General features: G+C 56.8%; 9 protein-coding genes across 14 annotated transcripts; 4 read left to right on the top strand and 5 right to left on the bottom strand.

Moving 5' to 3' along the window:
• The first annotated feature begins 4124 nt into the window (after nucleotides 1-4124).
• Nucleotides 4125-8915, top strand: KDF1 (keratinocyte differentiation factor 1). Its single transcript, XM_058040372.1, has 4 exons — nucleotides 4125-4157; nucleotides 5914-7045; nucleotides 7852-7926; nucleotides 8514-8915. The coding sequence occupies exons 2-4, from the start codon at nucleotides 5932-5934 to the stop codon at nucleotides 8594-8596; spliced, it is 1272 nt and encodes a 423-aa protein (XP_057896355.1). The 5' UTR covers nucleotides 4125-4157; nucleotides 5914-5931; the 3' UTR covers nucleotides 8597-8915.
• A 4873-nt stretch (nucleotides 8916-13788) lies between these two features.
• Nucleotides 13789-22160, bottom strand: NUDC (nuclear distribution C, dynein complex regulator). Of its 2 annotated transcripts, XM_058040193.1 has the most exons (9): nucleotides 22010-22160; nucleotides 20936-21013; nucleotides 18520-18744; nucleotides 18181-18264; nucleotides 17685-17798; nucleotides 17090-17284; nucleotides 16467-16550; nucleotides 16261-16379; nucleotides 13789-14638 (listed from the first exon to the last, which is right to left on the bottom strand). In XM_058040193.1, exons 1-9 carry the CDS (start codon nucleotides 22103-22105, stop codon nucleotides 14587-14589), a joined length of 1047 nt encoding a protein of 348 aa, XP_057896176.1. In that variant the 5' UTR covers nucleotides 22106-22160; the 3' UTR covers nucleotides 13789-14586. The 2 variants fall into 2 exon arrangements, with proteins under 2 accessions (XP_057896176.1, XP_057896175.1); XM_058040192.1 differs by lacking the exon at nucleotides 22010-22160 and having other exon boundaries at nucleotides 20936-21181.
• Nucleotides 22161-23463: 1303 nt separating this feature from the next.
• On the top strand, nucleotides 23464-24777 carry NR0B2 (nuclear receptor subfamily 0 group B member 2). Its single transcript, XM_058040058.1, has 2 exons — nucleotides 23464-23980; nucleotides 24506-24777. Exons 1-2 carry the CDS (start codon nucleotides 23464-23466, stop codon nucleotides 24775-24777), a joined length of 789 nt encoding a protein of 262 aa, XP_057896041.1.
• A 1313-nt stretch (nucleotides 24778-26090) lies between these two features.
• GPATCH3 (G-patch domain containing 3) lies at nucleotides 26091-30403 on the top strand. The gene is made up of 7 exons (XM_058040316.1): nucleotides 26091-26448; nucleotides 26613-27019; nucleotides 28422-28602; nucleotides 29055-29114; nucleotides 29365-29486; nucleotides 29606-29733; nucleotides 30066-30403. The coding sequence occupies exons 1-7, from the start codon at nucleotides 26091-26093 to the stop codon at nucleotides 30283-30285; spliced, it is 1476 nt and encodes a 491-aa protein (XP_057896299.1). The 3' UTR covers nucleotides 30286-30403.
• An 822-nt stretch (nucleotides 30404-31225) lies between these two features.
• Nucleotides 31226-35580, top strand: GPN2 (GPN-loop GTPase 2). Of its 2 annotated transcripts, XM_058040180.1 has the most exons (6): nucleotides 31226-31285; nucleotides 31601-32112; nucleotides 33260-33416; nucleotides 33662-33822; nucleotides 34424-34554; nucleotides 35005-35580. In XM_058040180.1, exons 2-6 carry the CDS (start codon nucleotides 31696-31698, stop codon nucleotides 35075-35077), a joined length of 939 nt encoding a protein of 312 aa, XP_057896163.1. In that variant the 5' UTR covers nucleotides 31226-31285; nucleotides 31601-31695; the 3' UTR covers nucleotides 35078-35580. The 2 variants fall into 2 exon arrangements, with proteins under 2 accessions (XP_057896163.1, XP_057896162.1); XM_058040179.1 differs by lacking the exon at nucleotides 31226-31285 and having other exon boundaries at nucleotides 31507-32112.
• Nucleotides 35581-40903: 5323 nt separating this feature from the next.
• Nucleotides 40904-42165, bottom strand: SFN (stratifin). Its single transcript, XM_058040260.1, has one exon. It carries the CDS (start codon nucleotides 41992-41994, stop codon nucleotides 41254-41256), a length of 741 nt encoding a protein of 246 aa, XP_057896243.1. The 5' UTR covers nucleotides 41995-42165; the 3' UTR covers nucleotides 40904-41253.
• A 1688-nt stretch (nucleotides 42166-43853) lies between these two features.
• Nucleotides 43854-55161, bottom strand: ZDHHC18 (zinc finger DHHC-type palmitoyltransferase 18). Of its 3 annotated transcripts, XR_009115552.1 has the most exons (10): nucleotides 54914-55161; nucleotides 52815-52975; nucleotides 51272-51421; nucleotides 50335-50472; nucleotides 49892-49940; nucleotides 49467-49569; nucleotides 48119-48228; nucleotides 47067-47166; nucleotides 45316-45407; nucleotides 43854-44447 (listed from the first exon to the last, which is right to left on the bottom strand). XR_009115552.1 is itself a non-coding variant. In XM_058040378.1 (9 exons), exons 1-9 carry the CDS (start codon nucleotides 55159-55161, stop codon nucleotides 45366-45368), a joined length of 1101 nt encoding a protein of 366 aa, XP_057896361.1. In that variant the 3' UTR covers nucleotides 45027-45365. The 3 variants fall into 3 exon arrangements, 2 of the variants coding, with proteins under 2 accessions (XP_057896361.1, XP_057896362.1); XM_058040378.1 differs by lacking the exon at nucleotides 43854-44447 and having other exon boundaries at nucleotides 45027-45407; XM_058040379.1 differs by lacking the exons at nucleotides 43854-44447; nucleotides 45316-45407 and having other exon boundaries at nucleotides 46340-47166.
• A 300-nt stretch (nucleotides 55162-55461) lies between these two features.
• PIGV (phosphatidylinositol glycan anchor biosynthesis class V) lies at nucleotides 55462-60613 on the bottom strand. 2 transcript variants are annotated; one of them, XM_058040375.1, is made up of 5 exons: nucleotides 60548-60613; nucleotides 59686-59795; nucleotides 58079-58236; nucleotides 56301-57452; nucleotides 55462-56213 (listed from the first exon to the last, which is right to left on the bottom strand). In XM_058040375.1, the coding sequence occupies exons 3-5, from the start codon at nucleotides 58163-58165 to the stop codon at nucleotides 55917-55919; spliced, it is 1536 nt and encodes a 511-aa protein (XP_057896358.1). In that variant the 5' UTR covers nucleotides 58166-58236; nucleotides 59686-59795; nucleotides 60548-60613; the 3' UTR covers nucleotides 55462-55916. The 2 variants fall into 2 exon arrangements, with proteins under 2 accessions (XP_057896358.1, XP_057896359.1); XM_058040376.1 differs by lacking the exon at nucleotides 60548-60613 and having other exon boundaries at nucleotides 59618-59692.
• A 1886-nt stretch (nucleotides 60614-62499) lies between these two features.
• On the bottom strand, nucleotides 62500-115825 carry ARID1A (AT-rich interaction domain 1A). Its single transcript, XM_058040245.1, has 20 exons — nucleotides 114691-115825; nucleotides 94402-94614; nucleotides 93295-93753; nucleotides 92315-92428; nucleotides 79401-79641; nucleotides 79045-79134; nucleotides 78252-78419; nucleotides 77241-77556; nucleotides 75773-75918; nucleotides 75584-75693; nucleotides 74534-74743; nucleotides 73874-74081; nucleotides 70416-70548; nucleotides 69941-70113; nucleotides 69645-69795; nucleotides 68825-68956; nucleotides 68649-68745; nucleotides 66091-66955; nucleotides 65676-65806; nucleotides 62500-65455 (listed from the first exon to the last, which is right to left on the bottom strand). The coding sequence occupies exons 1-20, from the start codon at nucleotides 115780-115782 to the stop codon at nucleotides 63731-63733; spliced, it is 6774 nt and encodes a 2257-aa protein (XP_057896228.1). The 5' UTR covers nucleotides 115783-115825; the 3' UTR covers nucleotides 62500-63730.
• Between the last annotated feature and the right edge of the window lie 6261 nt (nucleotides 115826-122086).

Raw genomic sequence — 122086 nt, 5'->3', positions numbered from 1 at the left:
GCTGGGGCCGGGTGGGATCGCAGGGCAGTGCGGGGGCACTGGGGCTCCGGGAGGGGCTGGGCCGGGCCGTCCCCGCGCCGGAGCGTCCTTGGCTGCGCGGCTGTCACAGCAAGGTCGCTGCCACTGTCACTGCGGATTGATTACGCGGTGTTAACGAAGCTGGGAGTGGGCTGGAGGGGCAGGGGGCTGCGGCGGGGGGTGCCACTGCCCCCCTGCTCCCCGCATCCAGAGCCTGGATTTCGGGGCTCCTCCTGCTGGAATGTCATCCTCGGCAGCAGCATCTGCGTGTGGCTGCGTGGGTCTCGCATCGGAGCAGCAGAGATGACAGAAACCAGGTGTCAAGGTTTCATCCCACCCCCGGACTGGAATAAAAGCCTGAGCCAAAAACAAAACCGAGCCTAAATCTGTTTCAGGCAGAACCACATCCAGGCCTTCCGTGGATGTCGCCCACGGGGCTGGTGACATTTTTCCTTTCCTTACCTTAGGAGGGAAAAAAAAAAAACCCATCTCTTGTGCTTTGCATCACATCCCTGCTCCTGCCAGGCTGCCACGCGTCTGCCAGGCACCGGAGCAGCGTCAGCGGCCGCTGCTGCGTCACTGCTCGGCCCCCGCGGCCGGCCCATCCCATCCATCCCGTCCCGTTCCATCCCGTTCCATCCCGTTCCATCCCGTTCCATCCCGTTCCATCCCGTTCCATCTCCCGCGGCCGGCCCATCCATCCCATCCCGTTCCATCCCGTTCCATCCCATGCCGTTCCATCCCTCCCATCCCTCCCGTCCCGTCCCCCGGCATCCCCGCCCGGCTCAGAGCGCGGCCCCAGCGCCCCCCCGAGCTCCTCACGCTGCTCTCCGGGCTGGGGGGAAGCCGGAGACCGGGCTGAGCCTTCCTCTATCCGATAGAAATGCTGCTGGAAATGGGCTGTGGAAGCTGAGGGGTGCTGCTCCACCGGGGGGTTCAAGCTCTTTCCATGCTTCCTCTGCCCCCAGCCCAAAAAGAACTATAAGGACAGGCAGGAATTAAACATAGTCTCTCACTTTATTATCCCTCCTCTCTCGTTTTTTTGCTCTGATCCTGTGGACTGGACCCTCAAGGGTCCCCCCAAGAGAGGAAAGGGCCGGGGGTGTCATGCCCTGAGCTTCCCCCGTTCCCCAGAATGAAACCCCGGAACGGCAGGGGTTGGAGGGAGCTCAGGAGGCGCCTGCTCCGTCACTGCCTGCTCACAAATAATCTCTTTTTTGGGTCACCCCCCATTCAGCACTGCTTGATGCCTTCCCAGCTCCAGGCCCTGCTCCCGGGTGAGAGAAGGACACGGAAAGGGGGAGCAGCTGTCCCAGGAGGTGAGCTGGGGACACGGGGCAGCGAGGCTGAGCCCCCAGAGCAGCCTTTGTGTCTCCAGGCTGGCCCAGCACATCCCAGCAGCGAGCAGACAGGGGCTGGTGAAGACAAATCGTGGAAAAAGACCAGAAATGTCCCTGCCCCGAGGCCACGAGTCCCCAAACCCCTCCAGCACTGCAGGATTCCTGCTCGGGCTGCCGAGCTATTAATGATTTAGCAGAGGAGGCTGCAATTAGCAACGCTCAGAATAAACCTCGGTGATACAAAAACCCGGTGAGAGCTTCGTTCTCCCTTTGCTCTCCCTCTGTTAGCCCTCTGCTCTCCCTTTGCTCTCCCTCTGCTCTCCCTTCCCTGGCAGTGCCACTCTGCCGAGGCACCGGGACGGGACACCGGGACGGACACGGGGACGGACACCAGGACAGGACACCAGGACGGGACCCCACCCTGCATCCCGAGCCAGCACAGCCTCTGGCATTGCCCAGGGACACCGGGACTGGGGATGCAGGAGGATGGAACCAGAGCCCAGGGATGAGCGGTGGCCTCATGTCCAGCCCTCGTAGAGCTCCACACTGGGATGTGCTCCAGAAAAGCCAAGCCTCGTTGCAGGCAGCAAAAATTAAAGCCAGCGCCCTCCCTCCCAGCCTCTCCCCAGGTTTTTTCCTGGGTGTCCCAGTTACCAGGGCAGGAGGGACTCGGGCGCTGCTCTTTCATCCCGGCAGCTTTAGGGAAGGAATCGTGCATCAGGAGTTCAGGTTTAAGGCCCAGGACTCCTGGGCCGGCCCAGCTCCCTGTCCCTCCATCCTTTTGGAGTCCAGCAGCAGACTCAGTGCCCTGCTACGTTCCACCGGGCTCCCTCCCCTGCTGCCCTACAAACCTCCGGGGCAGGATCCGACCCCAGAAGGGAATCACCAGCTCTTTGGGATTGGGACACCGCGGGATTGTCGGGGGTGGGAACACTCGGGGTGGGCCCAGGGACCCTCGGGGAGGTAATTGGGCCTGCAGGGATCCCTGGCACCGGACCTGGCACCGGACCTGGCACCGAGGGGCATTGGGGCACGCACCTTTGGGGGGCCAGGGGGAGCAGGGTTTGTACTGGGGTTTGTACTGGGGCTTGTGCCTGGATTTGTGCTGGGTTGGTACCCAGGTTTGTGCTCAGGGTTTGTACTGGGGTTTGTACTGGGGCTTGTGCCTGGATTTGTGCTGGGTTTTGTACCAGGTTTTGTGCCCGGATTTTTACCGGATTTGTAGCCGGATTTGTGCCCGGATTTTTGCCGGGTTTGTAGCCGGGTTTGTGCCCGGATTTTTGCCGGGTTGGTACCCGGGTTTGTACCGGCTTTGTGCCGGGTTTGTGCCCGGCTCGTGCCCGGTTTGCTCGGGTTCGTGCCCGGCCCCGGAGCAGCTTCGCCCGCCGCGCTCTGCTGTCCCTCGGCGCGGCCCGTCCGGGTCACGTGGCGCACCTGGCCCAGGTGAGGCGGGGCCGGACGCGCTCCCGGCTCGCAGGTAACGAGACCCGGCCCGGCCCGGCCGGCACCGACCCCGGCCCGGCCCCGAACCGGGCACGGCACCGACCCCAGCCCGGCCTGACCCCGGCCCCGGCATCAGCCCCGGGCCCGGCCCGACCCCGCCGCCGCCGCCCGGCGCTTCCCGGCCCGGCCCGGGGCAGCCGCAGGCCGCGACCGGAGGCAGGCAGGGACGGAGGCAGGGAGGGAGGCAGGGAGGGAGGCAGGGAGGGAGGGAGGCAGGCAGGGAGGGAGGCAGGGAGGGAGGCAGGCAGGGAAGGAGGGAGGGCTCGTCCGTCCCCCGCAGCGGGCTCCCCTCGGCCCCCGGGCCGCCCCGCGCAGGGAGCCCCGGTGCGGGCAGCCCCCGCCGCCGCCGGCCGGTCCCGGGGTCCCCTCCCGCTGTCCCTGGGGAGCCTGGGGGCGGCCGGAGCTCTCCCGGGGCTTTGGGGCCGGCTCTGATTGCCAGGGCTGGAAGCAGCGGGGGCGCGGTGGGAGCGGAGCGGAGCGGGGCAGACGGGGCTGGGGCTGGGGCTGTTCTGCCGCTCCCGCTGCTCCCGTTCCCAGCGTCTCCGCTCCCCGAAATCCCCGCCCGGAGCTCACGCTGGGGGCCAAGGTAGGCAGAGGGAGCTCCCTTTGGTGCCCAGGTGGGTCTCCCCTTTTCCTTCCCTTTCGTTTGGGAGGGAAAAGGGTCGAACCTTGTTTGCCTGCCCTGGTGGAGCCCTGGCTGTCAGGTGGAACGGGGTGGGTGTTTTGGGGGCCGGGGGCACAGGGAGGGTGTGGCACGAGGCAGTCCCTCGGGCAGGCTGTTGGCATCCCCGAGAGCTGCCAGAGGGATGCTGGGTCCCCAGGGATGCACGGGGACAGTGCTGCATCCACACTTACCCTGGGCTGGGATCTCCAGCCCTCTGGTGCCAGCAGAGCAGGAGCTTAACAGGTGACCTCCAGCTCCTGGCAAGGCTCCTTAGGACATTTCCCAGCTGTGGATGCTTCCACAGAGTTCAGAGAAGCTGCATCAGTGTGTAAATCCTGTCTCCTGAATTTAGGAGACATTGCCTAGCTGCCAGCAGCACCAGCAGCATGGTTATTGTCAGATGCATGTGACATTGTTCAGGAGATTCACAACTTAACTGAGCTTTTCTAAAACTTTCCAGGGAAATCCCGCCCTCTGAACAATGAAGATCTTAGACCCTGGCTAACTCTGAGTGCTGCAAACCCCCTGTGGATCCTCCCTGGCTCCTCTGGAGCAGATGCTGAGGCTCTCTGGAGGGACCTGCAGCCACTCCCCGTGCCTGTGTGAGAGCAGAGGAAGCTCCCAGCCATCGTGTGAGTAACATTTGGATGTGGATTGTGGTCTGAGCATTTGTTTATGGCTGGGGGTGTTGGTCCAGCCCATCCCTGTGCTGGGCAGCTGCTGGATCGAGGAGCTGTGTCCTGTCTGTGCTCCTCAGGAACTTTGCCATGTGGTCCAGAGGTCCCAGAGGTGTGGGCTGTGATGGGAATTGGCCAGTCCAGAGGTGTCTCTGGCACCTGTGCCTGCAGGTCTCCTCCTCAGAGCTGAAATAATGCTCCTCTCTCTGTCCCAGATGCTCTGAAATCTCAGAATATTGTCTGTTGTTACATAAAGGGGCGTTGCTGTGCCATGCAGATGTTGGGTCTCTCAGTGAGGCCTTGGAATGAAAAGAAACATCCCAGTAAGCAGTTCCCATAAAAATATGCTTTTTATTTTGCATATTGCCCAGGAATGTGCAAAAGGGAGCTCCTGGGATGAATTTTCATAAGGTAACAGAGCCAAAATATTCCTGGAAAGCAGTGGTGTGCTGTAACTGCCTGGCTTTCAGTCTGGGCCTGTTTCTTTGTGGGGAAAATGTGACTCTGGGTTTAAAAACCAGGGAGAAAGAGGCAGGGCTCTAACAAGGCCTGACAGATTTATTTATTCATGCTTGAGGTGCCCTATAGAAAGTCCACAGTAAAACAACAAGGACAGCCCTACAACACTTACACTATGGCTGGGCTCTCGCTGCTTATTAATTACCCTAATTAGTATTTGAAAGGCTCTCTTGGAGGTGCAAGCAGCGTTAGCCAAGAAGCCTGGAAACCATGGAGAATTCCAGGACCCACCACAGCCTGGGATAAAGGCACAGCAGAAGTGGAGAGTGACAGCCCTGACCCGACTTCCCTCACATCACCCCGAGCTGAGCTTTAATAATAAAATGATTAAAACCAGGGAGACTGAACGTGCCAGAGTGTGAGGGTTGGCTCTGTGCAGAGGGAACGTGACAGGCTCACTCTAAGAACAGTTCCCTGCTGCCTGCAGACCTGGAGGAGCTGTGCTGGCACAGCTGAGCACGGTCTGCTCTGGGCTTTCTGTTTCTGTAGGGTTTGTGAAGGTTTTGTTCCCACGAGGGGTGATTTGAGACCGACTTGTTGACAAGGTCTTTTCCTTAATCCAGATGAAGACGTTGGGTTTTCATAGGGAAGTCTTTGACATCACCCGACCTTAGCATGACTGGCAAAAATCATTAGTGTTGGTAATGCTGTCATTGCTAAATCCTCTAAATTGAAATAGCAGCAAATAACGTGGAGTTGGAATTGGCAGCTTGCATAATGATGGATTGCTTGTCATCTCCTCCTGGGCACGATGTGTTTTGAAATGGATAAGTGCTGTCAGGGCCCAGCCTAATCCCGAGGAATGCAAGACAAAGGGAAGTTGTTTAAAAAAAGATACTTTCCCTTTGGAGCTCCACCTCCAGCTGTGCTGCTCCTTCATTGCTTGGAGCTGACTCCTCTTCCAGCTGCGTGGAGGAAACTCTTGTGAAGGTTACAGGGATTTTGATGTCTGAGAATAGCCCTTTTAAATCACCTCTCCTCTGATGAGAGCAGCTACCCAAAGGAAGCAGCAAGGCTTGAGTGGTGGGAGAACCACAGAACGCGGGCCCCTAGTGAGAGCAGCGCGAGTCCTGTCACAAATATTCCTGTGAATCGTTGGCTTTGGGAAGCTCTGGCTGTCAGAGCCCTGTGTGCTGTGGGACAGCTCGCTGAGGTGGTGCTGGGCTGCTCTGATCCCCGCTGTGTCCCGCAGGTGCCCCAGAGCCGAGCCATGCTGGGCCGGAGGAGCCGCCTGCCCCCCGAGCTGAGCGGCGCCCGGCAGAGGGAGCAGCCCTGCCCGGAGGCCGTGCCCCTGCGGGCCCGCGCAGCCAGGGACTCCAGGGACAGCAGGGACAGCAGGGACAGCAGGGACACGGATGTCAGCCTGGAGGTGCTCGGTGGCTCCGAGAGCAAAGCCGGCCGCGGCTGCGCGCAGCAGATGCGGGACAGGAAAGGGCGCAAGGCCGAGCTCAAAGACCCCAACGGCCGCGAGGCAGAGACCATCACCTTCATCTCTGGGACAGCAGAGGCTCCCCCAAACCAGGGCTTCTGCTGCTCCTCCCTGTCTCAGGCCTGGAACACGTACAAGGCCGTTTTCTGTTGCATAGTGACGTGTGGGGGCTGCTTCCAGGACTGCAGTGTCTGCATTCCCTACCCAGGGCCCGCTGAGGCCTCCACAGATGATGGCAAGAACGGAGACTACAATGGGCGGCTGCCAAACAGCCCCACCAACACCTCTCCCGCTGAGAAGAACGGGAACCAGATCAAAAAGTCCAGCATGGGCAGCAGTTTCAGTTACCCAGACGTGAAGCTGAAGGGCATCCCTGTCTATCCAAACAGGAACACCAACCACCACGTGGAATCTGACTCCTGCTGCAAGGAGCTGCTGGAGAAGCCCTTCAGGAACAGCATAGAAAAGCCAGCGCTCCCCAGCAGCCACCGGAGCTCAGAGGAGTATTACTCCTTCCACGAGTCTGATGTGGACATCAGCGAGCTGAACGGCTCCATGTCCAGCAGGCAGATCGACGTGCTGATCTTCAAGAAGCTCACGGAGCTCTTCAGCGTCCACCAGATCGACGAGCTGGCCAAGTGCACCTCGGACACCGTCTTCCTGGAGAAGACCAACAAGATCTCGGACCTCATCAACAGCATCACTCAGGACTACAACCTGGACGAGCAGGACGCCGAGTGCCGGCTGGTGCGGGGCATCATCCGCATCAGCACCCGCAAGAGCCGCGTGCGGCCCCACATCTGCAGCCAGGGCCAGCAGGACGCGTCCGGCCGCGGCACCGCGCCCGACAGCGGCAACGAGACCATGCTGGAGTCCATGGTCATCAGCCAGGACGGTACGGGAGTATGGGGGTCCCTGGGGGCTGCGGGAGGGCAGTGCCAGCACAGCCACCGAGCTGGGGCACTGGGGCGGGGCTGGGGGCTGCTCTGCCCCGGTGGGTGCCTTCTGCTGAGCTCTGTGAGTGCAGAGCTCTGCTTCTCGCCCTCCTCCCTGTGCTGGGGCTTTCTTGAGCCTGCCCGTGAGGTATGTGCTGAGCAATAGATGGGTTTGTGCTGCTGCTGCTGCTCCTGCCTGTGCTCATCTGAGGGAGGCAGAAAAACGGTGAGTCAAAGTGAACTGGTAGGACCAGACGAGCTGCTCGTGCCCCAGGATGTCCAGTTACTCAGCTGGCTCTCTCCCATGTGCTGCCTGGCTCATGCCACCCCTAGACTCCATGACAGTGTGTCCTCAGAGCCCAGACCTCCTCCACACAGTGAATATTCCTGCAAAGAGGAGGGAAGGGCTGTTCACAGCACCAGAGCTTCTGCTTCTTCCTCCTTGTGGGAGCAGCCTCAAGTGTCTGAGCTCCAGAGCAGGCTATAACAGTTTGTTGTAGAAAAACCTTGAAAAGTGTGGGAGCAAGGAGATATCCAGAAGTCCCTGAGCAAACCGTGTGGGTGTTGTGCTTCCCAGATTAGCAGAGAGGCTGCTCCTGGGATTTAAGGACACAGCTCAGACTGTCCGGACGATGGCGGAAGCAATGGGAAGAATCAGACTGTGCCTGTGCTGTTCCCTGAGGGTGTTCCCTGACAGGATCCTTAGTGCTGACTCATCCTTTCCATCCTCCTTCCCTGTCTCAGCCCCTCTTGGTTTGCATTGCAGAGCTGGCCGTGCAGATCTCGGAGGAGACCCCGGCGGATGTGCTGGCCAGGAACATGAGGCGGCACAGCAGCGCAGGTAACACACACACCTGGCTGGGCCTGGCTGCAGGGGAGAGCCTGAGCTTCCCCTGGCCTGTCCTCACCCTCCACACAGCCCGAGCTGACCCTGCTCCTCGGGCTCCCCTCACTTCTCCTGGGCTTTGGGGGTGATGGAGCTCAGACACTCCCTGCGTTGGTGGATCTTTCTGAAAAGGGGTGAAATCCAAGCTCCCTGTCCTTGCACAGGACCTGGCCTGAGAGCTCTCAGTCTCTCTGTACCCTGACGAAGTTTGGGGCTGTATTTGGGGTGTGACTGCCAGAGGTCACAGCTGGGTGAGACTGGGAACAAAAGGAACTGTGCAAAGGGAAGCAGGCAGGGCTGCCCCGAGCTCTATCCTCCCAGAGAGCAGCCCAGGGCTACAAGACAAGTTTCCTCCTGCACAGCAGCTCTGTCCTGGGAGATGGCTGCAATGCAGGCAGGGCTGTTCCCTGCCATGGCTTTGTGTGGCTTTCTCCTCCCTCATGGTACACAAAGCCTTTTGTGGCAGCTGCTTCCCCAGTGCCAGGCTGCTGTGCTTCCCCTGGGCTAATGGCACCGTCTCTTCTCTTCTCTCTCCTCCCAAGGCTCTCCAACCAGCAGAGATTCCTCTTTCCAGGACACAGAGACTGACTCCTCGGGGGCACCTCTGCTCCAGGTGTACTGTTAAAGGACCCGAGCAGCAGGAGTCATTCCAGCCTGTGCTGCAGTCACAATCCTCCTCCTTCCATGTGGAGTGTCTAGTGCCAAGTTTAATTTTTTTTTTCTCAGTCTTCCCTGATCCTTACTGAAGCCAGATTCCTCCTGCTGTCTGAACTTCACTGCATATTTTGGTTTTTATGGACAATCAAGGAAGCAAACTGCAGAACTAATGAACTTGGAGGTGGAATGTGTGCCCAGGGAGGAGAAGATGGACAAGGAAGTAGCAGAGAACTTGTGCCTCTGTGATTCCTGTAAATCACAGTCAGCTCCAGCAGCTCAGTGGCTCAGCCCTTTCCCTGCTGTTTCCTGCATTGCCTGAGTGAACTTGGATAGGGAATAACTGTGGTGTCTCTGTGCTGGTGCTGATGTTAAAGTGCAGGCTGAATCCTGCTCTGCAGGGACCCAAATCTCTGTGTAAAGTGCCTGTGTTGGTCCCACCAACCCAAAGTCTTCCACCCATGGTGTTTTCAGTGGGCAGCTCTGCCTTTCCCCGCTGAGCCTTGGTGTCCCCTCTTGCCTGAGGAGAAGGTTCAGCTTTGTGGGGCTCATTCAATTTGTGCCTCTTGGTTCATCCCCTGATTCAGGGCCAGTGCTGGGGCCGGGGTGGCTGCTGGGCTGCCCCTGCATGAGCAGACCATGGGGATCACCCTGCTGGAGCCCAGGAGCTCACACTGCCTGCAGCTCTCCCCACTCCTCTGTCCATGTTTCCCCTGGAGAGCCTGGGGCAGGATTGTGGCACTTGATTCACTCCTGACTTTGTGTGGTTCAGAACTGGGCTCTTTGACTGTTCTGCTGAAAATCCCTTCAAACCCCTTGGTTTGCCTCAAAGGAAAGGCTCCTGAGAGTGTCAGCAGAGGGTTTGTGAGGCACTGCTGGCCCTGCCATTCCCCGTGGGCACTCAGCACCTTGTCCTTCCCTTGGCAGGCCCTGGGAGCCAGGAGATGGGCACTGCTGCCCCAGGGCTCGGTGCCAGCTGAGGCTGCAGCAGGAGGAAGCTGCATCTGTGGTGTTGCCACTTGGTTGTTTATCACAAAGTAAACACGGCGAGCCATGGGACTTGTTTGGAGCTTTGGGTGCCCTTGGACATGAACAGAAAATGCTTCATTTAATTCACCAGCCATAGGATAAACACACCCACTGGATTTTGGGGAGAGGGAAGCCCAGACAGGCCCTGGGCTTCAGTGTGGACCATGGTTTTGTGCCTTAGATGGACTGGAATGTGCTTCAGTTGGACTGAAATGTACCTTAATTGAGCTGAAATGTGCCTTAGTTGAAGTGTGCCTTTATTTTATAGCTTGTGATTGCTCTTCAGAGGTTTGGGCAGGGAGGAAGGATTTAATTCCTCTCAGGAGCTCTCAGGCTTCTTTAAAAGGCCAAAACCCTTTGAAATGGACAGTTGCAGTCCCTGTTAGAGCCTGTTTCTGTAAATCACGGGCTGTTTTCAGAGTGTGCTTCCAGGAATCAGGGGCATTACTGAGACCACACCTGGAGACACTGACAGAGATATTTCAAAGACGAAGGGAAGGGACTGAGCCTTGGATTTGGCTTCCCCTCCCTGCTTTGTGTTTAAAGCTGTTGGTTGATGAGAAATCGAGTTTATACAAGGGAAAGACTTGAAGCAAGGCCAGGCTGGGACTCCCAGGGGAGCTGTGTGAGGTCACCTCCCTCCAAATGCTGCCCGTCCTGAGGGACCTGCTTGGCTTCTGCTTCTCCTGGGTTTGTACGTTGTTATTTGGACAAGTTTCCTCAAAGCTGTGTGCTGAGGTTCACGTGGGTCGCACTGACACAGCTCTGTGGGCTGAGCTGGAAACGAGGGGTGAGCTGGGCTTGCAGAGAGCAGCAGTCCCTGGTTCAGAGCAGATCCACATTTTAGTGGCTGGTCTGAGTATGAAGAGTGAGCATGTGGGAGTTAAACTAGCCAAAAAACCCCAAACCCCCCAAAAACTCACCCAGAGGAAGACTGTCAACTCGATGGTCCCTGAAGCTGGTTCACCTGTGGTGTCTTATGGGATTCTATTGCACTCATTGCCCTTAAATGTTATGGTTTGGTCTTTTTTATAAAGTAAAAGTTGTGCTCTTTACTGTGCTGTGGCTTTTACATTCCTGTTCTCATCAGCCTGGGGATCCTGCACAGGGGGTGGCTGAATCCTGCAGTCCCAGATGGACAAGGACATTTCCATCCATTCGGTGGCTCCAGGGGGATCCTGAATGCCAGGCTGGTGTCTGGATGCAAATGAAGGAGCCTCTGGGGAAGGGTTTGTTGTCCTGCAGGGAAACCTGGACCTTCCAGGGTGTGATGCTGGACCTGAGCTCTGGAAAAGCTGAGCCTGGGGTAGAATTCCCAGGCTGTCCCTGTGGTGTCACCGGCTCGTGGCAGCAGATGTGGGGTTTGCTCTGCAGGATCAGCTCAGGGATGGAGGGTGGCCCAGCCTCTGACCCTGGGGCTTGAAGGACCAGTTCTGCACTTGCCCATTTCAGTGCAAACCCAGGATAACCTGCAGGGCTCCGTTCCCTCACCCCCTGGGGCAGGAGCCCTGGGGGTTTCCTGCTGGTGCACAGGACCAGGATGTGTTTCCTGGGAGGATTTCAGAGCCATGAACAGGTAAATGCTGCCTTCTCTCGGCTGGGAAGGCTCTCTGGGGAGGTTTTTGTGTCTGGAGCCCTCGGACCAGCTGGGTTGGGTCTGTCAGCCCAGTTTGTTCAGCAGCTTCCCAGTTTGCTGTTTCCTGGCTCACATCCACACGTGGGATGAGTCCAGGGGTTTTTGTCTGCAGGAAGTTGTTTGCTGTGGATGGAGCTGTCCTGGCTCTTGCTGGAGTGGTTTTTGCTCTGAGCATGCATTGAGTGTTGTGCTGAGTGAGCTGACTGCGTTGCCCAAGTGGAGACCTCACAAACAGGAGAGCCTTACCTGGCTCTGGAGGTGTTCTCTCACACAGGTGCTTCCTTCTGGGAATCTGACTCAGCACCTGGCTTTTCCTGAAGACAGTGTTTGGTTTTACTGGGCTTGGTTTTGCCAGGAGTCTCCAGACACTCCCGCTTTGTGGGTGCTTGCTGTGCAGTGCCCTCAGAGGGACCCCAGTCCTGCCCAGCTCCAGCTGTGCCCCTGCCCAGGGTGCCCTGGGAGCAGGTGAGGGCAGCTCGGGAGCTCTGCAGGGAACGGCTGCAGGAGTGTTGAAGAAATTCCTCTGCTCATCCCCACCCTGAGCTGCTGAATTATTGATTTCAGTGTGGCTTAGACATCAGGAAGCAGATGGATGGACCCTAATTCCTCATAGCCTGGCCCTTGCGGTAACAGAGCAGCTGAGGCTCCTCCTAAAACAACACGGTAACATCCTCACTGTTCCTGTTCCCTTCCTCGGGGTTTTGCTGTTCCCTTGCTCTTCCCAAAGCAGCCATGGAGTCTGGGATATTTCCCAAATGCTCTGAGCTGCAATATTCATTAATAAAAGCTAAGCCAGAAGCTGCTGTTAAAGATAAACCCCAAATGACTGGGGAAAACTTTACCCTATAGAAAGCTCTGTGCAGAGCCTGTTGTGCTTGCTAAGGCCTTGCTTTTACAGGTGAGGAGGAGCCCTGGTCAGATGAGGAGCTGAGGGCTCTGCCCTGGTCAGGTGAGGAGCTCCAGGCTCTGCCCTCCAGCTGGTGGCAGCACCTGAACAGCTGCTCCAGGTGACCTGGCACAGGTATGGAGCCAGAGGGACCTCGGTGAGCTGTCCCTGTCCCTGTCCAGCACTGCCCTTCCCGCTCTGCTGGGGCTCAGGCACCACTCAAGGTGTGCACGCTGTGGGTCCTGGGGCTGCCCAGCATTTCCCTGGTGCTGTGGATCCAGCATTTCCTGCCGTGGGCACAGGACAAAGCCACACTCCGAGGTCGCCGGGGACTCAGACTGAGGTGGGGCTTTGCGTTGCTCAAGCCCTGAGCAGCTCCTTGGACCCAGCAGGGTTTATCCCAGGGGCAGCTGCCTTGGGAAGCCAGAGGGTGCTCCCAGCTCCCTCTGGCTGGGGCAGTGGTGCCTGGGGCTGTTTGCAGAGGACAAGGCCGGCAGTGAAACACCTTCTGTTCCGCTGCCGAGGGGCCGAAGTCCAGGGGCAGCTCTGGGATCAGCCAGGTTCACAAACACAGCCTGGCCATTCACCTCCTGCAGGGTCAGGGCACCAGGGCTGGCCCCGTTCTCCCACTGACCCTCCTTCCTCCCCAAATCCCCCCAGCTTCCCTGGGGTTCACCCACAGAGCTGAGAACAGGGAGAAGCTCGTCACACCCAGAGCAGCTCAGCCCTCCCAGCTCCCCTGCCCCACAAACCAGGCAGGGAGCTCATTCTGGGGCTAAAACCTTCAAATCCAGCAGAGTTCAGCTTTTTTTATGAAAACAGGAGATGCTGCTCTTTTATCAAGGCCAAAGTACAGACAGGCAGGTGCGTGTAGGGGGAAGGCAGGTGGGTGTAGGTGATCTGTAACACAGGCAGGAGGATCCAGCCCAGAGGCAGCTGCCCCTATCTGGGCCTTGCTCACCCTCAAGGTCACTGCTCTGCTGGGTGGGAGCTGCTTTTTAACCCCAAGAGTCTGTAAAACTCTTCATGCAAACAGTGCTCTGCTGCTCAGAAAACAACCCCACCACACCAGGAGCTGTGCCAGGCCGGACTTTGCCCAAACAGATTTTCAGCCCTTTGTGCCCATCCCTTGGGCAGGAGGTGGAAAAGTTTGGGGGAGGCAAAGGAAAAGCCACAGCAGCAGGGATTTGGGATAGAGCCCAGGATTTCCTGACACTCTCCTTGTTAGCTGGGCATTAAGGAGACGTGGGGCAAGGGGGGGTTCCTGGTGTGGTCATGTGCTGCCCTGTGGAGAGCAGAGCCTGGAGCAGCCACCCTGGGGTTAGATGGGAATGGGGCTCAGCAGCGCTCCTGAGCAAAACACAGCTCCCAGTGCCACCTCCTGAGGGAGGGAGAGACCGTCAGTGCAGAGCTGGGAGCACCAGAGGGATTCCCAGGCAGCTGCAGAGAGCACGGGCACAGCACCCCTGGCACTCTCCCCTCTCCTTCCCAGCCTGGACCCCTGGCACTCTCCCTTCTCCCTCCCAGCTTGGACCCCTGGCATCCTTCCTTCCCCCTTCCAGCCTGGATCCCTGATCCCCTCTGCCAGAGAAACCACACACTCTGCCTGGGATATTCCACTTGTTTTCCTTTATGTTGCACTGCAGTTTCAACAAAGACAGAACATGCAGAGTGATGCCACTCGTCAGCGGGAGCTCGCACAGCCAGAGGGGAGGAAGGCTCTTGGGGAAGAGGCAGGAGACACCCCCAGCAACAACAGCATCCCCAACGCCCCCCACGTCCTCCCCACGCACAGCCACAGAGCCCCAGCCTCTCCTTGCTCCAGGACAGCAGCCCGACCCTCCATCTGTGCTGGGAGCCTGGGGTGCTCCAGCTGTCCCACTTGTGGCACAAACAGGAGCAGCAGCAAGGAGAAGCAGGGTCTGTCTCCACTGCAATAGCTGTGCTTTCCAACTGCTGTTCTCCCTTCCCAAGAAGGCAGGGAAAGATTTGTTTTACAAAATAAACTGACCCTTGTTTTCACAGGAGAGCAGGAGGGAGCAGAACTCAGGAGTTCCTGTGCCGGTGGCAAAGAGCGGATGAGCAGCTCAGAGCAGCCCAGGGAAGCGAAGCAATACCTCAAGGGTTTATCCCAAAACCTCTCAGGTCTGGCTCTCTCAGCCCCAACACCCTTTTGGCTCTAAGCCCTCCTCCCCTCCTCGCTGCCTTTGGGAGCTGTGGCAGGTGGCTCTGTCTGGAGCTGCTCTGGGGCCTCTGCTCCCAGGACACCGAGGGTGGCTGGGCAGGCCCTCCGCAGCAAGCTCGGGTGGGGGATGCTGAAGTTTAACTTGCCCAAGGTGAGGAATATCCAACCATACATTTCCTGCCCCATTCAAGGGGCTGACTGAAAGAGGGGGGGAAGGGGGACAGCTCAGTTGAATTTAGCCTTTGAAAAGTCCATTTCTGGATGCTGTTCCATGAACCTGCAAGGAAAACAAAGACAGGAGTTTGAGTGAGTCAGCAGAGCCAAGCAGCTCGGCTTGGGGAGAGGAGGGTTCCTTCTTCCTGCACTCTGGAGCTCTGCTGCAGCCCCACACCCTCCACAGCAGGGAGGGCTCTGCTGAGCTCCCTGGGACACATTCCCTGGACTTTCCCTACAAACACCTTTTCCTCGGGTCAGTGGGAGCAGCATTCCTGCCAGGCTGCCAGGTCAGCAAGCCCAGGCACACGGGACCTGTTAATTATCAAACACTCACCCTCAGTGCTGCCTTGGGGCTGCACACGTAGCAGCCACCACAGATTGTGGGGCACAGGGGAGATGGTGAAGGCAGATTAGGGCTGCCAGCTTTACTGGAATATGGGCAATATCCCCAGTGCTCTGACAGTAAAATCTCAGGGAGGACACGACCAGAGGGATCTGGTTTCACACCAGGTGAAATCTGATTTCAAATGTACTGCAGTCCCAGCAGAGGGAATAATCACAGAATGGTGTGGGTTGGAAGAGACTTTAAAGATAATCTTTTTCCAACCCCCTGCCATGGACAGGGACACCTTCCAGGGGCTATTTGGACTCGGGTTGGCACATCAGGAAGTTGTGAGGGCAGTGCCCAGGAGTGCCCAGTGCACACAGAGGCTGCTCTGCTCTGCTCCCCAAGGGACACAGCACATCACAGCCCTGTGGAGGCCTCACACACCCTGCAAGGCAGGGCAGCTTGGTCTCCTCTGTGTTCCCATCTCAGGGTTTCCCTGGAACGCCCCCACAGCGTTTCCACTTCCAGGCCATCTGTGCTGTGAGGATCCTGTCCTTGTTTGGCAGCCAGGACAGCTCTCCTGGCAAACACCAGCACCCACATGGGTGTCACTGAGCCACCTTTGCCCTGGACAAAGTCTAAACTTCCTCTCCATCCTCTGCCAGCTTCCAGAGCACCAAACAAGAGGCCCTGCCAGCGAGGTGTCCTGCATGTGATGTCCCAGAGCAGAGGGTGCTTCCCATCCCACTGACACCAGGGCAGCCTGGTCCCTGCTCTGCTCACAGAGAAGCTTCTGCCACGGGAGAAGCCAAGGGAGACAAGGAGTCAGGTCAGCCACAGCAATCCTTCACCCAGAGATAAGGTGTGGGGCTGCACTTGCTGAAAAGCTGTGTGACCCAGAATTGCCTCCACACCTTCCCAGATGGCCTTGGGAGCTCCAGGAATCATTTCTCTGCCACAGTGCACTTATGCCAAACAAGGCAATAAAGCCATAAAAGTGGCTTGGGGACAACTGTCTGGAGGGAAGAGGGAGGGGTGATTAGCTGGCTACCGAGGGAGATTAGACACCAATCAAGACCATGGTAAAGTTCAGCAGAGATGGCACCTCCAGCTCCAAACGTGCCTTCTGGACTTGAAATCAGCAGATTAGGGCAATTCCAGAGCTAGGCTATTCCCAGATTTCACCACTGGGCTTTCTACCCCCACAGGCTTTTACAGACACTATTGTTGGTGGTTGGCCAACAATACAGAGATGTGCAGAGGGGAGCATGGCTGGGACTGAAGGCCAAGCTGCTGCTCCCTTATTTGTGCCAGAGAGGAAGGTAAAGCCAAGCAAAGGAATGAGCTGCACCCACTTTTTCAAAATATCCTGCTTCTTCTGCTCATCAGAGGTGGGCAGGCCCATGGACTTCTGTCGCTGGTCATACATCATCTTCTCCACCATGCTGCGAGTTTCACTGTCCAGGTCTGACAACTGAAAGCAAGATCCACATTGGAACAACTCTGGGCTCAGCTGAGGTAACTCCTGAGCAGGCTGTCCCTTAAAACAAACAATTCTTACCTTTGAGTTCTCTGGATTGATTTTCTTGGTGTTGATTTCTGGGTCTGTGGAGACCAGTTTGTTCCACCATTCCATTTTGTTGATCTAGAGGACGAAGAACCAGTTTATCTTTCTTGGACTTGTTCTAGGGTTTTTAACTCTCAGTCACAGGAAAAAAAAATTCAGGATCAAACTTTGACAGTTTTCTAAATATCAGTAAAATCTGAACGTAGATAAAGGGTATTTTTGTTTCAAACCACTTTAGGCAGCCTCAATTTTCACAGCTGGGAGATCTGAGAGAATGTCAGATGTCCCATTTGGCACGACATAAATGGGATTACAACAAACCACCTGGAGAGGCCCAGAGGGGACACAAGGAGGTCTGCCCCTGGATTTTCATGTCACTAACAGATGTCAAAACACACTAAAGGACAACATTAAAATGACTGATTTCCTTCCAGCTTTTCCTGAACTGCTGAGAATTACACTGGGTATCCTGGAATAGCATGAAATCAGGCTGCAGATGGAGGAACCTAAATACCCCACTGCCAGTGTGCCCAGGACACCAGGGTGGGCCTGTTCCAGCTGAGGCCCAGAAGAGGCTGAGGGCCAGGCCTGGCCCTGCCCAGCCCCTCCTGCTGTACCTTCTCCAGGTGCACGGTGACTGTTTTGCCATCCTCGATGAGCCAGGAGCTCTCCTCCACCTTGACCTCGTTGAAGAGCTCCCCATCGATGACAGGAGGGTGGCCCTTGAGGCCCACCTTGAGGCGGCGTCTCTGGATATCCACCACCACGTCCTTGCCCTTCAGCCTGAAGCTCACCTTGAAGGGCACAGCCAGCTGCAGCAAAAAGGAGCAGATCTGAGCAGCTGGGCAGGGAAAGTCCTCCTCACCCTGCCATGCTGCTGCTCCAAGCCTTCCTGCCTTGGTTTCACCAGAGCCAGGCAGAGCAGGGACTCTTTTCCTTGAGGTACTGAGTGAGCAGAAAGTGAAAGGAAGAGACCATAAAAAGGGAAGCAGATTTTGATGCCTGGTTAAAACAAGACCAAAAGTTGAAAAACCAGAGATCCTGGGAATTCTACTGAGTTACCAAGCTCTTTGCCAGCTATTGAAACATTGCTGTTTCCAACAAACTTCCAGAGGCAACTGGGACACAGGGAAATGGCTTCACCTCCTACCAGCACCTGCTCTTATTCCCTGTCTCAGATTTCTCAGATCCTGGCCATAAAGCACTACTTACATCCAATTCTGAGAGAGTCTGTGTCCATCTGTAATTTGGAAGGTCAGCTCCATTGCCAGAGTTGGGCTTAAGTTTTCCTTTATCCTTCTCATCTTCCTCTTCATCATCTGTTCCCTGAGCAATCCAAGATAAAGAATAAAGCTCTTCCAGTTTCCATTGTAACAAGACCTCTTCAGTTGTTTAAGGATTGCAGGTCAGTTGTTTGTATTTTATATCCCCTTAAATTTAGCTCCATAATTAACAGCTGCTTCTGGTAAAACATGACTACAAAAAAAAAAAACCAAAAGCCCTCTGTACTGGCACATTTAGGAATTAACTGTGCATTTTTAAAGCCAAATGTTCTAATTTGTATTTTCAAATGTGTATTTTGGACAGGGCTTGGAGCAGCCTGGTGCAGTGGAAGGTGTCACAGCAAAGGGTGGAACAGGATGAGCTTTAAGGTCCCTTCCAACCCAAACCATTTTATGCATCTGAAGTATTTCCAGACGAGTTTTACCTGTTTGTTGGAATCTGAAGATTCACCTTCCTCCTCCGAGGGTTTCACTGGCACACTGTTACCCTGCCCTTGTGCCTCTTTCTTCTGTTTGGAAAGAGAAGAGCAGGAACACGCTCAGCCGAGAGCTGGCACTTTGTGTCACCTCCTGAGCTGGCACTAGATGGCCTCAGCCTTTCAGCTCCAGCTCCACTTTGAAAACAGGGCATTTTCAGCCCTTAGAAAGGTTAGGGGGAGGTTAGGACAGAGGTACTGCCGAGGGAAGAACAAGCCTGAGCCGCTCTAGCCCTCGCAGCCGCGGGGAGCACAGAGCTGCACCTGCACTACCTGCTGGGCCCTCACCTGGTTGATCTCCAGCTGCAGCCTCTCTGCCTCCTCGTCGGTGAGCTCCTTGATGCGCGGCTCGCCGGGCTGCTCCCTGTCCCTGCCCCTGTCCCTGTCCCTGTCCCTGGCCAGGCGCGCCGCACGCTCGGCCTTCTCGCGCCGCTCGGCCTCCTGCCGCGCCTTCTTCTCCCGCCGCTCCTTCTGAGCCAGCTTGTTGTGGTGGCTGAAGGCCTCTGTGATCAGCTGGGGACAGGGCACAGGGGGTTAAACACCATCCACCTCACACCTGAACCACCACACAGGGTCAAAGACCACCCATGCTACACCTAAACCAAGCCCACTCCTGAGGAGCACAGGCTGTGTGGATCTGGTGTGTCCCTGCAGGTATGAAGATCCACCTGGACACCAGCACCAGCTTGTTGTGGTGGCTGAAGGCCTCTGTGATCAGCTGGGGACAGGGCACAGGGGGTTAAACACCACCCAACTCAAACCTAAACCAAGCCCACTTGGTCTCCTGAGGAGCACAGGAAAATCTGCTGAGTCACACGGATGTTGGGAATCTTCCTTTCATCTTTGTTTAATTTTTTGGACTCATAATCTATAGAGATTTTTCAATTTAAAAAGCAGAGGAGGAAGTGAAAAGGGAGAAAAAGGGGAAAATTTGAAACATTTAAATGTAGTTCTTCCTAGTTATGCAGGGAGTATGTTTCCAGGAGATAATAGTGAAATTAAAATCCTCCGCTAATTTTGTCCTTTGTGCAATTCCAGCAGGATGAGTTGATGCCCAACCCAGCCACCCGAAGCTACTCCACACCTCCAGGACAGCTGGACACACCAGATCCAGCTTCTTTACCTACTTCTGACCTTTCTGTGGGCTTTTCTCCAGATGGAGCCTGATTTGGAGAGCCATGATTTGGAGGAGAAATGCTTGAAGCCCTTGCTTTTACACTGAGGGGTGAGTTCCTCCACACACCCTTTGTTTCAGCCCTGCTCCCAGGTCTCTGGAGGTTGTTGTGACTCTGGGAGTCAATCCCAAGGTCTGGCTGCCAAGGGAAAGCTGAGTACACAGGCAGGGAGCCAGAGCACTGCCCCAGGCTCGATAAGGCCAGGGCTGCTGTGCACAGCAGCACGTAGGTGAGCTGGGGTCTGCCCCAGAAACAACAGGGACACATCCTCAGATGGGAATAATCACAGGGGGAACTTTTATTTATTTATATATATCTATCCTAGGTGTTTCAGGGTTGGGGAGAAATCCAGAGCCTTTTCCAAGCAAACTGCAGTTTGTAAGCAAGCACTGAGTGTTTCTGCCTGGCTTTAGGAGCAAGGATTGTTTACACAGCAGCACGTAGGTGAGCTGAGGTCTGCCCCAGAAAATAAATAACAGGGACAGATCCTCAGACAGGACTCACAGGGGCAACTTTTATTTATTTATATATATATATATCCCAGGAGTTTCAGGGTTGGGGGAAAATCCAGAGCCTTTTCCAAGCAAAGTGCAGTTTGTAAGCAAGCACTGAGTGTTTCTGCTTGGCTTTAAGAGCAAGGACTGTTTATACAGCTCAGCCCCAGTGTCTCCTGGAGTACAGAATGCAAGCTGTGCATCCCCCAGGATGTCCCACCTGGGTGAGGAAACCACCTGCAGTGCCTGAGCTTGTCCCTGTCACTGCTCACACCCCGAGCCTGCTGAAACAGCCCCCAAAACATGCAGTGGCCTTCCCACCCTCTCCTGTCTCCTGCATGCCAAGGGCTCAGCAGGGCTGGGGAAGCAGCTCCTTCCCTGTTTGTGGTGTTCCTGTGGTGGCAGAGCACAATAAAGCATTGTGACAGATGCCAGCACTGCCAAGGACAGCAGCCAGGCACCTCTGAGCTCAGGTGGGATCACACAGCCCCCAGGAACAGGGGACATCTGCTCTCTATTCCATAAAAAATGACAGTGGGGTTCACCTTTCTTTCTTTCTTTCAGAGAATCACAGATGTTTTGGGCTGAAAGGACCTGAAAGCCCTCCAGCTCCAGCAAGGGCTCCCTGCAGGAGAGGGGATGCTCTGTCCAGGCTGCCCAGCCCGGCCAAGGGGCAGCTGCATGTGCAGAGCCCTGGACTTTGTGTTTTTCCTGGCTGAGCAAACAAGGTAACGGGGGGGTTATCACCTGCCGGGTCACTGCTAAGTCAGTGTGTCTGGCAGGTTTGCTTTCCAAACTAGCCTTTGGCCAGAGCCTGGCAAGGAACCTGCACTGAGGCACCAGCCAGCAGGGAATTAATTTGGTGCACCTCACCTGACAGGGGCAACTCGGGGTCTCCTTCCTTCCCTCGGGAGCTGCTGGTGCCCACGTGCACCCAGATACTGGGAGCTGTTCAGGCAGGGGAGCCCTGGCATGGCACACACACAGGTGGGATGGAAGGGACAGGAGCTAAAGGCCTGCAGGTTTATTGTTTACCTTCTCTGCTACTCCGTCCTCTCCCCCGGTGAAGAAATCTGTCTTCCTCCTCAGGAAGCTGAAGAAGGTGTTCACGAGCTGGGGAACAGGGTGGGGAGAGAGGGAGCAGTGAGGCCAGGTCACTGAGAGGCACCTCGTGTCCCTGGAGCAGCCTTGATCCTTTGTCCTCCCTATCTGTGGCTGTGCCAGCAGGGCCCTGGAGCCAGCCCCGTGAGCTCTGCCTCCAGAACACTCAGCTGGGCACATCCAGCCTGGATTCCTGCAGAGGGCTTGGGGTGCTTTGCTTGAAGGCAGCAGCTTATTCCCAGCTCCTGCTCCCACACCTCAGGCTGTTATCCCAGGCAGGAACGGATTTATGCGTGCATACATATCCCATATATATATATACACCCATAGCATGTTTTGCTTCTTTGCACACCTAAAAGCATGCAAACTCCTTGCTTCTACAGCTGCCAGGGTAAAAATGCACGGATGCATGAACCAGCACCTCCAAACCCCCTCTGGAATCCCACATTCTCCTTGAGCTTGGCTGATCTTTATTTCCCAGGAATCCTGTCCCGTGGGGGTTTCACTCCGAGGTTTTGCCACATGAGGGGCTGTTACAGGAGCATTTTTTGTGAATTATTTCTGAGTGGGATGTGGGTGCGATGCTCCCACACCCTCCAGCCCTGCTGCCGGTCAGTGCCGGGATCGCGGAGCCCGCAGCCTTGGGACCGGGGCGGGTGAGCAGATCCCGAGCACGGGGGGATCCCGCGATCACGGCCAGGCCTCGCGGGGCTGTGCTGGCAGGCTGACCGGGACAGCTCGATGCTGCCCCGTGGTGCTGTGCCCCATCACCGGCACTGCCGCGCACCCGGGGCCCTCCCGGGGCACCGGGGCCGGGCTGCGAGGCCGCGCTGGGGGCACCGCATTAACACCGCACTCATTAACGAGCGGGCCCGGCCGTTATCGCCGTTCCGGGAGCGGCGCACGTGCGGGCCCTGCTCCACGTGCCGGGGCGGGGCCCGAGGAGGCCGGGCCGCTCCCTGCTCGCTCCCGCCCCGCCCTTCCCGCGCCCGCTGCCGGCGGCGCTACCTCGCGCACGCCGCCCTGGTGCTGCTGGGCCATGGCGAGCAGCATCCCGTCGAAGCGGTCCTCCTGCTCCGCCGCCTCCTCCGCGCTCAGCCCCATCGCGCCGCCGCTCCCGCACCGGGCCGCCACCGGAACCGGAACCGGCGCCCGCGGAAGCGCGAGGCCCTCCCCGCCCGCCAATCCCAGCGCGCTCCCGCGCCGCCCTCTTCGCCGATTGGTCACGAGGGCTGTCAATCTCGCAGGGAAGGGCGGGCCGCGCGGCGCGGCGGGGTTGTCATGGCGACGGGCCGGGCGGGCCGCGGTGCCCGGGGCGCGGAGAGGGCCCGGGCCGGGCCTGGCCCGTCCTGCCGGGGAGCCGGGGCCGGAGGGGCCCCTGAGCCTCCTTTGCTGAGCCCCCCTGCTCCCTCAGCCGCTCCTGGGCCCCACCCCTTCCCAGCTCCGAGCCCTTCCCTGGACTGCTCAATGCAGTGAGGGGCCCAAACTGGGCCCAGGCCTGAGTGCGGGTCCCCCCCAACAGCCATTGCCTACTTTGTCTCATGGTCAGCTGCTGTCCACCAGCACCTCTAGGACCCTTTCCCGTGGGAAACTACGAGAATTTTGGCCTTTTTTCCTTACTTTTCTCTCATTCTGCAAATGGGGGCATTTTCCCTTTCCCAGCTGCGTTCCCTCTCAGAAACATGACCCCAGGGCCATGTTTCCACTAGGACAATACGAGAATTTTGGCTTTTTTTCCTTACTTTTCTCTTATTCTGCACATGGGAGCATTTTCCCTTTCCCAGCCCTCTGAGAGACACAATCCCTGGGCTGTGTTTCCACTAGGAAAATATGAGAATTTTGGCCTTTTTTCTTTACTTTTCTCTCATTCTGCACATGGCAGCGTTTTCCCTTTCCAGCCGTCTGACAGACCCGACCCCTGGGCCCATCACAGCCTGGCAGTTCACCGGGTTCCTCTTCCTGCACCACAACAAGCGGCTCCCGAGCAAGGCCAGGCAAACAGCTGCTGATAACACAACTTCCAGGTTGCTGCTGCCAAGGCCGGGCGCCGGGGCCGTTGAACGCCGGGCTCAGACGAGCGCCCCGTGTTTGTCTGTGAACCCTGGCAGCGACAGCTGCCCGATGGGGCCTTGGTGCCATGGTACAGCCTGGGCTAATGACTCTGTTTATCCTGTTTGGGTAATCCTGATAAGGCCACACAACCCCTCCCCGCCGATTCATTGAGAAAAACGGCCGTTGACCGCGCCTGGCCCGTCCAATCCGCCCAGCAGCCACGGGGTTGGTCGGCTGGTTTAATGAGGGCTGCTTAATCAGGCCGGTCAAGGCTGCCGAGGGGTGTTCACTGTGTCCCGGCCTTATAAGAGCTGGCTGGTTCAGCCAGGGGCCGGCAGGACAGGGACAATCTAGCCCGGGACCCATTCCGGAAGGGATTTTGCGTCTCTCCTGGAGGAGCTGGCAGAGCCATGAGCTCCGGCGAGGACGCAGGCTGCGAGCGGTGCCGGTGCCACGGCAGCGAGCGGCAGCCCGCCATCCTGTACACGCTGCTGAGCCAGGAGCTGCGGCCGCGGCAGCAGTGCCCGTGCCGGCAGCGCCGCGCCGTGTGCCTGCGCACGCCGCAGCTCACCTGCCGCGCCGCCTCGCACGTGCTGCTCAAGACCATCAGCTTCGTCAAGAACGTGGCCGCCTTCCGCCTGCTGCCGCGCGAGGACCAGCTGCTGCTGCTGGACGGCTGCTGGGTGCCGCTCTTCCTGCTGGGGCTGGTGCAGGAGATGGTGACCTTCGAGGTGACGGAGGCGCCGGCGCCCAGCATGCTCAAGAAGATCCTGCTCAGCGGGCAGAGCAAGGGGCAGGAGCCCGAGGGGGCGCAGCCCACGCTGGCGGCCGTGCAGAGGCTGCAGGGCTGCCTCAACAGCTTCTGGAGGCTGGACCTGAGCCCCAGCGAGTTCACCTACCTGAGGGGAGCCATCCTCTTCAATCCAGGTGAGTGCCAGGCCCTCGTGGCTCTGCTGGCCCCCGCTGGCAGCTGGGCACAGAATCATGGTGTCCCAGAGCCACTGAGGCGGGAAAAGATCTCCAAAACCATGGAGTGCACCCTGTGCCACTCCCCATCAGCCCAGAGCACTGAGTGTCACATCCAGGAATGGGGACCCCACCACCTTCCCAGGTGAACACAGACCTCGTGGCCTGGAGATGCTCAGAGATGGGCAGGTGTGAGAGCAGGGAGGGCCGGTCACCTTTTCCCTAACTCTGGCTGTGCCCAAATGCACTGGGAAGCAGGAAGGAAGGATGTCACAACCTCTGCCCGCCCTGCAGACAATAAACCCTGGATACCTTTACTTTTAAAGCATGACTTTCGGTGTTAGGTGCTGTCCCTCCCTCACCCAGCATCCCTAGAACAGCGGTGTCTCTCCAGCGCTGTGTGAGAAACGGGGAGGGGTGGGAACGGGAGAAGCCCGTCTCTGTTGGCCGTCCCTGACCTTTCTCTCTCCGTGCTGTCTCCTGCAGACATCCCGGGGCTGCGGGCTGCCCTGTACATCGAGAGCCTGCAGCGGGAGGCGCAGCGGGCGCTGCGGGAGCTGCCGCACCCCGCGCACCGCCAGCGCGTCCCGCACACCCTGCGCCTCGCCGCCTCGCTGGGCTCCGTCCCCGCCGCCCTGGTCACGGCGCTCTTCTTCCGACCCATCATCGGCGACGCGGCCATGGGCGAGCTGCTGGCCGAGATGCTCTTCGAGGTGTCGGGCTGGCCGCGGGCGCCCTGGCTGCCGCTGGCCCGCTGAGCCGGGACAGGAGCGCTCCGGACCTGCGGGATCTCTGTGAGCCTCTGGGGCTCCCGACCTGCAGCATCTCTGTGCGCCCAGGCTCTGGGATCCCTGCAGCATCTCCCTCGGGTGCCCAGGCCTCTGGATCCCTGCCGAGGCAGCTGAGGCTCAGCAGGCTCACAGCAGCTCCTGCTCCCCCCGAGCTTCTCTCCAGCCCGGGCAGTGTCAGTGAGCAAAGGGTTTCCTGCCCTGCTCCCGGTTTCTGCTCATCTTGCTGTGAGCTCCAAGCAGTGAGGGTTGTGCTCAGCTTGATGCCACGCTGGGATCCTCAGTGAGATCATTGACTGAGGGATGATTATAAAATTAGCTCTAGGTCTGGCTTCTGTGCTTGGACACTTAGAAATGCTCAGGACATTTCTTCAGGGAAAAAGCCAGAGTGTTAAATCCTACCGAGTGGACAGACTCACCCCTCTTTTCCTGAGATTCTCTCTTTCCTCCGTAATTCCATGAAATGCAACAGGATTAAGAGCACTTGGCAGCGCCTAAACCTACTGCACCTCCTGTGGGGCTCTGGGCTTTCCTGTCTGTGTGAAAAGTTAAACCCGAGCAGAGCTGTTTTAGTGGGAGACCCAAACCTCCCTCCCTGGAGACAGAGCCAGGTGCACACCTGGAAAACTCGCTCCTCCTGCCTCCAGCATGTGAGGTGTCAGTATTTTATGTGTACATTTGCGTGGTTTGTATATAAGATGCAATAAATTATTTTTTTTAATAAAATGTTTGCTGTTTTGGACCACGGTGGTGCCTTTTTAGAGACAGTGTTGAATTTGGGGTGGGCAGAAAAAAAAATGCAGGCATGGAAAAGATAGAATGGAATTAAAAGGGATTTTCTATCTGGCAATGCAGACAGGGGACTGAACAGGGGGGGACAAGGCCAGAGAGCCCTGGTATGGGGTGAGAAGGGCAGCCCGGAGACCCCCTGAGACCCCCGGGGCTGTGACCCTCAGAGCCTGTGACCCCGGGGGTCTGGCCAAGCCTTGCGGCCCCCCGGGCCCGTTAAACCCCTTCCTCAATGGGGGATCTTGGTCCTCAATCCCTGTGACCCCCCCCAGGGTCTCTCTGTGACCCCCAGTGTCCCTGTGACCCCCAGTGTCCCTGTGACCCCCAGTGTCCCTGTCCCCACCCCTGGGACCTCCCCAGGACGCCCCGCCTGCCGTGCGCTCTCTCGCCACAAGGCGGCGCCCTTCACACGCTGAGCGCAACGTCATCACTGCACGCGCGACGTCATCGACGCGCACAACGTCATCACAGCGCGCCAGCCCCGACGGGCCAAGATGGCGGCGCCCAGCGGTACCGGCGGCGATGGCGGCGATGGCGGCGCGGCCCGGTACTGCCTGGTGAGCGGCATCCCGGCCGCGCTCCGCTCCGCGCAGCTCCGCGCCTACTTCAGCCAGTTCCTGGAGGCCGGCGGCTTCCTCTGCTTCCACTACCGGCACCGCCCCGAACGCCCGCCAGCGGCCGGCGGCGGCGGGGCCTCGGCGCCGCGCACCTGCTGCTGCCTGGTGTCCGTGCGGCCCGGCCGTGCCCGCCGCTTCGTCCGCATGTACTCGGGCAAGCGCTGGCTCGGGCCCGACGGCGCCGCGCTGCCCGGCCGCTGCCTCATCCGCAGGGTCCGCCTGAGCGCCGGGACAGGTACGGGCGGGACCCTCGGGCACCGGGTGGTTAAAGCTCCTCCTAGGGCTTCCTTAACGCGTTAAATCCGCTCCGAGGCAGGAAGAACCCCTGTGGGCTCTGCTTATCCCCCTCCTGCTCGTGAGCGCCTCACGGCCTCCCTTGTCCCCTCGTTGTCCCCGCAGGCCCGGAGGTTCCCCCCAGCCCGGCCGCCGCTGCCGCCGGCCCGGCGGTGACGGAGGCGGAGCTGCGGCGGCTGCCCGAGCTGAACCCGCCCTCGTTCATGCCCCGCGGGAACGTGGGCACCCCCCTGGGCGTGTTCCTGGAGCTGATCCGCGCCTGCCGCCTGCCCCCCCGCGTCATCGCCCGCCTGCAGCTGGATTTTCCCAGGACGGGCTCCTCCCGCAGGTATGGGAACGTGCCCTTCCAGTACCCGGGCACCGACACCGTGCCCGAGGAGGAGCGAGTCTACACGGCTGCGGGGGATGAGATCACCGAGGGAGAGGAGCCCGTGGCGCTGACTCAGCCTGCCCAGCCCCAGGAGGATGAGGAGGGGCAGCAGCAGGAGGAAGAGGAGTCAAACTCCGATGACGTAAGTGGAACATTCCAGCACCATCCTGTGGGCTGGGCTGTTGGAGCTGTGAGGGCAGATCCCATCTCTGAGCTCATTTTTCATCTCTTAGTTGGATAAATGGCATGTTAAAACCAGCTTTGAAACAGGATTGTTCACCCCTTGGGGCACTGAGCCCCCCAGAACTGCTCAGGGAGTGCTGGGGGTTGATCCCAAAGACTCTGATCCGAGGAGGAGCAGAGGGGAGGTTGGTGCTGCCCAGCAGGTCCTGTCCTGCTGCGTGGCAGATGGGGTGGCAGAGGCTGGGTTGTGTCCCCTGCTCCATCCCGTTGCTGTGCTGGGGTGACGTGCAGAGCTGCACAGAGGGCTGACCTCGGCTGCTCCTGCACTGGGGGTTAGTCACTCTGGGGAACATGGCTTCAGTGACAAAGGCTCCTGGAGAATGGGCAGGCAGGAGCCATCCCAGCCCTGTCCCTGGCAGACGCCTGTCTGGCCTGTTCTCCCAAGGCTCTGTCATTACAGATCCCCAGGCAAGCCATTCCCGTTCTCTGCTGCTCCAGAATTAACTCAGATGCCAAATCTCTGCTGCAGCTGCACCCCATTCCTTTCTCCTGGCAACGTGGGGCACAGGGATGCTTTGTTCCCCCCTTTTCCCAGCTTTTTATTCAACCTTTCCTCCTGCAGACTGCACAGACTCCTGCAGCTGTTTCTCCCGGGCTGTTCCTGGCTCTGCAGCCATTCTTGTGGCTGGGCAGTGGCTGTGCCCAGGACTGGGCTGGCAGCTCTGTGTCTGTGCCAGGAGCTGCTTCCTGGAGCCCACGCAGTCTGCAGGGATCAGCTGCAGTGGAATGAGCTCCCTGCTGTGCTGACTGAGGTCCGGCAGCCCTGCTCCTTACATGGGCATCAGCTGGGGCCCCTGGGCTGGGGCTGCTCTGGGATTGCTCCTGCTGAGCTGGCAGGGCTCTGAGTCAGGGATGAGCTCATCCCTCGTGTCGGGGCCTGAGCACAGCTGCTCCAGGGGAGGGCGGTGGCACGGGGCTGGGAGCAGGAGAGGGCTCAGCTGCTGTCCCCAGCTCCATCCCAGATTGTCCTTGCCGGACAGTGACACGTGTGAGGAGGGGGCTGTGCTGTGTCCCGGCCCCATCCCTCGCCCTGCTGTCCCCCACAGGACAGTGACATGTGCGAGGAGGGGGCTGTGCAATGTCCCCAGCCCCATCCCACGCCCTGCTGTCCCCCGCAGGACAATGACACGTGTGAGGAGGGGGCTGTGCTGTGTCCCAGCCCCATCCCTCGCCCTGCTGTCCCCCACAGGACAATGACAATGACACGTGTGAGGAGTGGCAGGGGGCTGTGCAGTGTCTCAGCTCCGTGCTGGGCTGTGCTGTGTCCCCAGCCCCATCCCTCGCCCTGCTGTCCCCCGCAGGACAATGACAATGACACGTGCGAGGAGTGGCAGCGGCACGCGGCGCTGCACGAGGACGTGACGCAGCAGGAGCGGCTGCGCGAGCGCCTCTTCGAGGAGGAGATCGAGCTCAAGTGGGAGAAGGGCGGCTCCGGCCTCGTGTTCTACACGGATGCCCAGTTCTGGCAGGAGCAGGATGGAGGTGACCCTGCTGTTTGTGCCACCGAGCCCTCACTGAGCAGGCTTAAACAAACTGTCCGGGCCAGCTGGAGCCCCCAGCACCGTGCCCTGGCTGCTGAGCCCTCCCTTGGGCACAAAGCTGCTCACCAGAGACCCCCGTGGTGTTGCTGGCGGCCTCTCGGGTGGGCAGTGGGGTTTGGGGGGCCTCTAAGGCCATTTCCTCTGTGCTGGCACTGCTGAGGCGCCACCCTGAGTGCAGAGCTGTGTCCAGAGACATGGAGGGGCTGGGGAGTGCCCAGGCAGGGGCTGAGCTGGGCAGGGGCTCAGCCTGGAGCAGAGGAGGCTCAGGGGGGACCCTGTGGTCCTCCTGCCAGGAGGGGACAGCTGGGAGGGTCAGGCTCTGCTCCAGGGAACAGGGAAAGGGCTGCCCTGTGCCAGAGCTCACCCAAAGTGCTGCTTCCCTTCTCTTGGCAGACTTTGACGAGCAGACAGCCGACGACTGGGACGTGGACATGAGCATCTACTATGACAAAGGTATGAGAGCTGAGCCACCCTCCCCAGGTGAGCCAGGCAACTTCTGACCATGCACAATTCAGGAGCTCTTTGTCATTCTTTGAAAGCACCCAGGCTGTCAGTGAACCTGAAACTGTGTTTTTCTGGTCTGGCAGCAAGGCTTGCCAAAAAGAACAGGTTCTGCCTCCTGTGCTGGTGCTCTGGGGAGCACGCTGGTGGTGCCCAGGCTGGCTGGGCTGGCCTGTGCTGACTGTGGCTGCTTTGTCCACAGATGGAGGGGACAAGGACGCCCGGGACTCGGTGCAGATGTGGCTGGAGCAGCGGCTCCGGGCCGGGCTGGAGGATGGCTCTGTGTCAGGGCAGCACATCGGCACCTTCGAGAGGCACACCAAGGTGGGAGAGCTCTGCCTTCCTCTCAGGAGGAGGAGGAGGAGGAGGAGAGGTCTTGGCTGTGGGAAGATGAGGGTGGGATTTGTCCAGCAAGTCTGTGATGGTTTTCTCCTCTCTCTCAGGGGTTTGGCAGGAAGGTCCTGGAGCAGCAGGGCTGGACAGAGGGGCTGGGCCTGGGCAGCAGCAACTCTGGCATGGCTGAAGCTCTGGACAACGAGGGTCAGAACCCCCGGTGCAAGAGGGGGCTGGGGTGAGTTCCCAAGTGCCCTCCCAGCCCCTGTTCCCCCTGTGCCCAGGCTCACAGCACTGAGGGGCTGCAAAGGGCTGTCCCAGGGGTGACCCCTGCACAGCTGGGCAGTTCCACAGCCTCCATAGCCAAACAGGCTGCCCTCCTGAAAGCTGGGGCTCCTTGAGGGAGCAGGGCTGGAGCCTCTGGGAGCTGTCCCTGCCCATGGCACAGGGTGCACAGGGTGGGTTTAAGGTCCCTTCCAGCCCAAACCATTCCAGGAAAGGAGCTGGGAAGCTCAGGGGATGCCTGATGCCCTCTGCAGCTCCCAACCAAACCTTCCTGCTTCCCTGCAGGTACCACGGGGAGAAGCTGCCAACCTTTGTGAGGAGGAAGAAGCCCCGTGGTGACAGCTCTGTTGTCATCTCCACCATCTACGATGAGCCTGAGCCCCAGGACATGGGTGACCAGCTGCTGAGGCGCCAGCCCCTCACAGCCATGAAGTACAGACAGGACATGGCCTTTGTGCGAGCGTCCCAGCCCGCCCTGGGCAGCCTCAGGGCCCAGCCACGCTGAGCAGGGACTGTCACAGCCTTTGTCCTGCTCCCCAGGCCAGGCTGGCTCCTGGCCTGAGTGTAAGCAGGGTGGTTTTGTATTTATTTTTAGTAAAAATATAGATTTGTAATTAAAATCACCACAGTGGGGTTTTTTCTGTCAAATGAAAGGAAATGGTGTTTGGTGTGAATGGAGAAGGATTTAAGGTGATTAACACTTACATTCGTGCTGGGATCAACCGAATGTGTGCGTTGGTGAGGCTGAGGAAGCAGAACTCAGCCTGGGAGGCAGGGAAGGACAAGTACAGGCAGGGCAGGGTAACTCCTTCCCTGCCCGAGCGTTCCTGGGGTGTGGCTGTCCCGCTCTGGCAGGGATGAAAGCCTGGTCCTGCCAGCCTGCAGGGGGATTCTCTGCCTTCCCCGTGGCTCTGGTAGCGGGTGCTTTCCAGGCTGCTCTGCCCTGTTCCCCAGGCACTGGCACAGGGGACAGCTCTGTGCCACTGACCCAGTGCTGGCAGGCCAGGCCCTGTGTGAATTCCTGAAGGGGTGAAGGGGGAAAATGCAGGGAGGAATTCCTGCTTATACCTGCCAGGAGGGTGTAGCCACCTGGGAGAAGGCTGAGGGTGGGCATTAGGAAGAATTTATTCACAGAAAGGGGGATTAGACGTTGGGAAGGGGCTGCCCAGGCACGTGGTGGAGTCACTGTACCCAGAGAAACTGGGAGTGGCACTCAGTGCCATCGTGCTGGCGCTGGTCAGACCTAGACCTCGATGGTCTCAGAGGCCTTTTCCAACCCAATTTATTCTGTGATTTGTTAAAAAGCGGGGCTGGGGCGGTGCTGGAGGGACAAGAGCCGGGCCCGGGACTCGAACCCTCGACCCTCGCCGTGACCGAGTCCCGGGCGGGGCTGCGCGTCCCCCCGGCCGCCAGGGGGCGCTGTGGGAGCGGCGGCCGCTCCGCTCCCGGAACGCGGCGCTCGGGGCCCGCGGGCACCCGGACCCACCGCGGGGGCACCGGCGGCGGTGAGCGGCCTGCGGGACCGGGGAGAAATACCGGGATAACGGGGGGGAAAGCGGGACTGGGGAGGGATAACGGGGATGGGAGGGATAACAGGGATGGGGGAGATAACCGGGATAGCGGGGGGATAACCGGGGATGAAGCGGTCTGGGCAAGGACGGGAGATGGGAGCGGGGAAGGAGGGTCGTGACGGAGAAGAGGGGGCGCGAGGGAAACTCGGGAACAAATGGGGTGGTGGGGATAAATGGGCCCTATAAACACAGATCAAGCCTTCAATGGGATGTTGTCCCCTCTATCACACCCTGTCCCTCTAAACACAGGTCAGACCCTCGCTGGGGCACTGTCCCCGTGTCCCCTGTACCAGAGCCTGTCCCCGTGTCCCCGCAGCCCGGCAGCAGCGGGAGGATGACCCAGCATGGCTGAGGACAGCCGGCCCAGCTCGCTGGCCTTTGGCCAGGTGGTGATCGGCCCCCCGGGCTCGGGGAAGAGCACCTACTGCCAGGCCATGCGGGAGTTCCTGGCGCGCCTGGGCCGCCCCGTGGCCGTGGTGAACCTGGACCCTGCCAACGAGGCCCTGCCCGGGCCCTGCGCCCTGGACATCGGCGAGCTGGTCACCCTGCCCGACGTGATGGGCAGCCTGGGGCTGGGCCCCAACGGGGGGCTGCTCTACTGCATGGAGTACCTGGAGGCCAACGCCGACTGGCTGCGGGAGCGGCTGCGGGGGCTGCGGGGACACTACCTGCTCTTCGACTGCCCCGGGCAGGTGGAGCTCTACACCCACCACCAGGCCCTCAAGAACGTCTTGGCCCAGCTGGCCAAGTGGAATTTCAGGGTAGGGATGGGCTGGGGGAGCCGCAGGCAGCTCCACACCCCTGGGGCTGGGGGGGCTCGTGGCTGCTGCCTTCAGGAGGTTTGTGGGCTTTAGGTGAAGTGGCTTTTTCAGGGAAGGAGGGGAGTTTTGCCCTGTTTTATGCTGGGAGAGATTGGCAAAAGAATGTCCTGTCAGGGCTTTTAGTGGGAACAGGAGCACAGACTCCTTCCTCACACTTCCACACTGGGTTGGAGAGGAGCTCAAAGCCCGTCTCGTTCCAGTGCATTCCATGGGCAGGGACACCTTCCAGAGAACCCCAGCCTGTCCCTGAGCACTCCCAGGGCTGGGCAGGAGTGTGTCCTGCTGTGCTGCAGGATCCTCCCCCAGCCCGGGGGGGTTTCACCAGGGTGGGTTCTGTGTGTGCCGGGAGCCTTGGCACTGCCCTGAGGAATGCAGGGGCCGTGCCAGGCCCTGCTGCAGCCCCAGCAGGGCCCTGCAGCAGCCCCGGGCCGGGCTCTGGGCTCTTGCACAACGGGAGCTGCAGGTGAGAGCAGCCCCGAGCTGCTGACGCTGCGCTTGCTCTGCGGCAGGGCTGCACCACCAGCTGCAAACCCCGCGTGCTCTGAGCAAGAAGGGCAGCTTCATTTGCCTGGGAATGTCACTGGGAATCTGCACATTAGAGCTTATTTTCATTGGAGTGAGTGGACACGGGGTTGGAGTTGCTAAAATGAGACATGTGCAGGGCTGGTCCTGCTCTGCCTGGGAGCCCCAGACTGGCTGGGCTCTGCTGCTGTGACTCAGCCCCAGAGCCCTGGCTTGGAGTGACTTCCCCAGCTCTGGGACCACATCGTTACAGCCACACAAAACCCAGGGAATCAACGTGCTCGTTAGTGCAATTATTAATTATTAGTGCCAACCACAGGGGACTCTCCCAGCAGAAGGTGGTGAGCTGCAGGTACCGCTGCTGGCACTGGGGGGGCTTTGGGTCCCCTCTGACCCAAACCAGGATTCTCTGGTGCTGTTTAGTGGGCGGGAGGTGGGAGCTCATTCCCCAGGAGGTGCAGCCAGGCCTGGGCAGGTTCTCCTGTGCCCCTTCCAGGCCGTGCCACGGGCAGGGTGGGCTGCTCACAGGGGAGGAGCACCTCTGACCGTGTCCCTTATTGCCCAGCTGGCTGCCGTGCACCTGGTGGACTCCCACTACTGCACAGACCCCGGCAAGTTCATCTCAGTGCTCTGCACCTCGCTGTCCACCATGCTGCACGTGGAGCTGCCCCACGTCAACGTGCTCTCCAAGATGGACCTGATCGAGCACTACGGGAAGCTGGGTGAGGATCTGCTGCCCACAGCCTGCTCTGGGGGCAAGGGAGCTCACACCTCAGCTCTTCTGCCTCCCTTCCTCATGCAGGGTGGCTCAGAGCTCCTTTCTGGCCTTGCACGTGGAATTTGAGGGGCAGGGGAGTGGAATTGGGGTGCCAGGTGCGAATCAGCTGTGCGAGAACGGGGCTGGGTGAGGAACTGCAGATCCCACTGTGCTCCTCAGCTGCCCTCAGAGCTCCCTGTTGCCCTGCAGCTTTCAACCTGGATTATTACACTGAGGTACTGGACCTCTCTTACCTCGTGGACCACTTGGCCTCCGATCCCTTCTTCAGGAATTTCCGCCGCCTCAACGAGAAGCTGGTGGAGGTGATTGAGGACTACAGCCTGGTGTCCTTCGTGCCCCTCAACGTCCAGGTGAGCCAGCAGCAGGGAGCCCTGCATGTGCTGCAGCTGCTTGTTGTGTGCTCAGAGCCACGGGGCTGGAAACCTCAGCTCTGAAGAGACTCGGGGAGAGCAGGAGAGCACAGCCAGATTGTAAATGATCTGTGGCAGCCAAAGGAAAGAAAAAGGCTGATGAGCCTGGGGCTACCTGGGCCTTGTGTCCTGGGGTGGGCAATCCAGGCCCCCCCTTCCTTCAGCTCTTCTGGCCTGCATTTCCAGCCTGGCCTGAGGGTCACCTAAAGCCCTGTTAAATTAGGGAGCAGTGCATAATGAGAAGGGGGAGGGAGGGAGGGCTGGAAATGCCCTTGATCAGGCAGTTGGCAGAAGTGTCAGCAGGCAAATGGGCTGGGGGAAGGTGATGAAAGGGAATGAGAGGGCGGAGGGCCAGTGGCAGTGTCCCTGTTTGTCCCTGTTGGTGTCCCTGTTGGTGTCCCTGTTTGTCCCTGTTGGTGTCCCCAGCCCTCGGGCTGTCAGGGTGGCCCCAAGGGGCCCAGGCCAGCGTGGGGAGGGAGGGATGGAGGGAGGGAGGTGCTGCCTGTGGGGAAGCAGCAGGCACAGGAGCTCCCTGGTGCAGGACAAGCAGAGCATGAGGCAGGTGCTGCAGGCTGTGGACAAGGCCAATGGATATTCCTTCGGGGAGCGGGAGCAGCGCAGCCTCGAGGCGCTCATGTCGGCGGCTGTGGGCGCCGACTTCCACTTCTCCTCGTATCCTCTCTGCTGCCGGGCTCCATTTCCCTCTCCCTGGGGGACAGAGGCTGAATCTGCAGGCCCAGGTTCATCATCTGGAGGGTGGCACACACGTGGGGAGTGGGGTGTGCTCATCCCAGCCTGGGACAGACACCTGTGCCCACCAAACCCCCAAAAGGTTGGCAATCCATACTGTGAACTTGTCAGGAGCCTTTTGACAACTTTCCTCTCTCTCACCTTCCCATGGGTGGGTTCTTTCCTTCTCCTCCAACCATGCAATTGATTCTCCTGGACTTGTCAGGCCTGGGATCAGGCAGAGTCAGAAGTAACTCAGGTGATGCTGCCTCTTCCCGATGGCCTTGGGGCTAATGTGAGGCTGGGCTGGGTCCTCGCTGGGAACTTCAGAGCTCCTGCAGAAGGGAGTGTTTGAGCCCAGCCCCTCGTTTTCCTTAATTACTGCGTTATCAGCACCCTGGCAGTGCAGGAGAAGTATGTGCAATCTCAGGACAAAGCTGTGGAAGAGGAGGTGATGGATCTGTGACACGCCCTTCCCCGGCTCCTCTGTTTTGACACCTCTCCTTTTCCTACCCGGAGCTTCGGCTGTGACTCAGAGCCCCTGGAAACCTTTCCAGGCAGAGTCTGGACCCTCTCTGGGTGGGTTTGACCTCCCGAGCTTCAGGCCTGCTGCCCAGAGCAGGGCTTTGGCAGAAGGGAGGCGGCCGAGGGTCTTCCCTTAGGAACAGAGAGATTGAGCCAGGGAAGGCAGGGAGAGCGAGGAAAAGCAGTGAGATGAGGTCTCCTCCATCTTGACCAAGACAGATCCAGAGAAGAAAAATCAGCAGGAGCTGCCTGGTGTGCAGTGAGAGTGGAGGCAGCAGGCCTGGGTGTGCTGCAGGAGGAGCGTGCGGGGGCCCCACACTCCCAGCAGAATCCAGGCCAGGACGCCTCCACGCCGTCCCAAGGACAGAAAGATGTTTGTTTTTCTTTTTCTTAGAAATAATGATGGACTCTTTCTTAATAAAACGCTCCTCCGTCTCACTTTCATCTTAGAGTTTGCCGAAGCTGAGTAAATAAACGCAGGAGTGCCGTGGAGCCCGGGGCCAAAGGGCCTGTGCCCTGTGCCCTGTGCCCTGCTGGGAACAGGCTCAGCCCGGCAGGGCTGGGGGCAGCAGGCAGGGCACAGCTCCTGCACCATCCAGGGCACACACACAGAGTGCCAGCTCGGCTCCTTTGGGCTGAGAGAGCCCCTGTGTGACTCAGCTCGTGGTTTGCATCTCGGGCCTTTCCCAGGAGCAGCCCTGGCTGTCCTCATCCACCTTCCCTCTCCTGGCCTTGCTCTCTCCACGTCCCAGATCCTGGGCCTTCCCCTGCTGCCCGTGGGATTCCCTCTGGCTGTGCTGCTGCAGCTCTGGGGCTCCGAGTGTGCTCCCTGCTCTGAGCCCTGCTCCAGGCAGCAGCTGGGGCAGCGACTGGGAGGGCTGGGGGTGGATTGGGAGAGCTGGGGGTGAATTGGGAGGGCTGGGGGTGAATTGGGAGGGCTGGGAGTGAATTGGGAGGGCTGGGGGTGGATTGGGAGGGCTGGGGGTGGATTGGGAGAGCTGGGGGTAAACTGGGAGGGCTGGGGGTGAATTGGGAGGGCTGGGGGTGAATTGGGAGAGCTGGGGGTGGATTGGGAGGGCTGGGGGTAAACTGGGAGGGCTGGGGGTGAACTGGGAGGGCTGGGGGTGAATTGGGAGGGCTGGGGGTGAATTGGGAGAGCTGGGGGTGAATTGGGAGGGCTGGGGGTGGATTGGGAGGGCTGGGGGTGAATTGGGAGGGCTGGGGGTAAACTGGGAGGGCTGGGGGTGGATTGGGAGGGCTGGGGGTGAATTGGGAGAGCTGGGGGTGGATTGGGAGGGCTGGGGGTAAACTGGGAGGGCTGGGGGTGAATTGGGAGAGCTGGGGGTAAACTGGGAGGGCTGGGGGTGGATCGGGAGGGCTGGGGGTAAACTGGGAGGGCTGGGGGTGAATTGGGAGAGCTGGGCGTGAATTGGGAGAGCTGGGCGTGAATTGGGAGGGCTGGGGGTGAATTGGGAGGGCTGGGGGTGGATCAGGAGGTTTGGGGGGTGGATTGGCAGGGCTGGGGGTGAATTGGGAGGGCTGGGGGTGGATTGGGAGGGCTGGGGGTGGATTGGGAGGGCTGGGGGTAAATTGGGAGGGCTGGGGGTGAATTGGGAGGGCTGGGGGTAAACTGGGAGGGCTGGGGGTGAATTGGGAGAGCTGGGCGTGAATTGGGAGGGCTGGGGGTGAATTGGGAGGGCTGGGGGTGGATTGGGAGGGCTGGGGGTGGATTGGGAGAGCTGGGGGTAAACTGGGAGAGCTGGGGGTGGATTGGGAGAGCTGGGGGTGGATTGGGAGGGCTGGGGGTAAACTGGGAGGGCTGGGGGTGAATTGGGAGGGCTGGGGGTAAACTGGGAGAGCTGGGGGTGAATTGGGAGGGCTGGGGGTGGATTGGGAGAGCTGGGGGTGGATCGGGAGGTTTGGGGGGTGGATTGGCAGGGCTGGGGGTGCCAGGGGGGGTGTCCACATCAGGGAGCTCCCGGGTGCCTCCTGGCAGCCCCACAGGGACGGGAGCGGGCACAACTCCCAGTCCCAGCTCTGCAGACTCAGCATCACCTCTTGCCCAAGATGTTGCATAAAATGCAGCAGGATTTTCTCACAGGATGGTTTGGCCCTTGGCAGAGGGATTGGAGACGGGATCCTTGATGGTTCTAACTGTGAACGGGGTCTTGGGCAGCTGGGCAAGGAATTTAAATGAATTTTTCCCTCATCTCCCAACTCTGTGGCCAGGATTTGGAGACCAGGAGGAGCTCAGGGAGAGGAGGGTGCAGACGCACAATGCTTGTGCTTCACCCAGACCCCTTCCCAATGAAACTGAGATTTCAGATACCAAAGGCAAATCCCAGAGTGCTGCCAGGGCCTCAGCTCTCCCCAGAGCCCAGGAATTTCCCTGGGTGTTCCTGGCTGGGACCCAGCAGCTGCATTTCAGTGCTGGGGCTCTGGAAGCCAATCTCACCACACCTGAGCTGAAATCCCATCCTCACCCTGTGGCTCGTGGCCTTGTCCTGCTCCTTTGGGAGCTCTGTAGCTGCTGTGAAGGGGTGGGAGACTGGATCATAAAAATATTAATTTTATAGTGGCTTTTTCCTGGCTTTGAGAGATTTGGTGGCTTAAAAGGGTATGGTCAGGTCAGGCTGAGTTACGCAAGAGCCATCAAAGCTTTTGTGGCTTTTTGGCTTTTTTATTGGAATGCCCTGGATATCTGCAGCCTCAGCCTTGGGATGGAAACTGCTCAGCTCAGCTCAGGATCCTCTGCTGTGCTGCAGCCAGGAAAAGCTCAGGCCTCAGAGAGCCTCAGCCCCAAAACTGCAGAGTTTTACACCGAGGAGCTTCTTAGAGATGAACCAGGGGCTGAACCGGGACCCGGAGCCCGGAGGGGACAGCTCTGCTCCTGCCCTGCCGGAGCCCCTGTTGGGAAGGCAGGGTGAGAGGAGCCTGTCCCTGCGCCCCACACACCCCGGGCAGGGAGGGGACACCTGGGCTGCCAGGGAGGTGACACCGGCTGCTGTCACTGCCTTGAGCAATCGGCGGGGCCAAGGGCCAGCATGAGTCACGCCAAGCCTGGCACGTCCCTGGGAGGGGGCTCAGCTTTCTGCTGGGCTGCTCCTGCTGCTGAGCTGAGCCCACCCTGACAGAGCTGCTCCTGCTGCTGAGCCCACGCTGACCTGAGAGCCCACCCTGCCCTGGGCTGCTCCTGCTGCTGAGCCCACCCTGACCTGAGAGCCCACCCTGACAGAGCTGCTGAGCTGAGCCCACCCTGCCCTGGGCTGCTCCTGCTGCTGAGCCCACCCTGACCTGAGAGCCCACCCTGACAGAGCTGCTCCTGCTGCTGAGCTGAGCCCACCCTGACCTGAGAGCCCACCCTGCCCTGGGCTGCTCCTGCTGCTGAGCCCACCCTGACCGTGGCACTGACCCCGAGGGTGGCATTTTGGGGATGGAGGGATCTGAGCACCCATCACAGACACAGAACTGGGCTTTCCTAGGTCCCCCCTGGATTCCGGCCCTGATTTCCAGCTCCATCATGGAGCTCCTGCTCAGAAGCAGTTTCCCCATCAAGAGGTGCTTTCCAATGGGGATAAAACCTCCTCCAAAAATGCCAAGGTCCCCAGAGCAGGCAGTGGTGCCAGCCTGGCAGGAGGCTGCCCAGGCCAGGGACGATGGGCACTCCATGTCTGGGTGCCCAGACTGGTGGTGCCCAGCCCCAGCCCTGGGCACAGAGCCCTGGGGGAGGCTGGTGACAAGGACGGGCAGGGCTGTGGGTCCTGCTGCTGCCACCCAGGCTGGGCAGAGCCTTTGGCAGGCAGCAGAATGTCCCTGCTGGCCCTACAGCCCTGCTTTGGTGGCATTGTCCCCACAGCCACCAAAGGGGCAGTGCCAGGGCCCTGCTGGGCAGTGACTGTGAGGTGGGCACACTCCTTGGCCCTGGCACCCAGATCCTCTGCTCTAAGGGTGTTTAGGACACTAAAACTGATCCATTTGAGAGCTTTTCTGGATGCTCCTGCAGATGGGAATGCCGAGAGCATTCCACAGACACGGACCAGGCTGGGGATGGAGGTCCCGATGTGCCCCTGGTCCTTCCACCTGGGTGCCCCCATCCTGGGTGAAGCAGGGGGACAGAGGGACCCCAGGGAGCTCCCCAGCAGCACAAGCCTCTCACAGGAGTGTCACAGGAGCCAGGGCTCCTCTCCCCAGCGTGGAAAAGCTGCAGGACCGGCTGGGAGCGGGGAGCACCTTCCTCCCACACGGCCCAGCCACGCTGCAATTTCGGGAGCTGTTGAAATCAGTTAACTCCTGGGGAGCCAGGGGGGAACCCGGAGCCCCAGGGCTGGACAGACAGCCCGGTTCCCCTTCCTGGGCCCGGCACCGCCAGCTCCAGCCCCGCCGTGCCCAGTTCAACCAGTCCGGGTGTCCCCGGGCCGCGGGGTCAGCGCGAGCCCTCGGCTCGTTAGTCCCGCTCGGGCTAATTACAGGGCTGGGGCTGTTCCCAGGCTGGCAGAGCTGGGGGCCAGGGGGAGGCCACGCTTTGGGGTCCCCCAGGACCAGCCCTGACACTTTGGGGGGCCAGGGCAGCACCAAGGGTGTTGTGATGGGGCTGGGGAGGCCCAGGGGGCTCACAGGGGTTCATCCCCTCTGCACCCCCTCTCCAGGTGTCCCATCCAGGTGAGCAGCGCTGCTTTGTGCTCTGCCTACACCAGAGCCCTCATTACATCCCAGGCCAGCCCCTCGCTCCCCCAATTCCTGCTCGTGCCTCCTTCCCCAAAGCTTGGGGGTCCCTGCACCCCTCGGGCTGGGATTTGGCCAGGCCAGGGCTGGGGCCTGGCGTGTCCCCCCTGTCCCCCTGCAGCATGTCCTGAGTCAGGCGCCTTTCCTTCCCTGCCAGGGCTCCCATCAAAGGCAGCTCCTGCCCGGCCCTGCTGGCTCTGTGAGCTCATAGCCCAGGGTGCTGTGACTGTATTTTATTGTAATTATCGTTCGTGTTGAAACGCGCTGCTGGGGGAAGGCGGAGGGAGCTGCGCCCTCGCCGTGGCCCCGTGCCAGGGCCAGAAGTGCTGAGCTTTCACCTGTCCCAGCGCCGGGACCTCGAGAGGGATGTGGGACCTTGAGAGGGATGTGGGACCTCGAGAGGGATGTGGGACCCCAAGAGGGATGTGGGACCCCGAGAGGGATGTGGGACCCCGAGAGGGATGTGGGACCTCGAGAGGGATGTGGGATCTCCAGAGGGGTGTCCCCACCCCAGGGCTGTCCCTGTGTTGCTGCCCATGCAGCTTTTGTGGATTTTCCTCCTTGGAATGAGAGGGGCCATTGGGGAGGACCTGGGGACCCTCACAGGGGTGTCAGAGGCAGGTTTTGGGGAGCTCTGGGTTTGTATTAATGGGGTTGGGTCAGGGACTCGGGACCTTTGAGCACCTCAAAGCAGCCAGCTCTTTGTGGGGCTGCCAAAATGCCCATCCCAGGATGCACAGACCCCTGAGCCCTTCCACGGGCTGCAGCCCAGCCCAAGACCCTGCTGGGGGAATGGGGGGCACCGAGGGCAGCCAGGGCTGGGGGTACTGATACCAGCCACTGCTGGGGGGCCCGGCTGCCCCCACCCTGGGATGGGAGGGGGGCGAGGCAGGCCTGGAGCTGCCCGGACATGTGCGCAGGGAGAGACGAGGCAGACGAGAGCAGAGGTGCAGGAGAAGGTTTATTGGAGCGCAGAGGCAACACGAGACGCCCTCCCGGAATGGGGGGGCTGCCCGGACCCCCCCTCGCCCCGGCCCAGCCCCTCACCTCCTCCTGCCGCTGCTCCAGCCCTCTGGGACAGGGGGTTTGGAGCTGGCACAAGCCAGACCGGACACCCCCGCAAAAAAATGTTAAATAGCTGGGGGCTGGCAGCTCTCCGGGACAGAGGCATCCCCTCTCCCTCTTTTCCCCCTCCCCAGAGCAGAGGATGGGGCAGAGGGAGGGAGGGACCCTGCCAAAACCACCCCCACTCCCGGTATCCAGGCTGGGGGGAAGCTGAGACTCCTCCCCGCCAAAACCGACCAAAAAAAAAAAAAAAAAAAAAAAAAGACAAAAAAAAAAAAAAAATAAAACCACGAAGAGATGCCGAAGGGTCTGGAGCGGGGCAGGGGACGCTCAGTTCTTGGGCTCTTCGCCAGCCTCGCCGCCGTCTTCGCCGGCACACTCGGCTGTCCATAGCGTGAGGTTGTCCCTGAGCAGCTGCATGATGAGGGTGCTGTCCTTGTAGGAGTCTTCGCTGAGCGTGTGCAGGTCGCCCATGGCCTCGTCGAAGGTGGTCTTGGCCAGGGAGATGGCCTGCTCGGGGGCGTTGGCGATCTCGTAGTGGAACACGGAGAAGTTGAGGGCCAGCCCCAGGCGGATGGGGTTCGTGGGCTGCATCTCCTTTTTGCTGATGTCCATGGCCTCTTGGTAGGCCTCCTGGGCCTTCTCTATCGTCGACAGGCGGTCGTCCCCGCTGGCCACCTCGGCCAGGTATCGGAAGTAGTCGCCCTTCATCTTCAGGTAGAAGACCTTGCTCTCGGTGTCGCTGTCCTTCTTGATGAGATACTTGTCCAGCAAGCCCAGCACGTTGTTGCAGACAGCGTTCAGCTCCTGCTCCACCTTCTCCCGGTACTCGTTCACCACCTGCGCCTTGTCGTCGCCCTCCTCGGTCTTGTGCTCGATGCTGGAGATGACCCTCCAGGCCGAGCGCTGGCAGCCCACCACGTTCTTGTAGGCCACCGAGAGCAGGTTGCGCTCCTCGTTGGACAGCTCGTCGCCGTGCTCCACCACGGCCTTCATGAAGTCGGCCATGTCCTCGTAGCGCTCAGCCTGCTCGGCCAGCTTGGCCTTCTGCACCTGCTGGTTTCTTGCCATGCCTGGGACGCGGGGCGAGCAGCGGGGCCGGGAGCCGTCGGAGCCTCTGCCGAGCGCCGCCGCCGGGATTCGCTTTTGGCTGCGCGTCGGAGCCTCGAGCGAGAGCAGGAGGAGCCAGCCAGGTCCAAGGAGTGTCCTCCTCCTCCTCCTCCTCTGCTTCCTCCCCGCCGAGCGCGGCCTTAAAAGGAAAATCGCGGTGAATCATCGCCCGCGGGCGGCGGGGCCGGGGAGGGGGCGCGGGGGGCGGCCCACGCCCTGCCCTCCCGGTGGGTGCGGCACCCGCGGCTGCCCCGGGGCTCTCCCCAGAGCCAACGCCCGCCCCGGCACCGGGACGCGCCCGTGGAGCTGCTGAGAGCGCTGGGGAGGCGGCGGAGCCGCGCCGTCCTTCGGGGGGACGGCGACACGGCAGGGCTGGCTCGTCCCCAGCCCGGAGAAATGGGCCACGGGGTGTGGCCGCTCGCGAAAACGGGTCCCACCCCCCCGAAAAAGTCATATCGCAGTCGTTTTTAATGTGGAGATTGCCTCGGCGGTAATTGCGAGGGCTTGACGGGCAGGTATTTATTCCCACAGGTGGGGAAACCGAGGCAGAGGCTCCGCACCTCTCCCAGGCGCCGCGGAGGGACCGGCCCAAAAAGCGGGGCACGGTCAGCGCTGGCCTTTGAGCCGCAGGTGGGACCCCCAAAAACTCCCCGTGGTGGGAGGATAGAGGGGAGACCCCATCCCCAGCAGCTCCAGCCCATCCCCAGCAGCTCCAGCCCAGGGCTGCCCTCGCCCATCGCACCGTTCCGCATCTCTCGGGCTGTAAATTCAGGGTTTTAGCCTTCTCTCCCTGCAGGACCTGGGCCGTTCCGGGCTGGCCGTGGGCCGCGGTGCCCGATAGGGATCTGAGCTGCGCCTTGCGCTGAGTTTCACTCCGAGCCTGTTGCCACACGCCGGGCGCTGCCGCAGCCCCGGCCCGGCCCGGCCTTATCTCCGTGCGGGAGCGTGCGGGAAGGGCAGGGCGGGGCCGCCGGCTCCGCGCCAGGCCGAAAGGGGGTTGTGATTCTTTCCGTGAGCTCTCGCTGCTTTGTTCCTGCCTGCCGACACCCGGCCGCATCCCCCTGTGCCTCGCTGAGCTTCCACGCCAGCCCTGCTGCGATGGAGGAGGCAGGAAAAACGTGAGGATGCTTTTCCCAGGCACTTCAAGGCCAGGAAAACACCCCCAGCCTTCACACCGCCCCCTCTGCACCCTGGGATTCAGGAAAAAGGAATTCACCGGGCTGTTCACCCCTTGCCGGCTGAGCCCCTGACATGTGCTGGGTTTGGGGTGCCCAGGGTGCCATCGAGGGGCTCCCGTGGCAGCAGCGTGAGGGTGCCCAGCCCCACCAAGGTGCCAACAGCCCCTTCATGGGTCCCACAGCCCCTCCATGGCCTCCACAGCCCCACCAAGGCCGGCCCCATTCTGTGCCACAGCCCGGTTTGGGCACAGAGCAGCCCCATTCTGTGCCACAGCCACAGCCCGGTTTGGGCACAGAGCAGCCCCATTCTGTGCCACAGCCACAGCCTGGTTTGGGCCCAGCCCGGTTTGGGCACAGACTGGCCCCATTCTGTGCCACAGCCCGGTTTGGGCACAGAGCAGCCCCATTCTGTGCCACAGCCACAGCTCGGTTTGGGCCCAGCCTGGTTTGGGCCCAGCCCGGTTTGGGCCTGGCCCGGCCCCATTCTGTGCCACAGCCCGGTGTGGGGAGCTCCTGGCTCCCGTCCCCAGGGCTGATGGCACAGCAGCAGGGCCAGCCCTCGGTGGCTTCCCTCGGCTCTGCTCGGGCCTGCCCAGGCAGGAGCCGCTCCCCTCCACCCGCCGAGCAGAGCCAGACACAGAGTACGCTAAATAGGAGAAACTTTCATTTTGTTACAAAAGTAAAAGGCATAAACAGACGGTGAACCCTACAGGGCTGGGGCAGGCCTGGCTGCCCACTCAGCTCTCAGCCCAGGGAGGCTGCTCAAGGTGCTGGAGCCCCTTCCCCTAAATCCAGAGCCGTGCTGGGATGAGGCTGGCAGGGGAGCTGGCCCGGGGGCTGCAGGATGAACTGACCAGGTACGGATTCCCATCGGGAAAGTCCTGTGGCACACGGACACGGCTTGGAGGGGCTGGGAGGGTTTGGTGCCCCCGGTTTGGCTGTAAATGCTCTGGAGAGGTCCTGCTCCTTCCAAAATCCCCTTGGGACGCCAACCACGACATTTCCAGGCGGGGAGGCACCGGCACCGAGCGCCCAGCACGGCTCGGCACGGCACGGCACGGCACGGCGCTCATCCACCGCTCTCCTCGCTGCGGGGGCTCTATGGCTTTGGGCTCCGCTGCCGCCGCCCGGGGCACGGAGGGACGGAGGGAGGGAGCGGAGGCACTCCGGTGGTCATGGCTGTGGGCTCGGCTCCCGTGGGCGCCCCACGAGAGGCTCAGGCTGCTGCTCGTGGCGCTGGATCCGCCCGGAGCGAGGCAGAGCAGAGGGAAGAAGATAAAGAGAGAGTTAGTGCCAGAAATGGAGCTGGGGAGCAGCAGGAGCAGGGTGAGCAGCCAGGCCCACTGGCAGGGCTGGGCACAGGGAGGAGGGGGCTCAGGAGCCCTCGGGGGGCTGCAGGGAGGGGCAGAGGGGCAGCTCACGGCCCACAGGCGACACATCCCATGCCAAGTGCCCTGAAGGAACTTACCTTGGCCACAGGAGGGGGAACCGGGTGCTGCAGAGAGGAAAACGGGCAGAGGGGCCAGAGGGGTCACCCAGGCCACAGAACGGGTCAGGGATGGGGGTCCAGACCCACCCCAGGGGCCACAGCTCCTCCAAACACCAAAGCTCTGCTTGGCTGGGCTTCCCTCACACAGCCACGGCAGGCTGGGCTCCAGGCAGCCCCGGGCTGCAGAGCCCTCTGCCACACGTGTCCCACTGTGTCACACAGTGTCCCAGTGCCCCACAGTGTCACACAGTGTCCCCAATGTCACACAGTGTCCCACAGTGTCCCACAGTGTCCACACAGTGTCACACAACTTTCCCACAGTGTCACACAATGTCCCACAGTGTCACACAATGTCCCACAATGTCCCCATGCAGACCAGGTGGCTCCAGCCCAGCACAAAGCCAGGAAAAACCAAACCTCTCCTCTTGTGGCAAAGCGTTCCTGCGCCCCCTGCCCCCCAGCCCTGGCACCGTGCCCCGTGGGTGGCATTCTGGTGGGATGGATGGGACACAGGCATGGCAGCACGGCGGGGATGATGGGCTCTGAGCTCAGAGCTGTCATGCAGTGAGGATGGGTGGCTGCAGTGGTGAGAGGGAGATGGAAGCACTTTCTTACCAGCCAACCCTCAGAAATCAGGGCAAACGTCCGAGGAGGGGCAAATCCCGTCAGGCTGTGCAGGAAATGGCAAAGTCCTGGCAGGCATCCTCCTGGGGAAGACACCAGAGGTTATGCACCTCACACCTGCCACGGGGCCACAGGCTGGCACAGATGGGGCACAGGTGCCAGCTGGAGACAGGACACTGAGGTGACAGCAGCAGGAGGGGATGAGCCCCTGCCCAGCCTGGAAATGTGGGACAGCAAATTCCCTTCACTCCAGAGGAGCCACAGCAGCGCCAGCTGCTGCTCATCCCTCCCTGCAGCAGCTTCCAGGTGAGGCCTGAGCCCAGCAGAGTGCAGCTGGCACCTGGGAGATGCCAAACACCGGGACACACCTGCCCCCTTCTGTCTCCAAGGAGGAAATAATCATCCAAGCAGTTAACTCTTTCAAAATAAAGTTTTATTGAGTAACAAAGGAAACTGGTTTAAATAAAAACAGGAAGGAGCCTGGCCCCTGGTACCCCCTCCTCACTGCTCCTCTGCCATCCCCCTGGCACAGGCACTTGCAGAGCACAAAGCACGACGCTGGTGAGCTCAGGGGGCTGGGCTGCCCCCCAGAATGTGCTGCCCCTGCCCGAGGGTGAGACTGGTCTGTCTGATCCAAGGAAACCTGGCAGGCAGCACGGCACTGTGAGCCTCTGCCCCGGTGCCAACGTGCACAGCGCTCCCTGCACAGCACAGAAAATGTTCTACGTAGAAAAAAGTCCTACAAATTGTGCAAAAATATCCAGCAGCTTCGAGTAACACGATTCAAGTATTGCTACAAGGTTTGTGACTCTGCCCTCAGCCCAGGGACACGGAGCTGGCGGCCTGGGTGCAGAGGGTGCTCAGGGATGAGCAGCTGGAACGGCCCCCAGGGCACTGGGGACAGCCCTGGGGACACTCTGCTGCTCAGAAACCCAAACCAAGAGCACACATGAGCTTATCAGAGACCAGCACCCCTCACTGCTTCCTCGTGAAACCCCACCTGGGAGGGAATTCAGGACCCTCAGGAATTCACACACTTTTCTGCTGCCTCTTGGTCTCCCACAGACAGGACACAACCCTGGGGAGCTCCAGCTCCCAGACCTGACCCCTGCAGCCCTGTGCATCTCCTGAGAGTCACAGAGCACAGAGTGTTTCTTCTTCCCTGCTAGAGGAGGGTCCCCTGCCTCGTGTCCTTGCTGCAAAACGTGTCTGACCAACTGGCAGGGCCAAAGCACAGCCCCAGGCAGCACAGGAGCAGCAGGGAGCACCCAGGACACCCTCACCTGCCTCCAGGGGAACAGGGAGTGTTGATGGAGCTCACAGGGGCACCAGGGAGGTGACACCTCCTCCAGCCCAGCCCCGAGTGGGAACCATCTGCCAGTGCCACCTCCCAGCCTTGGCCCATCTCATTCCCAGCAGGAATCACAGCAATTCCCTGGAGCTCAGGGTCTGGGGGCTCCTGGGGACCCCCTGTTCCAGCACGAGTCCAAGGGTCCCACAAGCTGTTGGGCTCTGTCAGGCAACACCCCTGACAGGCCACCTCACAGTGAAATAAATGAACAAAAAGTAATAAATAAATGTAAAAAAAGAAGGCAACGCATGGCTCGAGTCTTTGGCAGCTCTGGGTGCCAGGGCTGCCCGCCTGAGGCCGGGCACGAGGCAGGGGAAGGAACTGGCTGGAGCAAGGTGCAGGCACAGCAGGCACTGGGCACATCACAGCACTGCTAGGGAATGCCTCCTACCATGCTGGTGTCAGTTTTGGCTCCAAGGGAAGGGATTTCACTCTTGGGACTGGACGGGGTCCCGACATCTGGCTGGACAAATCCTCTTCTGTCTATCAAACTGCAAAACAGGAAGGGAAGAGCAGTTCAGGGAGCAAGGACTGAACCTGGGAGCTCACAGGCCACAGGGAAGGCTCCTCTCCCAGGAGCTGCAGAGCACAGCACAGGGCTGCTGCCCAGCAGGCCACAGACCCCAGCCCATGAGCCACAGACCCCTCCCATGAGCCACAGACCCCAGCCCATGAGCCACAGACCCCTCCCATGAGCCACAGACCCCTCCCATGAACCACAGACCCCTCCCATGAACCACAGACCCCTCCCATGAGCCACAGACCCCTCCCATGAGCCACAGACCCCTCCCATGAGCCACAGACCCCAGCCCATGAGCCACAGACCCCTCCCATGAGCCACAGACCCCTCCCATGAACCACAGACCCCTCCCATGAACCACAGACCCCTCCCATGAGCCACAGACCCCTCCCATGAGCCACAGACCCCAGCCCATGAGCCACAGACCCCTCCCATGAGCCGCAGACCCCAGCCCATGGGCCACCACAACCCGAAGGGGAACTGGCCAAAGGGCTTCACAACATGAAAGCACCATGAAAGAGGAACAAACTGGAGTAGAACATTGTTCTCCTCCCCACAGCCTCCCAGCCTGGCTCCCTGAATGCACAGATTGACCAGCTCTGAATGGCAGCCCTGCCTTTAGGCACCTCTGAACCCACCACAAAGCCTGGGGACACTGCAGAGAGCAGGGCCTGATACAAAATATAAACCACAAAATACAAACCACACTTTATTGTGCTGCTGTCAGCACCACAGAGTTGCTCCAGGGCTCCAGCCTGGATCCCCCAGGGATCCCCACATCCCCAACAGGCTGGGAGCTCCAGGCAGGCTCTCGGAGGTGAGCAGCAGAGCAGGGCCTGACCCTGCCCAGCTGCCCCATCCTGTGAGAAGCTGCAGCTGTCCCGTGCTCTCCCATGGCAGGGGCCAATTCCCAGTGCTCTTACCTGGGGTAGAAGGGTCCACACAGCACTGCACAGCAGTTTGTGAGGATGCTTTTATGGCTGTAGGGATTGGCAAACTCCGAGCCCCTCTTGTTTGACCAGGAGCCCTTGATCTGAAAGGGATGGACAGAGATCAGGAGGGGAAGGATGGAGAGCAGACAGTGACACAACAACAGCGGATCCGTGCAGGGGGGGAAGGTTTGTCCCAGAGCACGGGGAGGACACCTGCAGGCACAAACAGCCACGTGCTGCCTCTGCTGAAGTGCAGCCCTGCAGCTGCAGAGCTCCCAAGCCGTGCCCTCCCCGTGCTGCACAGCAATGTCACTGCTGCCACCACTGCACAGCAATGTCACTGTCACTGCTGTCACCCCTGTCACCACCTGCCACACCGCCCCGTCCTCCTGCTGCCCTCGTGGTCCCCAGGCTGGCACCCAGCAGAGCAGGGCTCTGCTCCCTCAGGCTGCACAAACAAACAGCCAGGGGATTCCCAGCCCAGGGGCTCCTCTGTCCCCAGCCCTGCTCTGAAACTGGCTGTGGCACAGGGGCTGGGCAGCTGCCACAGCTGCCTCAGGCTGCACTGAAGCAGCACCAGCACCTCCACCAGCACATTTCCTCCTCTTGTTTTGCTTCCTCCCCCCAGCTGCAGCACGAGGCTGGAGCCACGGTGCTCCCAGAGCTGGGTACAAGCTGTGAGCTTCACCCACACAGCCCTGAGCAGTTCTGCCACACCTCTGAGTGTAAGGTGGAGGGGAAAAGGGAAAAAGCAAAACCAAAAAGGATGCAAACACACTTTCTGCAGTGCTGGAAGCTCCCAGCAAGGATTACAGGTACTTCTGGCCAGAAGGGCGAATTGTGATTCTGAGGATCAGACAGATCCTGCTTTTCCATACAATCTGCCCCACTCAGGGCACTCATTTGGTCCTTGGAGCCTGTGCACAGCCCAGATTTGAAGGCAAATCTCATCAGATGTCTGTAGATTGCTTGCTAATTAGAGATGAGGAACTGCCAGACACAAAGGGACTGGCCCAGGGTCTCAGAGGAAACCCGTGGTTACACGGGATGCTGAATTCAGATCACCAAGCTCACACCCAAATACTCCCCTGGGCCAGCCTCCCTTTTTTAATCTCACAACTCCTAATTTTAAGCAAGGCCACAAACAGACTGGAAAAAACACACACGTGATGGCTCTAACTGAGCCACCTGAAAGTGCAGCCGTGGGCACAGGCTGTGTGCTCTGCACTGGGGAATCACAGACATGAAACACTGCACTGGGGCAGCCAAGAATGCCCTGAGAGCTGCTCAGGATGGGTCACAGGCAGCCTGGCAGCAGCACAGGCATCCAGGTACTTACATCTTCGTTCGTCGTCAGGTTGGAGGCGACCAAGTAAGTGTGAAAACCTGAGAGGCCCAAAATGGACCAGACTGAGAAAAAACAAATCACCAGCTCCAGCACAGTGAAACAGAAGTCAAGGAAGTCTCAAGGAACAAAATCATCCTTCAAGGAGAGGCAGAGGACTGTCTGGGGAGGTTTGGGCAAGCTTCCCATTCCCTGAGCTGGCTTGCAGGGATCCACCAAGGCACAGCCTGCTCCAGCTCTTCCCTCTCCACCTAAACCTGCAAACTGGGAAACAACCCACCCTTAGTTCCAGGTAGCCAGGGGACTAAATTACTGTGGGGAAGGGACACCAGGGTGATGTGCAAAGAGCTCCTGGCCCCTCTCTGTCAGTGATTAGCAGCGCAAGGCACCCCGAGCAGCTGCTGCCAGCAGAAGGATATCTCGCAGGGGTTGTCTTCAGAGTGGCCAGGAACCCATCCCTCTGAGAGCCTGCAAAGCAAGAGAGAACAAGGAATGGCATCCCAGCAGCAGCCCTGCCCCTGCAGCCAGAACTCCACCCCGTGGGCTGTGTGGCTGTGTCTGTGTGCTGAGGAACACCTGCAGTCTGGGATGCTGCAGGAATGTCAGTGCAGGGACACGGCTCCAGGAGATTTGGGGCTGGTGGCAAAGTCACCTTCCCTGGCAGGGTAAGAGCAGCTCACCTGCTCTGGGAAGCAAATCCCCTCCCCAGCCCCCAAAGCCCCTCTGCAGCGAGGTGAAGCAGACCCGTGGCACCCTCTAATCCCTCAGATCCCGGGTGTAACCCCACAGACCCTGCTGTGCCGTGTCCCACGGAGCAGGGAGCAGAGCTGAGCTGCAGCCACAGCCCCCGGGCAGGACTTACGCAGGGTGAGGTGGGTGACGACGCAGGCGAAGATGAAGGCGGTGAGGAAGGACAGGGACAGGATGAAGGCGTAGAAGTAGCGGTAGTTGCGCTTGCCCACGCAGTTGCCCACCCAGGGGCAGTGGTGATCGAACCTCTCTGCAACAAAGGCTCCCGGTGAGGAGGGCTCCTGCCACCCCACACCCAGCACGGAGCACGCTCTGCTCAGCCCCCCAAAATGAGGAGCTGCAAACCCATCTGCACCCCGAGGGCAGAACCCCTGTGCAGCAGCGAGAGGCACAAAGATTCCATGGTGGCTGTGCCAGCCTGGCCACGCACACTGAGGAGCCTGCAGCAAACCTCGAGTTTGTTTACAGAACCCTCCTCCCAAAACCAGGGAAAACAGAGCCAGGGAGTCTTGGATGTGCTGCCCCTTGCCCTGAGACACTGCACTAGTGCTGCTTCCAATTTAAATGCAAAGGAGACAGACCATGCAGTATCCTGTTTCATAATCCTTCAGGAGAAGCAAAAAGCAATGTGTCCAGGAACACAAGTGACAGGACCAGTGACAGGACCAGAGGGAATGGATGGAGCTGAGTCAGGGCAGGGGCAGGCTCGATATTGGGACAAGGTTCTTCCCCCAGAGGGTGCTGGCACTGCCCAGGCTCCCCAGGGAATGGGCACAGCCCCAAGGCTGCCAGAGCTCCAGGAACATTTGGACAGCGCTGCCAGGGATGGCCAGGGTGGGATTTTGGGGTGTCTGAGCAGGGTCAGGAGGATCAGTGGTGCCTGTGGGTCTCTCCCAGCTCAGGATGCCCTGTCTGATGCCCACCTTCCCCCCAGTGAGTCCCTCCCAGCTCAAGACACCCTGTTTGCTGCCCAGCTTCCCCCCAGTGGTGCCTGTGGGTCCCTCCCAGCTCAGGACACCCTGTTTGCTGCCCAGCTCAGCCCTGCTCACCCACGCAGTTGTCGCAGACGCTGCAGTGCGAGGTGCGCGGCGGCCGGAACATCTTGCAGGTGTAGCAGTACTTGAGCTTCACCACGTACTTGTTGATCACCACCTCCATGGTGCGGGCTGGGGGACGGTATGTGGAGCTGCCCATGCTGTCTGCAGGGACAAGGAGGGACACTCACAGCCCTGTGCCACCTCCCAGCGGGGGCAGGGGTTGGCACACGCTCTCCTGGCTTTAACAGCGCACAGGATTTGTTGCAGGGTGGGCAGCCAAGAGCTGCAGTCAGCTCCAGCGTTATTTATGGCCTGTCTTTGTTCGGTGCTGATGCTGCTGGGATGCCAAGAGGAAGCAGTGAGTGCCCAGTGCTGTGGAACATCAAGCAATTTACAAACAGTGAGTGTGAAGCAGCAGCCCAGGAACACCAGCTCATCTCTGCGCATCCAGCAGGTCACACCAGGCAGCCTGGCTGTGCAGGCACGTGTGGCCCTGCCACAGGAGCATCCCTGGCACTGCCAGCACACAGCCTGTCCCCCCACAGCCTGCAGGGACTCGCCTCCATCACTGTGGGGAAGGACAGCAGCAGGTCTCGAGTGCTCCAGTAGATTCCCTGGAATCTGACATGTTTGTGTTCATAGCACAAGAGGGTTCCTCCTCCTCCAGGTTTAAACTGAGGATTTTTAGGGGCATTGCAAGTTACATCTCTGTGTGCTGGCACTCCATTATTCCCTGGGGGCTGGAGACTGTTCCTGTACACAGCAAGAGCTGGAAACCCCTGGTATCATATTTGCAGTTTTGGGGTTATTCCTTTTAGTCACTCCCAAAAAAGTACCTTTCCAACTCTGAGGAATTCTTTGAAAACAGTGATGCAACAGCGAGCATGTTAAGAGGATAATAAGTGGATTATATTATCAGTAACAGCTGGCACATCAGGCAGCATCTGCAGCCAGATTACTGCTTTAGGCCCTTATAAATAGAAACATGGATCACCACTCTGGGGGATATTTAAAAACCATCTTTAAAGTCAGATGTAGAATTACTGCCTTGCATCTGTCTTCAGCGGGACAGATTCAAGCTGTGTCACATCAGCTCTGCTAAAGCATTTGCTCCAACCTGTCACATCAACAACGTCCTGAGCTCCTGGATGCAAACACCTCCTTGGCTGTCCCCAGACCAGCGTGACAGAGCAGTTTTCAGAAGAGGACAAACATCAGCCTACTCTAAAGAACACCTTGCAGCACAGCAGGCTCAATGGCAATATCAAAAAGCATTAATTGTCCTTCAACTCTGCTGCCTGGGAAAAAGCTGGGACTGGACAGGAGCAAAAAGCAGCTGAGCTGCTCTGCAGATCCTCTCTGAGGCACTGCCAGAGGAGCTTACTGCACCTCTCATCACGAATGGTAAACACTGTCAAGCCCCACAATCTGATACTCTGGATTTTTCTCCCCCCTGGACAAACCCAAAGGAGCCAAGACCCAAAGAAGGGGCCTCACTGAGCCTGGAGGGTGCACAGACACACACAGAGCTAAACACAGGGACCAGAGCTCTCACCAATTCGCCTCTCCAGGTCCGCAGCCTCGCTGGGGGTGGCTCTGGGCAGGATCCCTGGGTCCCTGAAGCTCGTCTGGAGCAGGCAGCTGATGACAAAGAAGAAGAGGACGGCGGCGATGATGGGGATGGCCAGGGTCAGGTGACTGGCAAGGAAGGGGCAACTGTTGGAAGATAAATAAAATGGAATTGTTATCAATCGTTGCACAGACCCGCTGTCAGCTGGGACATCACGCCATGACTATCACGGGGCAGTGGGCTCAGCAGCCAGCCTGGGGCTGGTTTTGCAGAGATGGGGCTGGTGTGATCACACCCCACGCCAGGGCAGCTCTGTTACCCACAGGCAGCAGCTGAGGACAGCAGAGGACACAACCCTGCACACACAGAGCCACTGTCCCCTCCTGCAGGGCACCCAGAGCCAGCACATGATGATGGGCTGCCCCAGCCCCGAGGGCTGCAGGCAGTGCTCAGGCTCTGCAGCAATCTGAGAGGATTAAGCAACTTTTGTTTCACCTCCCCAGCTCAGCTGTCCAGAACAAAGCACCCACCAAGCAACAAAACCCCTTCAGTCCAAGCCTGAGCCCCTCAGACATCCACAGAAAGGTCAGTGAAAGGAGAGATGTGAGCCTGTTGTCAGCCCTTTCCTGAGAGAACCTCCAGAGCCCACTCTGCCCCACTAGGGAACAACAATCACACAAATCATAGAATCCCCAAATGGTTTGGGCCTTAAACACCATCCCATGCCACCCCTGCCATGGCCAGGGACACCTTCCACTGTCCCAGGCTGCTCCCAGCCCTGTCCAGCCTGGTCTAGGACATTTCCAGGGATCCAGGGGCAACCCCAGCTGCTCTGGGCACCTGTGCCAGGTTTTCCCACAGAAACCATGAAATGCAGACACAGACAGACGTATTTGCTGTACACCCAGCAAACTGGAGCCTGTGCCACAGAGGCATCCTGCAAAAATAACAACTTGGGAGAGCCCCAGGGCACCCTCAAGCACGAGAGGGTGACTCGGCAAGAAGGGAGGCAGAGCAGATGTCCTGTGTGCTCTGCCCGGAACACAAAGCCCTCACTGTGCTGAGCTGCCCGTCGGCCCCCGACGTGGCACGGAGCTGTCAGGGCACGGATGATGCTGAGAAAGGGTTTTTCCATCGGGATGCCGTGCCTGCCTGCCGCAGCTGCCTGTCCCTTTCAGCTCATCTGACTCCTCGGAGCCTCTAATCCGATCAAGCACTTTCATCTCCCCACCAGCAGGCTGGGGCAGCTCTGCTCCGAGCCTTGCAGGGATAACGCCGAGACCCAAAGGCAGGCGCGGCTCCCCCTGCTCCAGGGAAAAGCGGCTCCCATCCCTCCCAGGACAGAGACAGGCAGGACACCAGAACCCTCCGAGGCGTGAGGAACCCAGGGTGCTCCTTCCGCAGCCCCCAGGGCAGCACAGGACACACCGGGATGCTCCTGGCTCTCCCCTGCCTCGGGCTGCAGGAGCAGGGAGCTTCCCTGGACCAGCTTCCAAAGGAAAGGAAAGGTGCAGCTCCCGATTCCCCAGACTGTGCTGCACAATGGGGGCCCAGCTCCAGGGCAGACCCTCCAGGTGGGACCCCAAAGGGTTTCACCATTTAGAAGAAACACTGCTCCTAGATCTCAGTGGTGGACAAAGCCCACGAGCCTTGGGGGTTTCCTGGGTGCAATTTCGGGCCAATTCTCTTCTTGGGAGCAAAAGGGGAGACCTGCGGGCTGTATTTAAAGGCCAGGGGGGCATCCTAGGGGGACGTTAAACCCCTCCCTGGGGCCAGACTGAGCAAACAAGGCGCAGAACGACCCCTGCCCACCACAAACACACCTGGGCACAGGTGATGGGGCAGCGACTGCAGCAAAGGGGCTCTGGGGGCTGTACCGTGGGGAAGGGCAGCGGGCAGCAGGGACAGCGGGGATCCCAGGGGAAAAGGGGACCCCCAGCCCACCTCCCTCCGGCCCGGGGCCAGCGTGGGGTGCAGCTAACCCCGGCAGGCCTTAACGGGGGGACAAGCAGCCGCAAGGGGCGGCCCCGAGGCGCGGAGCCCGCACGGCTCCGGGGCGCCGAGCCCGCCGGGCCCACACTCACTCGAAGGCGAAGAAGAGGCCGCTGGTGGCCAGGATGAGGCCGAGCGTGAGGGCGAAGACGCCGCTGTGCCGCGCCAGCATGAGGCGGCCGCCGCAGTAGAAGCGGTTGCGGCCCGGGAACACCTCCCACTTCCTGCGGGGCCGCCGCGCCGCTCCGGCCGGCGGGGCCGCGGCCGCCGGCCCGCCCGGGCCCGGGCCTGGCGTCGCCGCCGCCCCGGGCGAGATCTGCCGGTACTCGCAGTCCTTCATGGCCGCGCCGCGGCGCCCGGAGCCCCGGCCCGGCCCCGATCCCGGCCCGGCCCCGCCGGTCCCGCCCCGAGCCCCGGCCCGGCCCCGATGCGGGCCCGGCTCCGCCCCGCCGCACAGCGCCCCCTGCCGGCCCCGCCGCCACACCGGGAGCGCCGCGGGCCCGGCCCGGCACCGAACACGGCACCGAACCCGGCACCGAACCCGGCACCGAACCCGCGATCCCGACTCGGACCCCGGCCCCTGCCCCGAGCCCGGCCCGGCGGAGCGGGCTGACCGCTTGTCCGGTAACTTTCACGTTTATTGGGGTCGTGCATGTGCCCCCGCAGCGCCCGCCACCCCCGCCGTGCCCCTGCCCAGCCTGGCTCGGAGCCCGGAACCGGCACCATGGAAAAGGAACCGGAACAGTCTGAGCAGCTCAGGGCAGCTGGACCCTCCCTGCCGTGCCCACAGCACATCCCAAATCCATCAGAGCATCCCACCGCAAATCCGCACCTGCCATCATCCCCCCGGGAGATGCAGGAGCCCAGGTGTACTCCCCATCCCAGACAGGGGATGGGAATTTTGGCCGTCAGCAATGCCAGCTGAGCGGGGCAGGATGCTGCAGCATCACACCACGGAGAACATCCCGCCTGGGAAGTGGTAACGGAGGAGTAACGCCTTTGTAACTGCAAGGACAGCGTCACCGCAGCAACCTCAGGCTTTCGGAGCAGCTGAGTTTCAGTTCTGAGCAGTGCCTGCCCCACTTCTGGCCCGTGCTACGTCCACGGGAGGAAGTTGCAGTGCAGGACCAGCCCCAGCAGCCAGTAGCCCAGGAAGAACCCCAGGATGCTCTTGCTGAGGGGGGTGATCGATCGCCAGTTCAGCAGCAGCCTCACAACGGGGTTGTCCGAGGTCCCTTTCCCACAGGAACTGTGAAATTTACCCAGAGGAGGCTTCCCAGAGGCTGGGTTATCAGTCCCTGTGCTCCAGAGTAAAGGTTCATGCTCCAAAAGCAGGTGAGCTGAGAACCAGTACAGGATGGGCGAGGAGGAGCCAAGGAACCGGGTCAGCACCTGGGGACGACAGGCAGAGGAGAAATCACCCAAACTGCTGTGCTGTCGCTGCCCCAGCCCCTGGACAAGGAATCCCCCCTGTCCTACCTGCACATGCATGCAGAAGAACCCGAACGCCAGCAGGGCTGTGCTGTGCACCACGTACACAAAGGCAGCAGGGCCACAGAATCCATCTCTTGCCTTTCCCCTCTCTTCAGCCTTGCTCCTCACTAGACCAAGAGTCAGGCAGTGCCGGGGGTTTGCGCTGACGTAGGTCCAGGCAGCCCACGAGCACAGAAGGGTGACAGGCAGAGCAAGCAGGAAATTTGGGATCTGCCTGAGCTCAAAGTACCTTAGAAAGCCCACGTTCCAGTAAGCGTCCTGGATGTAGGAATAGACCAGGGGGAAGCGCTGGGAGCACCAGGGGGGTTTGGCCTCACCCACGCCTGCCACACGATAGCCCTTGTCCTGTGCCAGCTGCAGCAGTGCCTCGGGGACAGCCTGCGCCAGGCCCGTGCTGGGCTTGCAGAACCTCACGTAGGCGTAGTACTGGAACAAGGCAAAAGGCAGGGAAATCCCGGCACACGCCAGGGCTGCCGAAGCCACCAGGCCGAGGGCCTGCTTCCACAGCACAGGCAGCTCCCTCAGGGACGCCGCTGTGCCCTGCAGCTGCAGCACGAAGCGCCTGACGCTCGAGTAGAGCACGAAGCCGGCATTGACCAGCCCGTTGGCGCGGGCCCCGGCAGCCAGGGCGAAGAGCAGCCCGCTGAGCCAGCGGCGCCCCTTCTCCAGCTGCCACATGGCGCCGAAGGCCAGCGCGGCGAAGGCGCTCTCCGAGTAGGCCGCGGCCATGAAGACGCCGGCCGGGCTGAGGGAGAAGAGCAGCGCGGCCAGGAAGGCCTGGCGGGGCCTGCGCAGCACGGCCCGGCCCAGCGCCAGCAGCGCGGCGGCCGCCAGCACCGCCAGCAGCGCGTTGAGCAGCGCGGCCGCCAGCAGCAGCCGGCCCCGGGGCTGCAGCGGCACCGGGCACGGCAGCAGCGCCGCCAGCAGCCGCAGCCCCAGCGGGAAGAGCGGCAGGAAGGCGCAGTTGTGCTCCAGCAGGTAGCCGCGCTCGGCGATGAACAGGAAATGCTCGGCGTCCCAGCGGCCCAGCCCGCCCAGCAGCCGCTCCAGCAGCGCGTCCCACGGGCCCCGCGCGCCCGACCGCGGCGGGGAGAAGGCGTCGGCAGCGTGGTCCGGGATCAGCGCGTTAAACACGGCCTGGAAAACAAGGGGAGTGCGGGGCTGCAGGCTGGCAGAGATGGCAGACGGGGCTGCAGGCTGGCAGAGATGCTCCGGTACCCAGAGCTCCTGGCACTCCAACAAGGGGTGAGGGTGGCACCAAGGCCGGAGCCCAAGATGCCCACGAGGCTGTGAAAAGGTGCACACACAACCCTTCTGGAGTGTTTGCATCTCAACAGAATAACGCTCTGGGATGCAGCATGAATCCCTGCAGAAGTGGCCAGGGAAAGCGGCTCACGGCTATGACTGGGCTCTGTGCTGGCTGTCACAACCCAGCTCTCCCATGCTCAGAGCAGGATGTCTCTGGAAATAAGACTTGGGAGGAATATACAGGAGGAAATTATTGTTCCTTTTCTGTGGATAAACACACTTTGAGCCAAACCAGCGTCTTGCAGCAGCAGCATGAAAACACAGCAAGTCACGAGGAAATTAATGCAATTTTACTTAACAGCAGCCTGTAAGTTGGCTGTGGACAGTCTGTTGGCTCTCCAGGGAGGAAGATCTCCCCATTGTGCAGAAGCAGCTCACGGGTCTCTGGGGTACAGCAGGGAGGATCTGGGAGCAGCAAACCCCAGCAGAGCTCCCTGGCTGGAGGATGGACTTGCCTGCAGCAGCAGCGCCAGGGCCCGGCAGCGCAGCGCGAACCACACCACCTCCCGGAGCTGGGGGTCTGCCCTGCTCCACAGCTCCATCCCCCGGCCAGGAACGGCCTCGGGAGGTCACCGCGGCCAGGGGAATCCTCCTTCCACTTCGGGAAACCTGGCTGGGTGAACACAGAGGACAAAGAAAGGGATTTCTGTCTATTTTGTACCGTTACTTACTATCAGGCACTTGAAAGGTGCAAGTCTCTGTCAACAAGAAAGTCGCTTCTGGAAAAGATCAGGGATCTGGGAGATAATGCAGAGACCTCTTTGATACTGTTCCTACTGATAAAACATCCCTGACTTGTTAAGCTTGGCCAAGACACTGAGGGAGAGAGGCTATGGCATGTTCTCTGAGCCCGGGCTGGGGTAAATCCCTGGAGCAGACAGGCTGCTCAGCTGCCTCAGCAGGAGCTCCAGCAGCTGGAGCCAAGCATCCTCACACGCATCCAGTGCCAGTGAATGGGATCTAAGCCTCTTTTTCTTGGAATGGAGACAGAATTCCTGCGGACTGTGAGCGTAACCCCCGTGTGAGCAGTTGCTGAGTGGGGCTGCCAGGAGCTCCCTCCTCTCTGCTGCTCCCTGTTTGCCCCTGGGAAGCCAGGAATGGATTTACTCAGCTGGTTCCATGGCAGCAGCTCTGCCAGAGCAGGGTGGAACTCGGGCACACAGCACAGGCAGCACACAAACTCTGTGCCACCACCTGCAATTCTCCACTACTTTGGCAAAGCTCCTGGCACTTGTCTGCTGGGCACATTGCACATTTTCAATCCAGCTGTCCACCTCCTCCCTGCAAACCTCCCTGAGGGATTTCAGCCTCTCTGTTCAGTGCCAGCATGTCCTGGGTGCCGTGGTGGCCCAGCTCTGATCCCCTGGCCCTGAACCATGGGAGGCAGGCAGGATCTGCTCTGCAGCTCTTTAAGATAAAACATTTCTTCCGTTGGTTCCCCGGCCACCAACTGCTGATCAGTTAGAGAAACACACAGCCCACAGCTCTCGCTGGGTGCCATGACACCACATCCTGCCCTCCTGTCTGCTCCAGCCCTCTGCAGCACACAGAGAGCCCCAAATCCACCGCTCCACAACCTAAAATCACTGACATTTCCCTCGTGCCATCGTGGAGAGAAAACCCTGCCAGGCTGAACCTGCACGAGAGGGCAGAGAGCAAATCATCAGCAAGGCAAAAACCAAGATCCAGACCGGCTCACTGACAGCTCCAATCCCCAACCACAGGGTTTTGCTTCCTATTTAACCACTAATAAAAGTTTTGGGGTTGCTCCTATTCCCCCTGTGCTCCCCAGCACTCACAAAGCAACTGGTGGGAGGCACATTCTCCTGCATCACGAAGCTGTGACGTTATTTTAAGCGAGGGGACACTTCAACCCAGCTGTAAACCCTTTTAAAGCACATTCACAGCTGCAAATCCTATTAAAGCACAGCGGCAGAAATTGTCCCGGCACTTTAAATATAGTTTTTTTTCAAAAAGCAGAGAAAAAGCCTCGCCTGAATGTGCCAAGAGAGCTCAAAGCAAACAGCTTTAAAAAGCCTGTTCCTGTCACGACGCAGCACACCTTGTGACAGAGCGAAGCCTTCAAAAGAGCTGCAGCCCACAAGCCCCGTTTGGATCCAGAACGCAGCGTCGGGAATGGCTCTGCCCCAAAAATCCTGTGGGAAACGGCACCTGCACGAACACAAAAAGGAGAGGGAGAAGGGCGTTAAAAATACTCCAGCAGAAAAACGTGCAAAGTCTGATTTAAAGATGTTTTCCTCTCCGGGTGCTGCGCTTCCCTTGGCTCTCAGCTGCGAAGCAGAAGTTTTCCAAACTTGTCGGTTTGGAAGCGGCGCTGAGAGGGGGATGCGGGCAGGGCCGGCGCAGGAGCGCGGGACGGGAGCGGCGGCTCCGGGCAGCCGCAGTGCGGGGCAGGGACCAGCCGGGGGCAGCAGCCGCCCGCCACAGCGGCAGGTCCGGGATGATGCTGCTGCCGCATCCTCAGCACGGTCCGGGCACCCGGTACCGCCCGTCCCAGCACGGTCCGGGCACCGGCACCTCCCCAGCCTGCCGTGAGACTCAACAGACCCTACAGACACGTTCTAAACCCCTTCTAAGCAGGACGATTTCGGAATTCCCGTCTGCCTGGTGCTATTCCTGCGGGCCTGGCGCTCTCGGCCATCCCTGCTGCCCGCTCCGGCTGCGGCCCTGGGTCTGGGTGCGAACGGGAGCGGGTCTGTCCCGGGCAGCACCGCACGGGTGGGACTGCTCCCGTTAAACTGAGGAGCGGCCGGACACGGGAGGGGGCACGGACCGACCGGCGCCGGGCACACGGGGCTGTCCCGGGCCGCCTCCGGCCCCGCCGGTGCCGCTCCTGCCGCCGCCGAGGCCGTACGGCACTGCCCGGACACGCACCCCGCCCGACCCGGCCCCTCCGGCCTCACCGTGCGGCTCCTGCCGGTCCTGGGGCCGTGCTGAAGGCGGCGGGGACCCCGGCTCCGGTCCCGATCCCGTTTCCGGCCCCAGTCGCGGTTCACATCCCGGTCCCGGTCCCGGTCCCGGTCTCTGTTCAGATCCCGGTGCCGGTTCCGGTCCCGCAGCGCCCCCTTGCGGAGATACAGCGGGAGCAGTGCCCGCCCCCCTCCCCCGACGCATGCGCGGCCCCCTGGCACCGCCCACTGCCCCCTGCGCGCGCAGCTTCCGGCCGCGCCCCTTCCGGCGGTGCGCGCGTGCGGGGAAGGGGCGGGCGGCGCCATCTTTGTTGAGGGCGGGCGGGGGAGCCGGGCCGGGACCGGAACCGGGGCTGGAAACGGAACAGGCCCAGGGCTGTGTCCCGCCCGCAGCAGCACAAGCTCCTGGGGCGGCAGGGCGGGCCCGCGGGAGCCGCGCCCTGCGGGGTGTCGGAAGGGCTCGGGGGGACGGCCCTCGCTCCCAGCCCCGCGGGCGGGGCGGCCAGAATGCCAATCCCTCACGGTCTGCAGCCGAATCGTTCCATTCCTAGGGCAGTTCGTTACACGCCTCTCTCTGACCCGACCTCTCTGCCGTTCCCCGTTTCTGCCAGCAAAGGGGAAAACTTGAGTTCTGCCGGAGCCCTCAGTAAAGTGCTCAGGGTTCGGCCCGGCCCGAATCCACCCGGGGCTGAAGGAGAAACCATTAAGGAGCCCTGAGCGCTTTCACTGGGCATCAGCCTTGGAAGAACCCACCTTTTCTTTGCTGGCAAAAAATGGGGAACGGCAGAGTGACTGGGGTCCAGAAGGAATTCCTGGGATGGAAGGATTTGGGTACAGATCGGGCCCAAAGCACCAAGGGTTTGAACTGCAGGCAGGTGTGGCTCCCCCAGTGCCACGCTGTTCTCATTTTACTCATTTCTCATCTCTGCCCTTCATTTCACAGTTTGAGAAGTGCCCAGCGGCTGTGGCTGTGCCCACACAAGTGACAGGGAGCAGAATTCCTCTCCTTGGATCAGCTGGGTGCAGAATTCTGGTGAAATGGGCCTTGAGGAGCACTCCTGCCTCTCCTCCCTCCCAGCCGTGAGCCATTACCTGCCTCCAGGTCACTGCTGGCTCCTTTCTGTCCAGGCAAAGCAGCAGAACTCCCACCTGCTTTCATCAGGTGCAGCTCCTGGAACACACAAGGGACTGTCAGGGCAGCAGAATCCTGGGTGCCAGCGTTTCCCAAAGCCAAGGTTCCTGCCTTCTGAGCAATCCTCTGAAGGACTCTCCTGACAGGAGCAGCTCCCACCACTCCTGCTGACAGACAAGACTTTTCAGGAAAAAGCTCTTTGATTTTGGCACAGTCGCTCCCAGGAATCTGAAGTCTGAGGAATGAAGGCTCTGGGAACTGAGAGCTCCTAAGGAGAGGACTGGGAAGATAAAACAAGGGGAATTTCTGAACAAAAATGACGTTTGCCTTTAAAAAAAGCTGCTTTTCCTTTAATGAGCAGTTCCAGCTACCCGACTTGCAGCATCCACTGAGGACAGAGCCTGGGGCTAAATGAAATACCTGCTTCCACAGCCCTGAAACTGCAGATCCTCATCCAGAGAGCCTGAGCTTGGCTACTTGCTGCAGGAAAGCCTGGGAGCTCTGTCTGCTGGAAAGCCCCGGCTCGGGAGGAAGTCAAGAGTCTGTGCCACGCTCCCAAGAAAATGTGAAAAATGCGAGGGGAAGGAAAATTTTCCATTTTACAGAGCTGGGAGGGAGCTGCCTCCCGTCCCTCCCTGGCAGCCACAGCTTCACCTCACGCTGCAAATTCCAAGCCTGGGCAGCTCCTAAGGAAAAATTCCAGCAGGGAAAGTGAAGTCAGAGCAAGCAGCATCAGAGCAGGGCAGGCCTCGGGCATCACCAGCACTGAGCTGCCCTCCCTGTCCTGCCAATAAAAAAAACCCTTACAAACATCTTACCAAGATTTAATGTACATTTATTCTTAACACGTGGAACATATAGTATAAAGATTTCATACTGAATAAATGATATTCATTAAGCCAAAAAAGGAAAAAAGGGAGGAATTTACATCAAGTTTTTAGCTACATCGTCTGAAATACAAATATGCAGAATTCATCACTGAAAAATCTCAATTGTGTTTCTTCATCAGGAACTTCAACTGAACCTAGAACTTTTTCACACCTCGATTAGAAAGAAAACAAAAACAGGAAAAAAATAAACTATAAGTTGATTGGCTGCTGAGACAGCAATGACTTTATACACAGAGACCTGTACAGCATCCTCCAGGGAGGGATGTCTGGCAAGAGATTAAATAATTGTGTCTCGCTTTTGCAGGTCATCAACTCGTTAACTCGTCATACTATAAAGGGTGGGAGGGGACAAAACTGCAGGAGTCTCAGGGTATGTGCAATGTACAACGTCATATATATATACACACGTGGCAGCGCTGGGCTGCAGCTAAAGGTTAAAACCAGTTCTAAGAGGTGATCTCAGGGTTATTCATACAATCAAGGAGGAAGAGAGAAAGAGGTCAGGGTGTTGTAGGTTCACACATTATACTTTGGGGGAAAAGCCTTTTTTTCTCCTCAACATTAACTAAAAACATTTTTAAAAACTACAGCTTGCTGCTGATCCAGCGTTTTTTTCTTTTTTTTTTTTATCCATGTGAGACATTATTACAGTATGTTTACAGTTTAAGGTGTACAGTACATGGAGTTCTACACGCTACTGCACAGGCCTCCCTTGGACAAGGTCTGTTCACAACTGGTAACTTCTTGGTTCCTGCAAGATTGTGAATGTACAACGATAAACCACACAGAGTTCAGCAGTCACTTTTTGTCCTTCAGAGTTTACCATTAAAAACAGTTATGAAAGTGGTGCCTGTCAATGGGATAACACGGCAAGTCGTCTTTCCCCAAACTCACTGTAAACGACAGTAACTTTGGTTAAAATAAAAAAAGTCTTCTATGTAGACAGAACTTTGTCTCCTTTAATAAGGGATTGGGGACAAATCTGAGGGGCAGGGAGGGGGAGAGGGGCCGGGGAGATCCTTCCCCGAGGGAGAAGCAGGACAGCGCAGGGCAGACAGTGGATTCTGAGGTGGTTTTGCATAAATAAAGGGCAACAGTCAGTTTCTAAGTTCTCCACTCACGCACACGCACACGGGGGCTCGGATCCCACAGCTGTCATGACTGGCCAATTAAAAACAGTACATCACAAATAACTTGTGAAACCAAAGAGTTCATCAAAGGCGACACGGAGATGTCCAAGAGCCGCGACTCGTACAAGGTGAACTCCGAGTGGTTCTCGTCCACCTTGGCCAGGGCCAGCAGCGCGCGGGCGGCGCGGCGCATCATGTCCACGCTGGTGGCCTCGAAGGGCGGGCTCTGCATGTGCATCAGCCCCGCCTGGCTCTGCTGGAACTGCGTGGCGGCCAGGCTGTCCTCCAGGAAGCCCAGCAGGTTGCCGATGCTGCCCTTCTGCACGGCGATGGCTCTGGCGGCCAGGCTGTCCCCCTGGGCCAGGTTGGCCAGCAGCACCACGGCCATCTCCCGGCACACCGGGTTCTTTCTGTCACTGAGGAACCGCACCATGGTGCTGTACAGCTTCTCCAGGCGGCTGAAGGGCGGCGTGGCCAGGATCAGATCCACGTTGTTGTCCTGGATGCTGAGCTTGCTGAGTGTTTCCAAAACCAGTCTCTGAGGGGAGAGGACAGCGTTGGGTCCCAGTGTCGGAAAGGGATCCTGGGCCTCTGCTGAGGGACACACTGCCCAGTGGAGGAGTCCATCCAGGATAGGCAAACAGATGCTTTCCGGGTAAGGGGAGAGGTCCAGCTGCCCAGAAATGTTGGCCAACGTGACCAGTGTGTTTTCACGCAGCATCTCCAAACAGTCCCACCACCACTCCACCTTGTTGCAGCTCACCCCTTGGTCCTGCTCCTCCTCCTTCTCGTAGGTCAGGGGCGCCTGTTTGCGTTCTGGATGCTTGTGGTGAAGGAGGATCAGTTTCCCTAGAATCAGCAGCAGCCCAGGGTGTTTGGACATTTCAAAGTCATTGCCTGGCACAAACGATAAACTCCTGATGATGTTGGAGACGCAGATGCAGCGCTTGGCCAGAGAGTCCTGCCAGTCCAGGAGGGTGCAGAGCGGCGTCTCGTCCTTACTGTGGGGCTCATCCTCCAGGATTTTTATATTTCTGTGGCTCTGAGCTGGACTGATGACAAAGGGAAACTTGCTGCTCTCCTTGGCCGTTTCCGAGGCTTTGCCCTCCTCCTCCTCGCCTGCCAGGGAGCCCGGGCGTGCCGAGAGCATGTCGTCCATGGTGGCAGTTATCCTCTTCTCCGCGGAGCCGTCGGGCGCGGGAGCCTCCCCTTCCCTGGGGCTCGGGTTGCTCTCGGCTGCTGAGCGTTTCCTCAGGGCAGAGGAGCAGGAAGCTCGTTTGTGAGGCAAGGGCAGCTCGGTCTTGCTCTCGAAGTGTGTCTGGATGTGCTCGGTGGTGTCCCCGCCGCCGATGCGCCAGTGCAGGAGCCCGCTGTCGAACTCCTGCACCCGGCCCAGCTTGTCTGAGTAATCCACCACAAAGGGGTCGTTCTTCTGCACCACCTTCACTGGAAGCTTGTCAAATTTACTCACTAGCTTCTCCTCGCTGCTCTCCAGAGGTACTTTGTCCTTGCTCGAAAACGCGGCCTCCTCCTCTTCCTCATCCTCCTCTTCCTCCTCACAGTTCAGGCTCCGTGGCTCGTCGTCCTCCTCCCCTTCTTCAGGGGAGGAAGCTGAAGATTTGCAGAACCTTTCTGGATCTAATAGTGTTCTTTGCCCTGGGTCTCCTACCTCGTATTCCTTCAGGATTCCAAAGATCTCAATCAGGCAGCGCCGGAAATATTCCACCAGGAGTTCCAGCAAGCCTGGCAGCTACATGGGGGCAGGAAGGAACAGCGATCAGAAAACAACTCCCAGGGAAGGCCTTTGCACACACACAGATCACTCAGGCCAGGGAGTGACCACTCACAGCTGCTCACACCCCACGCTCCAGGTACAGAGGCTGCATGAGCTGCTCATTGACACCTGGCTGACAGAAACCCCTGCAGCATCAGCACTTCAAAGACCTGTCCCAGAGAGCATCTGCACCCACCTGGCTGAGGTTGAAGGTCATTATGCTGTTGTCATCATAGAGCAGGATGTTTATGGTATCTAAGGCCCACGTACTTTCAGCCAGCAGCCCCGACTTCAGAGACATCATCACTCTCCAGGCTTCAGGAGTTCCTGTAACATAAACACATGACACTTCCAGCTCCTGGAGTTTCAAAACAAAAAGGAGACACTTGATACTGATTTGAACCTGTGAAGAGCAGAGCCTGGTTAAGATGACAATAGACATCTACCACCAACCTGCCTACAGGCAATGCCAGAATAAGGGCTCAGGACACAATTAACCTGTAAAAATGCCTTTTTTTTTTCAAAGCCAGCAGAGCCCCTCTGTACTGAAGGGCCAAGGCAGCACCAATCCCTCAGAAGGCTCCAGCAGGAGGGCAGGAGGTTCCTCTTACCGATATCTTTTGCCGTCAGCCGCCTCCTCTGCTTCAGCACGGGTTGCGTGGCCTCCACGGAGCCGGGCGGGAAGGTGATGTCCCGTCGGATCATGGGGGGCTGCACAGCTGCTGGTGTGATGTGCGAGGCAGGCACGGGCGGCCCCGCCTTCTGCATCTTCATCCCCGAGTGCAGGAACGGGGATTTACTGGGAGAAGTGCGGTTCTCCAGAGGTCTGGGCAGAGGTGCTGGGCTGGATACCTGAGGAATGTGATTCTGCATGCTGGGGGGGGTCTGGTAGTTGGACTGGGGGGGCCTGGTCATGGGGGGCACGGGGGCGGAGGGGCCGTAGGGAGGTTGCCTGTTCCCGTGGGAAGGCCATGGTCCCTCGTGGTTGACCCTCTGGTCTGAATGCAGGATTTCATCCGTTCGAGCCACCCCGTGGTAGGCGGGGCCCTGCGGCGCCGCGCCCGAGCTCTGCCGGTTGGGGTAGCTGCCGTAGCCCAGCTCGTTCCTGCCCTGCCACAGGGCCCCTTGCTGGGGACCCTCGGGCGCCGGCTGGATGGGGCCCCCCATCATCTGGGGGGGGATGTTCTGCTGGGCGCCGGAGCCGGGGGCGGCCGAGACGCGCTCCCTGCCGAACTGGAAGGGGAACTGGCTCTGGCCGGGGCGGCGCTCGGCCGGGTACGTGCTGCCGTACTGGTTGTACAGGTCCTGCTGCGGCGAGGGCTGCGCCGGCGGCTGCTGGCTGGGCTGCTGCGGCTGCGCCGGGGGCAGCTGCTGCTGCGGCTGGCCCTGCCCCGAGCTGTAGGGAACGTTGTAGAGCTCGCCCTCGTGCCGCTTGGCGGGCAGCCCGTAGCTGCCGTCCATCGGCCGCTTGTAGTTCTGCGGGGACAGAAAGGCACAGACGAGGTCGGGTGAGTGGGAATTTGGGACTGTTTCTCTGCAAGGGGCTGCACAGGGAGGTGGTGCAATCACCATCCCTGGAGCTCTCCAAGAAACACCTGAATGTGGCTCTCAGTGCTCTGCCCTGGGTGATGTGCTGGTGATCGGTCACACCTTGGACTCGTGGATCCCAGAGGTCTTTTCCACCCTCACCGATTCCACGAAACAAAAAGCCAAACCTCTGGGCAGAGTCCCCAGAGCCAGAGGATCTGCCCCACGGCATGGCCTGGGAGAGGCTCTGTCTCCTTGCTGGCCATACCCAATGTGAAAGTTGGATCACTTGTTCCATTTCACAAGCCACGGCCAATTCCTTGTGGCTGCCTGGGGAGGTTCCCTGTGGATTCCACAAGGATGCCTCGGGGGCAGGAGTCTGCCCACAGAAAGGACTTTCCTGCAGAAAAGGCTCAGCTCTACTCTGCATTCACCACAAACCAGACCAGACATTGGCACTTGCTGCCTTCCACATCCAGGAATTTTATCTGACCCTATTTCTCTCATTTCCCAGGTTTCTGCTCAAGTATCAGACAAAATGCATTAAAAACTGTTGTACTTCCTGCTTCTTCCTTTCCTGTGGATTTCAAAACACTTTGCTGAAAGGAGCAAGAAGGCTTCTCACCCCTAATTCTATAAAGTGCAAACGGAGAAAACAGCCAACTGCTGCCCAAATTAAAATCCAGGCTCTCTCTTGCCTCCAAGGTCTGAGCTGTAGCTGCTGTGGAGGCTATTCAGACACTCCACGGTCGTAACTGGCTTCAGATGGAGCTCTAGGGCTTCAAAGATGACAAGTTCCAGAGTAACTCGAACTCTTGGCTCCGAGCCCCGTGGCTCTGGTTGCAGAGCCAAACTGCAGAGCAGTTGGAATTATTCTTAGCACAGCTCAGTGAGTGCCCTCTCTATACTCTCCTAAACCATAGGACTTAAAATTATCAGGAAAACATTATGGGTCCTGGCACGGATACAAAGAGCAAGTCGTATGTGAGGATTATGGGAAGGGATCCACGTTCATTCAAACTGTCCTGAAACAAACCTGATGGGTTTGGGAACAGCCAGGAGGAGGAGGAGGCAGCAGGGCCATGGAGTCTGAAGCCTCTGGCTGCAGGATGGGAGAGGGAAGAACCAAAACAATCCCCTGGTTTGTGCAGAACAATCCACCTGAAACAGCTCTCCTGAATGACCCAGGACTTGCTCCAAAGAAAGTCATCACTTGGACCAAAAGTGTTACAGAAACAGGATGGGAGTCACAAAGTTCCAGAGGGACAGAGAAGCCCAATAAAGCTCCCTGACCTTCTGCTACCTGACCAGAGCATGCAAACCACACAACCTCCATTCTCAGAACACTGTTTTGTTAACACGGCACTGGGAATGTCAATTAAAACTTTTACAATGGTTTTCAAAATCAGGTTGGACAGGGCTTGGAGCTCCCTGGGAAGTTGTCCCTGCCCATGGCAGGGGGTGGCCCTGGATGGGCTTTAAGGTCCCTTACCCAAGCCACTGTGTGATTCTGTGATGAGGTACCCAATTCCTCACATTCATAAAGCAAACGCACAGCCCTGAGAGTTTCCATCTTCCCCTCTTCACAAAGAGCACAGGTAAAACTCCCAGTTGAGCCAGCTGGGATCCCTGGATCACCCACCTGCTGCTGCTGCTGATACATGGTGGTTTGCTGGCTGGGGAAGGGGCTGCCCGAGGATGTGCCTTGAGTGGAGAATTGATTGCCATAGGAATCATGTCTGGAGAAGAGAGAGATGTGTCAGTGTCCCTGTCACGGGCTGGCAGCCCTGGCTGGGGACAGCAGCCCCTGGCACAGACCTTTGCTGCTGCTGCTGCTGCTGGGGGTAGCGGCTGGGCGAGTACATGCCCGAGTCGGGCGCGGCGGGCAGGATGCTGGGCTGGGGGGTGCCAGTGCCCAGGCTGCCCTCGGGCCCCAGCCCCGGCTCCGTCCTGTGGGGAGAGACAGAGAGAGCCCCAGGGGCACTCAGGGCCAGGCAAAGGGACAGAGAGAGCCCCAGGGGCACTCGGGACCCAGGGAAACAGAGAGAGAGCCCCACGGGCACTCAGGGCCAGGCAAAGGGACAGAGAGAGCCCCACGGGCACTCAGGGCCAGGCAAAGGGACAGAGAGAGCCCCAGGGGCACTCGGGACCCAGGGAAACAGAGAGAGAGCCCCACGGGCACTCAGGGCCAGGCAAAGGGACAGAGAGAGCCCCACGGGCACTCAGGGCCAGGCAAAGGGAGAGAGAGAGCCCCATGGGCACTCAGGACTGGACAAAGGGAGAGAGAGAGCCCCAGGGGCACTCAGGGCCAGGCAAAGGGACAGAGAGAGGCCCAGGGGCACTCGGGACCCAGGGAAACAGAGAGAGAGAGCCCCACGGGCACTCAGGACCCAGGGAAACAGAGAGAGAGCCCCACGGGCACTCAGGACCGGGCAAAGGGACAGAGAGAGCCCCATGGGCACTCAGGACCCAGGGAAACAGACAGAGAGAGCCCCACGGGCGGGCACTCAGGAGCCTGCGTGGCACAGGCTGCTCAGCACAGCCATGGCAGTGAGCAGAGGTGCCCGAGGTGCCCCGGGGAGGACAGGGCTGGGCAGGGCAGGGCTGGGCTGGGCAGGGCAGGGAGGGCAGCACCCACCTGACTCTGTCGTAGGGGGCTCCGTAGGAGTAGTGCTGCCGCTGGCCCATGGCCATGTTGCCCATGCCGGGGCCGGCGGCGCGGTTGTAAGGGTCACCCATGCCACTGTTGGGGCCCTGCCCTGAGGACATGAAGGGGTCGCTTCCTGGAGCTGCAAGAGAAAAGAACCACTGAACACACCCTTAGGGAAAGACACGTGAGGCTCTGGGCAGGAAGGGCGAGCAGGGGGTGTCCTGCAGCGCTTCCAGCACCCAGCCAGGCAGGGATGGGGGCTCCAGGAGAGGATGATCCCTCACCTTTCCTCATACTGCTGTAGGGATCTTTATTTGGCTCGTAAGACATGCGACCCATCATGTCAGAGGTATTCATGCTGGGCTGGTACCCTGGATTTGGAGTCATGGAGTTCCGTTTCTGGAACGTGGGATCACTGCCGTCTGCAAAGGCATCCTGAAGGCCCACCGAGTTACTCCTGCTCCAAAAAAGCCCCACAAACACCACATTACAGAGGTCCATGACAGTCCTCAGGATGCTCTTCCTCACATGCTCCCTCTCAGGGGCTGCCATCCCCTCCAAGGGCCAGAGCTAAGAGGAACTGTCCCTCCACAATGCTGTCCTCAGACCCGACTCCAAGATTAAATAACCTTCACACACGATGTTGCTGTCAGCCATGAGGGAAGGAGCCAAGCTGTGGAGTCCCACCAAAACAGACACCCAAGGCCCCAACATCTGCAGCAATGACCCAGAGGTGTCACCCCAGCAGCAGTGCCATACCTGATGCCTGGCAAAGGCGGCATCTGACTGTGAGGCGTCGAGGCTGGAGTTGGTGGCTTCAAGTCCCCTCCTTCTGCCATGGAGCTGCTGGTGGACTGAGGTGTCTGAGGGCCCTGCATGGAGCCTGAACCCGCTGCAAGAGGAGGAACATGGGGTGAGCAGCCTTGCACCCTAAGGATGCAACCCTGAACCTCCCAGAGTCCTTTGAGGAAGAGACAGGTGAAATATGGCCAAGAAAGCATGAGGAGCTCAGCAGTTCAAGGACAGGCTGGGCCAGGCTCCCCAGAAGAACCCAAAGCTGACAGGTTGTGTCTCTGCTCATCTTAACCCCGTTCCCTTTTCCACACCATGGGCCTGTGTGGTGCTTCCCACGTTATCCTGCCAGAGCTGATGCTCTGGAGGGCACCACGTGGCAGGAACGTGGGGCTTCTGCCAAGTGACAACAACCCCTGATGTGCCTGTCACCTTCACATCCCCCAGCCAGGATGGAGGGCTGGGACGCTGTCCTGGGAGCCCCAGGATCTCCCCAGCCATGGAAACCACAGCTGAAGGAGGCTCCTCTGCCTGCTCTGCCCTCCCAGAGCAGTGAATTCACCAGTGAAGCACCACTCCCAAGGATTCCTGGAACAGGGAATGCGCACAAAACCCGTCCAGCAGGTTCCCTGCAAGCCCCAGCTTTCTGCTCCACTGAGCCTTGACCAAACCCCCCTGTGCAATCCAGCAATCCAGCTGTGCTGCAGCTCCAGCAGCTCTCCCCTGGCCCGGGATCGCTGTGACAGCATCAGCTCAGGTTCAGCCGCTCCTCGCAGCTGGCAAGAGCTGAACTCTTAATTAATGTTTCCATTAGTTCCGTCCCCAGCACCCGATATCCCTCAGCCTCAGCCCTGCCGGCTGATGAGTCATTTCAGCTATTCATTAAAATCCTCCGAGGTCACGTCCAGGCCATGTTTGTTTACACCCCACCTTCCTGGCACCCTGTCCTGTGCTCTGCGACTCCCTGGCCGGGAGGGCTGCAGGAGGAAGGGCAGCAGGAGCTCCCTCACTCACAGCCCCTCCCTGGCAGCCCAGCCCTGCTGAATCCCCCGGGAATGGCTCTGGAGGAGTCCCTGAGACATTCCCCGAGACATTCCCCGAGATATTCCCCAGACATTCCCTGCCTGCTGCCGTTTGGTGTTTGTCCCCAGCTCCCGCTGTCCCTCCCACTCACAAACTCACCCGGAGCTGGAGCAGGGCCAGCTCCACGCTCTGGGAATTCCAACCTAAGGTGCCTCCCCGGGGACTCTGCCAGAGGAAACTCCCAGTGCCCATGAGGGAGCTCCCAGTTCCCTCTGGCCCCCATCCCTGGGGCACTGCTGGCTGCTGAGGGTGTGATGGACACGGACGAGCTCTGGCACCAGGAGCTCCACCTCTGCAGCCCCAGGAAGGGTTAATGGAGAGCAGCACAGTGCAACCCTCACCATTCCCAAAGTTCTGCAGGAGTTAATTGGGCAGAACAGGCTGAAATGAAGAGCGAGCCAATGCCAACAGGTTGTGAGGTCTGCAAGGAGAGCAAACCACGTCTGTGGGACAGCAGAGCCCTTCAACCAAATGATGAAATGGCTTCAAAACGTCCCCCTGTTGTCCACAGGTTCCCAAACAGGGAATTTATTCTCATCCAGGCGATTCCCTGGGGACAGGACTGTGTAGGGCCCTGGAAGAGCAGCATCCACACTGCCCTAGGGCTCCTCAGCCTGGAGCTGGGCTGACAGAGCAATTTCTGTCTGCCCCACACCCCCCGGCCCTGGGAGGACGAAAAGGAAAGTGAAAGAGGAGCAGGGACAGCTGAGTGATTCAGCAGAAAGCATCAGAGCCACCAGCCAGGCTGCAGTGCTGCCCTGCACGTTCCCAGTGTGGGAGCTGGAGCACCCAGAGAAGGGTTTGAGCTGGAAATGCAGCAGGGTCCTCCCAGAGCAGGACCCAAACGTGCAGAGTTTGGGGTAAGAGCCCTGCAAATTCCTCCTGCTGAAGCAGGAGCTCAGCCCAGAAGGCAGAGCCAGGCCCTTCCTTCCCAAACACCACGTGAGCTAAAACAAAACAAAATCTGATGCAGCACCTAATCCACTCTGACACACACCTAGAGCTACAGCAAGTCTAAAGTGGCTTTCTAAAAGTCTCAGCTCTCTCCAAATAAACTCTAAATGCTCTCAACATCTTTGTTCCACTGCACTGGGGGGCAAGAAAGAGGTTTTGGAAATTAAGTGGGATTGGATTTGTGGTGTAGTTCGGGCAGAACTCAGACCCACTTTGGACAGAGGTTCAGTCTAATGGCACAGAAGTTTCTTTATCTTGCAGAACACACAAGGCTGAAGCTCCATGGGGCAGGTTTCCTGACCAGTGACAAGACAGGATTTAGTACTTTACAAAACCCCTCCTGTAGCTGGAAGGAGAAATGTGGTGCCCAGCAGAGCACTGGGACAGGCCCACTGTCCCTGAAGGGTCCAGCAGGGCTGGGACACAACTGCACTGCAGGCAAAAGAGCTTCATTATTCTGCTCCTCAGGAGCCAGACGAACATGGTGCCAGCTTTCACAACCAAAAAGGCATTTTTTTGCAAACATTATAGGAACTTCAAAGCAGACCAAGTTTTTGTTTCACCTACATGAGCAGGCTCCTGACCAGAAAAAGCATCTGAAGATTTTTACTTATAAGACAAACTGGAAAACTCAAGCTTAAAGAAGAGTTGGCAAATTCAGCAGCAATTCAAGCAATGAACTCAATGCAAATGAGACAGAAAGGATCAGACTTTCCAAAGACTAAAGAGCACAACGTGCATGGCTGGCCTGCATGTCTTTTCTTTTTTTGTTTAACAAATCTGAATTGAGCATTATGCTTAAATATTCAGAAACAGGAGCACCCCCTAAAATCTGAAACAACAGCAAAGGTGCATTTTAAAGATTCCTAAAGCATGTTGTAGGCCTCTAGTGCTCTGAGCACAGAGCCCCAGAATGCCCTCCCTGGCTCCTGCTGAGGGCTGAGAGCAGGAATTCCTGAGGAGGGTGAGTGCACACCCACATGCAGCCTCTCCTCCAGAAGGAATCACTGGCACAGTCCAGAGCAGCTCAGCTTTTACAGTGGGCTCCCAAACAGGAGCAGTAGCAGGGGCTGCTGCTGGAGCCACCCTGCAGGGAAACTCCAGAGCTCTCTCTCCTCCAGAGAGATGCAGCAGCAAGCACAGAGGTGTGTGTGTGTATTTTTAGAATTTCCTTTCTCTCAAGCTTAATCCAGAGCTTGGACACACAAACTGAATCCCAAGAGGCTCAACTCACTCCCAGTCTCACCCGCTCCCACTTTACCAAAGCACTTCTATCCTGCACAGCCAGAGAACGGGGGGGATTTGGCAGTTTGGACCAGCCTGGCCCCCAGCACGTGCCACAGACCCTCCTGCTCACACAGCCCTGCTCAAACCAGGCCTGGCCTCACCTGGAGACGGGGGCTGGATCTTGGTCTGGGATTTCTTGGAGTCAGCAGCTGCGAAGATGTCGGGCGGGGGATCCTCGCCGCGCTCGATCTTGCACTCGAAGGCGTACAGACACTGGATGTACTGCTTCTTCAGGGAGCTGGCTGCGCTGCTCGACGTGCCCACGTTCAGGTTGGTGGCCAGCTCGCGCCACTTCTTGTTCTTGTTGACCTGCACGAGCAAACAGGAGGCTCTGAACTCCAACTCCCAGCTGTACCCCCTCCCAGAGGAGACATCAACCCTTCCCAGCTCACACAAAGGGTGCACTGAGGGCCAAGCAGAGCAACCCCAAAACCACTGAACTCCCTTCTTCACCTACAGGAAACTTTTCACATTTCCAGGGACAGATTGCAAATCAAATTAGGCACGAGGTCAGCTGACAGCCAGATGCAAAAACAAAGGCAGTGTCACCAATCTTTGCACTGGGCAAGCAGGAAAAAGGGCTTGGATTGGATCTGGCCACAGACTGTTCTCACCCAGACAAAGGGGGAGCAGACATCTGGCTCCCTTAAAGGATGCTGGGTTTTATTTACAGAAATAAAACAGATAAAATGTTAAGGCTAAATGGAAATGCATGGCTCACATCTGGCCCCAGAGCTGATCTTTGTGCTGGGGTCACTGACCTGAGTCAATCCCCCGATCTCCTTGACAGAGATGTAGAGCCTGTACAGGTCCAGGGGCTTCCTGCCCACGGCTGGCAGGTTGGTCATGCCCATGGCCTTCTCCTCAGTGAAGGCCAGGTATCGATCCACCCACAGCTTCCTCTCGGGCTCCCCTCCCAGCTCGTACAGCTTGGTGATCTTCTCGTTGGTCGTGGTAGAGGAACTGGACTTCTAGGAGAAGGAAAGAGAGATCAGGACTGAGCGGCACCACAGCAGCTCCTCCATGTCCCAGGGGGCATCTGGCCCTGTCTCCTGTGTCCTTCACCACCTGGAGTGGAGGCAGAGATGGCTCTGGCACTCCAAATCCTTACTTAAGAATGATCTCCTGAACTAGAGGTGTTCCTCAAAACTGGTATGTTCCAGGTGAACCCCAGACCCAGAAATGAGTGTGTTCATGGCACATGAGATTCCTTCACAGCACAGACCAGCCCTGATTTGTGGCTAAGAACATTCAACTCCTCTTTTGCCATAAATAAGAGAGGCAGATGCCAGAACACAGGAGCAGAAGTGAGAGATCTCCTGGATCTTCTTGCTGCTGGCACAGGGATCAAACCTGCTGAGCATTTGTTTTCCTTCAGGTAGCAAAGGAGGAGACCAGGGGCTCAGAAACTGCTTTTCTGGTGGTTCTTTTGAAACTGGTAGCAGCAATGCAAAGAAAATCACTCCCTGAAGAACTTGTTTGCCTCCCTCTTCTGGCTTTGATACAGGATTAGTGAGAGGTCTGTTTGTGAAACAACTGCAACACTTTAGTTACCACGTCCCAGCTGAGAGCTGCCTCGCTCCAGGCCTACTCCACCAACAAACTCAGGTTTGTTTACGCTGCTTTTGGCAGTTTCACTGTGGCAGGTAATAATTCCTAATACTGAATTTGTTTTCCTGGTGAAATCCATGTGTCCCACAGGACTGGGAAGCGTTCCCCTCCACTGTTCAATCCAACACAACACATGGCTTTATTTCCCTGGATGCCGAGGAGGATGGGAGTCAATAAAAACAAAACCCAGAACGTTTTACCTTTGACTTGGATTCTGCTTTGGGCGTCCCATCTGCCTTGTTGTTCATTTTAGTTGCAGGTGTTAATTTGACATCCCCGAGTCCCATCATTTCAGGGCTGGCTGCCATCCCTGGGAAGTTAAAGGAATCTTTAACACTGATTCTCCTTCCACGCAATGACATCAGTGAGCTCCTAAAGCTCTGGCTTACCTGCAGAGTTGTTGGCCATGTTGCCCCCCATGGGGTAGGGGGGGCCCTGGGGGTTCATCATGCCAGCCATGCTGTTAATTCCCTGCCCATAAGGAGGCCCAGTGCCCATCATTCCCCCCTGGTTCATGTTGGGATAACCAGGAGGCCTGGAGGAGGAAGAAACACACAATTACTCCACATACTAGGCACTAGGATATTGCCTTCTGACAAAGCAGCTTTGCTAAAAGAAACTTTAAAAGGACAAGGAGAAGTGACTTGCCCCAAACCAAGAACAAAGACCAGGTGCTCTTGTAAAGCTCAGTGCCCAGAGCCCAAGCCACATTCTCAAGAGAAAAGGGGATGCAAACCCTTTGGAAAGTGGGACTTGAGCTCTGAACATTTTCACCCTTCATCTTGTTCTCCTAGATCCACAAACTGAGCCTCATTTCAGTCGTGAAATTGCCTTTAACCTGCAGACTCTGCAGCCCTGGGCAGTGTAGTGAGAATACAGGATTTAGAATGGTGGAATGTCCTGAGCTGGAAGCATTGTTTTCCTTGTACTGTGGCTCAAACTTCTTCCTCAAAGGGACAGGCTTGGGTGCCTTTATAGGGGTTTGGGAACTTGAGCCTTGGCAGGCACAGGTAAAAGCAGGAGGCTGCAGGAGCAGCCCTCAGGTGAAGATAAAGAGCAGGGTCCAGTCAGACAACAAATAATCCACCAAGTCTGGGGGAACCCAATTTAAGAGCACGTTCATGGCTCCCCTGGCATTCTGGTAGGCCACACACACCTACTCTGAAATGGGCAATAAAGGGGAAAACAACCACAGAAAACAGTGCAAAGTTCAGAGCTGAATTCCAGCTCCTTTCCCACAGCTGCTCATCAAGGCCCTAAAAGGAAGAAGTTCCTCACAGTGGACAAGCAATGCCTTGGATCACACACACAGCTGGGTGGCTGCTGGGTTTAGGGGCTGCAGCACAGGGACAGCATCTCCAAGTCACCCAGGGAACAGAGAGCACCAGAAAGCAAAATGCAAAAACAATTGTAGGGATCTCAGAGTTAAATTTTAATTCCCTTGTGAGCATTAAAAACTCCCTAAGTATGTCATAAATGATGTATGGAGGGCTGGAATGGTTTGGGCTGGACAGACCCTAAAGATTTAACCTCCAGCATGGGGCAGGGACACCTTCACTATCCCAGACTGCTCCAGGCTGTGTCCAACCTGGCCTTGGGCACTGCCAGGGATGGGGGAACCACAGCTGCTCTGGGCATTCCAACACACACACAGCTCCTCCAGGGTTTACTCTCTTTCTTTTTTAACACTTCCCTTGGAAATCAAACATCCATGAAGGACAAACCTCCAGGAACCTCTGTGAGCATTCCCCCAATCCCCCCCGGCCCCGTGCCAGCCGGTGTGCCAGGCTCTGCCCAGCCCCGTGCAGCACGGTGTGCCAGGCTCTGCCCGGCCCCGTGCCAGCCGTGCCCCCCTACCTGTTCTGGATGGAGTTGGCAGCGGCGTGCATGGCGGCGGCGGCCGCCTCCTGCGCCTTGCGGTTCATGCCGGCGGGCGGGGGGCACATCCCGCTGCCCACCTGCGGGGGCATGTTGGCCATGTTGGGCCCGTAGGGCCGGCTGCCCATGGCCCCGTGGCCCATCCTGCCCGGGGGCAGCCCGCTGTACGGGGGCACCCCGCTCTGGCCGTGCATCTGGCTGCCCGCCCCCATGGGGTTCATGCTGCCCCCCATGCCCGGGCTGGGGTAGTTGGCGTTGGACATGGCGTTGTAGTTTGGCTGCCTGGGGTACCCTCCTGGGGAGAGAGCACAGGGGAACGCGGCGTCACTCACCCCGTTCCGTTCATGAATCACCACAGAAATCCTCTATCGGCAAATATTTAAAGATCACTAACAGAGATGAGGGGGAGTGTTCACACCTCAACACAAAGTCAAAGTACTTGGATATAAGCCACGTAAAATGTGTTTTGACACAGCCAAGTAACAACATCGATTCAGAAGCTGCCTGAAACTCTCCCAAACCTCAGCCCAGCACAGAGAGCTAAATGGCCCAGGACAGGATGGAAAATCCCACATTAACCCTTCCCAAAACAGGCATCATCTTCCTCTCCAAAGAGAGCCATCCCTTTGTCACAATTACATGGGAGGCACAACCTGCTTATTCCTAAATAAGTCGCAAGAATCCTACTTTTAGAAGTACAGCTATCCCTGAAAGCAACATATCCCATCAATCTCAACAGGAGCAATGCTCTGGTTGGTATCACCCACAGTTTAAGAGGGGACAAATCAAAACATTTATCATGGAATCATGGAGTGGTTTGGAAGGACCTTGAAGATCATCCCATGGGCAGGGCCACCTTCCACTATCCCAGCTTGCTCCAACCAGGCCACGAACACTTTCAGGGATGGGGCGGCCACAGCTTTTCTGGGCAACCTGGGGCCCCAACAGGACACGAGGACAGAGAGAGGCCTTTGCTGGCCCCGTTCCCACCTTGAGGTCCGTACTGGCCGCCCTGGGGTCCGTAGCTCCCCATGGAGTTCTGCTGGTAGGGCCCCATGCCGGCGTGCATCTGTGCTCCCGAGGACTGCCGGGGGGATAAGGCTGAGCCGGGCTGGGGGGAGCTGTACTGGGGCATCTGGGGGTTCCTCTGCATGTACCCTGCACACCAGGAGGGAAAACAGCGTTAGTGCAAAGCATCCCGAGCTGCCAGTGCACACACGTGTGCCAGGGAACAGCCCCCAGCACTGACAGAATCCTTCCAGCAGCAGCCTGCACACATTTTAGTGGCTGCATTAAGGAGCCTGTGTTATCTGAGCAGATAACAGATCCAATTTCCTGTTTTAGTCAGGAAAAAAAACCCCTTAGTGTCACAGCAGAAGCCAGTACAGCTCTGCAAATCCTTGGGGCTTCTTGTTCTTGGTTTTTGTTCACTTGTTTCTTTTCTCAGGGTGACAACTCTATACCTTCAGCCAGGAGAGCTGAAATTTTACATTCATTTTTCCCCCCAAAATTTTACTCTCTCAAAGGGCAAAGGCACACAATATTGCTGTGAGCACCCCTTGTTTTGAAGCTTAAAGCATGTTAAAAAGCCAGAGAAAACATCTTAGAAGCCAAAGCACCAGTTTGGATGGAACATTCAGAGGCCAAACAGCCACCAAGAGCTGAATTTACTGCAAGGCGCCCCAACACTTCAGCCTGTATTCCTGGGGCAGCTTTCCAGTGCTCAGCCCCCTGGACCCAGGTGCCCAGGGCAGGGAGCTGGAGGCAGCAGGGTGGGACCCACCTCGGTCCTGCGCGATGCTCGACTGGTTCATGGAGGGGTGCAGGATCGTGTCCGACTGGCCACTGGGAGGGCGGGGAGGCATCTGATTGCCTGGGCCACAAAAGGACACACACCATCAGCACAGACCCCCACACAGCCAGCAGGCACAGCCCAGAACCCCAAACGAGCCCAGGACAAGGGGAGAACAGCAGCAAGCGGTCACTCAGGCCGGAGCAAGGGCACTGCTGGCTCTCCAGCACCTCATCCACCCCAGAAACCTCTCACACACACCAAGGAGCTCGGAGGAGCTCAGTGAGCACCCAGGGCAGCTCTGGGCAGCACAATTCAGCCCCAGCAGAGCCGGGGTGAGAGGTTACCTGGGACTGCAGCAGGGGACAGGGGGCCGGAGCGGGACTGAGCAACGCTGGCTGGAGATCCAACTGGGGAGGGGGAGGGTCCTCTGATGCCTGGCAGGTGAGGAGAGGTATGTGGCGAGAAAGGAGACTGAGCTGGGTTACTCTGCTCTCCTTGGCTGCTGGAAATCCCTGATGTGCTTACTCCAGGGCTCAGGGCTCCTTCGGTCCCCATGGGCAGGTCATCTATGGAACCAGACAGGTCCTGCAGGGCACAGAAACACATCAGAAACCACAGAGCCACGGGGCTCAGGAGGAGCATCTGTCCCTGGGCATGCTGCACTCAGGAGTCAGTGAACTCTGCTTGCTGCTGGTACCAAAGGCTGCTGCCAGACGTGTCCTATCCTGCTGCCAGCCTGAACCCAGGAGCTCCTGAGCTGGTTTGCTGCTGGCCCAAACAACCGGCTAATTTTCCTTTTAATTCAGTTCAGAGGTGGGAAGGTAAAGAATGCATCAACAGCACACGTAAAGCTGCAAACACAGGAGACAGTCCATGTGATCATGGCTTGGAAGGGAAACGTGGCTCAGCCTCTGAAAGACAGAAAACTCCTGCCTCACCATAATTAATTCATAAACCTCCTATGAGCTGGGAAACTACTCACTTGAGATGGATAAAAACAAACTAAACAGAGATTTAAAAGAAAACCATAAAATACTCTTCAGGGTTCCCACTTCCCTTTCTTCAAAGACAGCAAAAATTAGCAGTTACTGCATCAACCTGTAAAGTTTAGCTTTTCTCAAAGGCAAGGCTAGAAAACACCCTTCCTCCTGCATGTATTCACCTTGCAGAAGAAAAGCACAAAAAGCCTAAGAGAGCTGAACCCTCCAATTGCCACAGCATCAAGAACCAGCTGGCAAGTGTGGAATGGGGCTAATTCCAAGGAGCTGATGCGCAGATCAGATCCAGCATGCCCAATTGTGCTGGCTGGCTGCTAACAAGGTGCATCAGCTGCTCAGGCTTGGCCTGCACTCAATGAGTCAGGAGAGCCCCAGCCAGAGGAAGTGGCAGCCTATTTGAACAGAAAGCTGGGAAGTTGTAACTATTCCAGGGATTAGATAAAATCGCTGCCAGAGGTTCAAAGGATCACGGCAGGTGAAGAAGTGGAGGCCAAAGCTTACCAGGACTTCACCTACCCCTCCTAAGTCTTCCAAAGCAATCAGCTCTGGATCAGAAGGGTTCTGGGTGAGCCCTGAGGGAATCCCAGGTCATTCTCCCTGCACAGAACTCAGCTGCGCAGCACAAGCAGAGCCAACCTCATTTAAACCCCACGGAGAAAGGCCGAGGCAGCTGATAAATCACCTGGCCAGCCTGGTTCCATTCCCACTGAGAGCACAGCTCCTGGTCCAGCAGCAGGGCAGGGAACGTGCTCCCAGCCCCGGCAGTGCACAGGGACCTGGAACAGACACTGCAACTCATCAGCCTGGGGGAGCAGAGCCCCCAGACCCAGCCCTGCCTGCCAGGGGTGTGCAAAGGCTCTGACAGCACAGCCAGGATGTGGAACTCAGGGAGAAGGGGAATTGTGGAGGAATAGAAGCCAACACGGTGACACCCAAGCACCTCACCACCCCGTGGGACTGGGACATCCAGAGGGCAGAGCTGGGCCTCAGCACCGCCTTCAGCTGCTCCAGCACAGCAATTTCCTCTGTTTTAATGGAATTTGAACAAAATGCTTCTAACAAATGCTGGCCAGCGTTACTTTGGAGCTGCAGAGCCCAGACACTTGGTGGGATGATTTAGTGCAGAGCGTGTCCTCCCTCCCCTTCCATTACTGCTCCTGTTGGAGAGCTCATTTCCTTCACCACAGTCTCTGAGGTGTATTTGCTTACTGCTCAAGTATTATCTTCCTGAGGGAAAAAAAAAAAGCTTTGTTTTATTTCAATGAAAGCTAAAAAACTGCAGAAAAAGCCTAAAAATAGTGTCTGAGATCTCTTGCAATTTTCACTACTTTCCTATTGTAACATCAAAAGCATTGCTCCTTTATGCAGCTATTTGGGTGTTTTTCCCTGGACAACTTTGACAAATCCCACATTCCTACTGCAGAAACCATCTGAAGTGGGAGTAAAGAGACATTATTTCCAACATTTTGCATTAAAAAGCATCAACCAACACAAACAATCAAGAGCAAAACACTCCTCTCGCTGAGATTTACTGCACCCAACTGCAGCCACTGATTCAAGACACACAAAGAGATTTCTCCCAGAGCCCATGAAGGGATCACAATGTCCAGAAACCAGTTCAGTCCAGCCTACAACTGGATGGAAATACTGGCATGTCCCTTCAATACATGAAGGTGGTTTTACTTTGAATCACCAAATATCTGCAAGACATAAAATGAAGGAACGTTAAAAACGGTTTGAAAATTAACTCCTAAGAAGCAGATAACAATCTGCAGAGCTCATGCCTTTCACCTTGCCTGTGCATCAGTGCTTTAGTACTCAAGGCATTTAAAAACATCCCATTTTAACGAGGCAGGTGGGTCCTGGGTGGCTGTGCCCCATTGCTGACACACCAGGAGGGACCCCCAGAGCTACAGCTGTGCATCAGGCTCCCAGATTATCAGTTTCAATGAGTTGGAAGTGAAATACACATCCCCCTTTCCCAGCATTGGGACATGAGCTGAAACAGGACCATGGAAATTGAGTAACTCCTGAAGTGACTTTCACCTCCAAAGATAGGTAAGTTTTATGAATTCCAACAATAAAGTCATTTCCCACCAAAGAAGGGTTCTGCCAGCACAGCAGCATTTTCTGAGTGTGTTATTCAGCAGGACTGAGCTGCTCGGAAGGGAAACTCCTGCAAGGGGAAGGAGAAAACATGGACTGGAGTGTCTGAGCCCCAGCAGCTCATCAGGGGGCAGCTGGTTTCCTCCCATCAAATTCCCTCTCAGGATGTCAAGCACCAGGGCACCAGGGGTTAATTAAACCTGAAAGACACCTCCAGCTCTGCCACCCCCAAAGCAGGGGAAAAGGAAATCCCTGCATCTCCCCGCAGCCTGTTAGCAGAGAACCTTTAAAACCAACGAAACCTGATGGAAATAGCGGAGCCCTGCTGCCGTCAGGGGGTTCTGGACGCAGCCCAAGAGCAGAGGGCCTGCGAGGTTTTATTTGCCTCCCACGAGCACCAGGAGCAGCCCTGGGAAGGCGCAGCAGCAGCACGAGGGCTCTCCCCTCTCCCACAGCACAGCCAGGGAGCCCAGACAGGAGGTGAGGCTCAGCAGCAGCAGCTCTGCCAACTCAAGGAAACGTCAGGGTCTGGAGAATTTCCTCACGTGTTTCCAATGTGTTTTTTATGCATTTTATTGCTCATCTGCCATGCAGATCAAAAAACGCTGGAGGGATTCCAACTATTTCACACAGAATCTCACACTCCAGGCTGGCTGCAGCCCCAAAGCCTGAGTTTCTTCACTTGAAATACTGCCCAGTGTTATTTTGGGATGTGACCTGATAGCGGAAGCCCACGGGGACCCGGGGAGGGAGCGGTTCCAGCTGTGAGAGAGAGAGGATGCCCGAGCAGGGCCGGTGCCAGTGCGGGGCTGTCAGTGCTGCTGACAGCAGGAACCAGCACAGCACCTCCTGCTCACACACACAGACCCTGCTGCAGGGGCCAGGGCAGCTCAGCCTGCACACAGATCCCTGCGAGTCCCACAACGAGCCGAGGGTTTGTGCTGCAAACAGCCGGGATTCTTTTATCTGCACCCCTCTATCTGATACAGCCCATTTGTTAAACAAACAGAGAGATGAAACAGCCAGAAACGCTTAAGATCAAGGTAACAAAGTCCCAGAGGAGCAGAGAGACTCGAGGCTCGGCTCCGGCCCATCCCACTGACCTGGAGGAGCAGGAAGACTGACCAGAGAGCAGAAGGGATCCCTGAGCAGGAACTGCAGCCTCCCCTGCCCGTCCCAGCCTCGGCCCTTCCACGTGGGAAGTGTGGGGGAACAGGGACTGATCTCACACCATCAGGTCACCAGACAGCACTCAGGGAAATTATGGTCTGAGATGGGCATGTGCTGCAGTTTATAAATTCTGTAAGGCCAGTTGTTTCCATAGGATGCTCACAAGCAAGACCAGAGAACAATGGCTAAATTTATTCCCCAGTTCTTTCTGAAAGGGAAAAAGCCTCTTCCTTCCTTCTGATTGAAATACTCACTTTCTATTACAAGCTCCTTTTCTGCGCAGTTGCTTTTCCACTTACTCAAGAACTACCAACATTTAAAAATCACAAGCTTGTCCTTTCCTTCCCCTTTATTTCCACACCCAAAATACCTCAATCCTCTCTATCACAACAATCACACAGCTGACTGGCAGGATCTCCCTGCTATTTTGGGGACATGGATAGACTCGTTCCTCCTTTGGCAGCACAGACAAATCCTGCCTCTCATGCTCCAAAGAACACTTTCTCCTGGAGACTTCCCCATGCTCCACTCACAGCACCCCCACAAAGGAACCTGAGGTTTTCCCAGATGTGACAGGAGGGTCTGGAGAGGCCCTGCAGCCCCAGTGCCTTCCTGCTGTGCCTCTTCCAGGTTGCTCCCCCAGCAGAAACCAGAAGCTGGAGCTTGGGAACAAGCTGATGCTTGTCATCCAGAGAGATTTCTCATCCAGTGTCCCCAAAGCTGACAAATCAAGAGTCAGAACAGAGATTTTCCAAGTCTTGTCCTATCCCAAAAACATGCAGCTTGTGTCAGGGATGGCATCATTCCCCTCACTCCACTGTGGAGAGGAACACGAGTCCATCTTCCCAGCACCAAAAGCACCTTCAGGATCCTTCCTGGCGTGGGCATGGGCTGGACAAGACACAGAGGGGACGCCCTCCTTCAAAATGGGACAAGCCCAGCAGTCAGAAGGAACAAAGGGATTTATTTGCAATGAAATCACTGGGATTGGCCCCTTGGATATGTCCCTGGAAGCTCCACCTCTGATCTGAGCAGGGATGACATGAGAGCAACAAGAACTGAGTTCATCAGGAGAAAAAACATCGAGTTTGGTACCAAACTGAGTGAGCCACAAGGACCTGGAGCCCTCACGTGCCACTCACCCATCCCCACAGTCCTTACAGAGAGGAAGGAAGTGCTAGACTTTACTACTTCAAGGGGAAAACACCTGCCCACTAAAACAAACAGCAGCAAGGCTTCAGCAAGGCTCTGCTGCAGAGTCCATATTCCCTTCCCTTCCAAGGAGTTCCAGCTCCTCTCAGGCAGCAGCGCTGGCAATTACAAACCTAAGATGGGGACTGGAACATGCCAGAGAGATTCGTGCAGTTTCCTTGCTCAAAAAAGAAGCTGAAAAGCTCATTCTTCCAGGCTGGCTTCAGACAAACTGGGAGAAGCTGCTGGCTCGAGCTGCACTGCAGGGAAGGGAGGCTGGCAGGAGGAGGGGCTCGGTGCCACACGAGGAATTTTACTCTGATTGCAAAAATAAGCTGCTGCTCTAATCCAGCTCAGGAGAGGTGGGTGAGGGTGGTGGGCTGGCAGGGACCAGGCTGGGGATGGAGCAGGAGCAGGGCAGGGGAAGGAAGGGCTGCTGGCTGTGCCACATTCCTGCGCCGGAGCCTTGCGGAACAGCTACCGCAGCAGCCATTGATTTTTCAGAGGTCGATACTCCACTCCCACAGATCTCCTCGGCAGGAGCTTTAATCACATCTCCTGCTCCTTCCCCGTGCCACCCCTCCTTCTCTTCCCCCTCCAAATAAAATAAAATAAAATAAAATATATTAAAAAAAAAGGGGGAGGGCGAGGGGGCTTTCCTCCCCCTCCGAGCATGGAGCAGGCGAGCAAATCTCATCTTCCCCGTCTTTGGAGAGCAGAGATTCAGAGCTGTGGTTGCAGCACAAAGTGGAGAAGGAGCACCATGATTCATCCACAGAACAAGATGTCGCTGGAGGGAGAAGCGCCGTGTGGAAGGGCAACATTCCCACCTGGGCTCTTCCACAGGACCCTGCGAGGTGCAGCAGCAAAACCCCACACAGGAGCTCCCACTTAACCCTTTGGAGGCTGCCCAGCTGACAAAAAGGACTCCCAGCTTTACACAAAGGTTGGTACCACATCAAACATCCAAAGCAGCACAAAAATGCCGATTTTTCCCAGCCAGGGTGGTGTCACTTCAGCTGTCCCAGAAGCTATCCCATCCATCAGCACAGAAGGGTGACACCTCCAGCCCCCACAGCAACTCTGACCCCAAAATAAGCTCAGGAAAGAGGCAGGAGGATCTGGGCACAGGAGGAAGCAACATGGCAGCAGCACCAGGGGATGCTCTCCCTGATTTCTGGCAGGTCTGGGGATGCAGGGATCTCCAAGCCATCAGTGGGAAAGGAGGTGCAGGAGGGAGATGAGTGCAGGCCTCAGCTGACAGACCTGCTTATTCACAGAGCTTTTGTTTTCCTTCCACAGGATCTTACATCTCCTCATCCAAGTCTGAAGACGAGCCCCAGCTCCCAGAGAATCCAGGATCAGGAGGAGGCAGGAAACTCCCCTTGCACTGCCAGACATGAGGGTATTCCCATTCCCCAGCTCCAGAAAACCCAGGATCAGGATCAGGCAGGAAGCTCCCCTTGCACTGCCAGACGTGAGGATATTCCCATTGCCCAGCTTCTCTGGAAGGCACTTTCCAGGCTCATGTTCCACACACTGACACTCCAGAGCATTTAGTCATCCCAGCATGTGACTGCGCCACCTTGCCAACCTCCCCAGCCACGGTGGGCAAAGGGAAGCAGCAAAGGCAAGAGGCTGAAATTATTACAAAATTTAGAAGGCCCCGGTTCAGGCAATACTGTGGACTTTAAGATAAATCAGCTTTTAGTATTCTCATCAGCCTCTGAAACAATTAACAGTGACAGAATCAATTTCTAAAAAAGCAGGAGGAAGATTTTAGGACAGAACAAGATTTATAAGGTCTCAGGCATCTGCAAGTGTGGTGAATCCAGTGGTTCCTCACCTGGAAGCTGTCCCTGCCTGTGGCAGGGGGCTGGAACCAAATGACCTTTAGGGTCCTTCCCAACCCAGTCTGTGATCCTGGATGGATTCTAAGAGACAGCTGGGGGCTGCAGCTCCTTCCAAAACTCCCTGGAGCCTGTGGGAAGGGTTTGGCCCCTTGGCACTGGGGCATCATCCCCAGAGCTGTCTGCAGTGCCACCCCAGGCCTGGGTGCTGCTCTGGGTGGGATGGGGAGGCTGAGACACGTTTGGAGGGAATCACGGAACTGCTCCTGGCCCAGGGCAGTGAGCAGCACAGGAAGAGGCACCATATCCATGGAAACCTGGCCCAGGCCAGGCTGCCCTCGGGGTCAGGGCGCCAGAACAGTCCATGCCTGGAGATGTCACTTCTTGTCCTTTCAGGAAATTAAACCTTTTTTTTCCCTTTCCCTTAATAGAAGCTTCTTCTTTCCAGATTCAAAACTGCAATAAAAACCAATCCTACACCTCCTCCAGTTCCCAGGGCTGACTGGGATCCTGGTGTGACCCATCCCAGCCCATAGGAGCATCCCAAGCCTTGGGCCCCTGCCGTGCCCCACACATGGGCACCACGTGGGAAGAGTTTTCCCCGTGGTATTTATGATCCCACATGTCTCCAAGACAAGTCAATCCAGCGTGCCAGAAGCACAGTAATAGGGAAACTGGAATGAGAGCTCAGGTGGGGAGGTGTTTGAAGCACCCCAGGGTTGAACACCCTCCAGAGGAGGGTCTCACCAGCACAGCCCCTCCCTCCCAGCACGGTGGGCTCCTGTCTGGCAGGGCTGATCTGCATGGAAAGGGAAGGAGGTGAGGGGTGGGCTCCCCTCTGGCAGGGCTCATTGCATGGAAAGGGAAGAGGGTGAGCATCAAATGCCAGACTCACAAGAGGATTCTGTACCTTTTAAAGGGTGTGCAGTGAGCCTAAAAGGCAGCAGCAGAGAGGAAGTGAAAGCCTGACTTCCCCGGCCCGCAGCCTGAGCTGATGGGAGAGCAGGGGCTGGGCAGAGCAGGGGCTGACCCTGCCCTTTTGAAGGGCTCACCCTGCCCTTTTGGGGAAGGGGCTCACCCTGCCCTTTTGGGGAAGGGGCTCAGGGCCCACGGCACACAGCAATTGAGCAGCAGAGCCCAGAGCACAGCCAGGCCCCCCAGCCAGGGCTGCCCGCCCTGCAGCCCCTCGTGCCCAGCAGTGAGCTCTCACCCATGGCTGGCCCAGGGAGGGTCCCACGGGGGTCCCAGCTGTGCTGCCCAGAGCAGGGCGGGTGAGGGAAGGGCTGGGCTGTGGGGAATGCAGAGGCACAGGCAGGAAGCCGAGCTGAGCTGCTCTAGACCAGAATAGAAACAGGAAACGAGCCCGGCACTGAGCGCAGCACAGAGCGCAGCTCCTGCAGCGGCTCCCCTGGGATGCTCTGCGCAGGGGAGCGGCCCCAGTGTGGGGAGAACCCCTGGCACAGGGCATCGGCTCCCCTCAGAGCCCAGGAAGGGGTGCCACGACAGAGAACTGCCCCACGGACACACAGCAAAGCTGCCCTGGGGCAGGGCCCAGTGTGAAAGGCGTCACTGAGCAGCTGAAGGTCAGGGTGGCTCTGGGGATGCTCTGCAGAGCTAACAAAATATACAAAATATACTTAGGGGAAAAGGCACAGCCTCCTCAAGGAGCCATGCAGGAATGCTGGGCACAGTCACACAACATGCAAACCTTGGGCAGAGGAGCACTGAACAAGGAAAAATACATTTTTACCTTACAGAATCACCACAGCCTGGATAAAACCCTGCAGATGGCACGAACTGAAGGCAGGCAGGGATCTGCACTGCCAGAGCTTCAGGTGCTCCTGGGGAAGCCCGGGGTGCTGGTGGCTTTATCTGCATATCCACTGTGCTGCCCTGCTTTGAAATGCACACACTGCTAATCCCTCTCCTAAGGCAAGCAATAAGAGGAGCTCAAAAGGCCAAACACAAACCAAACAGAAGCAGGAAGTCCCATATGGAAAGAGAAAAAAAAGGAGAGGGGAAAAAAAAGGGTTTGAAGTGACCAGCAGATTCAACTATAAAAGGTTCCTTCTCCCTGCCCCCTGAAAAAGTTGCCGAAATTATTCATTTTAAACTGAAATTTTAAGGAAGCAGGCTGCCTGCCTCCCTCCGTGGCAGCTCTGACAGTTTTGTGCTGCATTTCAGCCTGTTGCATTGATTATTTCCAGGTCAGGGGACGCAGCTGACAGAGCTCAACTTTATTCCACTTCAAGCACTCCCAGAGCAGCTGAAATGACCAGTTGGAAAGGATGGAGAGCCCAAGCAGGGCTTCCTGACAGCCTCCTGTGCCCCAGCTCAGCAACTGCTCCACTGAGGGAGAGATAATCAAACCAAAACCACCCCACAACTGCTGGGGACACTCACTGACAAGATTTTTCTGCCAAAGCTCTGCAGCCTCATTCCTCTCCCTACCCAACAAAACCTCATTTCCTTCAATCCACACTGCAAGGACCCAAGGCCAGAACCCACACCCAGAAATGAACCTTGGATCAGGAATATTTTCAGTTGGTTAAAATCCTTTCTGACATTGATAGGACACTTTTCAGATCAAAATTCACATATGAACCAGAGTGAAACATCACTAAATAAACAAAATGGTTTCCCAATAGGGCAAAACAGCAGAATACTGAGGTTAAAACTGTTCCCACTCTACAATAAGATGAAAATAAACTGTCCAGGACAGGGAGGAGATTTCTCCCTCAGGCTCACCACTACACTGACCAAACTAAGAACATTCTGGGGTAGGAATTCCAAAATTTTTGCCCCAGCTGCCCAGTTTGCCGCCACAAAAATTTAAACATGACCTTGCTGTGTCAGGACCTGCAAAACCCTGCCAGATTCTGTCCTCCTGGTTTATTAATGGCTTTTGGGGCGAACCTGGGAGCTCAAACACCAGAGATGCCAAGTTCTGTGGCTGGGCAGGGATGAACAGCCTGGTGGAACCCCTGCCTCATGCCCCACATCCTTCCCAAAGACATCAGGAACTCCTTCAAGGCAGCCCATGAGAGAGACTGGGGCGAGGTAAAACCTGACCCATGTTCCATAATGAGAGAGAAAATCCCTCCCAACAAACCCAACACTGCAAAGAGCCCTGCAGCAGAGCAGATCTGCAATCCAAACCCAAATGGATCCAATCTGCTTCCACCAGAGCTGCTTCCATGGCTGCACAAAGGAACTTTTTACCTGGAAATGTGTGACTACTTCAGCCTCAAAACCCAAGACTCAAAAGTCCAAGCTAGCACTGAATAAACTGGATACAACTCTCCAGGAAGAATTTTTTGCTAAGGAGAAGAAACTAGGGAATCTCCTGGGAGAAAGAGATCTATCCCAAGGATCACTATTCCTCTATTACACCCAGACACAGAATACTCTACTCCACTTCTCCTGTGCAATTGCAATCTAAGTTTAGTTTGGCTGCAATCCTGATGGAGACTCCCTGGGGAAGGAGTGAATTTTACAGAGAAATTCCTCAGCCTGCCTGCCACAGGAAGGGAGAGCAGCCAGGACACTCACAGGGAGGCAGGGCTCTTTACAAGGCACCAGGGAGAAAGTCTGGTTAATGACACAACAACCACGATCCTGTGGAAGGAATCCTGAAGGCCCCACCCAGAGGGATCCACAGGACATTCCTCAGGCAGATCCCAGAGCTGAACAGCCTGACAATGTCCCTGCCAGGGGACCAGCACCTCCTGAAGGGTGATGCTCCAGCCCAAGGAATATTCCCTTTATTGCCCTGAATTCCAATATGAACACTATGCACAATATCCATGTGCAAAGGCCAAGGACTTGTAAAGGCACATAAATCCAACACTTCCCAAGAACCCAAAAAAGCAGAACCTCCTTTTCCTTTTCCTGCTGGGCTGATCCCTGTTTAATTAAAGATGATGCATGGCATGATTTGCCCCAGTTCCAGGATACCCAGTGAGCTTTTCCACAGCACCCACCAGGCCTGGAAAAGGGCTAAGGACTCTGTAATAAAATTAAAAGCCCACAAACAAACTCTGCTCCTCTAAGTCATCCATAATGGCAAAACAGGGATCTGGGAATCCTCCTGAGCAGGATAAAACTTTCTCAACTAGACAGACTGAGCAATATCAGGAAGATAAAAAGAAATTGATAGCACCCTTCCATGGAGATCTTGTGTTCCTGAGCATCCCCAGGCCAAACTCTGTGCAGGAGATTGATCACTGCAAACTGAAAGAAGGATTTGGCTGCCAGCATCCCAGAGATGCCTTTCAACACCCCACAGCACCCCTGTCTGGAGCCCTTCTCAGCTGGTGCTGTTCCTGTCCTACAGGATCCCAAAGAGACAACCAGGAATTATGAAAGATGTACAAGTGAGTCTCCTTTTTTTAATTTTTTGCCTACTAAGGAAGAGAAAGGCCAAAAATACACCAGGGCTGGGTAAGCTAAAGACTGCTTGATTTCTTAAATGCAAATTATTTGGTGGTAAAGCCAGGAAAACCTGATATTCCCTTGTTTCTAGGTTCCTCCACTCTTGCAGCTGGGATGGATTTCTTTTCTTAGACTGCTCAGGAGAGGGGACAACTTGAAAAGGGCCAAATATATTTAACCACAAGGTATAACACAAACTCCCACTTGGTGCTGAGAAGGAGCCACTTCTGCAAAGCCTGGTTCCTAATTCCTATAATCCAAGGCAGAGGGATCAGTGGGATCCAGGGAGGCTCCATCAGCAGTGCCTCTGAAAGGACTTCCCACCCTTCTGAGCTACAGCAATTGCTTCAATTACTTCAGTGCCTTCACTTCTCCTGAGCTCCTCGCCAGAAGATGGGTCACATGGAAGAACTTGTGGAGAGGCAGAGTGGAAAGAAACATGCTATTTAAAAAGATTCTTTTTTTCCCCCCAGGCCTCAGAACAAATTAAATCTTTGTAATCAAGGTCCAAAAGGAAAAAAAGGAAAAAAAAAAAGTGAAGAAAAAGCAACAACCCACAACTACTCCCATTAGGTGGTCAGAACTAGAATCACTTTATATTTTGGGTGACAATTTGTACCCACAATCTGAAGGCATTATTTCAAGGGGCTGGTAACAAAGCTGTTCTCATGGCTGGGAGCAAAAATAACTCAGTTCTACACACAGCTCACTCCTCTGGCCAATCCAGCTGCAGCTCCCAGCACTGACTTAGCCAGTGGCTAAAGAAAAAAATGAAACCTCACTCACTTCCTACTGGTTAGAACAAAAGTTACCAGCAAAATTGGAACTCAGCAGCTCCAAACTTCTCTTCCAAGCCAGAGGCACAGACCAACTTGTGCAAGCTAATCTAAACTTTCAACCCTTCTCTGTTTCCTTGATGTTTTAATACAAAATTAAACTACTCTGGCCCAAAACCTGCTGAAACACTGGGCACTAGCCTCATCCTCAACTGGTCACTGCACATTCAGATTTAGGATGCCAAAGAAAATCCAATTCTCCATCTGCCAAGGAAGGAGCTACATGGGACTGATTTTTCTCATGCCAGATACCAATGAATTTGTCTTTTTCACCAACTGTTCAGCCAGACTAGACCAGAGAAGCCCACTGATGCTCCAATGCCAGTCACCAGTGCCACAGTGGGCTAAGGAACAGGAAGATCAGGTAGAAATGAGGATTTTCCTGGAGGCCAGGGCCTGCTCTGACAGCAGTGAGGTACTTCAGACTCTGCACACAGAGAACACAGAATGAACTGCTTTAGGCAGCACCTGCAGACCAGAGCACTCAGGGTTAAACTCCCCTCTCAAATCCATTACTTTTGTAAATTACATTCAACCTCCAGTGGGAAGTAGGAAGCTAATGACTTAGCAAAGAGCACAGGCAGCCTCCACGGCTCCCATTTCCACGTGGAACAGGACCAGTGCTCATTTTCCTGCTGTGCTGCTGATTGCCCTCGGGCCAGGCCCCACTCACCGGCAGGCTGGAAGGTCTGGACTGAAGATTCAAGTTCATCTCTTCTTGCCCTTTACTGGAAGCCATTGAGGGAGCAGAGGATGCCTGGGACCCAAACGAGTCTTGAGATAACTCCTGAAACATCAACCAACACACACAAAAAAGTCACAAATGGGAATACAATGAGGCCTCTGCTGGAATCACTCTGGGATATTCTCACATTGTGGCAGACTTATGTCCCCTTGGTGACATTTCCCCAAAACAGGAGGTGAGAGCCAGCACTGAAAGCCAGCAGCACACACAGATAGTGCTCAGAGCTGGGAGCACAGGTCCAGGGCATGACAGAACAGCCATTCCCAGCTTTCCCTCATCACAGGCTCTGCCACAGGCTGTCCTGGATCTGCCCCTCTGCTTCCTCACCTTCACCTTCACCCTCATTCCAGGTACATCTTTACACAAACAAGGCAAGTCAATTAAACCCTTCCACTTCTCAAAGGCTACTCTGGATGCATTGCAGTGTTTGCTGAAAGGTCCCAAGCATTGTTTCTCCTCCCCAAAGCCAACTTTTGCTTTTGCTGGTTACCACCTCTGTGAGCCACAGGAGAAGCCACCAGCTTTGCCCATTTTGTCCTACCCAGCTCACTGTGTGTAGCTAACCAATTCTAACACACAGACCAGGAGCTTAGCCCCATGTGGTGCCACCCAATTCTCTGTCTGTAACTAGCCAGTTCTCTGTGTGTAAGTAACCAATTCCAACACACAGACCAGGAGCTTTGCCCCACACACAGTGCCCCAGAACAGGCCAGCCTACCTGAGGCGGGGGGAAGCATTGCTAGCTGTAGGCTGAGGGGCTCTTTGTGTGTAGCTAACCAATTCTAACACACAGACCAGGAGCTTTGCCCATATTGTGCCATGCAGCTCCCTGTGTGTAGTTACCCAATTCTAACGCACAGACCAGGAGCTTCGCCCCACACACAGTGCCCCAGAGCAGGCCAGCCTACCTGAGGCGGGGGGAAGCGCTGCTGGCCGTAGGCCGAGGGCTGCTGCGGCGGCTGCGCCGGCGGGTACGACGAGGAGGGCTGTGCCAGCGCCGCGGGGGCCGCGGGCTGCTGCGCCTGCTGCTGCTGGTACGGCGACTGGGACTGCTGCTGGGAGTAGGGGGGCTGGCCCTGGGCGTGCTGCGGGGCCGCCTGCTGCGGGTACGGGCTGGGGGGCTGCTGATGGGGCGGCTGCGCCGGCGGCTGCGAGTACGGCGGCTGCGCCGGGGCCGGGGGCTGCGCCTGCTGCTGCTGCTGCTGCTGGTACGAGGGCTGCGAGTGAGCGGGCTGCTGCTGCTGCTGCTGCGAGTAGGGAGCCTGCTGCTGCTGCTGCTGCTGTGGGTGAGGGCTCTGCTGGTTGTAGTAGGGGCTCTGGCTCTGCTGCCCGTACGCGCTGGGGCCCTGCTGCCCGTATGGAGGCATCTGCAGGGGAGAGAGGGAGGTGAGCCAGTCACAAGGGAGTTTCACACACACACACACACACACACACACACACACACACACACAGAGATTCTGCTCCAGAAGCAAAATTCAAGAGCAGTAAATGCACTGGAATTGCCACTATCTAGATACTTCCCAGAAAACAGCAGAAGTCACGTCACACACTCGTGTCACACACTCGCGTGTGACATTATTCTTGGCAGTAACCAAGTTCTAACAGGCATCATAGCTAAGTTTTTAGGGATCCCTATCTGACCAGCCTTCAATAAAAGTAACATTGAAAGGAAAGACTGCTTGCTCCAAAGACTTAAAAAAACAAATAAAAAATTGCCTTTTGAATCCTGCAAACAGTCCAGCAGGCGCCACTTGGATCATGTAATGAGCCAAAACTGACCTGGAGTCATTTCTTGTGCAAAGAACAGCTGTGTCTCTAACTCAGCACAGCAGAAAGAGGATCTCCCTCCCCTGCTATTTATTTTTCCCTTGCTGGATTCACTGCTCTGCCACCGCCTCTCTCAGACAAGGATTCCCCAGGCTATGGATCCCACCTGGATGCAGGTGTGGCACAGAACCCAGGCTGGCTGCGTGTCCCTGCCCGCCCAGCTGTGCGTGCCAGCTGTGGAGCTGTACCTGCTGTGCATAGGAGATGCTGCCCATGGCACTCTGCGTCCTGCTCTGCATGGCCATGGGGTATCTCTGGGGGCCCTGGGGCCCGTAGGGCTGCCCGGGGTAGCCGTGGCCCTGCTGCGGCCCCGCCTGCGGCCCCGCCTGCTGCGTGTAGGGGTTGTTCCCTCCGTAGGGCTGAGGCCTCATCTTCCCCATCTGATCCATTGGGCTCGCGGGCTGCAAGGCAATGCAGGACACGTCAGGCACATCCAGACACAGGAATCGCTGATTTAAACATCACAACTCCCCAAAAACCCTGCAGAAATTCAGCAATTCGGCACCAAGGAGAAGCTCTGCCTCTTCCCAGGGGCTAAAGCCCAAAGTTACATTTGGAATTACAGCAGGATTCCTGCTGCCCTCCCTAACCCACCACCGCACCAAGAACAAGCCCAGTGAGAAGTCATTTAATGCTGACATCTCTCCCGTGGCAAGACAGGGAACAAGGGGGGAAGGATCATCAAGAAAAATCAATTATCTGTGGAAGTGACTTTTCCCCATTGTAGGTAGTAGTTTAATGTCCAGATATTCCACAACAAGTTAAATTTAGGCTGAAAATTTAAATATTCACAAGAAACACTGCTTCTTTCACGTATAACAAGGTCTCCCAAAACACTACAGGCTGTTAATTTACACTTATGCATTTCAATTAATGCACATTGATGTAGTAACACTGGGCAGTGCTGCTGACATCCACAGTCCTCAAGACTGCAGTTTCATTTTTGAATCTATTTTTTACATGTGCTTTGTGTCCGCTGCCTTTTGGAGAATAAAGAGTTTCAAAATCAAATTTATACAGATGCATGTAAAACACTTTGTCAGCCTCGAAAGTCAGGTCCCTGAGCTTTAGAGCAGAGACAACGAGTGAAGAAATGCAACTTTCCTTGGACTTCATTTGTACTATCCCTGCCTGGAGCCAAGGTTCAGGAATAGTCAATTAGATTTCCTGAAAACACTGTAAACCTCAACACTATAGACCTCAAAACAGGGCTTTTCACCTTGGCAGTTATCCCCCACTAAAGCAAGGGCTGCTCTGGCATGCTGACCTCTAAATGAATCCCAGCACAGTCCTTAACCCCCATTCCTTGGGCTGAATGGGAACCCTTCCCTGAGCTCCTGGTGATCTAACTAATCCCAATTAGATGTTTTCCACAGATCACCATGACAATGGACTCTATTACACCATCCCTTCCTGCCACCAGCCCCGGGGTGGTGTTTGTACAGATCCACCCTCCCTGGCAGAGCTCAGGTGCTTGAGGAGTGGCCCTGCAGGTCTGCACAAGCCAACATCGCACACAGCTCAGGCTGGAAGCCCCACAGAACGCTGGAGACCAGAGCAGGATTCCACTGGTGCTTGCAGAATGCTGCACTGGAGAGAAAACCCATGGTAATGAAGGAAGGAAAGTCCTTGCAGCATGCTGCACTGGAGAGGAGCCTTCCCCAGCAGCCAGCACAGCTTGGAGCCCCAGCACACATTTGTGTGCCCAGCTGTCAGCGCAGGGCGGCTGCCAGGGAGGCTCAGCCCAGAGCCAGCAGCCAGCACAGGGACAGCACGGGCAGCTCGTGGGCTCTGCTGGGCACCAGGGGCTGGCACTGAGGGGGGATGGCAGGAAAAGCCCCATTGCTGGGAAAGGGAAGGGTGCTGGCTCCACAGGACCTGGGCTGGCTCTCAGAGCAATCGGTGTCAATACGGCACAAAGGGATGGAGAGCAAAGCCCAGGGGCTCTGTGCTGCTCAGGGCACCCATGGACTCTGCCAAGCTGGAAAGGACCCAAAGGATCCAACTCGGCCCTGCACAGGACACCCCAGAGTGACCTCCTGGGCCTGAGAGTGTGTCCCAGCTGCTCCTGGAGCTCTGGCAGGCTTGAGAAAGCCTGGCCACCCTGTGGAAGCTGCCCCCAGCCAGCGCAGGGCCCTGCAGAGGCAGATTTTGGATGCCCTCCCACGCTCAGCTGTGCTGGCTGCTCCCATTCTCATCCATACTGACACCAAACCAGCCCTGAACAAGTTTTATTCTGTGTTTCGTGTCCAAGCTCTCACAGATGGGGAGGGACAAGGGCGGAGGCTGCAGCCCCCAGGTCCCTGCCCTGGGAATGCCAGGCACCCACACAGGGTCTGTGCCAGCTGGGAAAAGGAGCTTCCATTCATGGGGGCAGAAAAAAGAGATCTTTGAAGGCTCTGGTGGAGCCCTCAGAGCTGCAGGGCCTCAGTCCTGAATGGAGCACCCATGTGGAGCTCCCATACACCTTCAAAGATGCAAATTGTGTTTACATCTTCTCAGCAATTGTCCCTGGTGCTTCCCAAGTCCTGCCTTGTGGGTATCCCCTTGCATTACTGACATCTTCTCCCTGCCCACAGCATCTCCTTTGGTATGTAAAAACGGGGCCACCAGGAGCCTTCCTACCCCCTGGCTTTTGACTTCAGCCTGCTCTCACCACCCCCAAGCACTCACATCCTTCCTTCCACCTGACAAAGTGCAACTTTGGGGTTACTGACTAAATATTTCAACATCTTTTCCATTTGCTACGCGCTTCCTCCTGGTTGTAACTCACCTTTGCAGCCCGCTACCAAGGGCAGCTTCTTGAATACATTCTTTTTCGGGTTTTTTTTAACTTTTTTTTTTTTTCCTAAATACACTCACACCACATGCTGCCACCCCTGCACTGATTGTCTTGTCTGTGGTCACCCACAAGACCAACCATCTCTTCAGGGAGGAGAAAACAAGGTGAAGATTCACTTCTCCATGACTCCTACAGGAAGCATGACAACTACTAAAAAACTTCCAAGAAACATTTGCAACTGTTTATGCAGCCATTAAAAAAAAAAAAAAAAAAAAAAAAAAGAGAGAGAGAGAAAAGGAAAAACCCCAAAACACAAACCCCAAACATCTTTCCAGGATGTGACCAAGTCGTCACCTTGGCTGCTCAGCATAGGAGGACACGACGTGCCTCAAGCTGCCTCCCTTCCACCAGGCCCTAGCACAGAGAGGGTGCTAAAAACAAACACCAAGAGCATCTAGATGGCAGCCTTATGGATAAAATTCTATCACCAGGAGGAATGTAAATGCCAATTAATCCCTAATGAAGGAACTATTTCATACACACGCTCCTGACTCATAGCAAGGCTAATTCGTGCTCCCCAGGGTTGCCCTGTACATCTCAGATGCTGCCATGTGTTGTTTCTTCCTTCAAAATAAGCCATTCATTCAGAATATCCCACACAAGGGGCTGTAACTGGACCTGGTATTGCTGCTCTGGCTCCAAGAGTCAGCCATCAGGAACTGCTGCCCCAAAACCCTTTTGGGGAGTTTAACTCCATGTGCCTCAAGGAAAGGACCAAGCTGGAATTCAGGATTGATCCAGGGGCTGTGTGGGTGCTGGGAGCAGCAGAGGCTGCACAGCCCTCTCACAGAGATGGGCAGGGTAAATAGGGAAATACCAAACCCTGACTGCAAAAGGCTGGAAATTCTTCTCTGGGCTGATACATGGGAAATCCTTTCAATAGGAAACCGCAGGAGTAGATTACTGTGATTACACTTCAAAAGCAAAGGCCCTGCCACAGAGAGACATAATTGAGAGAAAGTGTTGCTCCTTGATCACTGAAGTCCAGACCCCCTGCTTACACCTCCCTGCATTCATAGAAATTGCTTCTATTCTCCCTCAATCCCACTATCTCTGCTGTTGTGCAACACCAGTAAGTACCAAAACTCACAAAACATTGTCCTGCCACCAGTCAAACTCCCAAAAACAAAGCTGTGTGGTTTGGTGAGTAAAGAGAGTGACCAGAAACCCATGCTCCAGAGAAACTGTGGAGATTTTGGGGTAATTTAAGATATTTCTAGACTAAGAGTTTGTAACAGCAAGCCCAGAGTGAGCTTGAAATTGCCGAGTTCAAAAGCTCTTGAAATCACTCTGTGTGATGTGAAGGGTGTCAGGCCCCTATAATGAGGCAGTGCACTGAAACCAGCTCTTCTTCCAAACAACACCAGGGTTTTCCCTAAGAAACAAAAAAGGCTTGAGGCAGACAAGAGGATTCCATGAACAATTCCTTTCAGATTTTGTCCAGTGGAAGAGAAATTTGGCCTCTTGAATGAATGGCTTGGTTAAATTGGAGAGGACATGCTATTGGTCCTGTCAGGAAAGTGAGTCAAGGGAAGAGGCAAATCCCACTTCGGAAGCAAGAGCCAAACTCTCCACAGCTGTACAGAAAAATGAAATTCTGACCTTCCCCATTACCGTATTACATATTTGTATTTTATTGGGCCAGAGGAAGAAAAAGAAGGAGAGTGATTTACTGAACTCTCCAGTTTCAAATCAGCGTCACTCAATTATTGGCAAACATGGGTGTTGGCCACAACCGGTTTCTTCAGCTGCCCCCTCTGACCCCCTCAAAAAAAATAAGAAGGCTGAAAAAATAAGAGAAAAGCCCTCAGCTCCCACCTTGGCTTTGAAATCTTTTCCTGACCAGCTTTGTTGTCCGTTATTTGTGATAAAAAAATAATAAAAGGCATTCCTGGCTGTTTAACCGAGAGAAGCCCTAATTGATTCCCACAGTCATTAACCTGCATTTTACCTCGGAGAGTGGTAGTTAAGGAAGTCGGCACTGCTATTTATAACTCATCTCAAATTGAGGGCAGACTGCCTAAAATCTAACACATCCCAGCTGTACTCCTGTTTGAACTGGGGCCAAGGGAATTTTTTAAAGCAATCTTGGCACTGAATGAATGACACCAACAGTATGAGCGCGTGTGGTTGTGTTGTGGTGACGTAGCTGGAGGTGGAGGGGACGGACGGGGGGGCCGCTCTCCGTAATCCCTCTCCCCAGCCCAGCTCAGCCCCGAGCCGGAGCCGCCCACCCAGAACCAAACACAGGAAACGTCTTTTCCTGTGCAACGCCTTCGAGTGAGAAGCACATGGCTAATCTGCATAAAAGCAAAGCCACGCCACTGCTGCCAGCAAGGTTGAGCCCGGAATCCCCGGCCACCGAGCGAGCGAGCGCTGCCTGCGAGGCCTTGGACCCGCGCCGGGAATCCCAGCAAGGGCCAGCAACAGATGGGGAGGACCCCGGCAGCACCAGCCATTGTCTGGCTGCTCGCACTGGTACAAAGAGAGCCTGCAGAGCCCACGGGGAGCTGCCAGCTGCTCCCTGGCCACCCCAGCTCGGCCAGAGAGGGGTCACAGAGCGGGGTGGAAGCGGCCAGGCTGAGACGATGCTGAGCAGCACCAGGGATGGGTAACTCATCCCCAGGCTCAGGGACAAACTGCTCACCCCTCCAGGGGATCTCACTGCACTGAAGTGGGACTTGGAGAACAGGGATGAGGGATTCGACCTCCCACCTTTAAACCCTCATCCTAAACCCTCCAACCCCTGCCCCTTTCCAACCCCTGCCCCTTTTCCACCTTCCAAGGGCACTGTGAGAGTTCTGCTGCTGCAGCACTGAGGCCTGAGACACACAAACCCCATTTCCCGTGTGATGGTGCCAGCTCACAAAGCACAGGGCTCATGAACAACGTGAAACACAGGGAGGCATTGCCCAGAGCTGGCACCGAGCCCTGGGCATCCACCAAAACCAGGCAGGCTGTGGTGATTCCACTGCTGAGAGCAGCAGCTCCTCTCCTGCGACAACACAACCACAGCTGATCCACAGCATCACCAAAACAGGACTAATGGGGACAGGGACACAACAGCACCCAAGGGGAACACAGGAGGCTCCAGCAAACCCCAGCTTGAGCTGGTCACTCGTGTTTGCACATCAGACAGTCTCACACCCACCTGTGCCTTCCAAAATCCCCCCCAGAGGTGACTCCAACTCCTCCACAACTGGAGGAATGATCACAAACCAACAACCGTCCTCGTTCGGGAGCAAACATGGCTCACCTTGCAGTGGGGAGCTCTTTCATCTGCTCTATTTAAGGTGCAACTGGCTGTGCTGAGGTCAACACCCCGGCCTGAACTCGCTGCCTTTTATAGCCGGGTCATGCTCCAATGCCTCTCTTCCATGGAGGTCTGCTTTAAAGGGGGACAGAACAGGCTCAGGGGAAGCTGCAGTTAAAATAAAGATCCTCCAGCAGGACATGAAGATACCCCCAAAAGAAAACACCTGGAAAACCCATGGTAATAAACACTCCATGAGGTGTACCACCACCTCACTGGGACAGTTTCAACAAGGAGCCTGTTTCTCCAAGAACATCGTCACAGAAATGCACAGTTCCTTTTTTGCCTTTCCCCTCCCTTCTTAAACCTGAGAAATCCACCAACTTCCTTCAGTCCCTCAGCTCACACAGCGCACACCCCAAGCCTGTGCTGAGCTCCCACCAAGGGCTTTCCTTGCCTTCCCCAGGGCAGCCCCATCCCTTTGGAAACCCCACTCCCTTCAGGAAGCAGTTGGGATGTTCAGACTCACACCCATAAGCCTGGAGTGCCAAAACCTGACTTCTGCAATACAGGGTTACAAATGCTCATCCCTTGGAAACGTGCAGGACAAATCCATTTTCACATAAGCTACAGAAAAATAAAACTCCTCCCTCGCCCCCACAAATCCCAGAATCTAACTTGGATTTGGACACATAACCAGGAGGTGATGTATCGTCATCTCATTGTCAATGGCCAATGCTGATGAAAGTTTGGCTGTCAAAACAGATGACCTCTGCTCCACAGTTTCAGTTCTGCAACCAGAAAGAGCCTGGTTTTTCTTCTAACTTTTCCCAGTAGGTCAGAGTTTGACCCCAGACACTTTCTATTCCTCTAAACCTCTGCTAACACCCCGACCTCAGAAGAAGCTCACGACATCAACACAGGAGGGGAACAGGATTCTTGCTGCATTACTTCAGCCACCTGCTTCTATCTGGAGCTCTTGCAAAGCCCAAATCTGCCCTGCTCAATGTCTAACCCCTCCTTGATCATTTATTACACCATTTTTGGAGGAGATCTGCTGTAAATCCAGATCCTGAGTTGCACCAGTGGAAGGAAGATGAGTGAGTTTCTCCCAGCTGCCATCCTGTGACCTGTATCTCCCTGCTAAACACAATCCAGTAATTACCCATTAACGTTTCTCAGCAAGAGCCCAGTCCACACATCTCAGAGGACTTTCCAAAGCACAGCTCTTACTAAGATTCTTCTAATTGATTAAAACTGACCAGAGTTTTGATTACAGGATGTATCATTAGGGAACGTCTCATTCCTGAAAGAAGTCAATCGGCAGAAGGTGATGTGGTGGGAAGTGAAATGAGAGTCACCCCTCAAAGCCTCACTGGGAACAGCTCAACAGCAGCACAGTGTTCATGCCCAAGTACCAGCAGAGTTGTGTTATTTTTTATTTTATCAAAAACTGGAGGGTGGGAAGGTGTCAGGTGTGCCACAAGCACCATGATGGTTCCTCATGGACACCTCTCCTGTCTGCAGGCTCAGAGCACATCCCCATGGGACAGCACAAGGGATTCCCCCATCACCTGAACATTAACAACAACCACAGGACTCAATCCCTGTCCCTCCACCTCAACTACTTACACTGTGGCAGATCATTCTGAAAAACACCATTTACTGATTTAACAGCAGTCAAAATTAACAAAAGATTATGGTTACTGTGCAATAGCTGATGACCAGTGAAAATTTCAGGCATTTCCCAGGCAGCTGGGTCAGATGATGCAGCTTGTTATTCAGACTGTGTGATCCCCATACAATTTATAGTTTCACCTTACATTTAAAATACAATTTCCTTCTATCCAGAGAACTAAGTAACAAGCTATCTATCCCTCACTGTCAGGCTTCAATTCACTTTACAAGCACATTATTCAAGCAACTCGCCCCAGGATTCCCCAAGTGCCACTGCTGACTCCACCCAAAAATCCAAGCAACACCAAGATGTAAAGAAAACTGCGCCTGAGCTCCATGGGAGATGATCCAAAGGAACATGTGATCCTTGTAATGAGGTGCTGCTCCTTTTAAGATGGAAAGAAACTTCCTTCCTGAATATTAAATCAGGCTTTAAGTTCAGCCAGCCTCCTGCTTCTGCTCTAATGAACTGGAGGCCAGTCAACAAAAGGGCTCTCGAAGGTGTCCTCGCAGCTCCAGCCCGGCTGCAAGGAGCTCCTGCTGTACCCCAGCAGTGGGACCGGGCCAAGAGCAAGCCAGAAAAAAGGCAGCAGGAGGAAGGGCTAGGCTGGAGGAGCAGAGTTACACTCAGTGTCACCGCTGCCTCAGCGATCTCACTCCAAGGAGCACGAGAGCAGCTGTTCCCCATCACCAGCCGGGGAGTCCCAAAATATTCGCTCTGAACAGCGCTGGAAACCTGAAAGGGCTCCAGATGCCCCGTAAATGCATTCAGACACTGCAACCTGTGGCAGACTTCAGTCACCCAGCTAATTCCCTGTAACCCCTGCTTCCTTTAAAACAAGTCCTGCTGATCTCACGGGCAGATGTCTTTTGCTACTGAGCACGAGGGATGTTTCCCAAAACTGGAGGTCTGAAGGAAGAGCCAACGCAAGGGCTCGCTGCAGTTTGCTTTCTAGAATAAAGGCAGTTTTATCAGTTCATTAAAAGCCTTTTCTGCACAGAAATCTGAGGGTGCTGGTGCATGCTCTGGAGTTGATAAGACACCTCCAGCACAGCCTCCTGGGTTCCTTTCTAAGAACACTTTCCTGATAAATCTTCATCTGCAAAATGCAGCAGCACAGGTTTCTACCCACTTGTGTGTCTGAAAGCTCCATCTGTATTTGAATATCTCATCACTTTGCAAATTCATCTCATTTTACACCAGAATAAACACTGGCTGAACAGACTGAACTGGACAGGCAGACTCCCATGACCCCTTCCCACGCCGGGATGGGCATTCCTGGGGAGCCTCTGGGACCAGCTCAGGGCTCTGAACAACCCCGGGTCCCCACAGCCCCACCTCTCCTGCCACACACAGCACCTCGAGGGAGGAGGACACAGCCACCCTGATCCCTGCAGAGCTGCAGCTCCTGGAGGTGCCTCGTCCCAGAGCTCCATCTTACCCACAGCTTCCACAGGAGCTGCGTGTCAGGGCCTGCAGCTGCTCCAAGCCACGGCTCAGCTCTCCCCTGCTCCTGCAGAGTGCCTGAACTCATTCAAAAGTGCATTGTGGAAGATAGAAACCATCCAAGAAGTCTGAGGCTGGGCATGAATCTGTGGAAGACAGGCAATCCCAGACTGTGCCAACACAACCCATCCCCTGTGCTCCACCACACGCTCACTGCTCACAGCTCCACAGTGGAGACCACCCTGGCCCGGGGATGGGGTGACACAGGCTTGGCTGCTCTCACAGCCCTAGCCCAGCCAGATAAGCATCACTGATCACCCCAAGAGTCCCTCAAACACCCCTGGGGTACAGGAGCTGTCCCCACACACTGCGCCACCAGCCCCGCTGTTCCCTCCTTAGGAAGTAACTCAGTAAATCCCAAACCCCCTCCCATCACTCCCGACCCCGCTGTGTTCCGTGTCCAACCCGAAACAAGGTAGCAAAGCTTTGTTTTGCTAATAGGAAACAGAAAAGTTACGTTATTTCCCTTGTCATTACAGCAGCTGACAAATCCGGGTGCTATTTTTGTGGATTTTATTGAGCCTCCTCTTATTTTAGCCTTAAAATTCAACCTTCAAGCCTCCACTTCAGTTCCACGGAACCAAAAATATTTAAAATTGCAGTAATGACAAGTTACCATCTGCATTTACTGAGGATGGGCTCTGTAACTTTACAGCAAAGCCACAACCAATCTCCAGTATTTACACCCAAACGAGCTATTTGCATCCAGCTAAGCCGGGCTGCTGGGGAAGAGGAGGCTGGGGGAGATGGAAAGTCTACGTGGGCAAGAAACTTGGAGCTGCAGCCAAGGCAGCTCCAGACAGCAGGGAAGACACTCCTGGAGCCTTCACCAAGCCAAGGCTGCTGTGATTCAGGTTCACTACAGACACATCCTGAGTGCCACAACGTCCTTGTTACTTAATTTTTTTTTTTTTTTAAAGCCCACCAGGCCTTGCTTACAGTAATTTTTGAAGCCTGGTTCTGTTGCCCCATGCTCGCTTCTGTCCCTGGGCTTTTATTGCATCTCCATCCAGAAAAATCCAGCTTTCTTTCCAGGCAGAATGAACAACGTGGGGAGTTGCTTAGTGAGTTAAGAGTGTGTGCTGGCAGCTGGGGAGAGGATACAAGAATTCCCAAGCGTGCCAATGCCATGGGGGCAGGAGGAACAGCCAACGCTGCAAAGTCTCCACTGGTTCCAGGAACAGGTATAACGAGAAACCGTAAGGCAACTCGTATGAGGAAAGGAAAGGAAGATGAGCCATGACTGTACCTTGACAGCAGTGACACCTCTCAACAGTTTATTGCCATTTACAGAGTGATCAGACACAAAGCTCTCCTCAATTCCTGCTCCTCGGTCTGTGGGAGCAGCATCAGCACGCTCAGAGTCCTCACTAGAGCCAGGAAATCCCTGCTCTGGGGCTCAGCAACACTACTCCAGGGTTCTCAACACTACTCCAGGGTTCTCAACACTGCTCCAGGGTCCCCAGCACTGCTCCAGGGTCCCCAGCACCCCAGCTGAGTGATTCACCTGAGCAGGGGCTGCAGACTGAGCACCTCGCTCCAAACAGAGGGCACGGAAGGGTTAAGGGCCACAACACAGCTGAAAACCAAGGCTGTCTGGGATGTTTCATACAACGCTAATCACTTCATCTGATTTTAATTCCTGACACCAAATCAGCATATAGCTTTTCAAAGGGAATCTTGTCCCAGATTGCAAGGTAATCAATCACAATTAACGTGGAAAGCAGCTTTTGCAACACCACCATGGCCATGAACCGAGCAGGAAGGACAGGGAAGGGGCTCAGAAACACCCCTCAAGTCCAGGCAGACAGGATGATTTGGGGCAGGGCTGGTCTGTCAGTGTCTCTGCACAGCAGCCAGTGCATGACCTGAGTCAGGGTGGGTTTGATGCCAACACTCTCATTCCCCCCAAAGTCCCTTCCCAAGCAGTGTGCCCTGTCCCAGGGAGCCACATCCTGCCCACAGGCTGCTGGAAACCACATTTCCATCAAGGTGATTTTTCCTTAAACCAGAGAAAATTCTCAGGAGGATGGTGCCAGACTCTGCTCAGGGGTGACAGTAACAGGACAAAGAGCCGTGGCCATAAAATAGAACACAAGTTCCACCTCAACGTGAGGAAGAACTTCTCTCCATGAGGTGGAAAGGGGGGCAGAGCCCTGGAAGAGCTGCCCAGGCAGGGCTGGACTCTCCCTCTGTGGGGACACCCCAAACCCACCTGGATGTGTCCCTGTGCCACCTGCTCCAGGTGACCGTGCCTGGGCAGGGCTTGGCTGGGACAGTTCCAGAGCTCCCCCCAAGCTGTGATCCTGTGGAAACTGCTCTAGGTGTAACCCCATGCCCAGAGGGAAATTCTGACCCAGCAGGGAGGGCATTAACCTGGATTCTGAGCCATGGTATAGAGCACCCCTCTGCCACCTGCAGGGTGCAGAGCCAGGGAAAGGCTTCCAAAACATGGAAACTCCTCCTTCAAGCCTCATGGTCTGCCACCATAACCTGAAAATCTCTGACATACTTCGATACTTAAATGTCTCCTCTCAAAACACTGTTCGATTTATCCACACATAATTTTTTAAAAAATTAATGTTCAACTTGTCTGTACACAGCAGCTGCCCCAGGACCTTCCCAGGGGATCCAAAGCACTGCAATCATCACAAGTGCCCCACAGAACAGTAAGTAAATGAGTTTGGCGGTTTTTTTGTAATAAAAAATACTCCCTCACCCATGCAGCCTGAGGGACAGGGCTGCAGGACTCCCCAGAACAGAGACACACGTGCAGCCACAGCACATAAAGGCAGTTTCTGCAACACGTGATCACACTCAGTAAACTGGCCTTGAATGGGAAGTCTTTTCCTTGATCAGCCATGCAAACCCCAAAGTCAAAGATAATTTAAAGAGAAAAAAACAATCAAGTTTTAACTAATAGCAGCACTTCCACTGTTTCACTGGATCTCCTGCACAGAGGGAAGAACTCTTGCTGAAAGCCTTTCACAAGGAGCAGGGCCGAGGGGAGATCACCTCTAGCCTGGCACTGGCTTAATTATTTACACAGAGTTAATGAGTACCAGACTCTCCTCCTAAACTCGCACAGGGTGCATAGTCCTACAGTCATTTGGACTTTAAATCCACCCTTGGCTATGAAGTACAGAACTGCAAACAGGCCTCCAGGAAGGATCCCAGAGAGAGCAGTGAGCCCAGGACCCTGGCAGAGTTCAGGTGCCAAAGCAGGACAGTCCAAGCCCTCCAGGAGAATTCCCACAGTAACCTGGAGGCAAAGGGAGGCATTCTGCAACACAAGCAGAGAGTTTCTCTCAAGGAAACAGGCACAAAGCCACGGGTTTGAGACAGGTTACTGTGTGTGCACTTTTGCCTCTGCTCTCCACACCTGGAGAGACAGGACAAGAGACACTCAATTAACGTGATTTGAGCTGGAGTGTTCTCCCTAATGTCCAATGAGCAGCACAGCGCTGAGACACGGGGGCAGCCCTGCTGTCTGTGCTCAGGGGTGGCTGGTCCTGCTCTGGAGGCGGAGGATCAATTCACCAATTCACCTCCAGGCCTCTAAAACATCATCACCAGAGAGACAACACAGGCGAGGAGCCCACAGCGAGACCTGCCAGGCAGCAGAGCCCACACTGCGTGTTCTCCTCACCGGTGATCCCATTCAGGGCTGAAACCCAAAGCAGCACGGCCATCTCCAGAGCAGCTCAGCTCCCTCCAGCCCCATGCGCCCTGTCCTGGCAGGGTGAGCCCTGGTCATGCTGAGCTCCTGCCCCAGCAGAGCCATTCCCAGAGCCCGGAGTGCAGCTGGAGCTGGGCTGGGCCCGGGGTTTCAAACATTCCTGCTCACAGGCAGGGCGCCAGCACCTGCTGACATCAGGAGGGAAATGGTAATTTTCAGGGTTTCTCTTAGTCAAACCTGAATGAAATTTCACAAGTGAGTGGAGGGGAGGAAAGTACTCCTTTAACCCATTCATCCTCCCCGGGTGGGAAAGTCCAGAGCCCTCCCAGCTTCAAGAATTTCTCTGTGAGAAAAGTTTCACAGAATCTGTAAGGGTGGAAAGTCGCAAGTGGCAGAAAGTCAGGGCCACCTTTGGCCTCAGCCTCCTCCCAGCCACGTCCAAGATGTGTCCATCACATCCCACCAAAACAAAGCCACCCCTGGTCCCCTCTGGCTCCCCACGCGGCCAAGCACCCACAAATCCAGGACAAGGAGCAGCCTCTGCTCCACCAGGGGTCCCAAAAACCACTGCCCACATCTAACCCAGAGCTTCTTGGACCAATTTAGGCCTAATGTTAATTATCCAGGAGAGAGAGAAAGTTACTCAAGTTTAAAAAAAATAGAGAAAAAGAAAGTTAATAGCAATTGAATTTGTCCTTGAAAGAGTTTCAATTACCAGAGCTGGCTTAAGGAAATAATGACATGCTGGTTATCACATGAAATGCCAATAACTGTAATGGAGCAGCAGGTTTTTTGGAGTTATTTACACAAACTGATTTTTCACGGGAATATCATAGGAATTAAGACATGAATACTATCTCCACTTTCTCACAAAGATATTTCTTTACCCTATTAACAGAATTAACCAGTCCCCCTGTTTGAGCCTATACACCTTTGTCTCTTTTTTCTCCCAGAAAAAAATATAAAGAACATTATTAGAAATTAGACTCCAGCTACATTTTCTTCTTAACACCTAAAGCAAAAAGCAATACTTGCTGAGGAATTCTGAGGCAGCTTTTATTAAGTTTACCTGTCATCATGCAGCATCCTTTCCGTTTCACTACAGAGAACTCGTGCCCACGTTGTGTAAATACTCACTGAGCTGTCACTTCACACTCAGAGACACTCCACAAAGACACTGTGGCAAACCTGGAGATGCTCTCCTCGATGTGGTGCAAGAGCCCTCAGGAATGCTCCAGCTGCAGGACCGAGCTGCTGGCTCACAGCACTGGGGTTCAGGGGCAGGAAGGGCCAGGGGTGGGAGCCCCTGGCTCAGCATGTGCTAACACACGATTAATCCAGGTCTGACTGGGACAGGGAATGGTCAAACACGAACAGGAGCCCAGTCCTGGCAGCAGCAGCTCCTCCTGTGCAGCCCTGGGCTCTGCTTCGAGCACAGAGCTCCATCCCAGGGGTCTCAAGGTGCTCAGCTAACCCAGGGAGGGACGCTGGGGTCACACTCACAGCACAGGATGAGACACAGGAGTCACATTCCCCTCACACCCTTCCCAGCCCTGCAGCTCAGCCCTTCCCAAAGCTCCCACAGCAGCGGCTCAGCTGCTCAGGAACAGCCACTGAGGGAACTGAGAGCCCACGTTGCAGCCCTGCCTCACAGGGAGAGACAAAAGGCTGCCTGAAACACTGACATCCTGCAGAACCAAAGAACCAAACAAACCCTGACATCCTGCACAACTTCAGAACCAAAGAACCCTACAGAAACCCAGCTCCTGCACAACTTCAGAATCCTAAAGAATCCTAAAGAAACCCAGCTCCTGCACAACTTCAGAACCAAAGAACCCTAAAGAAACCCAGCTCCTGCAGAACTTCAGAATCCTAAAGAAACCCAGCTCCTGCAGAACTTCAGATGCAAAGAACCAAAAGCAGCACCTCCAGAAGCAGAGAGGATGCTGAATTTGGCCCTGGAGTTTTCCTGGACATGACTGATGGTGGGCACAGCGTGGGCACAGCGTGGTCCCCCTGAGCCCCCAGAAGGACCCGTGCTCTATCTCCAGGTGAGGAACTCCCCAGCTTTCCCAGGGGAGCCAGAAGGGCAGCAGAGCTCCTCTGGTGGGCAGGAGGGACCGGACACAGCCCCAGCAGCTCTGTTCCAACGTGCCAAAAACCAGCTTTATTCCTCCCATCCCTCTTGTCATTCACTTCCAGCTGGAGATTTATGGCTCTGCCTAACACACATCCAGTCCAGTTTTCCCACTGCCCGTGCATAAATTAAAGACTGAACTTTTTGCAGCCAGCACACAACAGAAAAAAACTTTTGTAGGACTTCTTAAAAACACCTTTTTTTCCAGCAGGAAGGTATCCCTCCTTTCTCTCCCACCAGAACAAAAGGGGAAATGTTGTTTTCCACCCGCGCTGATGGTTTAAGCACCACATCAGAGGGGAAAAAGCAAATGGCTAAATATTGACAAGCTTATCTTTTCCATCTCCCCAACCAGGTTTGCTGCCTTCAGTTTCTGTTTTGCTGCTGCTGCTCCTTGAGAGTTTCCAGCATTCCTAGCAGGAATTGGGCAATGGCATTGCTGACCAGCTTCTCCCCAGAGCAATCCATCACTCAGGAGTTGCAATTCAAAGAAGAAATCAGGCTCACTAGCCAGAGAATTTTAAATACACAGAGTAGGAACTGGAAAGGGCATTTTCTCCTCTAATATTTTAATTACCCAGAGCACAGATGCAGAGGGTAAAAGCTGGATTTCCAATTGGTGGCATTCCTTTGAAAAGAGTAAGGGAGAAAAGTGGTGGAAAAGTCGTGCATGAGGTAACAGATAAAACCAACAGCTGCACTATTAAGCCTAATTTTAGACATTATTTTCTCTCTGAAGGAAAGCTGCTGGGATTTTTAGCACAGCCCTCATGGAACGTGTGATACGTCTGTAACACAGGAACCACTGACCAGAGTTCTCAAATGAGACAACAGAAAAATCCCAAAGCATTATGAATACACCAAGCTTATGAGAACAGTCAGGCACAGCTTTGTAACAGAACATTTGACTGTCCTGCCTCCCCCAGCCCAGTTTCCAATATTATTTAAGACCAGGGAAGAAGTTCTGCCTGCTTGTTGAGGGAAAACAGGAAGTTTTCCTGATCCCAGAAATAGGAAACAGAAGTTGCAGCAGGTAAAAGGAATAAAACTGGGCACTTCCAGGAAACCACTAAGCATTCTAGCCCCCCAAAAAAGGCCTGAAAGTCAAACATAAAACCTTCCAGAAAACAAAGTTCTGTCTTGCAACCAACAACATCCTCACAAGAGAGAACCATAGGGGAAACCTCCCCTAGCCCAGATAATAAGTAAGGATTCACAGGGCAGCTCAATTAAACTCCATAAAAAGCAGTAGGCAAGCCTTGCTAACCCCATTTCACCACAACACTCAAGTGGTTTGTCCTGGGTTTCCCAGTAAACTGGTGGTGATAAGGGCAGGGAAAAATAAAAGCTGCAGCTGAGAGTGAGGATTGAGTTTTACTGTCCTGTATCCCACACACATCGTGCCTGGAAACACTGGACACCTCCAAGCTGGGCATCAGGGAGATGGTGCTGCAGAAAATGAGAGATTTTAAGAGAATCAGACAACACCTGGTTGACTTCAGGCTGTTTAAAAAAGATAAAGCAGCAAAACCTCCAGTGTCCACACCAGGATTAACAAGATTTAAAAAAAAAAAAAAAAAAAAAAATCAAAGCAGCAGAATTTTCCTGCTTTTCCTAAAACAGCCAAGCCCTAAAATCGCTCATTCAGAGAAAGGAGATGCAGCACTCTCCTTTTTGTTGGAAAGCTCCAGTGCACAACACACAACTCCAGGGCTCCTGACATTACAATGCAAAGCAAGGAAAAACCACGAGCCAAGAGGAGCCAGGTCCCAATTTCCCATTCCAAGACATCGCAGCTCACTGGCAGCACAGTGCCTTTTGGTGCCAATTTAGTTTAAAACCATATTTCCAACAACGTTTTTCATGCCTCACTCGCTACTAAAGTCAGAATCAAAGTCAACAAAAAATAGCTATTGTATGGCAACAGGCCCAAAAGCTTTTTTTTAAATTAACATAAGATTCTTAAACTGCTATCACTGAACTTATAACAGAGGCCTTGAGATGCCGGGGCACCTATGGGGAGGTTATCCAAGATGTCAATGTTTAATGTGATCCAAAGAGTTCTCCCATTACAGGAGACACTTCGTTGTAGCCAAAGCCTGAGAAATGCCCATCTATTAAAGGCAGGGAAGACCTTTCTCTCAAGCAGTTTCCTTTAAATCCCACGACCCTGGGAAAACTGGCGCATTACTAAGAGCTGCTACATGCTCTGAGGGGAAGCAGTGCAAACAAATCCATGGAAGAGCTGGAAAAACTGAAAACCAGGACCCATGGCCTGGCTTCTAACAAGTCATTGCCACAGCAAACCCCGGATTTCTCATCCCACACAGCACAGATCTGCTGATCCTGCTCTGTGCTGCCCAGCTGGAAAGATCATCTGGAAAAAACACCAAAAGTCCCCAAAAACACGGAGCATCCTTGTGTTCACTGGCTGTGGGTGAAGTACCCATCAGGGTTACACACAGGAGCCACCCCTGGTCACCCACACACTCCTCTCGCTCACTGCAGGCAGCATTCCACCCAAACAACTTTCACAGAAAATCACCGGGCCTTTCCTGATGAGCAAAGTGACAAAATCCTCTCGATAGCATCACTCAGAATTCCTGAAGAGTCCCTGAAGAGGGATTAAAGGCACCACCCTGCTCCTCACCCCAAGGTGCCCCAGCATTGCCAGGCGTGCTCTTCCCACATCCTCCTCCCCAGCCTGCCCGAGATGCTCCTGGCAGGTTTCTGGCAGCCGAGCTGCCCTCTGCCCTGCTCTGCCTTCCCAGAGCTTCTCAGAGTTGGGAGGGAAGCACCTGCTCTGCTCATTGCTGTGCAAGACAAAGAAAGACACAAAGCTCTAAATTCTCCTAATCCAGGGAATTTAGGAGTACACAGCACAGGAGGCTGTAATTCAGGCCTGGAGTATTATTATTATTATTATTAATCAACCTTTTGTGGGCAGCACAGATGACACGTGGAAGCTTTTTTCATTAGATACCTCTGCTCTTTTCTTTTTCCAGCAGAAAAAGAGGAATTGTCAGTCTAAGTCCAACATTCCTGGGCACAAAAAGGACTGGGGGGGAAAGTCATTTGGTTTTTGAGGTGAGGGAGTTGCTGGTTAACCTTCTACATCCACTATTAGTCCTTCCTCAAGCCCAACTAATTCTAAAAACAACTATTCATTAATAATTCCAGTTTATGGGACTACTTACTCAGGTATTCCTAATTCACTGTGTCAGCAGCTCATGGAATTAAGCAAAATTCATTTGCCAAGACAAAAAAAGCTTCTTTTACAAATTTGCACCAGAACACTGACAGAAGCGAACTGCAGGAAAACACCTGAGAAGTTCAACCTGAGTCTGTACTTTAGTGTACATTTTATCTAAATTGAGATTTTCCAGGATTTACAAAGCAAGCACTTTGTGCATCCATGGAACACATGGCCACATTCCCGAGCAGCTGAAACCTTCCCTGAGGATGCTCCAGCACTCAGTGCCAGCCACCACTGGATGTTTGACAGCCCCAGCAGAGCAGATCTGCCCTCTGGGACAGCAGAACCTGAAAGAAAAGCCACTCCAGCCACTCAAGGGGCTGCAGCAGAGGGTGCTTTTGGTAATCAAGGGACAAACAACTGAGCAGGCTTCAGATCAGCGCAGGAGAAGTCCTGGGCAAGAAGGGAAGCTCTGGAGGCTGCAGGTCACCCTACGTGGTACCAAATCTCTCCAACCTCGGCCTAAAGCTGGAGCAAAGCACACAGAATGAAAAGGGAAGTTTAGCCCTGCACAGGCCTTGGAGATGCGAGTCTGAGCACAGAAAGGAACCTGCTTTGAGTCGAGGCTGTCAGATAAAGATACCAGCACCTCTTTTCCCCGTATCTAAAATGTCTGATGCTGTGCTGCCTTCTCCTCTGCACGTTTCCTGGCCATTCCTATTCCAGCAAAGAGGGAATTCTGCACATCCAACAATAAAGGTAATCCTCAGGCTTGCTTTTGCTAGTTCCACTTCTCAGAAGAGTTGTGACACTGCTGAGCCTGACCACAACCAGCACCTGAAGCCTCTAGGAAGTGCCTGTATTTATGGGGGGGAAGGAGACAGATCAGTTCTCATTCAAAATAAGTCAATGTGCCCTAAGACACAGAGCTAGAGACTCCTGCCCTGGATCACAGTTCTGTTGAATGTAAATTGATAATTCTTGGTAACCGACCAATTTCAGCATTTTGGCCACAAGTTTGGATCTGATTGTTTGGTTGTTCGAGGATTTTTTCTCCTTCTTTAGGCAGTAACACACCCCAGAACGCCCCACATGCTCCCATCTAATAAAGAACCCAAACAGCCCCAGTTCTGAAAAGGGCCAAAACCAAGGCAGGAACAAACGCATCCTCAGATCCATCAAAGAAATCATTTATACCAAGGGGAAAGTCACATAACCAAAATAAACAGCAAGCCCATTGTGCGGAGCAGCCCTGCCACCGTTCCGACAACACAGACTCTATTCCAGGCTGAATCCAACATCACAAGGAAAATAAAGCCAAGGTACAAACAACGTGCCCCGGCCCCCCGCTCCGTGCGGGGCTCAAGGTCACGCCGGGGGATGCGGAGAGGGGCGCGGGGCTGCCCCGTCCCGGGGCTGGCGGAGGAGGCGAGTGTGGAAGTTTATGAGCTCATCAGGATGGTTGTACCATTACATCAGAGGCAATTATAAATGGCCAAGAGCAGGGGATGGGGAGCCAATCAGATCACAGATGGGATGTCAACCTAAGACCAACTGTCTCCTGGCTTTGACAGAAGGATTTTACCTCCATAATTCAAATCCCAAACCCAAGCGATCCGCACTCGCTGCTCCCATCGCCCAGCTCCCCGGCAGCGCTCCCGCCCCGGCCCGCGGCCCCTCCGCCCGCCCCGCGGCCCCCGCGGCCCCGCCGGCCCCTCGCGGCCCTGCCCGCCCCGCCGGACCCCGCCGCGGGCCGCGGGACCCCCCCGGGCCGGCGCCGGGGGTCGCGGGGCCGCGGGAAGGCGGCGGCGCTGCCGGGGCCACGCGATGTCCCGGGCGCGCCCTTCGCCGCCCCGGCCCCCCGCGCCCGGCCCCGCCGGGCCCTCGCCGCCCGCCCCGACCCGCGGGCCCCCGGCAGAGCCCCCCGGGGCGGCGGGGAGCCCGGCGGCGGCGGCCCGGGAGCCCCGCACAAAGGCCGGGGAGGAGGAGGAAGGGAAGGCGGCGAGGCAGCCATTTTAGAGCGAGCGAGCAGCACAGACAATGGCAGCGCCCGGCAGCGCCGGCCCGGCGGGGGGAACCCGCGGGAGAGCCGCCGCCGCCACCCCGAGCCCCCCGAGCCCCGCGCCCCCCGCCCGGCCCCGTGCCCGGAGCCCCCCCCGGCCCGTCCCGCGCGGCCCGGCCGGTACCTGCTGGCTCCTGCCGAGGCTCTGTCCCCCGCCGCCGCTGCTCCCGGGGCTCATGGGCGCGTGGTGGCTCCTCGGCGGGGCCCCGCCGGCCGCTGCCCAGCCCTGGCCGCTGCCCCCGCCGTACTGCGAGACCATGTCGGCGGCGCCCTTGGCGGCGGCCGCCCCGTCCTGCGGCCCGGTGCTATAGTCGCCCCCGGGGTACCCCTGGTAGGCGCGGGCGGAGCTGGGGGAGGTGAGGAGCTGGTTGAGGGTGGGGGTGGCCGTGGGCTGCGGGGTGGTGCCCCCTCCTCCCGCGCCGCCGGCGGCCGAGGGACCCATGACCCCGAAGCGCTGCTGCTGCTGCTGGAAGGCGGCGGCGGCGGCGGCGGCCGCGGGGGACTTGGCGGCCGGCGGCGCGGAGCCCCGGGGGGAGCTCAGGGCGTAGGCCTGGGGGGGAGGCGGGTAGGAGCCGGCGCTGCGCCCGGCCGCGTAGTAGGAGTTGTACTGATGGTTGGGGAAACCGTGCTCGGCCCCGGCGCCGTGCGAGTTCTGCGGAGGGGGCGGCCCCGCGGGGGCTCCCGCCGGCCCCGGGTAGTTCTGCTCCAGGCCCCCGCTCTGCAGCGCTGCCATGCCAGGGCTTTGTTGTCCGCCATGTTGGTGGAAGGCAGCGGCGGCGCCCCGGCCGTAGGGCTGCCCGAAGCCGTAGGCTGGCGGGGGCAAGGCGGCCGGGTGGGAAGGGGGCGGCTGCTGCTGCGGCGGCGGCTGCGGCGCCCCCACCCCGTCGCTGCCGCCGCCGCCGCCGCCACCGGGCGGCTCCGGGAGGTTATTGTTCAGGGTGGCGGCGGCGGCGGGCCTGGGGCCCGGGTTCCCGTTCGAGCTCTTCAGGTCGGACTCGGCCCCTGCGCCCCCTCCGTTGCTCTCGGCCCCGTCCTGCAGCTCCTTCCCCGACGGGCCCTCGCTCTCCGCCTGCTTCTCGCCGCGCTCCGCCGCCGCCGCCTCACCCCCCGCCTCCTCCGGGGGACAATCCCGCTGCTGCGCCTCCGCTTTCTTCAGCTCGGATGGAGCCGGGGCGCCCAGGCTGCTGGCGGCGGCGGGGGCGACCTGAGCAGCCATGATCCCCCCCCTCCCCGCCCGGCCACCCCCCCGGACCGGTCCCCCCGAGCTGCTCCCTGCCTGGCCGGCCGGCGTGAGGCCTCGCTGCTCTGCTCTCCCCGCTCAGGCGGCGGCGGGCGGCTCTTCAGGGCAGCGGGGGCTCATTCCCCCCCGGCCTGCTCGGCGAGGCGGGGAGGGCTCCGCTGGGCTGGGCTTCCCGGGGCCTGGCCCCGCTGTACCTCCTCGGTTGCAGCCGGCGGAGAAAGGGGAGGAGGAGGGAGTGGGGGGGAAGGAGGAGGAAAGGGGGGGTGGGGGGGGACCCGGGACGGGGCTCCCGGTGCGGGAGAGGCGGGAGGGAGGGAGGGGGGACACGGCGGGCGGGCGGGCGCCGTCCCCGGAGCGGGGCCGAGCGGCGGCGGGGCCGGGCTGGGCGAGCTCCGACTCTGCTCGGCCGAGCGGGCTCAGTCCGACACGAGGCTCAGCGCTGCCATTTTACCCAGCGCCGCGGCCGCCTGCCAAACCCGGAGCGGAGCGCAGCCCGGCCCGGAGCGGAGCCTCCCCCCCGTCACAAAGGAGGAGCGGGCCGGCCCCGGCCGCCGCCGGCGCGGAGCTGCCGCCCGCAAAACCCGCGGCGGATCGGCGGAGCCGGGGGCCGGGGGGCAGCGCTCCCCCGCCGGGCCGGAGCCGCCCGCGGCGATCCCCGGGGGCAGCGGGCGATGTCCCGCGGCCCGAGCGCTCCGGGGGCGTGCTGGCCGCTGGGCGGCCGCCGGCCCCGGGGTTTCTGCCCGTGGGTTACCGAAGCGCCTCTTCTTTGTCCCTAGAAATTCCATTTAGAATTAAGCCCTCTGCGAACTGTTAGCGGTTGTCATTTCCTCTCCGCTTGGCCGTGTCCCTCTGGAAAAGGCGTTGGCGGCGCGCCAGGGCTGTGACTGCACGCGCGGACAATCCAAGAAAGTCCGGCTCCCCGCTCCTGCCAAGGCGAGGGCGGTGGGCACGGAACCAGGAATTCCCAGATCCAAAACCACCTGAGCGCATCTAGACACAACACGTTGGGCAGCGGGACAGGATGCGCTGGCAGCCAGAGCCCAGCCGGGCTGGAGCTCCCCGGCTGTCAAGAGGTGAACTGGGAACTGGGCCATGCTCCTCTGCAACCCTTTCAGACCCAGATTCCCACCTCCTCCTCCTCCATCCCGAGCCCATGGCAGAGCGGGAAGAGGGAGGAGAGCAATGTACCTGGAGCTCTGCCCTGGACATAGCCTGGCCTGTGCCAGCGGGGTCTGAACCTGCCCGTTTAACCTCAGGTGGTGCAGGGCACGGGAGGGACACAAAGATGAGTTATTTGGGATATAAACACCAAGTTCTTAGAAATCAGGACATAGATGTCCAATAAAAATGGCAGGCATGGTGTGGGTTAGGCCTGGGTCCCATGGACCAGTGTTCCTCTGGAATATGGAAATACTTAGAAAAGTGAAGTTGAAGTAAATACAACTTTAAGATGAGAGAAAACATCAGAAAACAGTAGGTGGGGAGCCAAAAGAGGCTCTGAGGTCTGAGGCTGCCATTTTAGAACATCAGCACAGAACAGATAATGTGGCAGAAGTGACCCCTGTGCAGGGCTTGGCCCCAGCCCAGCACCCAGCGGGACACACACAGGGAATCCCTCTGGGAGGGAGCAAACGCCAGTCCAGCGCAGGAGGAGAAGCCTTGGGCAGCAGGACTGGGTCCCTGCCAGCACCGTGTGCCTGCCGGGGATCCGGTGAATGTGTCAGTGTCTGCTGACAGCAGCTCAGCCCTCACACCCGTTATAAAACTTATAATATGAAATATTTATCATCTAGAGTGCAGGTGGAGGAACAAAGGGGTTATTCCAAAGCTGGAAAGTGGGAGGGGAGGTGGGATATGGTGATAAATAGCAAAACTCTAAGTGTTTTCCAGAGCAAGGAACTGCCCCTCAGGTTCCAAACAAAGCACCTTTGCCATTTCTCAGCCTGCACAGTTGACTGTGCAATATGGAGCAGATTCCATCCAGCAAATTGGCTGGTCAGCCTTTCTCCTCAGCTGTCAATAAACTATTAGGAAAAAATAAGTAATAAATGATGATATTGGTATTGTGATAGGACTCAAGGCCTTCTCAAGGGTTGGAGCCCCAGCACAATGCTGAAATCTCACATGGGAGGCCCTGTGGCTACAGTGAGATGTGTGTGAACCACAGAGAAGGAAAAACACCAAGATATTCTTCCTCAGAAGAGTTTGGAAACTATGGAATGTACTAGAACGAAAATTGATCTACATCCTCTTATCAGATGAGTTATTTGATTAAATCCTGGGTACTGGAAAGACAAAGGAAAAGAGGGGGAAAACTCCTCCAATATCAGGCTGGACTCTCAGAAGTGAAGCCCAGTGTTCTGTTAATGTCCATGGTGCCCAGCACCAAAACACCATTCCTTGGGTGTTTCATTGGCAGTAAACTTGAAAAAGCACGAACTGGAGAGAATTCTGCCATTTTACCCCAGAACCATCTCAAGCCTCCAGCCCAGAGATAGGTCTGCTTTGGGAGCAAAGCCCCACCATCTCACTGAGCATCACCAAAAGTTTAACCACTTCACTGCAGGAGCCTGGGAAGCAGCTCGGGTGCATCCAGGCAAAGACCCTGAGCTCACACCTCTCTACCTGAGTCCGCCTTTTGGAACCCCCTCCAAGGAGCACTATGTCAGACTATGAAACCCGGTGTTGATAGTAATGTGAAAAGCAGCCTGGATTCCCCAGCCACCCACACAATGAGGAGACACTCACTTTACCAAATGTTTGTGAAAGCTGCAGCAGATTTTGGAATACGCCTCATCAATGAGGCCCTGGCACTTTACTCAATACTGAGGCATTCAGTGAATTCCCAGCCATGAGCACTGGGAAGCAGATGACAGCACAGTTCTTAACAACATTGCCACCTAAGAGCTGAAAATCCTCCCGCCGTCCCGGGATGTCGCGGCCGTGCACGGGACCGGCAGCGACTTTTCCCTGCGGCACATCCTCGCTCTGGGCAGCCGGGGCCGTCCCCGCTCGGCAGAGCTCCGTGCCCGTGTCCCCGGAGCCGAGCACGCCTCGCTCAGCCCGGCCCGGCTCCCGGCTCGCAGATAGGCTGGGAAGCAGCGCTCACATGGCACTGCAGGCCACCGCCACCGCGCTGCCTCCTCCTGACTGGAAGTCTCCTTCATGAAGGTGGCCGTGCCATTTAACCCAGCACTAAGGCAGTTTAGGAAACCTGGTCTAGATTACAGTACTAGAAACAGGAGTAGTGTCTCCCCCCTCCACGAAAAAAAAAAAAAAACGGGCTCTGCCAACTGTGTGATGGCAAATATGGACTGAATCGTTGACATGGAAACCGGACTAAAGTCAGCGCTGCCTCGGCTCAGCTCGCACACACAAGTTATCATTATCCAGCCTTTCCCTGGCTACAAACACGGACTGGATCCGGCTGCCGGAGCCGGCTGCGGCTCCCGATAAAGTCTGGAGGAGCGGGCAGGGCAGAGCGAGGGGAGCTGGGCAGGGATGCAGGAGCTGTGTGGGGATGGGGAGGGATGCTCTAAACCCGCACCGGGCGTGCGGGGATGTGCACGCCGGACCCGAGAACAAGAGATCCATCTATTATAATCCATGGGGTGCCCTGCAAAAGATGGAACGGAGCTGGGAGGGTTATTGGCTGTGCCTCAGCTTCCCTTATAGGCTTTTTGCTACAGAAAATCACATTTCCTTTCAATGTGTTTGTATTTGCCCAGCCTATTCCTTGCAGCGTTTGTTGTATCTGGGTTAAGCACTCTCCTTGTGGCTCCATCACCACTAAGATTGATATTATTTGAATTATTTGTATGCTGGGCATCGTGCAAGACAACGCTCACTTATCCACTTCAACATAATGCTAAAATATTGTACAATCTGGCTTTCTGGGGAGACACAATGGCTGTGCGCTGTGAGTGCCAGGCAAAGGTAACTCTGTCCCTTTGCTGAATGAAGCAGCTCAAAGGCAGGCGTGGATTTTCCAGGGGTTTTGCTGCTTCCCACGCCAGGTTCCCCCGGGCAGGGAGCGAGCCCCGGCGAGAGCCCGCTGGTGACATCTGACAGCGATCTGCGAAACTTTGGATGCATTTTAAGGCAGGAAAGTGGACTCGGCCTGACTCGAGGAAATGCATTATTTTAGCAGCGCTGGCGAGGAGGAGGAGGAAAAAGCGAAGCGGAGTTTGCGGAGGGGAAGGGACGCGGGAGCGCAGCCCCCGCGCATCCTGCGCGACCCCGGGGGCAGCCGGGGCTGGGGCCACGCGTGTCCCGCGCCCCCGGCCCGCACCGAGCCAACCCAGCGGGGAAAGCGGGACAGAGCAAGTTTGGGGGCACATGTGAGCGGATTGGGGCTGAGCGGGGACAGCAGCGCTCACCCCGCAGCGAAAGTAAGGGTGGGGGTGGGAATTGGTGATTCCAGGGAAAACTGGGGGACATCGGGAAGGGCAGGAAAACAACAATGAAGTGCAGGCAAAGACGAACCCCGTTTGTTCTGTACACCCGGGGGTGCACCCCGGCTGCCCTCGGACAGCAGCGCTCCGGTGCGCTCGGGGAAGGAAGAGTAAATCTACTGAAAAAAAGAAAAAAAAAGAAAAAAAAAAAAAAAAAAAAAAAAAAAGGGCAAAAAAGAAAAATCAAAACGCGGACCGGAGTTTGCAAAAACCCCTGCACTGGATCCGGAGCCAACCTTCTGTTTTCCCTGAATGCCACCAGATTTGGGAGCTCTCGGGTGGGTTGGCAGAGAGACCGCTTTCTGCTGCGAACCCCACTGTGAAGAGTTAAAAAAGGGGGGGAAAAAAGGGGCTTTTAAATCTGCAAAAAGAGAAAGATCTGAACTCTGGGCCTGGATTTTCCCACTGAAGGAAAACTTATTGTGTTCCAAATCCTTGGGACCTGGCGATGCCGTGCGGGAGGGGTCTGCAGCAGGTTCTCCTGTCTGGAAAAAGCTGTCCCTCGGCCTTTCCCCACCTCGGTGCCTCTTTTCAGTGGGGCGTAAAAAACACATCCCCTCCCGTGAACATCTACCCTCCTAAAGTGTATTTTTAGAGAAGTTTGAGTTCAGGCGTCACGGCTGGGGAGGGGGGTGCTGCGGGAGAGGCAGGCGCTGAGAAAGAAGGGTTTTTTTCCCCCTTTTCATCAAGCTCTCGCACTGCCATTTTCCCGAGGCAGGGAGGGAGCGAGGGAGGGAGAGCGGAGCGACAGACAGCGCTGGCGAGGAAGTTTCTCACGGCAACTGCGGGCTGGATCGGGAACGGAGCCTTTTGTTCCCGGCAAGTTCAGCAGGAGAGAGAGTTGGAGCCTGCTGGAGAGAAAAACCAGCGGAGAAATAAAATGGAGGGAAGTAGGAAGAGAGGAGAGAGAGCTGGTGCTGGGCTGAGATTAACTGCAGAGCACCGCGCTCGGGTGTGCGCGGCGTTTATTTAGAAAGTTGGTGTGGTAGCCTGAGGCAGAAATCCCTCGTTAAGTGCATGGGAATGAGTGAGAGACCCAAGGACACGCAGTGCTGGGCAGGAAGTGGAATTTTCCAAGGGGTTCACATCCTTCGGTGCTCTTTTTGCCAAGATTCGCTCTCCTCGCTCGATGAAGGCTGCCTCCTAGAGACACCAGGGAAAAGGCCTTAAAAATGTGGCGTGCTCTAGGCCTGTTTAAACTGAATAATTAAAGGTTGGGCATACCCTCCCTAAGAGATTGCAGCGCGGTCTGAAGCCCAGATGCACTTTGGGGTACTGCCCTGCCTCCCCTCCGTGTCCCTTTCTGCCCAGGGAGTGTTGAAACACGGTGCATTGTGACCATGATCTCGGAATGGGGCGAAAAGTCACCTAAAACCCAGCCCCCTCTCGATTTAATGCTTAGACACACATCCAGTGCATCCCATATTCACATCCACAATTGGTTTTGTTTCCCTGCACACTAATCCTTCACCCCAAACCACGCGTGCTCTTTGCGTGTATGCAGACCCAGAATGTGAAATGAACTTGTCTGAATTAACCCCCAAATCGCTGACAGACATCCATCCCTTCAGCAGGCACCCAGGAAGGGGGAGCAGAACTAACCCCCTCATTATTTGTACACTCGGTCCAGGTGGAATTAAAAAGCAAGAGCAGGATCACGAGGCGAGCGAATTTCTCAAGCTTGGGGTTTAGTGAGGTGTCCCGAAAATACGGTTTGATTTAAAACGTTCATCACCTTGTGCCTTCCCGGCAGGGCAGGGGAGAAGCTCCGGGGCCCTGTGAGAGCGCGGCGTGGCTGTGACAGCAGCAGCTCAGCGAGACACCAC

Source organism: Melospiza georgiana, chromosome 24, assembly GCF_028018845.1.
Source record: "Melospiza georgiana isolate bMelGeo1 chromosome 24, bMelGeo1.pri, whole genome shotgun sequence".
In the NCBI taxonomy this organism is placed as follows: Eukaryota; Metazoa; Chordata; class Aves; order Passeriformes; family Passerellidae; genus Melospiza; species Melospiza georgiana.
Note: the sequence above shows the minus strand (reverse complement) of the source record. Positions and strands in the feature narration are given on the sequence as shown.

Bases quoted from the DNA above. Each gene is read 5' to 3' on its own strand.
- KDF1 (XM_058040372.1), top strand. From the start codon at position 5,932: ATGCTGGGCCGGAGGAGCCGCCTGCCCCCCGAGCTGAGCGGCGCCCGG. The intron at 7,046-7,851 runs GTACGGGAGTAT...TTTGCATTGCAG, and splicing joins CATGGTCATCAGCCAGGACG to AGCTGGCCGTGCAGATCTCG. The intron at 7,927-8,513 runs GTAACACACACA...TCTCCTCCCAAG, and splicing joins GAGGCGGCACAGCAGCGCAG to GCTCTCCAACCAGCAGAGAT.
- NUDC (XM_058040192.1), bottom strand. From the start codon at position 21,181: ATGTGCCCAGCTGAGTGTTCTGGAGGCAGAGCTCACGGGGCTGGCTCC. The intron at 18,265-18,519 runs GTGAGGGCCCAG...CTTTCCAAACAG, and splicing joins TGCAGCTGGAGATCAACCAG to AAGAAAGAGGCACAAGGGCA. The intron at 14,639-16,260 runs GTGGGTGCAGCT...TTTTCCTTGCAG, and splicing joins AAGCAGGATATTTTGAAAAA to GTTCATGGAACAGCATCCAG.
- NR0B2 (XM_058040058.1), top strand. From the start codon at position 23,464: ATGAGCTCCGGCGAGGACGCAGGCTGCGAGCGGTGCCGGTGCCACGGC. The intron at 23,981-24,505 runs GTGAGTGCCAGG...TGTCTCCTGCAG, and splicing joins AGCCATCCTCTTCAATCCAG to ACATCCCGGGGCTGCGGGCT.
- GPATCH3 (XM_058040316.1), top strand. From the start codon at position 26,091: ATGGCGGCGCCCAGCGGTACCGGCGGCGATGGCGGCGATGGCGGCGCG. The intron at 26,449-26,612 runs GTACGGGCGGGA...TTGTCCCCGCAG, and splicing joins CCGCCTGAGCGCCGGGACAG to GCCCGGAGGTTCCCCCCAGC. The intron at 29,487-29,605 runs GTGGGAGAGCTC...CCTCTCTCTCAG, and splicing joins CCTTCGAGAGGCACACCAAG to GGGTTTGGCAGGAAGGTCCT.
- GPN2 (XM_058040180.1), top strand. From the start codon at position 31,696: ATGGCTGAGGACAGCCGGCCCAGCTCGCTGGCCTTTGGCCAGGTGGTG. The intron at 32,113-33,259 runs GTAGGGATGGGC...CTTATTGCCCAG, and splicing joins TGGCCAAGTGGAATTTCAGG to CTGGCTGCCGTGCACCTGGT. The intron at 33,823-34,423 runs GTGAGCCAGCAG...TCCCTGGTGCAG, and splicing joins TCGTGCCCCTCAACGTCCAG to GACAAGCAGAGCATGAGGCA.
- SFN (XM_058040260.1), bottom strand. From the start codon at position 41,994: ATGGCAAGAAACCAGCAGGTGCAGAAGGCCAAGCTGGCCGAGCAGGCT.
- ZDHHC18 (XM_058040378.1), bottom strand. From the start codon at position 55,161: ATGAAGGACTGCGAGTACCGGCAGATCTCGCCCGGGGCGGCGGCGACG. The intron at 50,473-51,271 runs GTGAGCAGGGCT...CCTTTGTTGCAG, and splicing joins CGTCTGCGACAACTGCGTGG to AGAGGTTCGATCACCACTGC. The intron at 49,570-49,891 runs ATATCCTTCTGC...CTTCTGTTTCAC, and splicing joins CTGAAGACAACCCCTGCGAG to TGTGCTGGAGCTGGTGATTT.
- PIGV (XM_058040375.1), bottom strand. From the start codon at position 58,165: ATGGAGCTGTGGAGCAGGGCAGACCCCCAGCTCCGGGAGGTGGTGTGG. The intron at 57,453-58,078 runs GCAAGTCCATCC...CTTGTTTTCCAG, and splicing joins CCCTGGCGCTGCTGCTGCAG to GCCGTGTTTAACGCGCTGAT. The intron at 56,214-56,300 runs GTAGGACAGGGG...TGTCGTCCCCAG, and splicing joins TCTTCTGCATGCATGTGCAG to GTGCTGACCCGGTTCCTTGG.
- ARID1A (XM_058040245.1), bottom strand. From the start codon at position 115,782: ATGGCTGCTCAGGTCGCCCCCGCCGCCGCCAGCAGCCTGGGCGCCCCG. The intron at 78,420-79,044 runs GTGGGTCCCACC...CCTGGTGTGCAG, and splicing joins GAGCATCGCGCAGGACCGAG to GGTACATGCAGAGGAACCCC. The intron at 66,956-68,648 runs GTGGGTGATCCA...CTGTCCCCGCAG, and splicing joins TGTATCAGCAGCAGCAGCAG to AACTACAAGCGGCCGATGGA.